Source organism: Stegostoma tigrinum, chromosome 5 (assembly GCF_030684315.1).
Source record: "Stegostoma tigrinum isolate sSteTig4 chromosome 5, sSteTig4.hap1, whole genome shotgun sequence".
Taxonomy (NCBI): Eukaryota; Metazoa; Chordata; class Chondrichthyes; order Orectolobiformes; family Stegostomatidae; genus Stegostoma; species Stegostoma tigrinum.
In genome coordinates, this window is record NC_081358.1 from 85,507,648 (window position 1) to 85,651,826 (window position 144,179).

A 144,179-nucleotide genomic window follows, 5' to 3' on the forward strand; every position below is an offset into this window, starting at 1 on the left:
ACATCCCAAAACCAGCCCAGCTCATCCCTGCTTCCCTAACCTGTTCTTCCTCTCACCTATCCCCTCCTCTTACCTCAAGCTGCACCCCCATCTCTGACCTACTAGCCTCATCTTTCCCCATCGACCTGTCTGTCCTTCCCGGACAGGCCTATCTCCTCACCACCTCCCCACCTACACTCACCTTTACTGGCTCCATCCCTGCCTCTTTGACCTGTCTGTCTCCTCTCCACCTATCTTCTCCTCTATCCATCTTCTATCCACCTCCCCCTCTCTCCCTATTTATTTCAGAACCCCCTTCCCCTCCCCAATTCCTGAAAAAAAGTCGAGGCCTGAAATGTCAATTTTCCTGCTCCTCTGATGCTGCTTGGCCTGCTGTGTTCATCCAGCTCCACTCCTTGTTATCTGAGGCCAAACAAGCTTTTATTTATTCATGAGGCCAGGCCTGAAATTTAATTGCAGGTTGGTTTCTAATCAAAAGGTTCGACCCAGATGTTTTACCACTGGCAAAGAGTGCTATGTTTGAAGAGTTAGCAGAAGTTGGCTATCAATGAAATCCATACCTGGGACTTGATTTCAGCAAGTTTGGAAAAGACTTTATGCTCAAGCAAGTGGTAGATGTTGAGTGGTAACTGGGAACTTGTGGAGGAGATAGTCATTCAGTCAGGGAGTGGTCAGAATTTAAATTGGGTTTTGGAATGTGTTTTCTGTGGAGAAAGAGTTTATCTGTTGATGTAACAACATGATGATTTGAAGGTTCCCAGCACAATCTCCCATGAGCAGCTCTTGGAAACTCAGAGAATAGAAAACTATGTTATAAGTATTACTGCCTTTATTTGAGTGAAGTGAATAGGTGACTCTGATTGACAGCTTCAGAAAATTAATTAAAGAAACCATCAATGATATCTTTGGAACAACCCACTGTGAAATCCATTTAGGTAATCTGGCCAGCATTGTTATTTTCTTTTATTTGTCCCTTGAATCCGTGTGAATGGGGCTGAAAATAAAGCTGTTTGGTTTTAATGCATCGACCATTAGATTATCTTGTTGTTTAACTTTTGGTCTGCTAAAGTTACTACATTGTTAATAAATTGCTAAGTCTTTTGTTGAAGATACAAACCGGTGTCTGGAATTGATTATTTGCAGAGCCTGGGATTTGTTATTCAAAAGTTTGACTACAAACCATTAGAATCAATTTTGAACATCATTGAAGGTTTTAATTTTACGATATTGGCAACATAGTGATTTGGCTTGGCTGTCTCTGAGTCATAAATTTGTTGCTTCAAGATCATTTCAGCATTGAGCATGTTATCTAGACTGACACTTCAACAAATTACTAATGGAGAAGTGCATTGTTGCTCGTGCTGCCTATTGGAAAACAGTTGTACAAAGATCTTGCTGGCCGTTCAGGTGGAAAGAGATAACTGAGGAGACTGTAAAGGAATTGCTGGTGATCTTTCAGGAATCACTGGAATCAGGCAGGAACACAGAGGACTGGAAAATGGCAAATGTAATACCCCTGTTTAAGAAGGGAGGGAGGCAGAAGACAGGAAATCACAGGTTAGTTAGCCTGCCCTCAATCATACTTAAGAGTTTAGAGTCCATTATTAAGGATGAGATTGTGGAATACTTGGAAGTGCATGGTAAAATAGTGCTGAGTCAGCACAGCTTCATCAAGCAGAGTTCATGCCTGACAAATCTGTTCAAATTCTGCAGAAGGATAAGGAGCAAGTTAAACAAAGGAGAGCCAGTAGACATGATCTATTTGGATTTCCAGAAGGCCTTTGACAAGGTGCTGCACAGGGGCTGCTGAATTAAAAAAAAGGGCTCATGACGTTGGGGGCAGGGTACTGGCATGGATAAGGGATTGGCTGATTGACAGAAGGCGAAAAGTAGGGATTTTCAGGATGGTAGCTGGTGACTAGTGGAGTTCTCCAGGGCTCAGTTTTGGGACTACAACTATTCATATTTACATTAACGATCTGGACAAAGGAACTGAGGACATTGTTTGCAAGGTTTGCAAATGACACAAAGATCGGTGGCAGTACAGGTAGTGTTGAGGAAGCAGGGAGGCTGCAGAAGGACTTGGACAGGCTAGGAGTGAAGGTAAAAAAGTGCTAGATGGACTATTTCTAAATGGGGAGAGATTTCAGAACTCTGAAGCACAAAGGGATGTAGACGCCCTAGTTTAACTTTTGTCTTCAGGTTAACGTGCAGGTTCAGTTGACAGTTGGGAAGGCAAATGCAATGTCAGCATTCAAGAGGACTAGTATACACGAACAGTACTACTGAGGCTATATAAGGTTTTGGGCAGACTGCATTTGGAATATTGTGAGCAGTTTTGGGCCCATATGTCAGAAAAGATGTGCTGGCTTTGGAGGTGGTCCAGAGGAGGTTCACAGGAATGATCCTAGGAATGCAGGTCTTGTCACTTGAGGAGCGGTTGAGGACTCTGGGTCTGTTGTCGATGGAGTTTAGAAGGATAAGGGAGGAACTCATCGAGACTTTTGGAATACAGAAAGGCCTAAATGGAGTGGATGTGGAGAAGATGTTTCCACTAGTAGGAGAGACTAGGACTGGAGGGCACAGCCTCAGAGTGATGGGACTGAGATGAAGAGGAATCTCTTCTGTGGAATCTGTAGAACTCATTGCCACAGAAGCTGTGGAGGCAAAGCCATTGGGTGTCTTTAAGACAGAAACAGGAAGACTCTTGATTAGTACGTGGATTAAGGGTTACATGGAGGAGGCAGGAGAATGGATTTGAGGAACAAATCAGCCATGATTAAATGGCAGAGAAGACCAGATGGGCTGAATGGCATAATTCTGCTCCTATATCTTATGATTCTACCAATTATGGCCATATTACAAATACACCGGGAAGCTGCTCTGAATATATTTCTGTGTTTCCAGCACAACTTCCCTGCTCCCAGTGTGTCCTTTGGTTAATATTGGGACCAAATGCACGTAAATTTTATAGACACGCCATATGACTTTGTTTTTTGCCTGTATGATATTTGCTTTTAATTTAAGCTAGTAGTAAAGTTAAGAATACAAATTTCAGAGCTTCAAAATGTACAGTGCACTGGTTTTCTATTTATTTGTCCATCAAAATGAATGTGGAGAATAATTATAAACCAGTTTGTGCATATGTGGGAAAGTGAACTTAATTATCTCTCCCATAGTGCTGAGGTTTTGCTCATCTTTTATGTCAATTACTCTTCTTAGCTACAAAGTCCAGCTTACTGTAGAAAAGATTGTTCTGTCATCTATCAGATGGGTGGAGAATTGCCTGCTTCTGTAACTTTGCTGCTGTAACTTTGTCAATCAATTGCTGTAAAGAGAATGAAAATCCCTGCACCACATGTGAAGTGAGAAATTCCCTGAGGAAGTGTTGTTATTGTCTTCGATCTAATGAGCAACCACGTATCTTCCTTAGTAAATTTGCAACAATCACAGGAATAAAGCAACAGAAGTAGGCCACTCGGCCTGTTGAGCCTGTTCTGCCATTTAATTAGATCATGGCCTACCTCCATAAGCCTGCCTTTGGTCCATTTCCCTTAATACTTCGCTCAACTAAAAAAAAATCTCAGATTTGAACCAAGAACAGCTTGAGAAGTGATCACCATAGGCTATCTGTTTAGTTTTAATACTATACATCATGATAATACATATCATCAATATCCATTGGTTCCTAAAGTATTTATTCAATTCTCTTCTGAATGTCCTTGTGTAATCAGCCCCAATTATAAATGAGCCCACTTCCTCTGTCCGGTTGGTCATTAAGTAACTCAGTTATGTCTTCAAATCAATGTTGAAAAACACTCATTCTCAAAATTCTGTTATTTACTTATTTGTTGGTGGGAGAAGTGTTGGTTGCACTTTGTTAGTATCACGTTTTAGTTCATCACCATAAAAGTTACAGGTAAGTATTTTGCTTCTTGTTCTTTGAGCTGTTGTACCACACATAACTCACACTGAAAGTGGCAAGGAAAGAAAGGTAGTGATAGGTGTTAGGGTCAGTTCTCAGGTGAAGTTCCATATGGAGTAACTCAAGCCATCAAGCTCACCTCCGTTATTCGCCTGTCATCTGGATGATAACACCTAGATTAATTTAAAATGGGTCTCCTCCTTGTGGAAGTCTTGCTCCCAGATTTAGTGAAATAAGGTTTTAAATGGAACAAACTTCACCAGGCTTCCTTGAGTTAACAAAAGTGTGAGTTTATTCGTTACTAAATGGGGAAAGAAATAACAATGCAACAAACACACACAAAGATTAGAAACAAAAGGCGAATTCTAAGAAAAATTAAAGTTAAAAGAGATGTATGGATCTGTCTCTAAGACCTGTGAAGGGTAAATGGTGGGACTTTGTGGCCATCATATTAGGTGATAGCTATAGCACTGATGTTTGTTGGCAACTAGTAGATTTCAAGGTGCTTTGCAGGTTAGCTGAAAGGCCTTTTAATTGTGTTTTTTGCTTGTTTTCTGGCTTTTAGCTCAGAGAAAGAGAGAGACTTCATGTCTTACAACCTAAATCGCAGGGACTACTATGCTTTCTTAGCTATGATACTCACAGCACTCACCTTTGCTCATGAGCACGCACAGATCAGGGTTGAGATTGGCTTCTAACTCTTGTTTTTGTGTGTTCTTGAAATAGGAAAACTCAAAAATGTCTCTCGCACAGACTATTATCTTTTCTCCCATCATGACCACAGTTGGAGATAGCTCAATGGGCTTACAGAGATAATGGGAACTGCAGATGCTGGAGAATCTGAGATAACCAGGTGTGGAGCTGGATGAACACAACAGGCCCAGCAGCATCATAGGAGCAGGAAGGCTGACGTTTTGGGCCTAGACCTTTCATCGGGGTCTAGACCCGAAACGTCTGCCTTTCTGTTCCTGTGGTGCTGCTTGGCTCAGTGGACTTACAGTTCAGTTTACAATACATCTCTCCATTTGAAATCCCTTTCTTTGATGCTTCACTGAAACCCATCGTGTGTGACAATCTAGAATCTCCTTCAGCCCGAGGATAATCCACACAGGCTTTACATTGCTCAGAATTTACATTCTCAGGCATTTTATTGCTGCATGCTTATTTTGCAAAAAAATGTTGTAATTAAAAGTTCAATATGTCTGTGGGTGATCCGGGGCTATGATCCATCATTATGACAATGGGGTATGTTGCCTAATTGATATTTTAGACTGAATAGCTGAGGTATTGTTGTCTTTTTTAATCCATCATCAGAAAATTGATGGATCAATCATTTTATTGTTCATTCAGCTTTAGCTTATTTTTGTTTTATTCAGTACAATATCACTTCAGCAGGGCTTTCTGATTCCAAGCATAACTCATTCAGCAGCATCAAAGACTGCAAAATCAATTGCCATAATCTACACGTGGTAATTTTTCAAGAGTCAAGTTTATTTATGCAATTATTAAACATTTGCACAAATTTCCCAGAGATTATACAAACATCCACATCTTCCAAATGGTGTTGGATAAATAGTTGGAGACCTCAATTCTTCATCTTTGAACTCTGTAGCCTCAAGTATGTAGAGCTTTTCTTCCATTAGTTCATGAGATCATTATCTGTGGTTTGAAGTGAAAAATCAGCACATTTACTGGTTTTGTTCAGTGTCTTTGCACCAAGACACTGGCATTTATTTTTACCATCACATCATCTGAAGAGACCCAGGTCAATGAGAATAAACTGAGCACCTCTGATTTGAATCAAATCAACAAGCTTCTTAACAAGACTTCTGTCAGCAAGTGATAACCTCCTAGCTGAGAGCTAAATAGTTCTGACAAGTTTAATGTGTAATGCATTTTCTAAGATTCTCTTTCCCAATGGCAACATCATGGCATTTGGAGGGTATATATTATTCTTTGAGCTATAAAGAACATAATGATCATCACCTGATTTGCTTGCTAAGAAAAGATTCTAATTTATTTTCATCTAGCATAATTATCATGGCAATTACTAAACATTTTCATAGTTATTCTGCGTTTAGGTGATAAACACTGTAGGAATGCCAACATCTTCTTGCCAATTCTGTAATTTACCAAGATAACAAAGTGTGAAGCTGGATGAACACAGCAGGCCAAGCAGCATCTCAGGACCACAAAAGCTGACGTTTCAGGGCTAGACCCTTCATCAGAGAGGGGGATGGGGAAGGGGTTCTGGAATAAATAGGGAGAGAGGTGGAGGCGGACCAAAGATGGAGAGAAAAGAAGATAGGTGGAGAGGAGAGTATAGGTGGGGAGGTAAGGAGGGGATAGGTCAGTCCAGGGAAGATGGACAGGTCAAGGAGGCGGGATGAAGTTAGTAGGTAGGAAATGGAGGTGCGACTTGAGGTGGGAGGAGAGGATAGGTGAGAGGAAGAACAGATTTGGGAGGCAGAGACAGGCTGGGCTGGTTTTGGGATGCAGTGGGGGAAGGGGAGATTTTGAAGCTTGTGAAATCCACATTGATACCATTGGGCTGCAGGGTTCCCAAGCGAAATATGAGTTGCTGTTCCTGCAGCCTTCGGGTGGCATCATTGTGGCACTGCAGGAGGGCCATGATGGACATGCCATCTGAGGAATGGGAGGGGGAGTTAAAATGGTTCGCGACTGGGAGGTGCAGTTGTTTATTGCGAACCAAGCGGAGGTGTTCTGCAAAGCGGTCCCCAAGCCTCCGCTTGGTTTCCCCAATGTAGAGGAAGCCACACCGGGTACAATGGATACAGTATACCACATTGGCAGATGTACAGGTGAACCTCTGCTTAATATGGAAAGTCATCTTGGGGCCTGGGATGGGGGTGAGGGAAGAGGTGTGGGGGCAAGTGTAGCACTTCCTGCGGTTGCAGGGGAAGGTGCCGGGTGTGGTGGGATTGGAGGGGAGTGTGGAGTGGACAAGGGAGTCCCGGAGAGAGTGGCCTCTCCGGAAGGCAGATAAGGGTGGGGATGGAAAATGTCTTGGGTGGTGGGGTCGGATTGTTTTAAAGTTATAACAGTTACCCGTGATCTCTGATGCATTCTGAATGACAGATTTGCAAAACTGAACAGTGGCTAGCTTTTCAGCTGTTAATTGTGATCATGCCAGTATATGTTGTAGTTAAGACCAGAGTGACATATGTAGCAATTAACCGTGTAAAATAGCAGGAAGCTGCCACTCCTAGATTTCAGTGTTTTTTTCTCTTACAGACCACTGCGGCACAATCAAGTGGTAAAAAAATTTTCAATTCCCACATTGATTGCTAAAGTCAATGTGCAATAAGCTCGGAAAAAAAACTCTGAACTTCAAATTTTGTGATGGATATTGATTACTTGTTTCAAATAAATTACCAAACATTTCCAAAGCAAAGGTAGCAGTCGTAGAACTTCCTGCACTGAGCAATGAACTCAGATTTACACCAATTCTTTTGCAACTACTACATTGTAGACAGGTAGTAAATTATCTTATATTTTCCCATGCTTATATGGAACTGTTCAATGCAGAAAACATGGAACGGGTTCAACATTCAAGATTAGATCGGAATGGGTGTGTTAAGGAAAAGAGAACAAAGGTACAATATGTGGATTAAGGGCAGGTAAATGTGATTAGTACTATTTGCTTGTGTGGCGAGTAAACAGGCATTTTGGGCTGTGACCTGTTTCTTTTCTGTCACTTCTGCTTATTTTTATTGATTCAGCATAAATATAGAAACATTGTAGTAGCAAATAAACCTTTATATACAGAAGTTTGACACCAATCAAAGAGCAACTTGGTGCTTGAGTACCAGCATCACTACTGAAACACCGAATGTGGCTTTGAACAGGGTACATGGAGTTAGGTGAGCAAGCAGAATGCAAGCTAGTTCTAAAAAAGTCATTTCATTTGTATTTCACATTTAACATTGAATTGAAATTTGCTGTTTAAGTTATAAATTTTTTTCAGGCTTAAGCAGCGATGTACAAGCTCCCCATGTGGGTGCCAATGTGATCCAGTGTAAGCAACTGCAGAAGAGATGATAAGACCTGCAGATGCTGGAGTCAGAGACAACACAGTGTGGAGCTGGATGAACGCATCAGGCTAGGCAGCATCAGAGGAGCAGGAAAACTGACGTTTCGGGTCAGAACCCTTCTTCAGAAACAATTGCAGAAAAGGCTTGCAGATCAGCGAGCTTCAGCTTAGAGTTAATGTGCTCGACACCCTTCTGCTGACATTGAGATGCATCAGGGATGAGTAATATTATCTGGATATATTGTACAATGAAATGGTCACATCCATTAGGTTAGGGTCTTCTGATCTGATCAGTGGCCAGGGTGGAGGGAGTGTGGCTGCAGTTGAGGCAGTTAAATGTACCCAAGGGCAAGAGTGCAGTTTGGAATTGTCCAACAGATCCGAGATTCTCTCAACTTTTTTGAATGAGAATGAATGGCGGTGGAGGGATGAGCAAACTGACCATGGCACTACAATACAGGAACCCATTCGAGTGGGTAAAAAAGGAATATAGTGTTACTAGTGGTGAGTTTATTTAGGGCGATTGACAGTACTCTCTTCAGTAAAATCTAGAAAGCTGAGTTCCCTTCCTAATTCAAGGATATCTACTCAGGGCTCAAGAGGAACTTACAGCGGGAAGTGGGAGAATCCAGTTGTTGCCAATGTAAGTATCAAAGACATACGAGAGAAGGAAATATGTTCTCCAAAGCCTGTATGAGGTATCAGTATACAAATTAAGAAGCAGAACCCCAAAAGTAATCTGAGGATACTTACCCAAGCCACCCACATATTGTCAGATGGCAAATGAAAATAGAGAGATGAGTGCATGTCTCAAAGGTAAACTGGTTAGCAAGGTTAAATAGCATGGAATCCAAAAAAGCTGGCCATTTGGATACAATATTAGCTTGAAGGTAGGAGACAGATGGAGGTGGTGAAGGGTGTTTTTCAGATGGGAGGGGGCCTGTGACCAATGGTGTGCTGCAAGGATTGATGCAGTGTCCATTACTTTTTGTCAGTTATATAAATGATCTGCATGTGAATATAGGAGGTATGGTTAGTAAGTTTGCAGATGGTACCAAAAATGATGGTGTAGTGAATGGTGACAAAGGTTATGTCAGAGTACAATGGGACCTTGATTAGTTGGGCTGATGGGCCTAGCAGTGGCAGATGGAGATTAATTTAGATAAATGTAACGTATTAGATTTTGGTAAGGCAAATCAGTGCAGAACTTATATACTTAATGGTATGGTCCTGGGGCCTGGCCCTGAACAAAGAAACTTTGAGGTACCGGTTCATAGTTCCTTGAAGGTGGAGTTGCTGGTAGACAAGGTATGAAGAAGGTGGTTGGTACGCTTGCCTTCATTGGTCAGTACATTGAGTTTGGGGTTAGGATGTCATGTTGCAGCTGTACAGGACATTGGCTAGGCCACTTTTGGAATACTGCATTCAACTCTGATCTCTCTGTTATAGGAAAGATGTTCTTACACTTGAAAGGGTGTAGAAAAGATTTACAGGGATGTTGCTAGGGTTAGAGGGTTTAAGCTATAAGGGGGATCTGAAATGACCAGGGCTATTTTCCCTGGAACATCGGAGGCTGAGGGGTGATCTTATAGAGGTTCATAAAACGATGAAGATCATGGATATGGTGAGTGGCCCAGGTCTTTTTCCCAGGGGAGGGGTGTCCAAAACCAGACGGCAGAGGTTTAAGGTGAGAGGGGAAAAATATAAAGTGGACCTAAGGGGCAACCTTTTCACACAGAGTGTGGTGTGTGTATGAAATGAGCTGCCAGAGGAAGTGTTGGAGGCAGGTAAAACTACAACATTTGAATGGGTACATGAATAAGAAGGGTTTAGAGGGCTATGTGCCAAATGCTGGCAAATAGGACTAGGTTAATTTAGGATATCTTGTTGGCATGAATGAGTTGGATCAAAGAGTCTGTTTCCATGCTGTACAACTCTATGACTCTATGACTAGTTTGTGGAGTGCTGCCAGCAGTACTGGGGAAAATGTGGCTATAGTGTCTATTTAAATTGTTTTGCGACCAGTGGTCTAGTAAGCTGCATAACTAAGGAAGTAGAGATGATTTTAAATCAATTAGTGGGGGTGTGTGATCAAATTTGGGCAGATGTTCAGAATTCAAGTGTTGGAGCAAAGCAAGATGCTGGGAGCGTGTCAGTAAAACTTGGCAATTATCCTAGGGGCACTTAATCTACATGGTGAATATTCAGATCGGCAAATGTAGTCTCCATGAGGGTGTTTTATCATGTTTTCAGATCAACACATTTTAGAGTCAATTAGAAAGCAGAATGTACTGGAACTTGTATTAAAGACATAGGTTCTGCCATCTTAAAATAAAAGCTCAAGGTGTAGGATGAGCATTTTGGAATGGATTGGTAGCTAACAGAAAATGGAGAGTAGACATAAATCATCCTTGGCAGAATGTAACAAATAGCACACCATAGGAATCAGTGCTAGGGCCTTAACTTTTATAATTTATACAAATAGCTTGGGCGAAAGGACCAAAGGCATTGTTGATAAATTTGTTAAGACACTCACATAGGTAAGAAAGTAAATTGTGAGGAGAAACTAAGAATGCTACAAACAGATTATTGATAGGTTAAGTAATTGAGCAAAGATCTGGCAAATAGAGTATAATATGGGAAATCGTGAAATTGTCCATTTTAGCAGCAAGAATAAATAGAAAGCATATTTTCTAAAAGGTGAGAGATTGTAGAGCTTTGAGATGTAAAAACATCTGGATTGCCTAGTGCATGAATTACAAAAGGTTATTATGCAGTTACAGAAAGTAGTTTGGAAAACAAATTGAATGCTATCCTATAGCAAAGGAAATTGCAACACCAGAGTAGTTATTTCATGCTTCTGCTGTACAGGCTGTCAATGAGATCACATCTGGAGCACCGTGTACTGTACTGTTCCCCCTTTAAAGGAAATGTGAAGTTATATTGAAAGCAGTCCATTGACAGGCTGTCTTATGAGGAAAGATTAAACAGGTGAAGCTTGTATCTGCTACAGTTTAGCAAAGTATGAGGAGACTTGATTGCCAAATAAAAGAGCTTGGATGAGTTTTGTCAGAGTAGAAAGGAATGTTTCCTCTTGTTGCAGAATATTGAACTAGGGCTCACAGTTTAATAGTAAACCATTTAAAACTGAGATAAGGAGAAATTGCTTCTTACAGAGGATTATGAGCCTTTGGAATTTTCTTCTCAAAGTGGAAGCAGACTGTTTGTATATTTCTTTTAAGCAGAGGTGGACAGATTCTTGATAATCAAGGGAATGAAAGGTTGTGGAGATTGGCCAAAATATGGCATAACCAGATCAAACATGACCTTATTGAATGACTCGAAGTGTTGAGAAGCCTATTCCAGCTCCTAGCTTGTATATTTTTCCTTCCATTTATAAAATGGAGCATCCCATAAATCATGCTGCCCACTTTCTCAATTTGCCCTGCCACCTGCAAAGTTCTCTGAGCATATAACCCCAGGCTTCTCTGCTCTTCCACCACCTTTAGAACTTTACCCCTTGCTTAAATTGCCTGGCCTGGTTACTCCTACCAAAATGTGGGAATTTTGGGCGAATAAACCCAGCTGATCCCTGATCAAATATAAAAGTTCACGTGGAACCTATTTTCACATTATGATGAAACTCAAATATGAAGGAAGAAAGATAAACTACCCTTACAAAGCTGTTGTCACTCATATTAGGATTTCTACTGCCAACAAAACAGGAGCACTCAAGAAGTAAATCTGTTTTCTGCCAATGTTTGAAGTATAATTTACAGTGAGGTGTTAGCTCATGGAGAGCAAATTATTTGCTTTAAACTAACTGCAAAAAGTAATATTTTTCCAAGATTTCAACCACTGTTCTTTTAGATTTTTTAGTTCTGTGAGCAGTTTTAGTCCCCTTATTTCAGGAAAGATATCATTTCATTGGAGGCAGTTCAGAATAGGTTCACTAGGACCATCCCTGGTATTGTGAGCAGAGACTTAACAGGTTGGGACTCTACTTACAGAAGTTTCGAGGAAAGAGACATGACTTTATTGTAACGTACAGGCTTCTTAAGGCGCTTGACAGGGTAATACTGGGAGCATATTTCACTCCATTAGAGAGTCTAGAACCAGATGAAATATTCTCAAAATAAAGGGGCATCAATTTAAGACTAAGATAACAGAAATTTCGTCTCTCAGAGGATTGAGATTATTTGAAACTCTTTGCCTTCTGAAAACTGTGGGGGCAGAGTCTTTGTGTACATTTAAGGCTGATATAGATAGATAGATTCTTGACCAGTATAGGAATCAAGTGTGACAGAGAAAAAGCAGGGATGTGGAGATGAAGAATGTTAGATCAGTCATAATTCGATTGGATGGCAGGGGAAGCTTGAGAGGGCAAATGCCCCACTCCTATTCCTCTTTATTATTATGGGCTTATCACTATCATTTAGACTGTGCCTGATGTTTTTAATTCTACAAAATGTATTTACATTCAGCATTCACTTCTGGATTGGAGGTAAACATCTGCATTGGCAACAACATCTTCAATATAAATTTAAACTTAAAAGCAGTCCAAATGCATTGGGTGAGACCTGGGCCAACAGAACTGAGATATGCTCAGTTTGGCTTACGACTTAATGTTTCAAGATTTAAAAATAGAAAAATACAGATTAACCCATATTCAGCATCAGCTGGATACGCTTACTGGCTTTTACGACCAGCAAACTATAGATTGAGGTTGTAAATACCCAGTCAGGACTATTATACACAACTTAAAAGGACGGGACTGGACAAATCACAGTATTACCAAAACAGCATTAATTGCCCTTTTCTACAAGTGCGCACCTCCCGCTCCACAATAGGGGGGAGGCACCTATAAATATTTTGTGATCACCATAAATGAAAAGGCAATATCTTTCAGTTCTTTTCATAATTATGAGAAAACACAGGCATGATTCATGAGAATCGCAAGATTTTCTATGAGTTTGTTGAGGGGAAGAGGGTAACCAGGGAAAGAATAGGGCCCCATAGGAACCTGGGGTGAAATGTGTATGTAGAGCTAGAGGATATTTGTAGAGTGTTAAATAAGCACTTCACATTTGTCTTCTCTTGGGAGAAGAAAGATATTTTCAGAATTCAAAAAGATGGATGGTGATGTTTTTGAGCAGATTGGTATAAGGATTAAGGAGGTATTGGAGGTTTTGGAGGATTTATAAGTAGAAAAATCCCAGGCCAGTGTGTATTGTATCCCATCCTGCTGTGGGAGTTGAGGGATGAAATTACAGGGGCCCTGTGGTGCCAGAGGGTGGGGGGACAGCTAATGTAGTTCTACTTTACAAGATGTGCAGTAGAGATAGTGTGTCTCCTTCAGTGGTAGGGAAACTATAGGTGAAAATTCTGAAAGAGAGAATTAATCTCCACTTGGAGAGGCAAGGTTTGATCAGGGTAGTCAGCATGGGTTTGTCAGAGGGAGGAAATGCATTTTGATTGCATGCTATGACCATCACCAGTAAGAAACAATCAACCACCACCCCTTGACATTCAATGGTGTTACCATCAATGAATCTCATTGGCTAGAATCTAAACTGGACTCACTGCACAAACACAATGGCTACAAGAGCAGATGAGAGGCTAGGAATACTGTGGAGAGTAACTCACCTCCTGTTGCTCAAAGCCTGTCCATCATCTCCAAGACACAAGTCAAAAGTGATGGAATACTCCCCAGTTACCTGCATGAGTTCAGCCCCAACAATGGCCAAGAAGATTGACACCATCCAGGACAAAGCAGCTTGCTATGTTCACAAGCATCCACTCCTTTGACAACTGACACTCAGTAGTAGCAAAGTGTACTATCTACAATATTCACTGCAGAAATTCACCAAAGATCCTCAAACAGCACCTTCCAAGCCCATGACCACTTCTACCTAGAAGGACAAGGGCAGCAAGTATCTGGAAACACCACCACCTTCAAATTCTCTCCAAGCCATTCACCACCCTGACTTGGAAAGAGAACACCATTCCTTCACAGTCGCTGAGTCAAAATCCTCGAATTCCCTCCCTAATAGCATTGGGGGTCAAATTACAGCAGGTGGAATGCAGCGGTTTAAGAATGCAGCTCACCACCACCTTCTCAAGGGCAACTAGGGATGGGCAATAAATGCTAGCCCAGCCAGCAATGCCCACATCCCACAAATGAATAGATTTTTAAAAATTTGGACAAGCACTTGAAATGTAATAACATTCAAGGCTATGGGCCTCGTGCTGGTAAATATGACTGGTGTACATTTAATGTAGCCTTAGCCAATAGACACGATGGGCCAAAGAGCCTCTTCTGTATTGTATGCTTCTATGATTCTATGATAATTATTGTAAAATCAAAGTCAATAAAATATTTACTATCCTGTTGTTTTGAGTAGTCATAGGTAGCACGAGAGAAATCAGTAATCAGACTGTTCTACTTCTAGGATAGTACCCCTGCAAAAAAGCCCTTGGGAGTAAATTTGACCAACATTGAAGCCTAGTAGAGATTTTTGACTCAAGATTGACCAACTGGCTGGCTTGACATTTACTGTAACTCCTAGATAGTAACTCGGGTGTGCTTTAACTAACAGTTTGATTATCAACCTCCAAATCCTTTCACCAAATGCCAATTGATCAGAAGTAGTAAGAGTGGGCTAGGATGCTGATCAACCATGTGATGGAAAGAAAGATTGCAGCCTGTACCAGCGCTATTTGCAGCTCCAGACTACATGTAGCTAAAAGTATATATTGCTACAGAAAATCGGACTCTGAATGATCTGTAACACACCACTCTGTGCTATAACTAAGAGTAAGGTATCCCTCTAGTGAGGAGCCAAATAGGCGTTGATCTACTAATAAGCCTAGAGCAATAATCCTGGCTGATCTTTGTGGAGGACATGTACAGAATGTTTACTAAAAGGTAAATATTCGCCAGTAGTTAACCAAATCTGTTTGTAATTGTTCTCCAATCTTAAAATGCCGTTGAACTTTGTAGGTGGGTCAAAACTGTTGGGTATGTGACTCTTAAAATCAATACCTGAATTTGTCTACCAATTGAGTTTTAGGTGTTATTGACTTTATTAGTGATTGAACCTAATGATTCTCAACACTTGCCTAGATGTGGGCAGCTTTCTATATCTCCCAACACTTAAGTTACTGCTGGTAGTACATCACACAACACACAAACTCAGACCCACAGAAGGGTCTGAAGAAGGGCCCCGACCTGAAACGTCAAGCTTTCCTGCTCCTCTGGTGCTGCTTGGCCCGCTGTGTTCATCCAGCTTCACACCGTGTTATCTCAGTCCCAAAGGTCAGATTGGTTAGGGTTTAGTTTTGTATGCAAGTTCATCTGACTCATCCAAAAGACCACGATAATTCCTTCAATAATCAGGTGAAAGTACCTTTCAATGGTTTTAGTCATAAATGAGGCAGACTCAGATAGGAGCTATATATCGCATTGAATGTGTGTAGAAGTGAAATCATCAGGGCCAATAGCGGCTCTGCAACTTCTTCACCAGCACCAACCTTTAGTTAGCTGATGGAAGATGGCTCAAGGAAAGAACTCTATTTCTTTGAGACGTTGTACAGAGGGTTAGTAATTAATCATCAATTCTTTGTCAGTGATTCAGTGAATTAGGTATAACAAGAAATCATAGCTGAAATTAAACGTGCCACAGCAATCCCGCTTTCTAATCTTGGGGAGACGTTGACAGGAGGGAGGTGGTCTATAAAATCTGATGCCATGTTACTGGCACTGTAGCAGCTGCCGACCTGCCCTACTGTGATTTTATCCACAGCAAAGTGACATTGAGCAACACACCCATGGGCCAATTGAGACCCTTAAATGGCCTAATAATGGTCACTTAAGTGGATCCTCCTGCTAGGATTTTACCCTCATTAGGGCAGCTAATGACAAGATTCAGCCTGCCAAGTGAACCATGGGCAAGTTGGGGGCGTGGTGGGGTTGAGTAATGTACATCCTTTCCAACACATCTCTGCATATCTAAAGATCCACTCAGTATAATTCCCAATTTTTCCCCACCTCACCAGCTTCCTTCAAAGAGATTGTGAAAAGATTGGTTGTAATCTACATTGCTTGTCAAAGGTGAACTTTGTTTTCTCAATGTGTCTGCCAGTATTCATTATAATTTATTTTAACTCCAGTAATTATATCCTTCAGTCTCTGCATTCCTTTAGAAACACAGCTTTTATCATTCCACTGGAGTCATGCTTCCTCTAGGAACATCCCACTATTGTTCATCTTCCTTTGGACTGCTTATTCTCTGTCACCCGTGCTGTGTTCACAGAGGTGAAACATTTGGTCAAAGCCACATCTCCTTAAAATCCGAGCAAGATAATCTGACTCCAAAACTCCCACCTGCATTGTTTCTGTGTTACTTTAATTGATGAATTGCAGGGCAAAGCTACAGCATGCACTGCTCAAGATGTGAATTGCAAGTCTTAGTTTATACAGCCTGTAATCTTGTAATGCGTCCCTGAAAGGAGGTGTCTGATCGATTTGATAAACATTCTGTGAAGCACCGTATTATTTAGGAAGGGAGCGAGAGAGAAAATAGGGAACTACAAACCTGTCGGCCTTATATCATTAGCAAGGAAAATGCCAATATCTGTTATAAATGACCTGTTAAATAGACACTTGAATAATAATGATCTGATTGGACATAGTCAGCACAGATTTGCAAATGAGAAATAGTATTTGATGAACTTGTTGAAGCTTTTTGAGGATTTTACCGACATAATTGATATGAACATTGTATACTTGGATTTTCAGAAACATAAGGCCATAAGACCTCAAGATACAGAAGCAGAATTAGGCCATTCAGCCCATTGAGTCTGCTTTGCCATTTACCTGTGGCTGTTGTTTCTCAGCCCCATTCTCCTTCCTTCTCCCCACAACACTTGATTCCCTTACTAACCAAGAACCTAAAAATCTCTGCCTTAAGCATACTCAATGACTTGGCCTTCACAATAAGTTCCACACATTAACCTCCCTCTAGCTGAAGAAATTCCTCGTCACATCAGTTGTAAATGGGCATCCCTTGACTCTGAAGCTACAGCCTCAGGTCTTAGTCTCTCTTATTAGTGAAAACATTTTCTTTACATCTCAGGCTTTCCAGTATTCTATAAGTTTCAGTCAGATCCTGCCTTATTCTTCTAAACCCCAGTAAGTACAGACCCAGAGTACTCCACCGCTCTTCATAGGATAAGCCTTTAATTCCTGGAATGATTCTTGTGAACCTCCCATCGACCTCCCCCAATGCCAGTACATCCTTCATTAGATATGGGGTCCAAATCTATTTACAATGTTCCAAATGCAGTCTGACAAGAACCTTACACAGCCTCAGCAGTACATCTCTGCTCTTGTATTTCAGTCCTATTGAAATTAATGCTAATGTTGCGTTTGCTTTCCAAGGTGCCAACTGAACCTGCATGTTAATCTTAAGAGTATCCTGAACTAGGACTCCTAAGGCCCTTTGTCTTTCAGATTTCTGAAGCCTTTACCCTTTTAGACAATAATCTATGTCACTATTCTTCCAACCAAAATGCATAACCTCACACATTCTCACATTGTATTCCCTCTGCCACTTCTTTGCCCGACTCTCCTCACCTGTCCAAGATTTTCTGCAGTTTTTCTGCTTCCTCAACACTACCTGTTGCTCAACCTATCGTTGTGGCACCTGCAAAATTGGCAACAGTGCACTCAGTTCCTTTATTTAGATCGTTAATCTATGAGAAGAATAGTTGTACTCCCGAGATAGACCCCTGCAGCATTCCACTAGTTGCCATCTGCCATCCTGACAAAGACCATTTTACCCCGACTATCTGCCTTCTGCCAATCAACTAATCTTCTATCCATGCCAGTGACTTGTCCTTAACATTATGGGCTTCTTTCTTATTTAGCAGCTTCCTGTGTGGCACTTTTTTCGAGGCCTTCTGGAAACGATGAGAGGCATAGATAGACGGGATACCCAGAGGCTTTTTCCCAGTGCAGAAATGATTATCACAAGGGGGCGAAGTTTTAAGGTGATTGGAGGAAGGTGTAGGGGAGATGTCAGAGATAGGTTCTTTATACGGAGAGTGGTGGGTTTGTGGAATGTGCTGCCGGAAGTGGCAGTAGAGTCAGATATATTAGGGACATTTAAGCAACTCTTAAATAGGCACATGGATGATAGTAAAATGTAGGGTGTGCAAGGTAGTTTGATCTTAGAGTAGGATAATAGGTCAGCACAACTTCATGAGCTGAAGGTGTATTGGGGTGTAGTCCATCTGGTCCAGGTGATTTATCCACCTTCGGCCCTTTCAGCTTTGCCAACCCCTTTCTTCTTAGTGATGGCTACTACCCTCACCTCTGCCCCTCACTCTCTGGTGTCTTCCACTATGAAAACTTATGCATAGTACCTATTTAGCTCCTCTGCCATTTCTTTGTTTCCATGATTACTTCTCCGCCCTCATTTTCCAGGGGTCCAATGTCCACTCTAGTCTCTCTCCTTCCTTTTCGATATCAAAAACACCCTCTTGTAACCTTTCACATATTAATAACTTGCTTAATCTCATGTTTCATCTTTTCCCCTTCATTGTTTTTTTTGTTATCCTCTGCTTCCTAATTATTTGGCTTTCAACTAATTTTCACTGCATTATATTTTTTCTTTTGTCTTTATGCGCTCCCTGACTTCCCCTGATAGCCATGGTTGCCACAACCTCCCCTTAATATGCTTCTTCTTCCTTGGAATGTATTTCTGCGTGTCTGTTGAATTTACCCCAAGAAACTTCTGCCATTGCTGCTCCACCATCTTCCCTGCAAAGGCTCCCCTTCCAATCATCTCTGACCAGCTGCTCCAATCCATCTTTGTAGTTACCTTTGCTCAATTTTAATATCATTACATCTGATTCAATTTCTCCCTCTCAAACTTTAGGGTGAGTTTTGCCATATTATGGTCACTGGTCCTCAGGTGGTTCCTTCATCTTAAGCTCCCTAACCAAGTCTGCCTCAATAACCATCATAAAATTGAGAATTCAGAAATGGTAAGAACTGCTGATGCTGGAGTCAGAGATAACACAGTGTGGAGTCAGACGAACACAGCAGGCCACACAGCAGGCCAGGCAGCATCAGAGGAGTAGGAAAGTTGACATTCTGGGTCAGGACCTTTCTTCAGAAACTGATTTCTGAAGAAGGGTCCCAATCCAAAACACCAACTTTCCTACCCCTCTGACGCTGCCTGGCCTGCTGGGTTCCTGCAACTCCACACTGTGTTATAAAAGCCAAAAATGCCCATTCCCTATTGGGTTCTATAATAAGCAGCACCTAAAAACCATCTCATAGACATTCAATGTTTTCTTTTTCTTAAGATCCACTACAAACCTTATTTTCCCAGTCCATCTGAGTCTTGAAGTCCCTCCTGATTATCATAGTGGTGCCTTTCTCACATGGCTTTTCTATCTTGGATTTATTTTCTTCCCCACATCCTGACTACTGCTGGAAGCCTGCATACAACTCTCATCAGAGTTTATTTTACTTCTTAGTTCCACAACTCTACCCAAACAAATTCTACACCTTCCAACTCCATATCATTTCTTGCTATTGATTTAATTTCATTTCCTACTGACAAGGCACACTGCACCCCCTGCCCATCTGCCTGTTTTTTCAATAGGACATATATCTGTGGATTATTAGTTACCAGCCATGATCCCATTATAGCCACATCTCTGTGATGCCCACAACATCATACCTGCCAATGTCAATCTGCTCTACAAGCTCTGTTACCTTGTTTTGTATACTGCATGCATACAAGTACAAAGCATGTAACAAGGTCCCCCAAAATAAGCTAGTTCACACAATAAAACCTCCTGGGATTGGAGATAAAGCACTGCCATGGTTCAAGAATTGGCTAACAGTCAGAAAACAGAACAATGGGTAATCTTCATGTTGGCAGAATATGACTACAGGTGTACCGCTAAGATCAGTATTTGGACTGTTCACAATATATGTCAATGATTTGGATGTGGGGAGCAAATGTAAAATTTATCAGATGGTACAAGGCTAAAAGGGCAATATGTGTGGTGGGGAATATGTAAAGTTGATTCAGGAGGTTTTGGACAGGTGCCGTGAATGGGCAAGAACATGGCATATGGAATATAATGTGGAAAATTGTGAGACCATCTACTTTGGTGGGAGGAACAATACACAGAATATTTCTTAAATGATAGAAGTTTCAAAAATGCAGATGTACAAAGAGCCCTAGGTGTCCTTGTCAAGAAATCACTGAAGGCTGCAAAAGAGCAAGCTATTAGGAAGGCTAATGGAATGTTTGCCTTTGTTGCAAGTTGACAATGAGGTCTTGTATAGAAGCTTGGTTAGACAGCATCTGGCATGCTGAGTGCAGTTTTGGTCTAGTTATCTCATGGAGAATATTAATATCATAGAGGACATGCACCAGATTTGGGCAGCAGGACTGTCCTGTGTGGATAATTGGGAGATCAGGTCTGCGTTCTGTAGTGTTTAGAAGGATGCAAGGTGATCTTATAGGAAACCTACAAAATGCTTAAAGGGATAGACCAAGTAGATACAGATGAAGTGTTTTTCCTGGCTAGAAAGAATAAAACCGTTGGACAAAATTTTTTTTAAAAATCAGGCGTGCCATTTAGGGCTGAGAAGATTTGAAGGTTTTGTTTTACTCAGAAGGTTGAAATTCTTTGAAATTCTCTACCTCAAAGGGCAGTGGAATCTCAGACTTTGAGTATGTTCAAAGTAGAGATTGATTGACATTTGATTACTGGTGGCATAAAGGGTTATGGGAATAGGATAAGTTAAAAAAGGCATTGAAGTGTTTGATCAGCAATGATCTTATTAAATGGTGGAACAGGCTTGATGGGCTGAATGGCTTACTTCTGTTCCTATAAAGTAATTTCAAGACAGCAATTCATATATTTCTAGGTATTGAAAATATCATGGGATACTGCAGGAAAATTATGTTGCAGGAGTAAATCAATTGCAACCTAGTTGAATGGCAAAGCAGACACGAGGGGCTGAATGACCTACTCCTGGTCTTTTCCCGAAATCCCTATAATTGTACGCTAACCCCTTAACAGGGCTCAGTTTTGGGGAAGCCTAGGTATTGGCCCCCTTTTCACTGCACTGCTGCCAGTGTTATGCTGGGACTGCATCACAACAGCTGTTTAGTCCAAAAACTTACACTTTATCACATCAACGACTTCTTCACAGTTCCCCTGTCAACAGTACAACACAAAACAGCTTCTAATGAGATTTTTCAATAGTTAGTGAACTTATAGTTCCAGTTGCTGTGGGAAAATACACATCATTCTGTAGCTGTTTTATTCCAGCCAAGTAAATTGATTGCTGTTTCTAGGGTGTCAAGGTGACCAATAAACATCCTCCGCTTAAAAAACTCTACAACATGCATTCAATAAAAACAAGATTAAGATGAAAAGTCTCTAAGGTATTTCATTCATCCCTTGTGTTCTGCTCTTAGCCTCACAAACGAGATTCATGAGCCACATAATAATTGGCTTATCATTATCTTTCATAGAATCATTGAATCATAAAATACAGAAGAGGTCCTTCAGAAAATTGAGTCTGTACCACAAAAACTACACTAAATCTACACTGGTTTTACTTTCCGGGAAACACCTCAACACCTTTGTCACCGAAACCTCAAACATGCCTTTCTCAATCTCACATTCTACCACTTCAACTCTCATTGTTGGTCCACCATATTCAATAATTCAAATTGTTTCAAAAATGTGCCCCACGTGACCATCAACACATTCTTACAATATCTTCCTGTTCCTCAAATAATTAATTGTAAATTATCATCATCTTGTATGCTCCCCACATGCCTTGACCAACTCTGTGATCCTCTGGCTAGATGTTCTTTCCTGAGCATTCTGTTTTTCTGACTCAGCTATCATTTGCACCATAACACAATCACCACTAAGAGATAGTAGGAACTGAAAATGCTGGAGAATCTGAGATAACAAGGTGTAGAGCTGGATGAACACAGCAGGCCAAGCAACATCAGAGAAGCAGGAAGGCTGACGTTTCGGGCCTAGATCCTTCTTCGGAAAAGTATAAATGTAGTGGCCAGAACTTCAATGGAAGATAACTGAAGTGCTGTCTCCCCAATACCATTTTCCTGAAGAAGGGTCTAGGCCCAAAACATCAGCCTTCCTGCTCCTCTGATGCTGCTTGGCCTGCTGTGCTCATCCAGCTCCAATCCTTGTTATCTCACAATCACTGCTAACATTGGTGCATAGTTCTTACCTGCCTCTGTCTTAATCTTTGGAACACAGTCCCAAAATTCTCTACTTCTTCCTTCACCTTTTGGAAATTTGCACAAGATCCTTCTCAGTGATAAAGATTTCAGTCAGCTTTCTTAATCCCTTTCTTCCAGGCTCATTTTTCATTTTGTTTACATCTGTTTGTATACAATGTTGGAGTATTTCTTACTGGAAGTGCTACATAAATGCAGGCAGCCATGTCAAGGCACCTTGTGTTTTAAGATTGATTTCGAGACATAGAGTCATAGGGATCTACAATACAGAAAAGACCTTTCGGTGCATTATGCCCGAACCGGTCAAAAACAATCAGCTCGCTATTTAAAAATTGAAAGCGCTGTGGATGCTGGAAATCAGAAATGAAAACAGAAAATGCTGGAAAACTGAGCAGGTCTGGCAACATCTAAGAGCTCATTAGAAGGGTCACTGGACCTAAAACATTGACTGTCTCCACAGAGGCTGCCAGATATGCTGAGCGTTTCCAGCAATTTCTGCTTTTGCACCTCACTATTTAACCCAATGTTCCAGCACTTCTGTAAATCTGTAATAAAGTGTGATATGTTTGCGAACTGCATAACATTTCAGTATATTTCCAGAGGAACTCTTGCTGAGTCTATATGTGAAGAAACACTTGTACAAAGAGAGTGTGTTGAGGCCATACAATTCAGGAAGTATTATTCCATAGACTAGTTATATTTGTATCCACTTTAGGGTCATAAAATCAAATTGATAAACAAACAAACAAGTTGATCAAGTTTTAATTGTTAAGATTGTAAAACCACAGTAAATAGGAAGAGGAGGAATCCATTCAGCCCTTTGAATGTGCTCTACCATTCAATAGGATCATGGCTGGTCCAACACTCCTGAATGAAGAATCTACATATCTCAGCCTTAAAGATACAAAAGGACTGTCACAGGGAGGTCCATAAACACACAAACCTCTGAGAGAAGAAGTTCCTCCTCATCACAGCCCTTTGATCTTAGACTCTCCCATGAGGGGAACCATCCTCTCAACATTTACCCTGTCAAGCGCCTCAGGAATCCTACATATATCAACAGGATCGCCTCTCATTTTTCTAAGCTCCGATGAGTAGAGTCCCAACCTGTTTAGCCTTTGCACATAAGAGAACCTTTTCATAACAGATCATTCTAGTGACTTCCCTGAACTGCCTGCAATGGAATTATATTTTTCCTTAAATAAGGAGAAAAAAACAGTTCACAATACTCCAGATGTGGTCTCATCAGCACCTTGTATATTTGCAGCAAGACATCCCTACTCTGAGACTCTAACTCCACTGAAATAACGGCCAATTCTCCTTTAGCCATCGTTGGTAAGAAACCGTTCAGGTTGCAGTTAGCGATAGTACAGTTTACTTTCAGACTACAGGTCTCAGACATGCTGCAAAATGCCTGAAATTCTTGAGTTTTGGATTGCTATGAAGAAAGTTTGCTTCCCACGCCAGTAGGTTTGAATGGATATATATACTCAACATTACATTTTTGAATCTTCCAATGTGTTACTCATTATAAATTATTGGATTTGTTATTTATACTGATACAATGCACTGCTGCAAAGGTAGAGTTGTGATAAAACTTGGGCTATCTTTTTAAGGCTACAAAGTCTAATTGCTAACATTAAATGTAGCCTAAAGTCACTTACTGTTTAATGGATATTTGATTATATTACTTTATTGATTGAATTGTACTCATTAGTTTTAGGTTCCACTGCAAACACAGCCTGCTTTTAGGATTCTTTAATAATAATGTATGGAGTATTATATCGACGCATACTGGTTTAGAAATCAGATCGCCCAATGTACAGTTACATAGTTAGTAAAAACAGAAAATTGCCCAACTGGAAAATCCAACTCTAAAGAACTTAAGAATTACCAGCAAGCAAAAGAGTTACCAGTAAATTAATTAACAAGGAAATCTATGGCTAACAAATTAAATGGCTAAGCCACTTTTTAAAAAAGACTAAAGCTTCAGTTTATTTTGTTGATAACATAAGGATCAGCTGCCGCAAGGACAGACAGGATTTACATTTAAAAAAAAACAGAAAAAAAGCATTTAACACAAGCATCTCATATTCCATTTAAATTTTCTCATAACTCTATCAGCATTTCTGATATCCCTCAAATCCTTGTCTATCTTTCCTTTAAAAACATCTGTAATTTTCACTTCAACAATTCTATCACTCTCAAAGAAAAGAAATTTCTTCTCAATTCCCTCATAAATTTATGATAGATGGTCATCCAGAAATCATCCTAATGACGAACAGTAAAAGGAGATTGTGGAAATCTGGAAGCATGCGTGAATGCTGTTTTAATATCTTTAATCACAATTTCTGGGCCCCTTTAAAAAAAATCACACGCAGGAATTTTAACATTCAGCTACAGTCTCGTAAATCGGCTGCCAAAATCTGGCATGAACTAAAAACCGAATCTATCTGGTTGACCTTTTCTCAATTGCAGCCCTGGAGGTTGTGCTGATGTTTGGAAATGGGAGAAATCATGAAAGAGTTATTAAATCCAAGCCCCGAGAAGTGAATTAATATCAGCAGCAAGCTGGCCATTAACATAAAATGCTTTGCAATCATTCCCGCTGGGTTTCCTGCATTGCTTATTCATTAGATCAAGACATTTTGACATGAATTGATGTATATACTCATCTCTGAAAGTATGGAACACAATGGTCTGACCTACACTTGATCTCCACTGTTCCAGGAAAGGTCTAACAAAGTTTTGAAAAATCGCAATCACAATCTTTACACATTTTGACTGTTGTTTTGAAGACTGGTAAGTTCTGAAATTTGGTATGGCCTTGGTGTCAACTTTATCAGATTTGCGAGCACATGCCTGTAATAAATATATAAGAAAACACAAAAATTTGAGCAATATCATTAAGGCATATCTGTGTGTTTGTCTATATATGTCTGAAATATTTTTCAAACAATGACGCCAGCTTCCTTCAGGTGTCAGATGCAGCTCGGAGGAAGCAGTGTTGCCTCTGAGGAGAACATGATTGAGATGAATAAAATGATGAGGGGATAGATAAGGTAGGCAGAAAGGAATGTTGCATCTTGGCAGAGGCATTCATGATGACGGGCATAGACTTAACGTAAAGCACAGGAGGTTGATAGGGGATGTTACGAACTATTTTTTCACCCAGAGGACAGTGAAAATCTGAAACTCAGTGCCTGTAAGGGATTGAAATCCTCATAACAACATAAAAAGTATTTTAATGTGCACTTGTGATGTCAAGGTTAAAAAATGGGATTAGAATAATTAGGTGGTTGTCCTTGACCAGCATTGACTCAATAGTGCAAAAGGCCTTTATCTGTGCTGCAGATCTCTATGATTCTGTGTGTTGGAAATCATGTTTTCATGGCCCACTCAAGAGGTTGAAGGGACGCTGTGCTGCCAAAGGTGCTCTCTTTCAGTTCAAAAAAGTTTTACCCCCTCAAAGGATTCCAAGACCGTAACTTTGAAGAAAAGCACTGGAGTTTTCTTCATTGGTCTGAGCAGCATTTTTTCTTCAATGCAAACAAATACCCTTAGGTTATTTGATCATTATCGAATTGCTATTGGTAGGAGTTTGCTGTGTAAAGTTCTGCTGCTGAAATTCCTACATTACAACAGAAAGAATGCCAACACTGGCTGTGAAGTGCTTTGAAATGTCCTGAGGTTGTGAGAAGATGCCTAACCTCCATCCTCAGCCCCAGCAATACACTTGTTTGTACCGTCAACCTGAGGCACATCTTTATTCCTTATCTCAGCCTGAGGATCATTTTGGGCCCAGTACCTTGTCATTTCTACTTGTTAGATAACAACAAGCTGATCCCAATGCAATCTAGATTGCCCATTCACAGTCATGTCCGACTCAATCCCTGGCGTATCTCCCACTTCACCAGACAGTTACATACCCCGCTCCTGTGTTGAATTCTCTGATCAATTGCTCCACTCCTAAATCTAGTCAAGAATTAGCCATGAATAGAGACAATGTTATATTTCAGACATCCATTAGTATCCATTATCGGGTGGTTTCTGAAGTTAAATCAATTTCTGATTTCATTAAATTAGACATCACTAATATTTAAGTATAAATGTCTGTTGAGCTCTTTTGTCAATGTCCTTTTCAACATACATGTCCTTCTGTAACCCACAAATGACAAATTTTAAAAAAGATAGAACAGGATTATTCATGCAACTGTGTAGTTTTATTCTGACTATGCTCAGAACTATCTAGGTTTAAGAGGAAGAAAGTTAATGCAAGAATAAGGGTTTGGACTAATTAACTTTTTCTTTAAAGGCATCATGGAGAAACTGGGCAGCAAACTGGGCAGGAAAAGTAATAAATAAGATTGATGATGATGAGTAGGTGTGTTCAATGATGAACAATCTAGATATGTATCTCCCTTGTTATACATTGTTATGTTAGCAATAAAGACTGAAGAACAAATGAGCTAGGAACTAATCTTATGTATGTGTTCTGGAAGACTATATTCATAATTGCACTAGGGAGTCAGGCTTCTGTGTAACATGATGTGGACTTAAAAAGCCAACTAGCCAGAAAGCATAAGTTAGAGTTAAACAAAGAAGGTCCTTTCCAAAAATAAAATGTGGTTTCGTAAAACATCTGGGAACTAGAAGATGATCAGAACCAATCACTAAGGCGTAAAAGTTGTACTTATGTAATTAAACAATGTTGCGTATGAAAAAAACTGACAGATTATGTAAAATATTAAAGAGAAGCCTACATGTAAGAAAAATAAGCTTTCATATAAAATTCAAAATTTGTTCTTTAAACCGCAAACAATAATTTTCAAGATAACAAAGTGTGAAGCTGGATGAACACAGCAGGCCAAGCAGCATCTCAGGAGCACAAAAGCTGACATTTCGGGCCTAGGCCCTTCATCAGAGAGGGGGATGGGGAGAGGGTTCTGGAATAAATAGGGAGAGAGGGGGAGGCGGACCAAAGATGGAGAGAAAAGAAGATAGGTGGAGAGGAGAGTATAGGTGGGGAAGTAGGGAGGGGATAGGTCAGTCCAGGGAAGACGGACAGGTCAAGGAAGTGGGATGAGGTTAGTAGGTAGGAAATGGAGGTGCGGCTTGAGTTGGGAGGAAGGGATGGGTGAGAGGAAGAACAGGTTAGGGAGGCAGAGACAGGCTGGGCTGGTTTTGGGATGCAGTGGGGGGAGGGTATGAGCTGGGCTGGTTTTGGGATGCAGTGGGAAAAGGGGAGATTTTGAAGCTGGTGAAGTCCACATTGATACCATTGGACTGCAGGGTTCCCAAGCGGGATATGAGTTGTTGTTCCTGCAACATTTGCGTGGCATCATTGTGGCACTGCAGGAGGCCCATGATGGACATGTCGTCTGAGGAATGGGAGGGGGAGTTAAAATGGTTCACGACTGGGAGGTGCAGTTGTTTATTGTGAACCAAACGGAGGTGTTCTGCAAAGTGGTCCCCAAGCCTCTGCTTGGTTTCCGCAATGTAGAGGAAGGCACACCGGGTACAGTGGATACAGTATACCACATTGGCAGATGTGCAGGTGAACATCTGCTTAATATGGAAAGTCATCTTGGGGCCTGGGATGGGGGTGAGGGAGGAGGTGTGGGGGCAAGTGTAGCACTTCCTGTGGTTGCAGGGGAAGGTGCCGGGTGTGGTGGGGTTGTAGGGGAGTGTGGAGCGAACAAGGGAGTCACGGAGAGAGTGGTCTCTCCGGAAAGCAGACAGGGGTGGGGATGGAAAAATGTCTTGGGTGGTGGGGTCGGATTGTAGATGGCGGAAGTGTCGGAGGATGATGCGTTGTATCCGGAGGTTGGTGGGGTGGTATGTGAGAACGAGGGGGATCCTCTTGGGGCAGTTGTGGCGGGGGCGGGGTGTGAGGGATGTGTTGCGGGAAATGTGGGAGACACGGTCAAGGGCGTTCTCGACCACTGCAGGGGGAAAGTTGCGGTCCTTGAAGAATGTGGACATCTGGGATGTGCGGGAGTGGAATGCCTCATCCTGGGAGCAGATGCAGCGGAGGCGGAGGAATTGGGAATAGGGGATGGAATTTTTGCAAGAGGGTGGGTGGGAGGAGGTGTATTCTAGGTAGCTGTGGGAGTCAGTGGGCTTGAAATGGACATCAGTTTCCAGCTGATTACCGGAGATAGAGACTGAGAGGTCCAGGAAGGTGAGGGATGTGTTGGAGATGGCCCAGGTGAACATGAGGTTGGGGTGGAAGGTGTTGGTGAAGTGGGTCCCCCCACTGCATCCCAAAACCAGCCCAGCCTGTCCCCACCTCCCTAGCCTGTTCTTCCTCTCACCTATCCCTTCCTCCCACCTCAAGCTGCACCTCCATTTCCTACCTACTAACCTCATCCCACTTCCTTGACCTGTCCGTCTTCCCTGGACTGACCTATCCCCTCCTTACTTCTACACCTATACTCTCCTCTCCTCCTATCTTCTTTTCTCTTCATCTTTGGTCCACCTCCCCCTCTCTCCCTATTTATTCCAGAACCCTCACCCCATCCCTCTCTCTGATGAAGGGTCTAGGCCCGAAACATCAGCTTTTGTGCTCCTGAGATGCTGCTTGGCCTGCTGTGTTCATCCAGCTCAACACTTTGTTATCTTGGATTCTCCAGCATCTGCAGTTCCCATTATTTCTGAAACAATAATTTTCAAGTTGACTTTGAGTATTCTATAGCCTTGTAATTGACCATTCAGAGAGCTATCATTCACTTAACTAAAATGCGTTGCATCATACTACAGTACTTATGTGATACAAGGTGCCAAATTTACCAAAAAAATGACTATTCATTTTATGAATTTCAGGGAGGATTTCTTCCTGTGAACTCTGGCAAATTATCTCATGCAATTCCCTGCTGCTCACCTCACAAAGTATGCAGCACTTTTCTATTGTACCACTCTTGAACTATCTTGCAGTCAGCAGTATTGAAACTACATAACACTATCATGCTCGTCTGGGATTTTTGCTCCAGGTGGCATATTTAAAGCCCAGCTGGGCATGAGGTCAAGAACTGCCCTTCACAGCATACATAGTGGGAGGGAAATGAAAAACAAGCTTCTGAGGGCACATAGGTGGAATGAATGTCTTTTCTTTAGAAGCAGAATCTCATACTTGTATATGTATTGTCTCTCTCTATCATCATCTCTCTATATCATCACCTCCCTGATCAACTGTGATTATAACTGCAGCTACAAGAATCACGATCCACATCTTAGAACCCAGTCTAAGGAAGTATTGCTGTTTCCTTCACGCTCCTGTCATTTTTCAACATGGGACCATTACGTATTGCAAAGTGTTCAAGTGTTGAAAATGTTAACATGTATTGATTAAAACAAAAACTGTATTTGTTTCTAGGAATATACCCAGACTTCTTTCCTTTTAGGTCATAACATATTCACAGTCAATGAATGATCATTTCACCCAGCTCAGTTCCATTGGAAGCCAATGTCAATTCAAATCACTGACAAATGACAGCTTGGGATAGCCTTCAATGCAGCGGGATGTAAAGGGCTTGGACAAGGGAGACCGTCAAATATCTGTTTATGGATCTTTGATACAGGAGACCTTATTTTGATGTTGGCAGCAAAAGCTATGCAACACAAATACAGTAGGAGAATGCAAGTGCTATATGATTTACTAATACCTTATTCATGCCTCCCATCTCACCCAAGTAAGGCAACATTGCACACACAAGCACATTGTCAAATACTTAACAGTTGAACGAGAGTGGGAATCTGTTGCACTCTTTGGTACAGCTTATGAGCTCTTGGATTGTCTTTGTGAATAGTGGGCTGCAGGTGAAACTTAATGCCACCTATGATCACTTCAACTTTACAGAGATAACTCTGATCAATTTGTAATGGTCAATGACACAGTCGAGATTGCTTGGGGTCAAGATTTGCATCCCACACAGTTGGTCACTGTGTGCATTTCACATGCAGGGCAATATGATCACAGGTGGCTTGTGCTGTGTAAGTGTTTGATTAATTTGATAGCTCCTCGAGCTGCCTCATATCGTTCACAAGCAGAGCTCAGGTGTTCAGACAGAAAAGGAAAGATGCTGCTGCTTCCAGGTGTGGTAGCAGCCATCTTCCTTTCACAATGTGCATTTATGTCTCAGATAAGGATGGAAAACAACACAGTCACTCTTTGCAGAATGAAGTCACAGGCTCAGTCTGATATCAAGGTCATGCCCTAATCTTTGATGTTCCTTTCTTCCTTGCACTCCCTGTAGACCTGACCTGTTTTGTTTCCTATGCATTTCTACCCAACTCTTTCAGTTAAGTCTTTAACTCTTGAGTTATGTTCTTGCAGCTGCAGCATCCCCTGTCAAAGGTCGGATGATGGTTACTGTTGAAAGCCATTTGCCTTCTGCAGCAACTCATCTCCTAACATACACTGCCTCACCAACCTTTATATATTGAGTTGCCCAACCCTTCCATCACAAATTATAGTCCTTTCTGCGTCCCAGCAATTTGCATCCAATCCCCGAAAAGGACTTCCCCAATTTGTGGTTGCTACTCATAAACACCCCTTTGACGTTCTCTGGGGACACCCAGGACTGACCATGGTCCAAACTCCTTTGACTGACCGTGAAAGACAGCTTTGATATATGTCTGCCCAGTGATGCAGTAGCAAATTGCATATAAATGCAAAGAGAATAGGTATGAAGAGATGCTACTGCATGCAAATAGCTACTTCACCACTTGATCTCAAAATCCAAACTTACTGTTAAAATCTTGGTGGAAAATCCAAGATTTTGTTCTCGATATTGGGAATGCTACTTTCTGATCTTACCATGTTTTTCCAACTGACCCATCTTTGCCCAAGTTGTATAGGAGCTTGGAACACACAGTGCAAAGTAAACTTCACAGTCAATACTGAATATAAATAAGCTTGGCTTTACAAACCAATACATATATAGAAGTAAATCTGAATTCCAATCCTTAGGTTTTCCTGATTCATCAATTCATAGGGTTAGTTTGTCTGAAATTCCGTTGAATGATGAACCACACACTTTTATGACTTTGAGCTCTGATTTATAAGCTAGGATGCTTTCTACTACACACCCAGTCTTTCTGAAGTTCCTCTTGTGTTTATGTGCTCCTTTCTTCCTTGTTCCATTTGAACCCTATGAAGGACATATTCTTATTTTGAACATCAATCCTGTCTAGTCTAATAGCCTGTATCTCGTATTCTCCTCAACAACATTGTCTTTTTCATGTGGGAATACTGATGAAAAATATTCATTTAGCACCTCTGCTATCGCTTCAGACTCTACACACAACTTCCCACTACTGTCCTTGAATGGTCCTAATCTTATCCTAGTCATTCTTTTATTCCTGACATACCTATAGAAGGCTTTAGGGTTTTCCTTGATCCTACCTGCCAAAGGCTTCTCATGTCCTCTCCTGGCTCTTCTTAGCTCTCTCTTTAGGTCCTTCCTGGCTAACTTGTAACTCTCAAGCGCCCCAACTGAGCCTTCGTACCTCATCTTTACATAAGCCTCCTTTTTCCTCTTGACAAGAGATTCAATTTTTTTAGTAAAACACAGTTCCCTCACTCAAACACTTCCTCCCTGCCTGACAGGTACATACTTATCAGGGACATACAGTAGCTGTTTCTTGAATAAGCTCCACATTTCAATTTTGCCCAGCCCCTGCAGTTTCCTTCCCCATCCCGTGCATCCTAAATCTTGCCTAATTGCCTCATAATTGCCTTTCTCCCAGTTATAACTCTTGCCCTGCAGTATATCCCTATCCCTTTCCTTCGCTAAAGTAAACTTAACTGAATTATGGTCACTATCACCAAAGTGCTCACCTACCACCAAATCTAACACCTGGCCTGGTTCCTTACCCAGTACCAAATCGAATGTGGCCTCGCTTCTTGTTGGCCTATCTATATACTGTGTCAGGAAACCCTCCTGCGCACATTGGATAAAAACGGACTTATCTAAAGTAGTCGAATTATAGTGTTTCCAGTCAATATTTGAAAAGTTAAAGTCCCCCATAACAACTATCCTGTTACTTTCGCTCCTATCCAGAATCATTTTTGCAATTCTTTCCTATACATCTCTGGAACTTTTCAGAGGCCTATAGAAAACTCCCAACAGGGTGACCTCTTCTTTCCTGTTTCTAACCTCAGCCCATACTACCTCAGTAGACGAGTCCTCATCAAACGTCCTTTCTGCCACCGTAATACTGTCCTTGATGAACAAAGCCACACCCCCCCCCCCCCCTCTTTTACCACCTTCCCTGATCTTACTGAAACATCTAGACCCCGGAACCTGCAACAACCATTCCTGTCCCTGCTCTATCCATGTGTCCGAGATGTCCACAACATCGAAGTCCCAGGTACCAACCCATGCTACAAGTTCACCCACCTTGTTCCAGATGCTCCTGGCGTTGAAGTAGACACACTTTGAGCCACCTTCCTGCCTGCCGGTACACTCCTGCGACTTTGAAACCTTATTCATGACCTCACTACTCTCAAACTCCTGTTCACTGCAGCTACAAATCAGGTTCCCATACCCCCCTGCTGAATGAGTTTAAACTCTCCCGAAGTGCATTAGCAAATTCTGCTAAAAAACTGCTCTCTCTCCCTATTCCTCGCCTCGCTAGCACATGGCATGGGTAACAAACCAGAGATAACAACTCTGCTTGTTCTACCTCTAAGCTTCCACCCTAGCTCCTTGAATTTCTGCCTTACATCCCCATCTGTCTACCTACCTTTGTCGTTGGTGCCTATGTGGACCATGACTTGGGGCTGATCGCCCTTTTCCCTCAAGGATCCCGAAAACACCATCCGAGACTTCAAGGACCCTGACACCTGGGAGGCAACACACCAACCACGAGTCTCTCTCATTCCCACAGAATCTCCTATCTGTCCCCCTAACTATGGAGTCTCCAATGACTAATGCTCTCCTCCCCTCCCCCCTTCCCTTCTGAGCAACAGGGACAGACTCTGTGCCAGAGACCTGTGCCCCATGGCTTACCCGTGGTAAGTTCCCCCCCCCCCCCTACAACAGTATCTAAAATGGTATACTTGTTATTGAGGGCAACAGCCACAGGGGATCCCTGCACTGTCTGCCTGTCATGTCCCACATTTTGGTTTCTGTGTCCTACTTCTTGTTTTGTTTAAATTACATTATTCATTTAGTTCAGTGATACCTCTACTTGTAACTGCTGTTTGACCTCCAGCCATCCTTTGTCTTATCTTCTACATTACATGACAAAGTGGTAGCTTGTACACCTTTTATTATTCAGCTGTGGAGAAAAAGGAGGAGTCAATCTTTCAGGTGTCAATCCTTTATAAAAATCGCAAAATATAGATGAAAATCTCATATAAAAGACCAGAAAAAAGTAAGAGGGTGGGAAAAAATACAGAAGCATCAGCATGAGAAAGAAAATAGATCAGCTGTAAAGCTAAATGACTAAAATGTTAATAGAGCAAGGCAGTTAGAGACAACATATGAGAAATAATTTACATTTATGAGATTCAGAGAATGTGTGAACAACTGAAGAGGTAGAAAATAATGCAAATAAAGGTGGAAGCATGAAATACTGGCAAAGGAGGTGCCAGCTGCCAAGGAGATCAGAAGAAGGAAAACGCAAATCAGCTACAAGTTGGTGTTCCAACAGTTTTGGTTTTGGGGCAACTTGGAAATTACATAACATAGCTTTTAAAATTCCATGAGGTAGGTCTGGGTTTTGACTAGAATTGATTTACATTAAAACAATGTACAGGTTACCATTAACCAGTGTAATCATGTATTGTAATGAGATGTAATTTCCAATCTTTCTTTTCTCCCCTCTGTCCCTGCATTGTTCCTTTTCTTTCTATTTCCTCCTTATGTCTTTTATTCTGTCCCTCACCAATTTAATTACTTTTGCTGAAAATTAGTACACTGAAAAATACATGCTTTAACGCATTCTCTATCTATGAGTAGTCTGAATTTTAAAAAATCAACGCGAATTAAAATCCTAAACTACTTAGTATTTCCATTGATATATATGTCCTGTTTCCTTATTCAATCAAAGATCAGGTGATTTATTTGCAGTATATTAATAAGTATAACTTCATTATTCAGTGATGCTATAATATCTATTTACCTTTGCAGCTATTTCCATTGCGTGTGAAAGGCACCGTATCACAGTTTGCATTTGTTGGTTACGTAGAGATTTGGATTTATCTTTGGTATGTGACTGTTATCAAAATAACGTATGCAAACCTTTGGGTGAGGAATTTTTATCTGTCAGTACTTTGAACTGCAAGCTGCTTTGTGCTCTTTGCCAATTCTAATTTCACCTTTTTTTGCTCCCTCAGCTTGACACTTTATCTTGCACAGTGGACTCCTGGGAGGCTTGGTTTGAAAGTTTAAGAGCCATGACCTGAAATTACTCATTAATTTCTTAGCCAGAGATATATTACAACTTCATTGGCTGACTGTACAGGTTGTGCATTCACATCTATATTATTTTACTTGCACTTCCTCCAGGTGACTCAGTTACCAATGAACAAGTATCCGATTTAATAAAAAAATACTTTAAATGTCTGAGAAGATGCTAATGCTTGAATGAAACCCTTTTCAAAAAATTGGAGAGAATGTATGTAATATGATTGAAAGGGAGTATTTATTTTACAAAATGGTAGGAGAAATTATCAGAGGAACATTCTACTAAACAGAGATTATCATTATTATTTGCATAGAATCAACCTGATAAAAGAAATATGAAGTTTTAGCTGGAATCCATTGAAGAAATACATGCATTTATTTAGCACCACTCAAAGATACAAGATCTCCAAAGTGCTTCCTCATCAACAAATTAACTCATTTTCAAAGGGCAAGGCTTTATGTATAGCAATGAAAGAATTTCCTTTGGTGCTGAGTTATATATTCAATTCTTAGAGTGAAAAGGGCGCGATCACTTCAACAAATTTAAGCTGTCAGCCTTCTGGTAAAAAAAAATGAAGTTGAAGGCAAGTGTTAAGAAAGAAATAATGTTATGAAAAATTGCTTGGATAAATCTAACAGAAGGGCCACTTCTGACAAGGAAAATAAAAATCTCAGAATAGACACATACAGCATCTTCAAAACTGACATTGCTAGAAGATATCAGAGATAATGGGAACTGCAGATGCTGGAGAATCCAAGATAATAAAATGTGAGGCTGGATGAACACAGCAGGCCAAGCAGCATCTCAGGAGCACAAAAGCTGACGTTTCGGCCTAGACCTTTCATCAGAGAGGGGGTGGGGTGAGGGTTCTGGAATAAATAGGGAGAGAGGGGGAGGCAGACCAAAGATGGAGAGAAAAGAAGATAGGTGGAGAGGAGAGTATAGGTGGGGAGGTAGGGAGGGGATAGGTCAGTCCAGGGAAGACGGACAGGTCAAGGAGGTGGGATGAGGTTAGTAGGTAGATGGGGGTGTGGCTTGGGGTGGGAGGAAGGGATGGGTGAGAGGAAGAACAGGTTAGGGTGGCAGAGACAGGTAGGACTGGTTTTGGGATGCAGTGGGTGGAGGGGAAGAGCTGGGCTGGTTGTGTGGTGCAGTGGGGGGAGGGGACGAACTGGGCTGGTTTAGGGATGCGGTGGGGGAAGGGGAGATTTTGAAACTGGTGCGGAGATGTGTTGGAAACCAAGCAGAGGCTTGGGGACCGCTTTGCAGAACACCTCCGCTCAGTTCGCAACAAACAACTGCACCTCCCAGTCGCAAACCATTTCCACTCCCCCTCCCATTCTCTAGATGACATGTCCATCATGGTCCTCCTGCAGTGCCACAGTGATGCCACCCGAAGGTTGCAGGAACAGCAACTCATATTCTGCCTGGGAATCCTGCAGCCTAATGGTATCAATGTGGACTTCACCAGTTTCAAAATCTCCCCTTCCCCCACCGCATCCCTAAACCAGCCCAGTTCGTCTCCTCCCCCCGCTGCACCACACAACCAGCCCAGCTCTTCCCCCCCACCCACTGCATCCCAAAACCAGTCCAACCTGTCTCTGCCTCCCTAACCTGTTCTTCCTCTCACCCATCCCTTCCTCCCACCCCAAGCCGCACCCCCATCTACCTACTAACCTCATCCCACCTCCTTGGCCTGTCCGTCTTCCCTGGACTGACCTATCCCCTACCTGCCTCCCCACCTATACTCTCTCCACCTATCTTCTTTTCTCTCCATCTTCGGTCCGCCTCCCCCTCTCTCCCTATTTATTCCAGAACCCTCACCCCATTCCCCTCTCTGATGAAGGGTCTAGGCCCGAAACGTCAGCTTTTGTGCTCCTGAGATGCTGCTTGGCCTGCTGTGTTCATCCAGCCTCACATTTTATTATCTTTGCTAGAAGATATGTTACAAGGAGGGCAGCAAATCTTGGAAATCCACTATGTCAATTGGCATATAATGAAGGAGGGGTAGTTCATTAACATTCCAGGAGGAAATTCTTCTTCAGAGTCTCCTTTACACATATGAAGAATTCTTTCTTGGTGACTTCTAAAGACCATCATTCCAGATTTAGACAATACTTAATACACTTGCCATAAAGTGATATGTAAAATTCATTAGTTTTTACTGAAGTGACTCTCCTTAGTCCTCTGGTTTTAAATATTTGATGATTCAACAATATAGTTTTGTAGTGGCATTGTGCTGTTCAATTTGTGGTTTTAAATTACTATCAAATATACCATAACAAAATGATAAAGTGTGGAAATGTAGTACCATGCTGTGTAAGACATCTATGTGCAATATATTCAAGAGTAAATAGAACATCAGCAGGAATAAGATGATCGACTTTTCCAAGGGCAGTGCAGTCAGGAGCAGCAGAGTCAGACTGTGTCCCCAAAACATGGTGAAACTTGCAACTGTCACTAGGAAAGCATGGTGAGAGGTAACTGAGGAGCTGAGCAGCTGGGGCCAGTCTTGGATGTAATATATGAAGTGATTTCATATCCTAATTTCCAGGTCAGGAAAAGAGTACTTTGACTAATTTAGCTACATCCTGTAGTCCATGCCACATGCTCCAGGGGATCCAGCTCAGGGCTATTAAGGTTTAAAGAGAAATCTGACCACCTCATTTTTCATAGAATCGCTACAGTGTGCAAGTGGGCCAGTCAGCCCATCAAACCCACACCTTCCCTCCAAAGGACATCCTACCTTGATCCATCCTCCTATCCGCAACCCTGCATTTCCCATGGATAAGCCTGCACATCCCTGGACACTATGGGTAATCTAGCCTGGCCAATCCACCTAACCTGCACTGTTTCTTTTTGGACTGTGAGAGGAAGTCAGGGGATCCAGAAGAAACCCATACAGACATGGGGAGAATGTGCAAACTCCACATAGGCAGTTGCCTAAGGCTGGAATCAAACCTCAGTCCTTGCTGCTTTGAGGCAGCAGTGCTAATCACTGAGCCACCATGCCACCTATTTTATCCAATCTAAGCCACAAGCTTTCTCATATTAATCAAAAACAAGTTTTATTGTCTAAAAGTAATTGAACAAAACAAGCCATCTTAAGCTATAACTATGTAAGTTATGCATTCAATTGTACAGCTCAATCCGTAAATTCTTTTCCTTAAAAGAAACTTTAATGTTATTTACTTCTGTACGGCCAACTATAAGTATGCCACAGTGATAATGGGAACTGCAGATGCTGGAGAATCCAAGATAACAAAGTGTGAAGCTGGATGAACACAACAGGCCAAGCAGCATCTTAGGAGCACAAAAGCTGGCGTTTCGGGCCTAGACCTCTGATGAAGGGTCTAGGCCTGAAACGTCAGCTTTTGTGCTCCTGGGATGCTGCTTGGCCTGCTGTGTTCATCCAGCTCCACACTTCGTTATGTAAGTATGCCACAGTCCCCTGCACACAACTTTAATTCCTTTCAGCTTCAGTTATTTCCAGAAGTAGATGCTTATTTTTCTACTCTTGACTGTAGATGTCTTTGTCCTTTGATTTGTTTTTTTTCCCAATAATTTCAAGCTAACCCCCTGGTCGTTTATTTTCACAAACCTGTGTGGGAAGTCACATTCCAAATGCCCCACATCATCAGTGCAAGTTTGTAGAGTGGAACTCTTGGTTGAACTTGGAGGAAGATGGATGTGACAAAGTTCTTAGCATACTGCGGGTTATTTTTTTCTGCAGTACTGGGATAAATGTCACATAATAAAGGTATCAATTATCTTTGTCCTACTTCCTTTCCCGGTCTTTGACCACAACTTGAACTTGAACCAACTCACAGCTGAATCTTACAAATTCAAAAGTGCAGGCAGTCCCTGGGTTCCATTCTGCAGGCCATTCACAAGTCGATTTGTATACGAGCCAGACCACAATGCAAGATAGTGTAAACTAGCTGTTCGTAAGTACAGTAAACGTTTGCATGTCAGGTCTTTAAAATTACACCTCTGTCTGGGATCACAATCGTAAGTAAAAACATTAACAAGTTGCATGTTTGTAAATTGGGGACCCCTGTTTAATGTGTATAATTCCTGTAATTCAAGTATAATTCAACTGGTTTACTCTAATACAGCTCTCAGAATCGGGGGAATTAGGCTCCTTTCCCAATTTACAGTAAAAATGGTTCAGGATGGAAACTCAGGATCTCCAATCCAACAAAAATACTGACTCTGGTCAATGATGTGGCAATTTTCTGCTTTTGCAAGTCCTGAATTTTTGAGAGTCTAATTTTTCAACTAGTCACTGTTTTTGCCTTGCTTTTCAGTAGAAAAAGAAATCTTTTGTGTGGGTTTCTGTGCTTTGTTGCACTTTGGTTGGCTCAGACAACAGATAGGAGTCGATCGCCAACAGCAGGTCCCAGACTGGCAGTCGCGATGCTTTGTAAACACTCAAACCCATTTCAAATGTCTTCAGCTGTTATATGAGCAAAAAGTATTACTGCTCATCACGTTGTCGTTCCTTCTTTTTAACAAATCTCCTGACATACCCATTCCCTCCTAATGCCATTGTCTTCTATCCCCCATCGCCACCCATCTCCTAATGTTTGCTGTCCTCCTCCTTCCCCATCCGCTACACACACTGTCGAAATTCCCAGTCCTCGGTCTCCTCCCTCCTCTCTTATCTATTTCAACACATTTCCACATCTCTATTCCTCCCATTCAGCATTTCTCCTCCCATTTCTTCTACCTCATCCTATACTACTTGTTCTCATTCCTACCATGCTTTCCACTGCTCCTTGCTACCCAGACCCTCCTGTCCAGCCTTTTAATCCAATTATTTTCCACCTTACCACTGACCATTGGGAGTTAACTGTACCACACAGACCCATAGCCACCTCCAGTTCCCTCTCAGTAGCCAGTAGCCTAGCAGGCTGTCTGGGATGGGGATTTTCTTTAGCGGTGGGGCGATAGTGGAGGGAGGTAGATTTATGAAGATTTATGACTAAGGTTTACAAGATTCCAATGGCAGACGTTGGTATTGTGTGGAAGGAGAGCAGTTGCCATAGAAATGAATGGTTTCAGGATTGATCTATCTATCCTTGGATGGGCTAGGTTTGCTGGATAATTAGTTTCTTAATAAGCAAAGAATGAAAGCTTATCAGGCATAGGCAGGAATGTAGAATTATCTTATTTAATGGAGCAGCAGGCTCAACAGGATGAGTGGTCTGCTCCTGTGCCTAATTCATATGTTCATATGAACTTTCTGCACTATTGCTCATTATAAGCTAGATTTGCTATCAACTCCCTCCTTCAGACAGGCACTGCTTTGTCTTGTGTGGTAGAGGAAAACCACCGGCTCATCTAACACAGTGTGGAACTAGAGGAAAACAGTAGGCCAGGCAGCATCAGCAGAGCAGGAAAGCTGACATTTTGGGTCAGGACCCTTTTTCAGAAATGCTCATCTAACAAGGTGTATTTTATTACATTTGCAACTAAGTAAAAGCTACATTAACTTGACTAACATTGTTACAGAGACTACAAGGAGAACCTGGATATTAGGTCTTACTCCTTTGAGATCCTGAGCTATTCTCCCATCAAAGAAATATAAAATTATAGTGGCTGGTGCTTAAAGGAATCCTTTTCAGATACATTATCGTTTGCAACAGGAGGTATTTTTAATTTAATGTATAAAAGAGTAGCAATTAACGTAAAATTCTTTGAAAAATTCAAAGCTGGTGGTCGTTATGATAATGCAAATATGAGCATAAGTGGTTTTAAAAGTGGAAAGGCTTTGACTTAAAATGGCAACGCTGACCACCTGGTCACAGATTGAAGCAAGTCCAAGAGACACATGTAGAACACATGAAACCGTTTGCATTGAAATTATCTTCTACCATAACCAAATGTTTTCCCAAATCTGTAAGTACAATATTAATTTAACGCAAACATAGTAAATAATTTATCAGCATTCTTTTATGCAGCTGAGAAATACTGTTCATTATGTTGCATTGTGCTAAATTTTATGAGATATTGCCCAGCAGCATGAGAAAAATCATATTTTAAACCACTTCAAAATTAAAAATGTAGCTCAAGTATCTCAAAGTAATGTAAAGAATAAACAAAACAGTTAAAAACATGTAGAGGCATGACTTTCTATACTTACAGATTTCCAACATTCAGAGTTAAATAGATTTTTTTCTGTGTACATGTGATGAGTGGTTCCCACTCTAAAAGCCATGTAACAGGCTCTTTTCAGGCATTCTTTTCTTTGCAAGTGAGGACACCTCTACATTCATCAACACTGTCAGAATCTCTTCAACAATTAAAAACAACTTGCTGAAAACGCTTATCATATTTCCTTCTCATACAAATTTGGATTTAGCTATATGCTTTTGATCTTTTTTTTTCTAAATTATTTGTGATCACTCGAGCAACTATCTGAGATTTGTTTGCAAATTTCTTGTGTGTTGCAAAAAACCTATATTTAATCTCATTTTCTCCTGCATAATCTTTTTTCTCTTTGTGGTACATTGTCAGTCTTGTCTCTTTGAGAATCTTAGCTTGTTATGCTTTTTACCATTCCTTTTTGTGAGCTAACAGCTAGAAAGCAATCTTCGAGCTCAAATGACCATTCTCATATGCAGTATCACTTTCTACAGCTTCCCGCTCACCGTTATTTGAGTATACAGTTCACTGCATTGAGGGAGCAGCTTCTGACATTTAGGAGATAGTCCTTCTCCAGATCTGAAGACGGGTCACCAGACCCAAAACGTTAACTCTGTTTTTTCTTTCACAGATGTTGCCGGACCTGTTGGGCTGTTCCAGCAATTTTGTTTTTGTTCTTGATTTACAGCATCCACAGTTCTTTTGGTTTTTATCCTTCTCTAGGTATTCTATTGTGGCTACCAGACAAATTCTTGCCTAACATGTTATGTAGCCATGTATTAGTGCATTAGGTCCCTGCCTACAAACCATTTTATGTAGAATCATTCATTAATTTTCACAACTCCTGCTGCAAGTTAGAATAGGGTTTGTGCACTTGAAATTGTGTTAACAGAATAAAAATATACATGATCCACCACAGAAATCTTTCATTTAGCCAATAACACACAAGTTAATTTGAGATACAGGGCAATCGCCTGAAGTCTGATCTAGAATAAAGGAACTAGATATTAATAAGTCATTACATTCATTGTATTCACATTTCCCTCAGAATCTTCATTTGCACTTATCACAGATCATAGAATCCTTACAGTATGGAAACAGGCCCTTCAGCCCAACAAATCCACACCAACCCTTGGAGCATCCCACCCGGACCCATCTCCTATAACCCACCTAAATCTACACATCCTACCTTAGCCTGACAAATAAATGGATGTTTGTTTAATTTTGTTTTACATAGTTTCTTATCTTGCAATTTAATGTGGCTTTTTTATTCATTCATAAGATGTGGGCACCACTGGCAAAAGTCAGCATTTGTTACCTATTCCTGACTGCTCTTAAAAATGTGTTGGTGAGCTGTCTTCTTGAACTGCTGAAGTCCTTGAAGATTAGCTATACGCACAATGCTATTTGGGAAGTGAGTTCCAGGAATTTGACCCAGCAGCAGAAAAGGAATGGTGATAGGGTTTCATATCAGGATGGTGCCAAGTTTGCAGGGAAGACTGTTTATGGTTGTGCTTTCATATATCTGCTACCTTTCTCCTTTCAGAGGTAAACATTGTCTTTCGAAGATGCTATTGAAGGAGCCTTGTTGAGTTGCTGCAATGCATCTTTAAGATGGCATATACTAGACTACATTAGCCTTACTCCAATGCTTATTTTCTGTAATGCAACTTCTACCTTCTTCGGAACTTCAGGCATGCTGTGAGTGAATTTTAAAACAAATCAGCCTCTGCTGCTGCTTTTAATGAATCGAACTTAAGCTTTATAATATTCAGTCTCGGTCACAAAGATGAATGTTATGTACCGTGCAGAAAGTCATTATTTGCGCTTTTCATTGCAAAGATTTATAATTAAAATATTTCAGGCAACTCCTTATACATCCATTGGAATTCACAGCAATAATTAGTGAAACAACTCGTGTAGAATTTTTGGACCAAAAGGTTGCCATGCATTCCTGTAACAACAATAACTCAAAGCCCAGATGAAAAATAAGAATACCAAAACATTGCAATTGTGCATTGGCATTAACGTGCAAAACGTTGCAAGAACCCTCACATAAGGGATGTGGTAAATAAATAGAGAGAGCCAAAAGAAACATATCTTTGCTGTTTGAATTTAAGTTCAACTCTTGGAAAATATCAGGACAACGTAGAAGCAGAGAAAATACGTTTCTCTGCTTTAACACAACAATTGAGATATAGATTTTTATAGGCTTAGACAGATTTTCACATGCATATTATGTGGTATTTCTCCAGTCAATCAATGTACAATGGGGTAGTTTTGTTTGCTTTTTAACATATGTTGAACTACTCATTATTTTATGCCTGCTATTCAACTGACTATGAAAAAAACTTCTTTATTATAGCTTAAAACAAAAGCAAAATGCTGTGGATGCTAGAAATTAGAAACGAACGAAGAAAGATCTTATTGATTAGTGGAAAAAATACAGTGCGGGGGCAAGGATGGTGGATGAGTGGAAAGGTCATTCCTGCTCCTATTTCTTATATTCATATTGTATCTTCTGTTGCATAATATAACATCAGTTCTGTTCACTCCACCATCTTTAATGGGAGAATGTAGGTCAGTTCATTGCAGATAAAACGACATTGAATTTAGAAATTCCATATGATTTAAATCAGTCTTTTCTGCAGTGGCTCTTTTTACATTTTCCCCTGGAAAAGGCAGTGGTGAGCTGCCTTCTTGAACTGCTGCAGTTCTTGAGGTGTAATGACATCCATATTAGGAAGGGAGTTCCAGAGTAATGGAAAAAAAGCTGTGATGTTATACCAAGCCAGGTCAAAGTGTGGCTAGGAGAGGGACTTGGTGCAGTGATGTTCCCATGTATTTCCCCTTGACATTATAGCTGTCAGAGGGTATGAATTTCAAAAGTTCAGACAAAGGTGCCATGGTGGTCCTGCACTGAACAAGGTAAGTTTGGAGTATTCCATTACTCTCCTTCCTCATGTCTTGTAGATGATGAGCAGGCTTTGGGGAGATGGGAGGTGAATTAGTGACCACAGAATTCCTAGACACTGGCCTGGTCTTGTAGCTACAATATTTATATGGCTGGTCCAGCTAAGTTCTTGGAATTTACAATAGCCCTCAGGATGTTGATGGTGGGCTATTCAGTGATGGCAAAAAGGGTGATAGCTTGATTTTGTCTAGTTGGAGGTGGGCATTGCCTGGCATTTTTTGGCATGACGGTCACTTGTCACTGATCAGCCAGAGGAGATGTGTGATGATACTATGGTTTTGTTTTTAATCTTGGTATTTTTTATGAAGAGAGGTTGAGACAGGGGCCTGTTCAAAGCCAATAAACAGCTTGTGAGGTCTTGAGTTTTTTTGTTTAAAGGAATTGGAAAAATAGAGCAGCATGAATAGGTGGAGTCAGGCTCCCACAGAAACAGATGGTTTCCTGATGATGACTGGTATGGACGAAGGGTCATGGAGGATATTTGCCATGGATTGTGCAGGGATGTTGTAATGAAGAAGTAGTTGTATGTTGGTCCAGACAAGCTTTTGGTGAGCTGTAGCTGACAAGAATAATGGGGGTAGAAAAACTCAAAATATTTTCATATGAAGCAGCAGAGGCTGAGGAGACTTGATAGAAGTCTATAAAATTATCACATGCATACATTAGGTTGTAGGTCAGAATCTTTTTTGCAGCTTTGAAGTGTATAATACTAGGGAGCATAAATTTAAGGTGAGAGCGGAAAGTCCAAAGGTAATGTGAGGGGTAATTTTTTTACACAGAGAACGGCGGATATCTGGAATGTGCTGTAAGGGATGATGGTGAAAGCAGATGCAATAGAAGCATCTAAGGGACTTTTAGATAAACACATGAATGTGCAAAGAATGGAGGGATATGAGCCAAGGGAAGGCAGAAGAGATTAATTTCATTTGGCATCATGTTTGACCAATGGACCTGTTCCAGTACTATAATGTTCTATGTGCTAGGTACTTGCTCTGATTTGTATGTCAGGAACTTTCACCATCTGTTATTTCAGGGAAGGAGAGAAGAATTGAAAATGGTGTATAAATAAAGTCAGTTGGCTTTTAATGATATGCAACTATGTAGAATTAATGTAGTGTTCATTCAGTGGTAAGATTCTGATGTCACCATTTAAGTGTTGAGAGGAATTCAGCAAAGTTTTTCTCAAAGTCAAAAATCTGATATTTTCTCATTGTCAGCGTATGTTCCTAAATTTCTCAGTTTTACTAATGGGTGGGAAGAATTCTGTCTTTAGTTATAGTTGTTCATTCTGTCATATGATTAAAATCTCACAATTTTATTTTCACTCTTAGCGTACAATGTTTCAATTAAAGATTGTAATAACTACATTAGTGATATTGATGTATGGTGTTATGAAGATTGAATGAATTTCTTGTTTTGATAGTGGTTGAATGTCAAGTTATTTCCTAATGGGGAGTAGGCATCCATGATTGCAGTTGTGATACAGTGAAGATGGAGGTGGGAGACAGAGACTTGTCCTTAATGGAAAGCTGTGTTGATGAGACAGATGCACTACATTCTGTTTCGAAGTTGTGGTCAAGTATGCTATGCTTTGAATATTCGTAAACTGCAATCGGTGAGGTCCATAATAAGATGTCTCTTCCACATTAGGTTTCAATGCAAGCCATGTCTGGAGGTTTCTTGTGGCAAATGCATGGGCAGAGGACACTGCTTAATCCTTGGGTTCTTTGACCAGACAACTGGAGGATGCAATGTGGCTGTGCAATAGAAGGTGAAGTTCTGTGACGGTCACAGAATTGTACCAAGTCAGAAACCGAGGACATTTCTTCAAAAGGAAGAACACATGCAGCATTCTAAAACACTGTAGCTTTAACCAAGGGACGCAGGAGGGACCTCTTTATTATAGCTAAAATCTTTCAATGAATCTGAGTTGTATGAAGCCGTCTTTCATCGACTGTAAGTAATTGGATGCTGCAGTGCCAGCATCTCCCATGTAATCTCATTTTCAAATGCAGCTTCCTGTTTTGCTTTCTTTCACTTACGTTTCCTGTTCTTTAATAAATGTTAAAGTTACAAACTGACAGAAGACTTCACAGAGTTTGATGCTCCCTCCAAAACAAAGTTTTAAGCTGGTGTGTATGTTCTGGAAGGGATAACCATCCTTGACATAGAGTTAAGACATCAAGTGGCAGAAGAATGGTTAGCTCTGTACCCTTGTTCTTCTCGTTACTATTAAAATGATAGTTGCTCAAACAGTTGATATTAGTGACCATATATTTACAATGTGGGAATATATTTGTAATGAAGTTTCACCCATGCCACCCATTTGCCCTCTCAAGTTTTCCTTTTCCTTTCTCTCCCAATACATCTGGGTACCTCTGGGGTTCCACAGCTTGGGTGAAGCGCACCTGCCCTACAATGGAACCTCTTGGCCTAGATGTCTTCGACAGGTGACCCTGGGGGCCCAGACTTTCTTAGAGTGTCCCATCAAGAAGTAGGTTAATCCTTGTAAACTTCAACTCTCCACAGAGTTGGGAATTTCAGGCAGGGTGGAGTTGAGCCACATCTGACCTGCCCTATGAGGACATTTCTGGGGTGGTCTGTAAGTGGCTTTTCGTCTGACTAGGAGCCTACTGACATGACCCTGCCTCCTTGTGAGGAAGGGGCACCTGGAGAGAGTTCAACAGTCTGTTGTCATTGATGCCAAGCACCAATGTCTAGAGTGCTGGACTTCAGGTCTGTGCACGAATCCAATAAACCCTGAGGGTGCTGCACGTTGGCTCTCCATGGCTGCTACCAACTTGTCCATGGGGGGTAACTTGAGGGATGAATGCTGGAGGCAGCATGATACAGGTAGCTTTGATGGACTCCTGCAACTTTTGGCTCAGCTTCCCGAGTGATCGAAAATCTCTCTGCTGTTACTGTCTCTGCATTTTCCAACATAATGAGTCTTCTCCTAACCTGGGCAGGGCTGGTGTTTGGTCTCTAACAATTCACTGAATGCCAGTGACCTAGGATGTTTTTTCCTTTTCTAGCTGTGGAGTTGTGCCAGTGACGTGCTCACTAAAATGCACCCTTCACTCTAAATCAGACAATGTACTACTCACTGAGGTGTCAGTATCTGGGCTGGTGTGTGGCATAGGGTACTGCCTTGCTTCATCTGTGGGATTTGCAGCTTCTTTCTTAGAGGTGGAGGAGGTGAAGATGATGCACTGAGAGCCTTCTCTCCTTTGGGCTGTACGAACTCCACTGGGCCCTGCAGAAGACAAGAGAGAGAATGATTTGTGAAATAGGAGCAGGAAGCTAGGGCAGTTACGGTGATAATAAGAAGGCACCATAGCACTTGAGGAAGGGTCTTACTTGGCTGCTGGGGCACAGAGGTCTTGGCATCACCACATAAATGGTCATGGCTCTCACTTACTAAGGCAAGGATTGTCTCCTCCGTGGCCGTGAGGAATAGAATGCTGGGTATCCATCTTGCATTCCCCAATTATTGGGGACTGTTTTCTGTGTGGATGAGACAACAGGAGGGATTGAGATGAAAATGATTGATACAGCTGGACCAAGTAAGTGAAAAGTTTTCCAAGTAGCAGGGGAATGTAGGGTAGTCTTTCAACTAAGTGTGGAAGACAGTGATTGAGAGAAGATGCTGTATGCAATAGTGTGAAATGTAGCCCATGGATCTTGGTGGGAGGGAGTGCAGTAGCAGAGCTGGAGTGTGTTCAGGGAGGAGATGGTGATACTCACTCTGGAGGAGCACAGAAGGTCATTAAATTTCTTCGTGTGCTGTTGGGCATTCCTCTGATCTGCACATGTAGCACTGGTATTGTATTAATATTGAACCAAGCTGGTGTTGTGGCATCTTCTTAGTGTTCTTGAGGAAAGATAATAGCCTTCTTTGTCACCATTCCTTCCATTGGGGTGTCCAGGCCCCTGACAGCAAATTGAAATGCCAGTTGGCCTTAGTTGGCCATCCCTGGGCAAAGTCTTCCTACACTGCAAATATGAATGGCTTTTCCTGGCTTGCGGACAATGATCTGGTGCACATAAACTGGGGTTCAAATCTGGTTCCAGCTTTAGAAATCCTGGAAGATTCCAGCAGAAGTGAGTACTATCTCTGCAGGCTAGCACAAGATAGCATGAGAATTCTGCTCTGGACGCAGAAGTGAGCAACGGAGAATTGCCTGAAATAATTCTCTGGATCTCATGGACAGAAATCCTCCACAAAACTCCCCAAAATTGATACTCAGCTAATTCTTGATAAAATTCAAATTGTTGTTTCTGGTAGTGTGTCTTTTTTTAAATGCTTCATTTGGAGTAGTAAATTCAAGCATTTTGGGATTTGAAGACATTTTGTGTTGGTCTATCATGCGATGTTTTAGTGTTTGTATACCTTAGAAAACTGATGAATTCTGATCATTTTCTTGAGCTAGTTTGACTCTCTTTTCCCAACATTCGCTTGTTCTGTTTTTGGTTTTAGAAACTATCATTTTCTGGATAGTTATTTCCGTTGTGAGATCCATTTTCGTTTGCAACATATGTGAAAGTTATGTATAAGAAATTTTAATGACTATTCTGTGTTGAATTACTTCTGGTTGTAAATCACCATAATCACAAAACTGTGACGACGTATAAAGATCATCATAAGCAAAGTTATTCTCCTGGAAGCTGTAACCATCTACTAAATCTTTCTCTCACCATTATATGATTGGTACTTGATGAAAAATAATAGTCAAATGCTCTTATTGTTTAATAAGCATCCATTTATTCTCTTATTTTTTGCCATTTTATAACATGTTCTGTGACTGGACATATAGAATTAAAAAAATGTTTGCTTGTTCTTCTCTGGAATTGTTTTGTATCCCACAAATTGTCTTTCCATACAGTCCTGTTTAATTCCCAGTCCGAATTATCTGTGATCTTCAATCTGCTTGAAAAGTGAAATAACTTCACAGAAGCCAGTGTCCCGTCACCAATTCACCCTTTATTTACACATGCACAGTACTTGACACTGGTCTGGCTTACTCAGAGCTAGCTCTCAGGAGGAACAGAACCTCTGACACTCCTGTGTATATCTGTCAGCTAGGGCTGTCTGGTTGGTCCAGATTAACAGCCCCAATCAGTAAACTCATATTCTATGTGGTCCAGAGATAATGGGAACTCCAGATGCTGCAGAATCCAAGATAACAAAGTGTGGGGCTGGATGAACACAGCAGGCCAAGCAGCATCTTAGGAGCACAAAAGCTTGACATCTGTGTGGTCCACCTGGCTGACCTCATTACAATCATTACAAAGATGTTATATCATTCTCTGTTGTCACTGTATTGTGCTTACATATTACTTACTATTTACTTATGTTAAAGCATTTAAGAATTCTTTTTGATTCTTTGCACATGAGGCTAGTTTTGCTAGTCAGTGTTTTGAATTGTATAATCCTTTCAGTTGCATAAACTGTTCCCTTCAGCAGGTTTTTTTAATATTATAATCACTTTTCTAATGAGGACAAGTTGCTAATAATGCTTTGTTATGACCAAACTTTGTTGTTTTAATGAAGATTTTAACTTCTTATTTTCTCTTCCAAAATGCTTTTTCATTTCTGTTAACCTAAATTTTAAAAAAACCTTCTAAATATTTCAGAATTTTTTCAAGCATTTATTGATCATCAAAGTGGCTCAGAATTGAGCAATTCTGTACTTTCCTTTTTTTAGAAGATGGAGGCAAAGACCATAAATTAGCTGTTCTACCCTTCTTCAGGAGTTTCATGCCATTTTTTACAATATGAATAACTCGTACCTTTTCAGCTGCTTCTCCATGAGATTCATATCTTTTTAGACTGAAAAAGTGCTGTGGCACTCTCCGTGCCTTTAAGATTATGTTTTGTTTCAACAAAAAAATGCTTTTGCTATAAAATAATGACTTTTCCTAGACTTTTTTTGCCTTTACTCTCCTTGACTTGTAGAGCTGGTTTAAATATTTTCTTAATGGGTGACCTTAATCCACAGATCTTTTCCCAGCATTTTGCGAAAATTGTAAATGATTTTAGCGATGCTTGTATACTAAATGTTAGAATTTAAGACTCATTTTCTGTTTTGAAATGTTTCTTCGCCAGACGAATTTTCGCTCTTCCTTGAAGGGAATTTTTGCTTATGTGTTCAACGTCAGCCATTTTATTAAGGGTTTATGATTTGGAATTTTACCCTTGTATTTTGGTGATTCTCTTCATGGTATTTGCAGTATAATGTCATGATGTTAGTAATTTGGCAGACTAGCACCAAGATCTTTACAAGATAACAAAGTGTGAAGCTGGATGAACACAGCAGGCCAAGCAGCAAGATGTTCATCCAGCTTCACACTTTGTTATCTTGGATTCTCCAGCATCTGCAGTTCCCATTATCTCTGACCAACGTTTTTACACCTACTTGAATATAACTGCTTTGCAGCTAAGTATTTAGATGTACAGCTGACAAGAGTGATACTGTGTTTTGACACCAAGTCAGCAGTAGACTCAGTTACAGAGCAGGAAGCTTTCAGCTCTGCTCCCCAGCATGTGCTGACCCAGTTGACGTTAGCTGATGGTGTAGGAGCAGCTGGCCTTAGTGCTCCCATTTTGGAAAGGAGAAAATCAGCTATTTCCAACTGTTTACTGGCTCTGGAACTTGTACGCACGTGGATGTCCAATACAATCAGACCTTCGATGCCTCCAAAGCAAATTAGTTTACTTAATTTCATTGTAATGTCATTAATATTTCAACGAAGATTGTGTTTTGTAATGTCCCATTAACTTATGTTGAAATGGAACATTCTGGAAAAGGAGGTAGTGAAGTCATGTTAAAAGTCTCAGCTTGGAGACATCCCCATATGATTGGTGGGAAGAAAAACTCAAATTAAGATGGGGGGGTGCATTTTAATATACTTTCATAGGTTCTCACAAAAAAAGTGGCAGCTGCTTTACTGAGACACAGATAGACAAAGAAATGTCTACAATGGAGAATCAGAGGGAACTATATTTTTTGCATTTCAAACAAAGCATCATGCTTTTTTGTGATCTTGTTTCCTATTCTGAAGAGAACAAGCATAGCTCGCTTGAAGTTTTAGGGAATGTGGAGTTGTCGAGTTATGCTTAGCCCATGATACATGGATCTGGAAAAGTACACAGGAAGCTTTGACTTAGTTCAGTGGGAGCATGTAAGTTCTCTTCTGGGCTGGAGAGCTGGCATTTATTGTTGGACTGTTCCAGCAGTGCTTCATTTCTAGCAGAAGAGTGGCATACAGGGAAAGGGTTTCATAATAACATATCCCAGTCACAGTCGTTAATGTGATTAGTTGTTGAATAATTAATTAATTAAACCAAAATGATTTTAGTTTGCTTGTTACTGTAAAAGTTTTAAAGAGTGAAATCGTCTCCTTCTATGCATTCCATTGGTCACTGGAAAATTAATCTCTTTTTCAAAAGTTCTTTGTCTCCATGGGGATCATGAAAAAGCAACACATCTGAATAATTGAACCATATCCCAGAAAAGACACATGAGAGGAGAGGGAATGAAACTAAAAACGGAAATTGCTGGAAAAATTGTACTGTAACCCATGAGTGAATGCTGCAAAAAAACAGGCAACACTTGCACCACACTTTTATTATTGAGAAATTTTGCCTGTTATTCCAGATGAACAATGCTACAAGAAAACTGAAGTGGTTAAGAGGTTGACCAATCATGAAGAGTTTGAGATGGCTTCTGAAAATAGAGATTGGTAAAGTGGATTTAAAGAGAAAGTTCCAAAGTTCAGGACTATGATGGTAGCATATTGTATAGGTAAACCAAGAGGCTGGCCCAGAGAGAAGCATAATATGATGCTGTAGTCGCATTTCAAAATATCTTGAGACTTTTTGTTCGCTCATGGGATATGGGCATTGCTGGCTGGGCGAACATTTATTGTCCATCTCTAGCTGCCCTTGAGAAAGTGGTGGTGAGCTGCTTTCTTGAACCAATGCAGTCCATGTGCTGCAGATGGGCCCACAATACAAGTAAGGAGGAAATTCCAGGATTTTGATCCAGCGAAGAAATGGTGATATAATTCCAAGTCAGGATGGCAAGTGGCTTTCAGGGAAACTTAACAGGTTTGGTATTCCCATGTATCTGCTGCCATCATCTTTCTACGTGGACGTGGTTGTGGGTTTGGGAGGTGCTGCCTAAAGAGCCTTGGTGATCATTCCTCACTTTGATTCCTCACAGGCAATAGAGTTTATAAGGTGAGATGCCTGAAAAACTGATCTCAATATTAACATTGATATTCAGGTGAGGGACTGGCGATGATTAAATTGTTGCGAACTGCAGATCTGCTACTTTGATGATAGCAGGTTTTGTAGAGTGTCAATGCACCGCTGTGGGGAGGCAGCACCTTTTACAGAACTAGAGTCACAGGAGTGTTTATAATTCAGCACTCTGATTCAGGGCTATGATGCTTGCACCAGCTCATTAAATGAGCATCATTAACTAGACCCTTCCTCCGCTTTATATTTATATATTCCACATTATATATTTCCAAATAATCATCCAATATCCTCTTGAAAGCCTCAATTCAGACTAACCCCAATACTCTTTGAGGCAGTACATTCCATACCCTAACTACTCACTGAGTGAAACAGGTCTTTCATCACTTTAACCTTGCTTCCTTTGCAGATCATTTTTAATCCATGCCCTTTTCTTACTGAATGGGAACAGTTTCTCTCCATCTACTCGATTCAGCCTGCTTATGATTTTGAAAACCTCCATCTGATCTTATCTCAGTCTCTCTGAGGAGAACAGTCTCAACTACTTCAATCTATCTTCATAATAGAAGTTCCTCATCCCTGGAAGCATTCTTGTAAATCTCCAAGTTTGTCCTTTTTTAATAAGCCAAGCCTCCTCAGAGCAATCCGGACCAGGAAATTTAATGGCTGCCATGTTTCTGAGTGTGAAGAAATTAGAATGTAAGAGGAAGGTGGTACCAGACAGTTCAAGAAGTTAAGATAACAAAGTGTGGAGCTTGATGAACACAGCAGGCCAAGCAGCATCTTAGGAGCACAAAAGCTGACGTTTCGGGCCTAGACCCTTCATCAGAGGGTCAAGAAGTTAACTGCCTTTTGCCACACAAATTTTGGGCCTGGCCCCAGCCTTTGGGCCTTCTTCTGCTCAGTGTAGCCTCTCTGCACCTGCTGTTGTGAATGTCTCCCCTGTCTATTCTCAATCTTTTCCTCTCTCCCTCTTACAGTGGTCTTTTATCCCCTGACTTCTGAGCCTTATTCTAACTCCCTCTAGCTCCTGTTTCCTGAACACTAACTTCTGTCTCCCTAGCCATAGCTTCTACCATTGGTTTTTCTGTCTTGCAGCTGTTCAGACTGTCAATCTGGTTTGTATCGGACAGAAAATGGAGGAAGAAAGTATAAATATATTTATCCAAATCCCTGTGTCTCTGATCATTGCTGGTTTTCACCCACGTTGCCCTCCCCCACTCTCATAACCACTGGGGCCATCTCATGCTAAGCTTTTCACGAATGTAGAAGGGTGATGACAGTGTTTTAGAAAATGCTAAAATCCCTTCTAAAGCCATAAATACAATAATAAATGCCAATTTACTAAAATGCACTTAAGGAGCAGCACACTGAAAGTTAGATAACCATTTTATCTCTTTCCTTTCCAAGGAGCTGACTTATACTGGAGTAAGAGTTCCAGAGAAATGGAAGCTCTCTAATTCTCTGCCAGCTGGCCATTCTGCTTGCATGTACAAACACAATGAATCATCACATCATTCATCCATATTGAGATTCACAAGTTCTGAAGAAGAATCTTTGGACTCAAAACATTAACCGTTTTTCTCTGCACAGGTCTGTTGAATTTTTTCTACATTCTCTATGTTTTATTCGGCCTCCACAACCTTCACTGAGATTCACATGTTCATACGTGTGAATCAGAAGTGACTAGCATTATCATTTCTATTTCCCTAAGCTGCCTTGTTTCCTTGCTTTGCCTTTGAGAATGGAAGGTAATGGCAAACACTGCCAAAAGAAAAGCGCAGTGTGAAGTATCAGCAGATCATGAGTTAAGGATCTGCCCTTTGGCAGAATATACGTGACGTAATATCCCAAGAATACTATGACGAATTACAGTATCACATTTGTAGAATGACAAATACTACAACAAACCATAGGTTATTTCAGAACGTTATCTAATATTTATGCCATTTGTGAGCAGTCTCTCTTCAATTTTACTTTACTTCCTTATTTTACCTCCTTATTACCTCAGAATTCTCTGACTAATAGGGAAGACAGTAGTTCTAACTTTGGATTTCCCAGACTTTTCTTGACCACATGATATAAAAGAATGCGTTAGAAACTCATTTTATCACATATTATGATCATTCTCTTCTTTCTCTTTACTCATGGCTATGAATCCCTCCAATTGTGAGTTGAACTTGGTAATCCGTGTTGTCAATTTTGAAACTTATATCTGGTTGTCTAAATGTCAGTGCAATAATATGTACTTTACAATCAGTTTATAATTTCCATAACTTTTAATTCAGTTGGAAATTATATTTAGCCTTCAATGAATATTTTGTTCCTCCCACTTTGTACCTGTAAGTGTTTAATGATTTTGACCAGGGCTAAATGTCATTCAGATGATCCAGAAAAGAACAAATAAATGCCTTCTATATTCTGTACTTATGATTGTGGACTGAAATGAAAAAAAGGATTGTTTTAAAAAGAAATGATTGTGGAAAAAATTGCTGAACTTCTAAAAACAAGATATTGAAACTCATTGTGTGTGGTGTTTACTCTGTTGCTAAGATTTGGCCAGCAACAAGTAAATGATTAAGTTGTCAAATTGAGGCGAGTCGTGAATGCCAAGGTTATCAGTTAAGAACAACTGTCAAGAACAACCATGTGGGAGGAACAAAATATCCATTGAAAGCTAAATATAATTTCCAACTGAATTAAAAGTAGCTAAACAACTTGTGGATAGGAATGAGACCATGAGAAAGCTTCGGATCTCTGGAAGCACAGTTAGTATGTCAATCTCTTTGCAGTAAAAAAAGGCCTAAAGACTGGAGAAAATCAGTTACTTCATCTCAGAGATAGCAAGAACTGCAGATGCAGGAGTCAGACACAACACAGGATGCAGCTGGAGGAATAAAGCAGGCCAGGCAGCATCAGAAGAACAGGGAAGTCAACGTTTGGGGTTGAGGCCCTTCTTCAAAAATGGGGAGGGGCAAGGGAGCTGGCAAGTAAACAAAGAGAGGAAGGGTGGGGCTGGGGAAGGTAGATGGGATGGTGATAGGTGAGTACAGGTAGGGAGTGGAGAGGATTGCTCGGTGAGATGAGCAGTTCAGAGAGGTGGGAGAGAAGATGGACAGGTTGTGTCAGGTCAGGGATGCAGGGATGAGAGGGAGGGTTGGAGTTGGGATGAGGCCGGGGATGGGGAGATTTTAAAACTGGTGGATTTCATGTTTAGGCCATTGGGCTGTAGGCTCCTGAGGCAGAATATGAGGTGCTGATACTCCAGATTGTGGATGGTGTCATTGTGACACTGGAGGAGGCCCAGGATGGATATGTTACCCAGGGATCAGGAGGAGGAGTTAAAATGGTTGGTGACTGGAATTTGTTGTCATTTGTCTGCATACAGAGCACAGTTGCTTTATGAAACAGTCTCCGAGCCTCTGCTTGGTCTCACCAATGTAGTGGAAGCCACAATGAGAGCACTCCCTGTGACTGTCTCATCTGGTCCACACTCCCCAATAACTCCACCATCCCTGGCACCTTTCCCTGCAACCTCCCCACCCCCACCCACCTCACCTCCATTCAAGACACAAAACAAACCTTTCATATCAAACAGGGGTTCACCTGCACATCTGTCAACGTGGCCTTCTGTACGTTGGTGAGACCAAGCAAAGACTCGGAGACCATTTTGTAAAGCATATGCACTCTGTACGCAACAAACAACTACTCGTCCCAGTCGCCAACCTTTTTAACTTCCCCTTCCCACTCCCTGGGTGACAAATCCATCCTGGGCCTCCTCCAGTGTCACAGTGAAACCTTCCGCAAACTGGAGGAGCAGCGCCTCATATTCTGCCTTAGGAGCCTACAGCCCAATGGCCTAAACATGGAATTCCCCGGCCTCATCCCAACTCCAACCCTCCCTCTCATCCCAGCCTCTTTGATCTGAGACAACCTGTCCATCCTCTGTCCCACCTATCTGCCCCTCCCACCGCACTGGCCAATCCCCACCACTCCTTACCTGCACTCACCAGTCACCATCCCATCAGCCTTCCCCAGCCCCAGTGCTCCTCTCTCTATTTATTTCTAAGTTCCCTTCCCCTTCCCCATTTCTGAAGAAGAGTCCCTACACAAAAAGTCAACATACCTGCTCCTCTGATGTTGCCTGGATTGCTGTGCTCCTCCAGCTCCATACTGTGTTCCCACTTTCTGTCATCTGTTGTTGTAAGCTGTTGCCCTTAACCAGAAACTAAGAGACTTTGCAGTTAATGTTGCAATTGCTTCGTGCCTCCTGTGAAGAAGTGAATAGCCTGGAGAGTAGAGATTGAAGAACAGAAAAGTCTGGAATTCCAGAAGAATCATCTCAACAACCCCTGTGGACTTGTGCTATTGAACTATAGCTCCTAGTTTATTACACTTCAATCTATAAAGCTAACATTTTGTTTGTGTGCCTTTGACTATATGTCTATAGGCATTCAAAAGGGAGTTAGAGTTTTAACTAATGGAAACAAGCATTGATTGCTGATAGTTGTTTGTAAATGATTAGATTTTACATTTTTGTACCAAACAGCAGTCCTAGTTAAGAACCTGGTCAATGCTTTCTATTCAGTTTGTTCTGGGGGCTTTGTGAGCTTTAATTAACTGATTAACTTTAGTGGTGACCCCTGATTGAAAATCAATGAAGTTTCCCAAGTGAGTTGTAACAGTATAGAAATAAAAGAAAAGAATCAGAATCAAAAGGATTGTTAATTGTACGTTTAAAGGAAGATGTCATAGGTATAAACATCAAAGTAATGGTGTAATACTAATTGAGTGTCAAAGAAAATTAGTGGCGAATTCATCACCCCCTTGAAATAGTACAGGGTTAAAAGACAATCAGGTGCGTTTGGAGTAGGAGAAAACATTGATAAAATAGTTGGAGGTGGGTCCCAAGAAAGTGCCTTGCAGCACTATGTGTAATCATTGATGGAAAGAAGAAACAAAATCAGGGGGAGAAAATTAGTAATGGCTGAAAAAAAAACATGAAGAGGTCAAATACATAAAGACTGTGAAGACAAAACCAAAGTTGGCATTCAAGTAATAGGGTGAAAATATACATTCAATGTTCCACAACAGCTGCAATGTTGATGAAGACTTTAGTTGGTTCCCAAGGAAATATAGAAAAATGCTTCTGAACACGTAATATTCCTGTAATGAAGACATGGCAATCTATTATTTTCTTATGTGGATGTAAATATTTCTTCCTGGTATGCAATTTCATCTTGCAAGAACGCATGATAGGAATTTGGGCATGGAGGTCTGCAGACTTTCCCAGATTATTCACATATTACAGACAAGAACTCTAGATGATGCACTGAGATCTTTGACTAATTTCCTGATTTACACTTTTGATGGTTAAAGTTTAACACTGGCACATGCCATCACATGATGTGAGAGAAACAACCTTTAAGACAAAAGAAAGACAAAGTTTGTGCTGGATGCTTCTAATTTGGGGTTGAAAATAATGTGTATTTTTCAAAACCACAATTCTCATACTAACAAACAGTTTTTTAAATTCATTCGTGGGGATCAGGGTGCTGCTGGATAGGCCAGTATTTATTACCAATGTCTGATTACCCAGAGGGCAGCTAAGAGTTAACGGCACTAAACTCTGACTGACCTGAATCTCTGGTTACTTCACAGCAATTTGATTTTGTGGTCTTCATCTAAAAGGGTAAAAGCTTCACTTTAGCTTTGGCATAAAATACTATGTATAATATAGAATTATGCTTCCATTACAACCCAGCTGTCATTTCCATCGGCAAGATTCATTTTTGGGTGAGCTCTAGCTTACTGAGGTCAACAAATAGGAATTAAAGGTCAACAGCAGCTTAAGGAGGAAGGAATCAGTAACTATTTTTTGTGCGAAATAAGTGCTTGGTTTGAAAATAATACCTCTCGGGTCAGCTGAGGCTCAGCAAGACTAAAGTCTCTTACACAACAAGAAGAAACAGACCATACAGCTTTAGAACTTTAGAACAACTTCACCATTGCACTATGTTAAAGCTATTGATTAACAATATTAACTCCCAGTGTGCCAGTTTGGATTCTCACACCCTCCCTAGCTTTCTCTCCAGGAAAGTCCCATATAGCAAATAATTATCATATGTTCACCACAACACAATGGTTATTGGGGATGCACATGCAGTAATGCTTTTCACTGTGACAAAATACACTTTTTTTTGCATTCTGTCCCCCGCGTTCTAATTCACTGTAGGCAGCCATGAAATATCCAACACAAGCAGCCGCAATAACCATCAGACCCTCCCCCCAACTCTCCTTGAGGAGAGAGGTCAGTGAGAGTCATAGAGAAGAATGGAGTACTCCTTGTCAGACCCCACAGCTGGTGTACAGTGTATGGTTCTGGTGGCGCACTCTGGGAAGAGTGTGAACACAGAAGAGTGAGACAGCTCAGAAACAATTTACAAGAATGGCTCCAGGGATGAGGAACTTCAGTTATGAGGACTGAAGAAGTTGTGACTGGCCTCCTTGGACAGATGAAGACTAAGAGGAGTTCTAATTGGGTTTTCAAAATCAAGAGTAGGTTGGATTGAGTAGATAGGGCAGAAGAGGTTGTGAATCTAGTTTTGTTCCTAGGTTTTGAACACATAATCTGGACTGGCAGGTTGGTCCTGTATACCACAGAGAATCAAAGGGTCTACAGCATAGAAAAGGCCCTTTAGCAAACTGATGCCAAAAATATTGATGGCAAGCGAAAACACTATTGAACCAAGCATAATGAGTGAAAGATTGGTCCTTAAGTGTAAATAAAGCTATCAGTCAGGCTATATTCCTAAATTCAGAAACTTTCTAATGGGTTGAATAGATAGAATTATAATTACTTGTTTTTACTGATTACCTATATATCAAATTCACAGAATTTTGCTGTTTAACATACTCAGCATTATTTCATTTCTCAACATGAACATTCTTAAAAATTCTTCCTGTACAGATCACAATAATACAGAAACAAATTAAAGCTGTTAGTTTTTTTGAGACTTACTGCTAGACCAAGAGTCAATACTCATACAATTATATAACTAATTCAATTGCAAGTGGTTAGATATCAACTGCAAACTAATAAAGATCTTGAGTGATATAAGGCCATAAGATGTAACTCAAATGACATCTTTGAGTTAGTTTTTTTTAACCTTATTTTCCAGATGAACAATGATGGAAAAATTAAAATCCATATAAATGTGAAAAACTACAACATTAGTGCAATTGAAGAATTTTGTAGATGTGTGGTTGACTGGTGATTAACAGGCATTCATGAAGGATCAAAACCATCACCAAAACAGTGCACATCTGATTGATGTTGCTTGGACACCAGTTGGTTGCAAAAGTAGCAAATTTGCTGAAAATTTGCTATGTGTTTCATCAATTTTGTAGAACGTTGGAATATATAAAGCAAGGAAACAACAACTTGTATTGCCAATGCACAAAATACAACAATATTAATCTATTGCCATTTGAAAGCAATCTGTATTTCACTCATTCTACAGATTTCAAACTGACTGAAAAATATAGAAAACCTGTGGACCCGTAATAAGTCAGCAATTAGTGCAGAACTAGAATTACAACAGGTAGCAATTTGACAGAGACCAGAATCTCTTGTATTTGATGTTTCAACTATGTCAAACTTTACACCGCAGGTTCTTCAATAACTTTCCATTACTGCCATTTAGCTGTTCAGAAGCATAACCTAACAAGACCCAGGTTTGCTGAGCATGACAAACTTCAAAGTTGGAAATTCTCAATCCTCTAGGTATGTGCCTAAGCTCTCTGAGACAACAATGTATGTGCAATTTTCCATGACTTTGTCAGCATTGTGGCATTTATGTTATGGCTTTCTTAGACAGTGTTTGTGTTGTCAGATTGTCTTAAGATTGCAACAGACAGAGATGAATTAGCCTTTGTATCGGTGAACAAGTACATGCTATTAATATACACACTACAAAAAGATTCAGGTAGGAGAGAGCGTTCCTTGAACATTGCTGGTTCAGTCCTAGCTCCAAATACGTTTGGACGTCAGCTGGCATTATTGTAGATGTATCCTATAATTAGCACAATGAGTTTAACTATTATTTTCACATTCCCCCAAGTCTTTCATTCTATCCTTTTCAATCATTATCTTAATATTTAACCAATAACATTTTGCACACTTGCAATACCTCCTGTTCAAGTACCTTAGAGTCATACAGCACGGAAACAGACTCTTTGGTCCAACTGGTTCATGCTGACTAAGTTTGCCAAACTAAACTTGTCCCACTTATATGCATTTGTTCCATATCTCTCTAAGCCTTTCCTATTCATGTAACTGTGTAAATATCTTTTAAATGTTTTAACCATACTTGGACCTATCTCTTCATCTGGCAGTTCACTCCACATATGAACCATGCTGTGCGTGAAACAGTTGCCCCTCAGATCTCTTTTAAGTCTTTCTTTTCTCACCTTAAAAATATACGCCCTAGTTTTGAATTCCCATACCTTAGGGAAAGGGCCTTTGCTATGCCCTTTAACCCATGCCCCTCATGATTTTATAAAGCTCTACAAAGCTATCCCTCAACCTCCTGTGCTCCAATGAAAAATGCCCCAGCCTATCCAGCCTCTTCTCAAAACTCAAATTTCTAGCCCTGGAAACAGCTTTGTAAATCTTTTCTGAACCCTCTCCAATTTAACAATATCCCTCATTAGGCAGGACAACCAGAACTTTACATAGTATCTGAAAGTGGCCTCTCCAATGTCCTGTGCAACCTCAACATGATGTCCCAACTCCAATACTCTATGGTTTGAACAATGAAGGCAAACATGCAAAATACTTTCTTAACTACCCTGCCTAATTGTGATATAAATTTCAAGGTGCTACATACCTGATCCCTAGGTCTCTCTGTTTGACAACACTACCCAGGGACCGACCATTAACTCTATAAGTCCTGACCTTGTTTGTTTTACCTCACATTTATCCAAATTAAACTCCATCTGACGCTCTTCAGCCCATTGGCCCAATTAATCAAGATCTCTTTGTAATCCCAGATAACCTTCTTCACTGTTTTTGACTGTTTTTAGTACATGTTCAGGAAGGATCAGGCATCCGTGGTAGGAAGGCAGAATCTTGAGAAGATTGGATATGTAAATGGTCATGACTGCTTGCGCCTATGGAGTACCCACTATAACAACATGAAAGTAAGGCCATTGAAGAGGGGTCAACGAAGGGAGCAAACTGTCATCACATGAGGAATAAAAGACAAAAAAGTGAAAAAAGGCAGCTGTAGTTTGAGTCCTTTTCAGACTCAGTTCTACAGCCTGGTAAGGAACATCATCACCCACATTTAGACATGGGTCATTTATACCTCCTGTTCTCTGTCTCATATGAATGACTATGGAGGAATAACTGAACATCTCAGGGAAAAAGAAGACTCCTTGTTGGGCCAATGTACAATACTATTAATGTGGGCATATCAGTTGCCATAAGTAGTAGGGTAATTTGTCTGCACTGAGGAGTTTAACATCTTTCTATAGTGGAGGAGTATGGCACTGGGTGCCAAACTAAGGTTTCTTTTTGCCTGGGCATTGACCAGGAGTGGGAGAAACACATCCTTTGGAGTGGACAGGAACAAGACTGGATCCTTAGGGAAGATCAACCGGTCAGTATGTGGCATCATGGCTGTTGCACACCACTGAAGCTGAGGATGCTCTCCAAAGATGTGGAAACCTCTGAATTGTGGAGCATAGGGCATTGTAGAAGATCCTTCTTTATTCAGCAGCAGATGATTGTGATATGCCCATCTTTAAGACACTCTATCCATTGGACCACAGAGGAATTTTCTGGATCTTCCATTCCATTTTCCAAATTGCAAAGATTTCAAGGCCACACTCTGACCCTATAGAGCTTCAACCGTGACATCGGCCAGGCTGAAAAAGACCCATTTATTCCTATTCTCTGCTTCCAGTTAGCCAGCTGATCTTCTATCCATTCCAATGTGTACACTGACACCATAAGCTTTTATTTTTCCAAATAACCTTTGATTTGGCCACTTATCAAATGTTTTCTGGATATCTAAGTACAATATGTTCACATGTTCCCATTTATGTGTAGCCCAAGTTATTAATAAATTAATTAATACTCTTAATAAATTATTTAAATATGATTTGCCTTTGACAAAGGCATATTGGATCTGCCTGACTACCTTAAACTTATACAAGTGCCCTAATATGGCATCTTTAATAATACCCTCTAATTTTATCCCTATGACAGAAATTAAGCTAACTGGCCTGTAGTCTCCTGTTTTCTACGTTCACCTTCTTGAATAGAAAAGTTACATCAACTATTTTCCAAACTAGGAACCTTCCCCAAATCTAATGAGTTTTGGAAAACTAAAGCCAACACATCAGCTACTTCAAAAACCTTTGGGTGAAATACAGCTTGTTCATTTAATTCATATGGACTTGTCAACCTAAAGTTCCAACAAATTCCAAACACTCATTTAGCTGTGAAAAAAATCATCTGAGTATGAGAAGTCATCTTGTAGTTCTACAATTTATGTCTGTATAATAAAAATCTTCATTAACGTCTATCTCCTGGAATGGAATAGGTTATTGCAATTTATCTTTGTTGTTTTTCTCATTTTTTGGACAGTTCTACAGACACTAAAACTCTGATGCAAATGACAAATATGAAAGAACAATGCCACCCGATGCCACTTTGGATCATTATAAGGCTGAACCAGTTATCAGCTTGAAGCTTTATCCTTTGGGTGGTGAATGTAGCAAGTAGGTGTGAAATTTTAACAAAGCTGGTCATAAGTAAGCCAGCAACAAAGTGTAATGTGAACTTGTTTTCAAACTTTTGATGTGATGGGAAATTAGAAGTTAGAAGAATTATCCTCTATGAATGTTAATAAAACTGTTTAAGTAACTGGCCTATCTGAGTAACAAGTACAATTTTTGCAAAAAATAGAGCTGAAGCTCTTCTCAGATTCATCGACTACATTGAATTTAACTTTGGTTGCAACTCCATGAAACCTAACAATTTTCCTTTGTAATTTGCACCTTTGTAAATGGTGACTCAAAAATTATTGATATTCTGTTTATAAATAATAGCTGTGAATGAGTTTTATATATAATTCCATGTAATCTTAAAAAACAATAGGAATGGAATAAACTTGAACCAATGAAGAGGGCACTCAGTAAAGTGTATATCACCGCTATACTGTGCTTACTCAACATTGATACAATTATACAATTCTTCCAAGAGACTTTTCCCTGCTTTATTGAAGTTTTATAAATACAACGCTTAAAAAACAAATCTTTTTTAGTAGGAACTTCCATCTCATTGCAGAAGCTTCAGATCGATCCAACAATGTGTTTTGAAAACATTGCTCACATTTTGACAGTTATGGCATATTATAGCATTTCAGGCTGTCTAAAAGATCATGAAACAATCAACAACATTCTAAATAGGATAACACATAGCACTCCAAAACAAAAGTCAATTTGCGCTTTATCCAAATGTGAATGCACGGATTCTTTAAAACATTCCAATATCTGGATCGAAATCTGCATCCTTGTTAAACATGAATTAGTTCTTCCTTGGGCCATATCTGTCTATCATGCTTTATTAAAATCTGGCCATTGGGTTTTGAGATGTATTGTTAGCATAGACAGACCAGCAGAGGCAGAACTATCACTTTGTCACTCTTTCAGTGGCAGAACAATACTATGGGTTCATTTTCTGATTTTATGATGCGCAGGAAGATCTCTGAGCCAAGCATTGTTGGAACAACAAGATGAACCAGTAATAGAGTGGCTATATATTTTTGTAACACACCTTTGTTAGCATTTATACAAGCCTTTCATAAAGGTTCAAGGCCATGTTCACTTTTCAAGAACTATTAAAAAGTTATAATTTTGAAATTTAACTGCCATAACAAAACTTTATTTGGTATGTGAAAGAATTAATATAACTGCTAAATTTTTAAGATATTGTAGGAACAGAAAATGTAGGTGCTGCCCATGTAACTTTCCACACTCAATGTTTTTCCTGCAGCAGTTTTTTAAGAAAACATTGAGGAAGTGCTAAGTAATAAAATAAGGGTCAGAAGATTTAACATTGTTATGTGAGATTAAATACTATGTCATATTGTAATGTTTCCTGGAGGCAATGTAAATTGCAGTGGAAGAGGTCATTGACAGTGCTGTCAAGCAATGTTTGGTCAGTAATAACTTACTCACTGAAGCACAGCAGGGACACTCAGCTCCTAACCTCATTACAAAGAAGATGAGCTCAAGAGGTGAAGTGAGAGTGACTGGCTTTGCCAATTTGGCAGCATTTGACTGAGTATAGCATTAAGGATCCCGAGCAAAATTGGAGTTAATGGGAATCAGGGGAAAGCTCTCCACAGTTTGGAGTCAGAAATAGCACGAAGGAACATGAATGTGGTTATTGGAGGTCAATGATCTCAGCTCCAAAGCATCGATGTAGAAGTTCCTCAGGGCAGTGTCCTAGATCTAATTATTTTCAGCTGCTTCATCAATAATCTTCCCTCCATCACAAGGTCAAAAATTGGGATGTTTGCTGATGATTATACAATGTTAAGCACCATTCATGATGCCTCAGAAATGGCAGCAGTTTACATCCAAATGCAGCAAGATCTGGCCAATGTATAGTTTTGGGCTGACAAGAGGCAAAGAACATTCAGATATTGACCAGAAATTGAACTGGCCATAACATGCAAATACTGTGGCTACAAGACTGGTCAGAATCGAGGAATTCAGCAGTAGGTAATTTGTTTTGCCTGTCCACCCACTACAAGAGGCATATTGGACGTGTGACAGAAGACCCTCTACTTGTCTAGATGAGTGACACTCCAAAAGCATCCATAAAACTCAACAGCATCTAGGACAAAGCAGCTGACTTGACATCCTATCCATGACTTTCAAAATTTACTTATTCACTGCTGATGCTACCACCGAGAAGTTTCGCGATAACTTCTTCCCAAAGTTTCTTCAACTGCAGCTTCCAAGCATGCTCTCTACACCTACAACATCAAAGGCAGAAGACAGTTAGGAACACCACCAATTGCAAGTTCCCCTTCAAGCCACTCATCAACCTAATTTGGAACTATTTTGTGGTCCTGTCACAGCTGCAGGCTCAAGATTCTGCAATTTCCTTCCTCATAACACCATTAGAGAGAGACAATTGGTTATTCATAGCCAGATGTTAACCACTATGCAAGCATAAGGTAGAGTGAGGAGGCTGGCCTCCATGCTGTTGGCTTTAGCTGACAGCACACCCTATTTGTCTAGCCAACTGGTCCAAATTTTGTGGTCAACTGTACACAAATAGCACCATCTATTCATCACACTAACATTTCCCCTCTGACTTTTTATGACTTTTGTTCTGGAACTTGCCAGTCACTAGGAATCTATTTCCATTCCTTTACTGGGGCCCAATGCGAACAGGGGCCATTGTACATCTTTTTTACCAATCTAATAGGAGAAGTCTTAACAAAGAGGTTGAAAAGAGGAAGTGCCAGAATATTTAACTCAACTTAAATCAAACACATAAGCAAAACAGAGAGAGGAGAAGACAAATGGGATCAATAGAAGGAGAGAGATAAAAAGGACAGAGACAGTTATTTATTTATGGGATTCAGACAACCCTAGCAAGACCAGTATTTATTGCTCATCACAAATTGCCCTTGATAAGATGTAGGCGATCCAACACTTTGAACTGTTGTGGCTGAGGTGGTGAAAGTACTCCCAGAGTGCAGTTAGCAAGGAAATTTTAGGACTTTAATCTCACAGCCAATAAAGTATTGTTGTTTAAAATTGATAACTCCTTAGTGTGTGTATGTGGTTCCATAGACCCCCAACGTCTATATCACAGAAAAATGTCCTTTGACCCATTGAGCCTGTGCTGGTCAAAAAACAACTGCTTACCTATTCCGATCCCATGATTTATCATTGGCCTACAGGCCCATTGCTTTGTAAGCTTTCAAGCAAGCATAGACTATGTTCAAGCATGTGCAAGGGAGAATGTAATTTCAGTTACCAAAAGCACTGAAAAATGCAGTTTTCAGCACATTTTTAATTCTCAACCTCACATAGGTTCCTGTTTTCTCAACCTCAGCCTTGGGTCTGCTGGTTTCCCTGGTAACTCAAACATATTAGCTGGAATCTCAGTTCCTTCTATCTCTTTGCTCTGTATAGCAACAAATATTATATAGAATATGAATATATAGCTTTTCATTGTTACAACATTAAAAAAAATTAAGCCTAAACTACAGCACTTACTAAAAGACTGTCATGTATTTTCATTTTAATCCTAAAACCAGGAAAGCCCTAGTCTATTCTTCAAAAGATTGATAATAAATATCCAAGTCAGGATAGTATGTGACTTAAAAGGGAATTGTAGGTAGTAAAGTTCCCATTTATTTGGAGCTGTTGTCCATCTAAGTTCTGGAGGCCGCAAGTTTCAGAAGTACTATTGAATATTTTGTACATGAGATACACTGCTGCTACTACATACTACTGTTGAAGTGAATGGATGTTTAAGATGGTGGATTTATTGCCAATCAAGTGAGCTGGTTTGTGTTAGATAGTATCTACATCTTGCGTGTTGTTGGAGCTGCAATCATGCAGGCAAGTACCTCACCACTGAACTATGCTATTTAGATGGTGGACAGAGTTTGGGAAATCAGAAATAACCAGGTGTGAAGCTGGATGAACACGGCAGGCCAAGCAGCATCTTAGGAGCAGGAAAGCTGACGTTTCGGGCCTAGACCCTTCATCAGAAATGGGGGAGGGCAAGAGGGTTCTGAAATAAATAGGGAGAGAGGGGGAGGAGGATAGGGAGGAGGGTAAATACTTCAGGTTAGGCATCCTTAGAAGAGGCTTTGCAGTGGGGTTAAAATTGTATCAGAGATAATCAGAAACCAGAAGCTGAGTTATTTTCTGCAGAATTCCCAGACACTGACTTGTTGCTGTAACCACAGTATTTATATGGCTCACCAAGTTCAATTTCTGGACAATGGTCATAAGGGGATTCAACAATGGTAGTGTTGTTGAATGCCAAGGGAAGATGGTTAGGCACTGTCTTGTCTGAAATGGTCATTGCCTAATACTGAGATGATTGGCCTCCAGCAAATATCTTCTCTTTCACTGGACATGACTCCAGCCAGTTGAGAAATTCCTGTTTGATTCCCATTGATTTTCATTTTATTAGACCTACTTAATAGCACACTTAATTAATGCTCCTTGATGTCAGATAGAGTCACTCCCACCTCCCCTCTGGAATTAAGTTACTTTGATGATCTTAGGACTGTTATGAAATCTGGAACCAAGTGGTCCCCGTGGAGTCCAAATTGAGCATCTGTAGTCAGGTTATTGGTGAATAAATACCACTTGATAACATTGTCAATTATACTGGTCATCTTTTTGCTAATGATTGATAATAGATTGATGAGGAGGTAATTTTCTGGAATGGATTTGTTCTGCTTTCACGGATGGGCGTAAGTACCAGTCTATAGCTATACTGGAAAATGAAAAGCACTGAGATTGTACACCTATACGAGTTATTTGTTCATGCCATGGAGTTTGATCAACAATAATTGAGATTTAACTCACCCTTAAGAATTCATTATGAGGGCATAAATGATTATAGAAAAACTGTAACTTCCACGCGCATATTTAGTGAGTATCTTTCAATCAAGTACACAGATCTTATACAGTTTGCAAAGGGATATGGTCAGAAAATGGGTGGTGAAGAATATCACCTATTCAACGACTGGGCATTAATTTGCATTTGAATTTATACCTCACAGACACATTACTTTGGCTCCCCAGCCAACAAAGCTTCAACTTAAAAAAAAATTGTTCCCCCACTTTAAAATACTTCTATATTTCTTTCCAGTTTCTTCATCCAAAATTTCCTCCACTCTTCTCTGCACTCAGCCGATCCTGCCATTTTGCCCAGTCTCAACTGCAATTGGTCTACCATTGGTGACCATACTTCCAGCTGCCTTGGCCCTAAGTTTTGTAATTTCCTCCTTAACCTTCTCTTCTATCTTCTTGCCCTTCAAGATGTGTTTTTGTTCATCTACTCTGGTATTCACTGTGTGGCTTACTCGCAAAAATATCTTTTGATAATATTTCTGTTCAAGACTTTAGGACATTTAATTACTTTAATGATATAATATAAATGCAAGTTAATGTTATGGATTCCTGCCATACTGTCTTCAAATCAATATGTCATTCCTGCAGGATATATTGCAAAATCATTAATGTATATCAGTATTTGGAAAGTGCCCTCAGGTTAAACCACCGCCAGTTGTCTCTCTCTCTCTCTCTCTCTCTCTCTCTCTTCAATGAGAGACCAGCCCTGTGGTCTTATTGAACTATTACGAATTTACCTTTTGCCTTTATTTGAAAAGTAGTTCAACCAATGTTTCAACTGCTGGACCTGGTGAGAATTACTAGCATTTTCTGGTTATATTTCAAACTTTAACATTTGTAGCATTTTGCTATGTAGATGTCAGAGCTCTTCCTCTCCCGATCTCCACTATTTTCTTTTATTCACCCGCTGGATGTAAGCATCTCTGGCTAGACCAGCATTTATTGCCCATCCCTAATTGTCTGTGGGGATTAAGAGTCTACTACATTTCCGTGGGTCTGTGGTCACATGTAGGCCAGGCCATATAGGGAGGACAGATTTCTTTCCCCAAAGGACATTAGTGAACCAGATGGGTTTTCCTCTGATAATTGACAATGGTCACAATTAGAGCTTCAATTCCAGATTCTTTGGTGAATTCAAATTCCACCATCTACCACGGTGGGATTTGAACGCAGATCCCCAGAACATTAGCTGAATTTCTGTATTATTAGTCTAGTGATAATACCATTATGTCATTGCCTCCCCTTTAAATGCCATCAAAGTGGCATTCTTAAAAAATTGTTTTGGAAGCAGCTAGGTAAATGAAGAAAAATTTCCATAGCAACCCTTCACAGGCTAGAACATTTCTTCCTAACTTGCTGTCGGAGTTTGATTACCATTGAGATACAGTTAACTCTTCTTGCTGGTACCATTCAGCCTGTCTGCCATGAGAGGAAACTTTGCTGCAGAAAAGACCACCCTTCCGTGCAGGAAATCCAGCAGCTAGATTTCCAACTTCTGTCCTAGAGGCTGGTGTTTATTGTGGTAATATCCGTTTCCCCTGCCACATTCTACCCATGCGCCAACTCTCAGTGTTTAAAATCTAAAACGTGTTTGTTGCGAGCAGGCAACTGCAGCTCTAACAGCTCTGTATAAGTGCTAGACTTTGTCCATTGGAAACATTTCCTTTTTTTTCCTTTATTTACTCATGTGCTGAGGACATTACTGACTAGGCAGCAACTTTTGCCTGTCCCTAATTGTCCACTGAGCTGTTAAGAGTCAACCTCATTACTGTGGGTCTGGAGTCACATGTTGGCCAAACCGAGTAAGGATGGCAGCTTCCTTCCCTAAACAAAATTAGCAAACCAGATGGGTTTTTCCCACAATCAACAATGGATTCATGGTCATCATTAGATTCTTAATTCCAGATATGTAGATCTCTCCACTATCTGCCATGACAAGATTTGATTCTGGGTCCCCACAATGTTATTTGAGTCTCTGGATTAACAGTCCAGTGATAATACCATTAGGCCATCGCCTCCACATTGATCCTGCCAGAATTTCCAGGATCAGGTGGATGTTCTCTTATCAGTGTTACGTTGGCAGATGACAACTTCACCATGACTACAAATTTTGGCCATGCAGAAGGAGCAGAAAAAACAACATTGGTGGGTTGATCACTGATGTGTCTGCAACACTGAATAAAAAATGGCTGTAGCTTCAAGGATGCAATACTTCTATGAATTTGTCTGTTTTCACTATGAGCTTAAAGGAACTTCCAAGAAACATATAGTGTTGCTTTTGAATGAAAATCACACAGCTCATGAGATGAAGATGTTGTTGGTTAAACATAGAAACATGGAAAATAGGTGCATGAGTAGGTCATTCTGACCTTCAAGCCTATACCACCATTTAATACAATTATAGTTGATCATGTAATCTCAAAATCTCATTCCCATCCTCTTCCTGAAACCCCGATCCCTTTGGCTACAGGGGCCATGTCCAGCTCCCATTTGAATATACCCAACAAAACTGGTCCCAGCAGCTTCCTGTAGGACAGAATTTCACAGGTTCACAGCTCTCTGAGCGAAGAAATCCTTCCTCATTTCAGTCCTTATTACTCCTTATTCTTAGACTATGGCACCTAGTTCTGGCCTTCTCCAAATTCAGCAACATTCCTCCTGCATCTCGCCTGTCCCGTCTGGTCAGGACTTTATATATTTCTATGAGATCCCCCCTCATTCTTCTAAATTCCAGCAAATACAAGCCTTGTCAATCCAGTTTTTGTTCAGATGTCAGTCCTCCCATTGTGGGAATCAGTCTGGTGAACCTTCACTGGACTCCTGGCTAGGCCAGTATTTACATCCCATTCCTATTTTCCCTGGAGATGATGAATAGCCCATGCTTAGTTAATCTGGTCTCTTGGGACTTAGTCTCTTAGAATCACTTGTAACCCCAATACTTTCTGTGGCAGCTCCGGAATTGAAATGTGACTTGTACCTTAGAGAGGGCCAGAAGTCCATCTCCAGCAAATTAATGGCCTAGGAATGTACAGTATCAGCAGCCACACATTTTCCACCGTTCTTAGATAATGGGTCAGGAACGACATCATCTGCAAAATCCTGGTCCTAGTGTCTCTCTCATTTTCTCATTGTTAAATGTAGTCTCTAAAAATCTAATAAAATTCCTGAGATCTGACTCAGTGCATTTTACTACGTTATAAGTGCTAAATAAATACAAGTTATTTCTGTTTTGAGTAGTGAATATAAAACTTGACTCACTATGCAGACAATTATTTCAATATTTACAGAGCCATCATTGTAATGTTGCCATTGACTACCCCTTGATTCAAGGATCATGTTTTCTCAGGTCGGTAGGTTTCTGCTGTGGGGCTTCTTGAGACCAAATCAGGTCAATTCTCAACTTGCAGGTTCTTGGGAACATGGAACAGGATGTCCTGAGAGATAGTGGGACCCAGAGAGCAGGATTTGCTTCATTTTCTTTCCTTCTCTGCTGCTGTTGTGCCTTATCACCAAGACTTTTGGACTCAAAGCATGATACATTTGATGGACAAATTTTCATTATGGACAGTGCTCGCTACATTGTAAAATAGAATCCAAAAGCATCATTTTTATATTTGTTCACATTAGTTGTCATGCGTTTGTGTAATGTATAATATTTCTGTTTCTAAAGTAAGAACCACACATCTATCCCTGATTCAGAAAGTATTTTGACTTTTATACTGTCTGCTTAAAAGGTCAGTCTTCAACAAGACAAAACAGCTGGATTTTGTGTTGATGTTTATTGATGCCTATTTTTGAACTACAGGGAGCTATAGCTGGGGGGGATGAAATCTGTGTGAAGGTTATTTATGGGAACATCTACCTATATAGCATCACAGCAAGCTGCAATCCGGCAAAATCTCAGTGATCTGTGTATTAATGGATGCTGCAGCACAGAAAGATCACTTGTTTCTCAGAAATGAATTTCTCTCATGTAATCAATTTTAACATTGCATTCCTCTGAAACAACACTAATTACCAATTTTGCTGGTAGCTAGTATTATTGCTTCATCCCATTAAATGGGATTTTGTTTGTAACTTCCATTGTTCACAATAGCAAATAAATATCTCACTTACAGGAACAACACACTTATATCAATGTGTTTGACGGTTATTGTTGATGGGCCATTTGAAAGGACATGTCCAGGGATTGAGTATCATCTCCTTCATCATGCCAAATGGTGGATTTCAAGACAATTTACTTTTTTAGTAGAAATAAATGTGTAAGTGTTTGATGGTAGACTTTGGGGCTCAGATTCTACACTCCAAATGACGAACGAAAACATTAGAGTTGTGGAAATAGATTGTTCCTTCAAAAGCTGGTTCAAAACAGGGAAATTGCAAAAAAAAAGACTTTGAGTCTGTAATTTTAAAATGCTAAAACATTTTGAGCTAATTAACTGCATTTTTGTTGAATTATGATAGAGCTGAATGATCAAAAGAGTGAACAATCTTTGTTGTAGCCAACCAAGAGTGTTAAAAGAGAGGAACTACTTCACTCCTCCTTATATAGTTGGAACAGTAAGTGCTTGTGAAGTTTTTTTTCATGAAGACATTGTTTCTTTAAGTACAGTATATATGGATTAAGCTTAAAGCTGTAAAATCATGATATAGATGCAATCATGTATTTTCCTTATAGCCTTACTATTAAAAATCTAAAGAGCTCGGGGTTACTCAGATGATTAACAGAGTCTTATAATTCTCAGAAATAAACTAGAAATAAACTATGACCGCAAGAGTTGATTTCCAGTCAGAGGTGTGAGTGCAGAGAGAGATTAAACCACAATGTGCCATCAGAGCTGGTCAGATAGTTAGGATGCAAAATTCATTCAACCTGATTTTTGAGCGCTAAGGGCTACAATTCCCATCTCCTATTCTCAATGCTGCTGTGAGCTCTGCACGCAGCAGGAGCTTACAGCTGCATTTTTACGAACCACCCAATATTTTCTTAAAGTTATGCTCTATGTTAAGAGTAAGTGGTACAAAAGATTGTTGGACTAGAAATTCTTACCAGCCGAAAACTCAGGCATCCAGACTAACGGATGCAGTACTGAAGCTATTCGCGGTGTAGCTGGGAAGCAGAAGAGATGCAAGGATCCTGCGCAGGACAGGCGATCCGCAGGACCACCCTCAGAAGTGAGTGAGACCAGCCAACTGGTAAGGTCAGCTTTTGGATCTGAATTCAGGATCTGACAGCAGTTCCATAAAGTATCCAATGGCCTCATGGAGGTAGTCAAAGTCAGTGAAGGCACCTTTAGGAAATACCAAGATAATAAAATGTGAGGCTGGATGAACACAGCAGGCCAAGCATCATCTCAGGAGCACAAAAGCTGACGTTTCGGGCCTAGACCCTTCATCAGAGAGGGTCTAGGCCCGAAACGTCAGCTTTTGTGCTCCTGAGATGCTGCTTGGCCTGCTGTGTTCATCCAGCCTAACATTTTATTATCTTGGAATTCTCCAGCATCTGCAGTTCCCATTATGTCTGATACTTTAGGAAATACCTCTCACTCGCCATGACACCAGCTTCTCACCCTCAATTTACTGTTCCCCATCACTCATTCTTTACCAGTTCTCGCCCCTCAGCACTTATACCTAACACCCCAATACTACACCTTACACCCTCATGCACCCACCAATGATGTCATCTTCATATCCATTTCTAACTGCTATAATGTATCTCCAGTTCTTCAGGTGTAGCAGACACAAACACAAGGCTACCAAACCCCTGCCATTCCACTTTCACTCTTGTTGGAAAAAATGGCACATTTTAGAATGAAGCATAACAGAGCTGACGTGGGCACTTGTATCTCCTGGTGTCTGTAATAGATGGTTCTTTGCTGCATGACTGCAGTTTTCAATAATAGTATTTGCAATCTTTGCTGTCATCAAGAACATTGAGGATGAGAGCTCCTTCATATCCATCTCAACTCTTGTCACAGCCTCATCCTGCTCTCTGGTATGATGAGCAAGCTGCAGATGGTGTTATCATGCACCCTTTGTTTCCGACCTTCAGCACTTTCCTCAATCATCTTCCCTTTCAGCATTCCTGTTTTCCATCAACCCAGAACTGCCACATAAACAGTCACTACAGCTCAAGGAGGCAGGAGGACAGCAGCAGCACTGTTAAATGAAGGGGCCAATTCTCTGCCACTTGCTGAGATTCTAGTGTTGCACTTATCTTAGAGACTAGGGTAGAGATGGAGTCAACACATGTTGATTTACCAGTTATAAATGACTGCAAGCCGGACTGGATTTAATGATGGTTTGTGCATCAGCTCACTGGAAGGCAGTGACAGATAAGTACTAGGGCAGAGAACTCCAATGAAAACCAGTATGGAAGGTACACAAAAGACTGATCAATATACATGAACATCAAGACTCTGAGTACATTGACTGATCTTTCAATGACTACCAGGGAGCAGGAAGGAGTCTGACTCTAATCAGGAGGAGGCATGGAACAAAGATTGCTCTCTCTGCAGTCTTTTCCTCTTCTTCCTGCAATACTGCAAATCCAGAAGCACTATCTCTGCTGCTACTTTATCCATAGCTAACTTTCCATGGACAGGTCACCTACTCATCTACCATCCCCAGTCTAGCAAAGTCACCAAAACACTTCCACAAGTGATCGAGAGTGCATTCCGACACTTGCCAACAGAAACATTTCCATAAGTGTTACTCATCTGCCAACAGGATGCCTTGTCCTTCAAATACTGTGCTGGCTATCTTGTTGCTCCACACTTCTCTGTTATTGCTGTCTGCCATTGGCATTGGCTGGAAGTTCATTGTGTAAATTCAGAGTTCCAGCAAGATAGTGCTAATTCAATTCAAGCATGGACAGGAGAGGTACAGATGGCAGCTACTTGTGAGACCAGCAGCTCTAGGGTGCCCAGGGAAAGCAAGGTTGGCCAATGCAGTAGTGTTAGATAAAGAAATGTCTTTCCCTTAATACCTGGAAGACATGAATAGAGCAGTGTCCAGAGCAGCTTTATACATGTATAAGTAAAGCTTAAGACTGATCTTCTATAAAATGGACATGATGTGCCCCATGATTCAAACTGTTCACTCTGACTGTATTGCTGCTTCAGCAGTGCTGACCCATGTAGAGGTTGGCCTAAATCTGCTTCTGTTTCTGCTTCATCAAAATGCTGATGTTATTGAATGGGTACTGTATCGTTATTGCTACGCACACACATTGGAAAAGAACCGATCATTTGAATGTGTTACCAGCATTGAATTACAGAAATATTACTAAATACTATTGGGAGTTGATGATGTAATGCTTATGTCACTGACCTCGTAATCCAGACCCCTAGGCTGAAGTTCTAAAGAATCCTCCAATGGGTGTAGCAGGTGATGAAATTTGAATTGACAAAAATCTGGAATTAAAGTTAACCTAATGATGACAAAGCAACCGCTGTTGGTTGTTATAAAACCTTATTTAGTTCATTAATGTCTGTTAGAGAAGGAAATCTGCTATCCTTGCCCAGTGTGAGCTGCATGTGACTCCACACCAGGAGCAATGTGATTGACTCTTAAGTACCCTCTAAGCAATTAGTGACAAGCACTAAATGGTAGCCGAGCCAACAACTTGTACATATCATGAAGTAATTAACAAAACAAAAACACCATAACATGTGGCACAATAACACTGCACTGCTATAAAACAGCAGTTATTTCTCCTGGGATTACATTTGTATATAGTAACATCTTGAGATTCAGATGGTGTGGTGATAGCTCCACGTTCAAATGTAGTGGCATTATTCGAATTCCATACCTATCACTCATCTGTTGCACTACTGTCTTGGAAAGCCTGATGTAGTTAGTCCATACTTGAAACATAGAAAGGTAGAAAATGGGAATAGGAGTCAGCTATTCACCCTTTCAAAGCTGCTCCACCATTCAATATGGTCATAGCTGATCATCAAACTCAGACCCCCCTTTCTCCCTTTGATCCCTTTAGCCCTAAGAGCTACACCTAATTCCTTCTTGAAAACATTCAATGTTTTTGCCTCAATAGCTTTCTGCAACTGAAAATTCCACCACTCTCTCGGTGAAAAAATTCCCCTCATCTCAATTCTGAATGGCTTACCCTGTATCTTTAAACTGTGAATCCTGGTTCTGAGCTCCCCGATCATCGGGAGCATCATTTTTGTGATTATCTTGTCTAGTACTGTTAAACTGCTTCCAAGATTTCCACTTTTCTTTAAAACTCCAGTGAATATAGTCCTAACCAATGCAGCCTCTCTTCATGTGTAGATTCTGCCATGCCAGGAATCAGTTTGGTAAACTCCTTTCATAGGCAAAACATCCTTCCTCAGATGTAGAGACTAAACCTGCACATGAGACTTCAGGAATGTGTTATGTATGTAGTTGGGGTGCCGCCCTTTTAAGAGAGATGGTTAGGTGACCCAGAGGGGCGGAGCTTGAGCCCAATCTGGAACGGGCTGTGGAGGTCTGACCATGTTAAACATGTTCCTGTATAGATTACCCGGTATTTAATTCCTTTTTCCAAAGCAAGCACCAATATAACAGTATGGTCTCACCTAGGCCCTGTATGATTGCAGCGAGACATCCCTGCTTTTGTACTTGAATCCTCTTGCAATGAAGGCTAACACACCACTTGCCTTCTCACTGCTTGCTGCGCATGCTTTCAGTGACTAGTGTACAAGGACACCTAGGTCTCATTGAACTTCTTCTTTTGCCAATCTATCACCTTTCAGGTTGTCTCTGATGCCACTGCACCACACTAAAGTACCTAGTTTATCATTTGGAATAGCTATTACTGTGCATTGATACACCTAATTGAGAAAGTTAAAGTGCAGCTTTTACATTTGTGAAACATCACAATGTTAAGGATCCATTAATTCTGCAATCCCTGGATCACTCTTCAGTAACACTGAACACCATTTCCCTTCCCTGTCGGATCTTTCTGTACAATGTTGTGGATTTAATATCTGTCCTTTCACTTTCTTCCTTGTCTGCACCCAGGGTCCCTAACACTCCTTACAAGTGAAACAGCGATTCATTTCTTCTTTTGTTAATTCATTTTACCGTATTTGCTGTTCATGGCATGATTGCCTCGACCCTGGGGAGACCAAATGTAGACTGACTGACTGCCTAGTCAAACATATCAGGTCAGTCTGCAAGCATGATTTTGGACAAAATTAAAGACAGAAAGTGCTAGAGAAACCCAGCAGATCTGGCAGCAGCTCTGGAGAAAGAAACAGAGTTAATATTTTGAGTGCAATATGAGTGTAATCTTTAGTTGTGAAGAAAGGAGAAGGGTGGTGTTTTTGGTGAAAGAGAGCATTGCAGTCCTGGAGAAAGAGAATACTTTAGAGCATTCAAGGACAGATTCAATTTGACTAGAGCTGAGGAATAAGATTTTACATTGCTTGGTGTAATATATAGATCACTAACAATTAGAAAAGATATAGAGTAACACATCTGCAAGGAAGTTACAGAGATGTATAAAGATCATAGAGTATAATGGGGTCTCTAATTACCATATATCAATTGGGTTAGCAGTAGTGTAAGGGGCAGTGAGGGATAAACATTCCTAGATTGTGTTCAGGGGAATTTCCTACAGCAAGTATGTGTCCAGTCCACTTGGAAAAGAGGTACTACAAACTGATTCTTGGGAATGGGTTGGGCCAGCAAGTGCAGCAAGTGACAGTGGGAGAACATTTCAGGGACAGTCACCTTTTCATTTTAAGGTTCAGGATAATGGTGGAAAGTGACATTGGTTAGTCCAAATCAAGAATAATCACCTGGCAGGAAGAGGACCTCACTGGGGCAAGAACAGGAGGTGAGGGACCACGGCTGCTCTTGAGACAACTCTATAGCCTTCTGAACTTAATAGTGTGTTCAACAACTTTCAATCATAATAATCTTTGCCCCATTCTCTGCTATTTTTGTTTCTGTTTTCTTTTGCTGGCTTGTTTCTGCCCTGCATGTTGCTTACAAATTGTTACTGTATGTCTATTCACACATCTTCTGGACACAGTGTTTGTGCTTTTGCTGTAACCATAGCCATTCTCTTTGATGCTCATGACTTGAAATCCCTTGTTATTTAATCGCTTCTCTTTAATCCTATCACACATCATGCCTTTTCTCCTTCCTGCCCCCTAACTGGTTTAAAATTCTTCAGAAAAGATTAAAGATAGAAATTAATGAGACGTCATAGACCTGAAAAATCCTTTTCTCTCCACATGAACTGCCAGACCCGCAAGTATTTCAAACGTTTTTTTATTTCAAATATTCAGCATCTGCAGTATATTTTGCTTTTGTATCTGTTCGGCTCAATGTTTATTAAGCATACACTTTCCATTAAGGTAGACGTAGGTCTGATTTATGTGCTACAAACATCAGTTATTTTTTAAGAAGTGAGATCAATAGACAGATCCTCCAGTCTCACTAGCACCATTGCACTCACCATCAGTGGCTAAAGACCGAACTTTCTGTATAAATAGTCAACACATGCAGAGGGTGTTGATTAATGGTCTCTAGTGTAAACATAGCAAAAAATGAAATCCCAGCGACAAATCAAACCGAAGAACAGCATTAAGCTTCCTTGCAAGATCAGCAACTTCATCCTGTTAGTAGCTAAACCTTACAAATTCAAAAGCCCTGTGTGTAATCCTCAATCCCCATGAAGTTAGCTAATCTCAACCAGGATGGAGCATTGTCTCCCTGGAGTCAGGATTAGGGTTATTTATCTTTCCATGGCACTATGAGGAAGGATGAAATTATGGCGAATCTCTGGAGTTACTCTTTCTGGCAAGTGAGAATAAAACTTAATTCTCATTGAGCAATTGTCCTGAATAACCTCCCTTAAACAAAAGTGAATGACAACCAATGAGATTTTACAAATAACTTCAAATACAGTCTGGGAACTAGGTCTATAAAGTTTTACCTCTGAAGTCACCTTCAGTATCTGGTGATGCTGCCTATTCCTGCTCTGATGCTGTAAGATCTCAGTGAGAACATTGTCTCACACATTGTTCCTTGTGCGGTCTTCAGGAAGTCAAATTTCTTTCTGAGCACTAGCTGGATATAGCCTTTTCCCAAAATGTTTCTCCTCCATCTCCTTCTTCTTGATTATCCTCTGAGTCTTAAAGTATTGAAAGTGGAACGTCCACTCATGCACATGCATCTAGTTTACGCACAAACCCTGAAACCAACTAAAACTCCTTCAGCACCTGCTACCTTACTCCCTGTAGATTGAAGTATCTGTAAACAAACACTTGAAGCACCAAACTCTTTTAGAATTGTTTTTAAATCTAACAGGCAAGGCAGTAGTAAAGTGGTATTGTGATTGCACTAGTAATCCAGAGACTCAGGCTAATGATCAGGGGACATGGGCTTGAATAATGACAAATTGTGAAACTTAAATCAAAGGAAATCTGGAATTAAATGCTAATCTAATGACACCGATGTAATCACTGTTGATTGTTGCAAAAACTCAACTGGTTCACTAATGCTGTCTATAGAAGATAATCTGTCAGTGATGGAAATGTGGTGAATTGAGCAGAGTCTGAGGCTAATGGTTAGAAGAATTTGGTCACTAAAGATACACAGATCTTTGCCACTGATGCAAAACTACTGAACATTTTGCAACACGTTGTCAAAATCTTTAGGGGTTGACTCCTGACATTGAGCTTCACAGATATCTGTGTCTGCTCCAATTTGACTGTCTGTCTGTATGGCTTACTGGGCCACTGCTGACATTCTATTTCCTCCATCAAGTCCTCTGGTTATCTAAATCCATCCAGGCCATTCATAGCCATGTAGTGTGGCACCTCAGTAAGGGTTTCTGTCTGTATGTCTACGCACACAGCTGAACTCAGCATGATAAACCTCCCCCCGCAGGCTGGATTTAAGGTCAGTTATTGCCTTGATAATTGTGGAAGAGAGGGGAAAATTGATAACAAAGTTTTTTAGAAGAAATATTAGGAAAATGTAAAACTGGAAAGGCATAATATGCATCAACTTCATATATACAGTGTCAGGTTTGTAAGATACAGGTTTTAGGTAGTTTTAGTCAGAGGTAGTATTTTAAAACATTAGTAACATTGCACTGTATTGCACAGTTCATAACTCTCTTGGTAGATATTTCCAGACATTCACTACTCTCTGAGACAAGAAATTCCTTCATATCTGCATTTTGAATGAATTTCCCCTTATTTTGTAACTATATCCTCTGTTTTCAGGTTCCCTCACTCACTAGAGTCGTAGAGTTTACACAGCATGGAAAGATGCCATCCAACACAGCTCATTTCCATCTCATTTTCCAGCACTTGACCTGCAGTCTTGTATACTCTGGTATTTCAAGTGCTCATTTAAATAGTTTTCAAAGGTCTCAAAGGTTCTTGTTTCTATCACCCTCTTAGGCGGAGAGTTCCAGATACATACCACTCTGCGCCTGAACACTGTTTTTCTCAAATCCTCTCCAAACCTATTATCTCTTACTTTAAAACTGTGTCTCTTGGTTATTGATGCTTCTACTAAGAGTATTTTCCTATCTACTCTATGTATGCTCCGCATAAATCTGTACACCTCAATCAGCCTTTGCTGCTCTAAGGAAAGCATTCTAGTTTATCAAGTCCCTCTTCATAGCTCAATTGCTCCAACCCAAGCAACATCCTGGTGAATCTCTTCAGCACCATTTTTAGTGCAATCAGATTCCTACAGTGTGACAATCAGAACTGCACACTGTAGTGAGAGCATCTTCTTAACATTTTCCCTGTCAAGCCTCCTCGGAAACTTATATCTTTCAATGAGGAAGTGGCAGAAGGAGGTTCAATTACACCATATAAAAGTTATCTGCGTGAATATATGAATAGGAAGGGTTTAGAGGGATATGGGCAAAATGCTGGCAAATGGTACTAGGTCAGATTGGGATGAAACAAAAAGATGGGTGGCAGTAGCTGCCTGGAGAATTTTCCATGTCAATGTGTCAATCAATTAGAGTCAATTTGCCAACTGTTCAACTTGGCATTCCTCATAGACATAGCATGTTTCTTTCTTTAATAATGGGTTGTGCAATTTTTGTATTATACTAACTGGTGATATAATGGAAGGAGATCAACACAGACTAGTTGATTTGAATTTTCTCTTTCAGTGCTGCATATTCTATGTAATGATTTTTTGCAAAAGGTGGTGTGGGAGCAGACACTAGTTTATACATACTTATGTTAAATTAAAATGTGTGTTAATAAATTAAGTTTACTTAGCAGATAAAGAAGTATTACTGGTTTTGCATGGCTATTTCCATGGTGTTGTGCATTAAACAAATCCAAATTTCTTCTGTGATATTGTAATTAATACATAAAATAATTTTTTGCCTTCAAATTATGGTAATCCATTTCCTTTCCTTTCAAACAATGGCAATTGCCATTCTGTGACTATCTTTCAATGCATATGTGCAATACAAGCATATGCTCACTTGTGAGCAGTGAGCATATACTTATATTGCACATATGCAATGAAAGATGGTCACAGAATGGCAATTGCCATTGTTTGAAAGGAAAGGAAATGGATTAATATAAAATAACTACATGCATTGTGAATGACCTCAGTGCAAGAATAGAGAGTATTTGAGTCAAGTAAGAGTTTTAGCTCCATTTATGTCCAATGACGTGAGAATGACCTGTATCCCACAAGTTCACAATCAAATAAACTGCGAACACTCAATGTCACAGTGAAAACATTAAGAATGGTCACTTGAGAGGATTCCTTGTACCCTTCAAGAAAAGGAAGAGGAAGTACATAAAAATTAGAACACAAATTCAGTAGAAAAGACTGACTGAAGTCTGAAATAAATTCACAGCAGCCTTAAGTGTGTGACTTACACCAGTGTATCACAGAATTGTCAAAAGAGAGGTAAGGTTTGTGCTGCTGGATGTGAAGGGTCTGAGCGTGTTGGATTTTCTATCCATTATGAATGATTGGTTGAACTGGCTGCCATCTCTATGTTTAATAATTTAATATATGGTCTCAACAGCTTTGCTCTACCCAGGGTGTACAAAATTGTGAGACTCATCATAACATTTGTTGATGTGCAAAAACTGCAGCCAGGAGAAATTGAATAGATTGTGTAAATACACCATAGAGAAGTTGCTATGATACACGAGCACACAACATTTTAATTACTTCTCAATCAGTCCGGCACTGATTTTTTATTAGTTCAGTCAAAGGGATTGGAACCAAAACATTAATCTGATTTTAGTCTTTTCAGATGCATACACACCTGCTGTGCATAGACAGCATATCTGTTTTTCATTTAGAGCAGTTATCATTTGTTCAGTTATCAGTTATTTTATCATTTTTATCACTGATGTTTCAGTTCCTCTTCTAAACTTGTGCCAGAGTTAACAAACAAGCTGGTGAGAAGCCAACACAATGCAAAACCTGATTTCTTCAGAAACTCTCACTCACCAATCCCAACAAAGGACTGGTTACAAAATGAACAGTTGGTGGAACGTTTGGGTGACTCAATGTGCAATATGTAGATATGTTCACACGGCTGATCAAGCAAATCTGATATGAGATTAACACATTATGTTTCCCCGAGTCTAAAATGCATGCATGTATTTTAGAAGATAACACACATGTGGCATAATGTCATCATAAATGGCATTAACATCTTGCACCTCTCAAGCTTCTTGTCCTATCATCTTCCTGTGATGTTTTAGAAAAATTAAATGTCAAGTTAAAAATGTGTTTTTTTTTATTCACCTTTGGGATATGGGCATCACTGGCTGTTTACCATTAATTGCCTATCCCTACTTGTGCTTGAGATGATGGGGGGAGGGGGAAGGTGAGCTGCTTTCTTTGCTCGTGGTGCATCTTATGCATTACTGGGGTTTCATTATCATAGACTAAGCATATGACAAATTTGATTACAGTATTCAGACAATCTGCTCCTTTACACCATAATTAGCAGGAGAAAAGCAACTTGTTCCAAAAACAACATCATGTAGACATCCACACTTCCTTATTGAATGACTCAGGCTGTGATTCTGCCTGTTTTATGGGTGCATTTAAACATCTTTTGAACTGCAAAATGGTGTCTATTTTAGTGGCATGTTTTTGGGTCAAGTCACAGTTTAGCATTGTCATATTCATTTGCAAATCTCTTTAAATCTGTGTCCCTCATTCTTGTTCCTTTTAGTCAGTGACAGTTTCTTCCTATGTACTGTATCCAGCCCATTCATGATTTTGAAAGCCTTTATCATATCTCTTCTCTCCAAAGTTAACAATCCTAACTTCTTCAGTCTAACCTCATAATCCACGTTTCTTATCCCTAGAACCATTTTTCTAAATCTCTTCTACACTGTGTCCAGTTCATTCACACCATTCCAATAATGTTACACCCAGAACAGCATACAATATTCCAGGTCTGACAAGTTCAACATCACGTCTTTGCTCCTGTAGTCTATGCCACTATTAATAAGGTTGAGAATGCTGTATGCTTTACTTACCACTGCCTCTACCAGTATTGATACCTTCAATGATCTGTGCATAAAACAACAAGGCCCCTCTGCTCCTGCACCTCCTCTAGAACTCTATATTAAAACCTCCTATTTTATGTCATCTTTCTATGTTCTTCCTACCAAAATGCGCCACTTCATGCTTCTCTGCATTGAAAATCATCTGCCATCTATCTGCTCACTCCACCAACTTGTCTAGATCGTTTGAGAGTTGTACACTGTTTACATAGTTTATACTTTTTCCAAGTTTCATATTATCAGTGAACTTTGAAATTGTTCCCCTTATGCTAAGATCTAGATCATTTATTTATCATGAATTGCAAGGGTCTCAATAATAAATCCTGGGGAAATCCACCATAAACCTTTCTCCAGCTCAAGAAGTATCCAATGACCATTACATTCTGTATCTTACCACTCAGACAATTCTGTATCCATGTTGTACTGTTCGTTTCTCATCCATGACCTATAACTTTCCTCACAAATCTGTTGCGTGGCACAGTTTCAAATCCCATCTGGAAATCTATACACACTACATCAGTAACATTACTCTAATCAAGCCTTTCTGTTACCGCTTTAAAAAAAACTTCAACAAGTTCATTAAATATGAACAAAAACAGAAGTTGCTGGAAAAGCTCAGCAGATCTGGCAGCATCTGTGAAAAAAAAAATCAGTCCAGGTCCAGTGGCCCTTCCTCAGAACTCAATTTTTTTAAAGGACTAGTTTGGCCAAGCGGAGAAGGGTTGGGGGAGATTCAAGCTTTTGCTCCAGGAAGAAGCAGAGAGCCCTAAGACCCTCCTGGTGGGGAATGGACGAGTAAAGGGATTGTACAAGTGAAGAGGAGGCAGCTGGAATCTGCAAACTGGAAGTTTTGAAATCTGCATAAAGTATCAGAGGAATCACAGATGTACGTGGGTTGGGATTGGACCAGGAGAGAGAAGCCTGAGTCAAGATAGGAAGAGATGAAATATCTGTGATCCTGGGGAGGATTCAAAATATGAGGGATGAAACTTCAAAGATAATAGGAACAGTAGATGAAACTTCAAGTTAGAATCTACGTGGAGTCTGATTTGAAGGCAGTCACTGAGGAATACGATATGGCTTTGGAAATAAGTTTTAGCAACTACTTGGTCAAACACCAGGACTGACAGTGAAATTAATGTGGGTGGACAAGAGAAAGATTGGAATGGAAATCCTATTGGAGAGAGGAACAAAGCTTCTTCAAGTTGGGCATGCCTAGAAGAGATGTGGCAGTGAGTTAAATACTGAGTAAAAACTGAAAGAACTGCAGATGCTGTCAATCAGGAAAAAAATATAGTAGTTGCTGGAAAAGCTCAGTAGGCCTGGCAACATCTGTGAAGAAAACAATCAGAGTTAACTTTTCGGGTCTGGTGGCCCTTCCTTAGAGCTGATTCCTCAGAACTAGTTAAACATAATTTCCCCGAGAGAAAACCACACTGATACTTTCTAATCAACCAACTTTTTCCCATGTGACAACTGATTCTACCCCAAATAATTGTCTCTGTGAACCCCTCCCCCCATCACAGAACTTAAATTGACTAGTCTGTAATTGCCGAGCTTATTCTTACAACAACTCTTGAATGAGGCTGTAATGTTTGCAATTTTCAAGTCTTCTGACACCTCCCCTGAGTCTTGGGAAGATTGAAAGATTATGGTAGCTGCCCTTGCAATTTCCACTCTCACTTCCTCCAAATTCTTGGATGCATCTCGTCTGGTGCCGGTACCTCGTCAAATTTAATTGCCTACACTCTAATCAATCCTCCTCCCTTATCAATTTTGAACACTATGGTTGTTTCGTCTATCACCACGCCCTGTAAAGACAAATGAGAAGAATTCATTTAACACATTAGCCATGCACATTGCCACTTGATGTGAATTCCCTCTTTGGTCCCTAATCAGCCCTTTTGCCATTTTTTTTGTACTAATTAGAGTCAACAGAAGACCTTGAGGCACTCCTTTATGTTAACTGCCAGTCTTTTCTCATAATTCTTCTTCAATTCTCTATTTGCATTTTCAGCTAACTCTGAACCTTTGATATTCATCTTGGTTGTCATTTTATTGAGATACCTACTGTAATACACTTTTTCTCTTTTATCTTAAATTCTATTTCTTTTGCCATCCAAGGATCGTTGGATTTGTTTGTTCTACATTTCCAATTTGAGGGAAGATACCTCGATTGTATCTGAACCATCTCCCCTTTGAAGGTAGCCCTCAATTAGTCTTTGTCTTGCCAACCAGTTGTTCCAGTCAGCCGTGTCTGAGTCTATTAATGTCTCCTAAATTCTGATTACATGACCACATTCTCCTTCCCACCTAATTCATTCATACCAAAATGGATCAAACCTCTGGCTTTTCAACACCACAACCCCTCCCCACCCATAATAATGCCCCTCAGTAGTTATAAGCCATAGAGTCATAGAGCTGTACAATATGGAAACAGACCCTTCGATCCAACTCGTCTATGCCAACCAAAAATCCTAAATAATTTTGGTCCCATTTCCCAGCATTTGGTCCATATCCCTCTAAACCGTTCCTATTCATATATCCGACCAGATGCTTTTTAAATGTCGTAATTATACCAGCCTCTACCACTTCCTCTGGCAGCTCATTCCACACACACACCATCCTCTGAGTGAAAAAGCTACCCCATAGGTCCCTTTTAAACCTTTCCCCCCTCATTTTAAAACTAAGCCCTCCAGTTCCGGGCTCCCCTATCTTGGGGAAAAGACCTTAAATATTCATCCTATTCATGGCCCTCATGATTTTATAAACCTCTGTAAGGTCACACCTTAGCCTCTGATGGTCCAGAAAAAATAGCCCCAATCTATTCCACCTCTTCCAATAGCTCAAACCCTCCAAACCTGGCACTATCCCTGTAAATTTTTTCTGTATCCTTTCAAGTTTTACAATATCCTTCCTCAAGGAGGCAATATTTCATTCTGGAGTCATGTTGATGGTTACAGAGAAACCTGTCCTTTTCCATAACTAATGGCTTCTCCATCATTATCATCCATCCTTTCAGTTTCCTTCCCTCCTGAGTTGTCACGGTGCCATAAACATGGCTCAGACTGCAATCCCCTAAGGAAACAATGCCCTGAGTATCTTCCAAAATGGAAAACAGATTGTGTTTGGCACCTTAGGGGACTCCTGCAGTAGCTGCCTCTTTCTCTTCCTCTATCTGGTGGTTACTCATTCCCTTTCATCCCCCAGGCCCTTAAGCTATGATGTGACCACCTCTCTGAATGTGCTATACATCAGCTTCACAGGTGTTCCTCAGGGTATCCAGTTGTTGCCTAAGCTTTGAAAAATGAGGTTCAAGTTTCTGCAGCTGGAAGCAGTTCTTGCACATATAATTGTCCAAGACACCAATGGGGTCCCAGACTTCTTACATATTACAGGCCACTCAACCAACCTATGCTGTCATGTCTTAACCTTAACCCTAGTCTTAATTAATTACTTAAAGTAGGTTAACGAGGCCATAAAAACAATAAAACCAACAAAAAGCTTATTTAATTATTACTTTCTTATTTACTTAGGTTCGAGCTTTCTTCGCTTAGCTTAACATTACTCTCCCTTCCTTATCCTACATTGGCTTGATTTGATTACTTTATCATATCAATTATATTTGTTGCTGACTGCTTCCTTCTGGCTGCTGCTTTGATTCTACAAGTGTTTGGCACTTCCTATACTTGTTTTAAATTCTGAGAGTATAGAGGAAGTGTTGTAGCAAGCGCTGAAAGAGTATTTGCCAAGTTCAAGGCTCCTGTACAAACCAATTACTCTGAGAGAAGGCTGTACCAGTTAGCATGACCCTTGGAATACAGCATGATATTGAGAATGAAAGGAGAACAAAAAGTGGGCAAACTGCTAGAAGAGACAGGAGGATGAGAGAAAGAGAAGACTGGCAGGAGGGAAGATTCAACCAGGCTGTTGGGGAAATAAGTCACCTACCTGAGCCTTGGTGAGAAATGATGTGTTTAGTATTTTCTGCAAGGATGTCCTCACTAAATCAACAACTTTTGAAGCCTCAGTGGAAAGCAAGGTTCACATTATCAGCGCCTGGCATGCAGATCATTGTGATGAACTTTGTTTCTTTCAAACTGGAACCGGAGATAATTGTAACATCTTGTAGTCTGCCATCCACTATCTTTATCAGAATGCAGCAAAATAAGTGTCCGGGCTTATGGTGTTCTGCAGCATACTTGTCGTTATTGAGCTAGCTCTTGTCAGCAGCTACATGGTGAGCAGTTAAGAGCAAAGGTATGAGAGGGAGAAGGAGGGTCATATGAAGAAGCAATTGCAGAATGAGGAAGCAGACAAAGGGTGGCGACCATGTAAACAGTCCATTTATGACTGGCTGCCTGTGCAGAGTTTATCCAAATGTAATATCAGCAACCACAATATTAATCCCCATTCACCAACAATCCTTTTCCTTGCCTGTCCGCTCTTATTGACTCTAATGCAAAAAAAAGTAACCACAAAATAAACATTACAAGCCAAATTTGTGCACATTACTTAGTGCCTGCTCTCTGTCTGCCTTTGCTCCCTCAGTGCAGCAGCACAGCAGGTTGCTGATTTTCAACAAAGGAGGCAGCAGATGGTCTTGAAAGGTGGCCCTGAGGAACACTGGGCTTTGAAAAATGTGGCTCTGGACTGTTCCATCTTGGCTGGTCAATAACATATCTCAACCTCTGTAACTGTTATCAGTAGCTATCAAATTTTCTCCCTTTCACATTCACCACAGTCTTAATGCATATTCTAGCTGACTGATGTTAAGTTCAACTGGTATGTGCCTAATCAGAGTTTTTCTTATAACCAAGAGCTGTTGACCTTGTCTGGTGTTAATATTTATTAACTGTAACTCATTAACTTAATGTCTTATCTAATCTATTAAAACAACTGAAATTTTTTACAAAGCTATCTGTATTACTTCGAATCCCTGCAGTGTGGAAGCAGGCCATTAGGCCCATTCAATCCACACTGATGGTCAAAGACCTTCCCAGCCAGACTCCACATCCCCTGATATTCCTGCATTTCCCATGGTTAATCAACCAAACCTGCGCATCCCTGGATATTATGGACAATTTACCACAGCCAATCCATCTAACCTGTGGGAGGAAACCTGAGCACCTGGAGGAAACTGACGCAGACACAGGTATAATGTGCAAACTCTGCACTGATAGTCACCCGAGGATGGAATCAAATCCAGGATTCTTGTGCTGTAAGGCAGCCATGCTACTGCTGAGCCACCATGCCACCCTAAAGTCTAATACCTGTGTAGTCATCGGAATGACACAGTCATCTAAGTAGCATTTGATTTGTGACTTTCTCTCTAATTTTTGTTACAAGCAGATTAAAGGAAGAAATGCTTGATAGATATATGTCTATATATTTAGTGACTACTTTGAAATTACAAGTTTGGTTGCCACAACCTGTGACTGGACTAAGTAGCAGCCTTCAAGAAGCTAGGCAACAGTTAGCATCAGCCAAACAATTAATGCTTCATATACATAGAAACCTAGAGAATAGGAACAGGAGCAGGCCATTCAGCCCTTCAAGTCTGCTCTGCCATTTAATTTCATTAGATTACTTGGAAAACAATGGCAGGGTTGGACAGAGCCAGCATGGATTTATGAAAGGGAGGTCATGTTTGACAAATCCATTGAAATTGTTTGAGGATGTAATCAGCAGAATTGATCGGGAAACCAATGGACATGTTTTACTTGGACATTCAGAAGACGTTCAGTGAGGTCCCCCATGAGAGAATGGTACGTAAAATTAAAACACATTAGATTGGGTAGCGTACTGACATGGTTAGAGATCTGGTTGTCAGACAGGAAACAAAGAGTAGAATTAAACGGATCTTTTTCTAAGAGGCAGCCAGTGATTAGTGGGGTACCACAGAGAACAGTTCTTGGGCCCAGCCATTCTAGTGTATTTTAAAGATTTAGATGAGGGGACTAAATGTATATCTCCAAGTTTGCAGATGACACAAGGCTGGATGGAACTGGTCAAATACAGGGGCAAATAAAGTATAATGTGGATAAATGTGAGGTTATCCACTTTGGTAGCAAAAACAGCAAGTCAGATTATTATCTGAATGGTGATAGTTTGGGAAAGGGGGAGATGCAATGAGACCTGGGTGCTCTTCTTTAACAGTCACTGAAGATAACCGTGTAAGTGCAACAAGTGGTGAAGAAGGTGAATGGTATGATGGCCTCATAGCAAGAGGTTTTGTGTACAGGAGCAGGTACATTCTGCTGCAATTATGCAGGGCCTTGGTGATTTCAAACCTAGAGTATTGTGTGCAGTTTTGGGCTCCTTATCTGAGAAAGGTTGCTTTGGCTATGGAGGGATTGCAACAAAAGTTTACCAAATTGATTTTTCAGATGGCAGGACTGATCCTTGAAGAGATGCTGGATCAGTCAGGACTACCTTCATTGGAGTTTAGAAGAATGATGGAGGATCTCATACAAATCTATAAAATTGTAATAGGACTGGACAGGGTGAACATAGGAAGTATGTTCCCAAAGACCAGGCAGTTCAGAACCAGGAAGCACTGTTTAAGGATGTGGGGCAGGCTATTGAGGATTGAATTGAGAGAAAATTCTTCGCCTAGAGAGTGGTGAGCCTGTGTAATTCTCTGCCACCGAATGTAGTTGAGGCCAAAGTGTTGAATATTTTCAAGAAAGATCTAGATTCGGTTCTTAGGGCTAAAGGGATCAAATACTATATGGTGATACCAGGAACAAGGTATTGAGTTAAATGACCAGTTGTAGAGCTAGATGAACACAGCAGGCCAAGCAGCATCATAGGAGCAGGAAAGCTAACGTTTCAGGCCGAGACCCTTCTTCCGAAACCAAAACGTCATCTCTTCTGCTCCTATGATGCTGCTTGGCCTGCTGTGTTCATCCAGCTTTACACCTGATTATCTCAGATTCTCCAGCATCTGTAGTTCCTACTATCACTGAGCTAGATGATCAGCCATGATCATATTAAAAGTGAAGCAGGCTGAAACAGCTAAATGGTCCAACCTGTTCCTATGTTGCTATTTTCATACTTTGAATTTTGGAAAAGCTGTCTCAGAAGTTTTTCAAAAAAAAGAGACATTTTTTTAAAAAGAAAAGTTACATAAAGCTCCTCGACAATTGGCTTGCCAAAAAATCATCCCCACAAATCAATTTCAGACTGCTAATTCCAACTTTGGACTTTTAGACACCATCTTAAAAACACAAACATTAATGAGCAGGTATATATTTTAATTTCTTATTAGATGCAGACTTTAGTGGCTTAGCCAACATTTATTATCAATCCTTAAATGCCTAGAGGGCAGTTGAGAATCAACCACTTTGCTCTGGGTCTGGAGTCACATGTAGATCAGACCAGGGCTTAAGTGGCAGATGAACCAGATGGGTTTTAAAACAATCAAACAGTGCTTGCAATAGTCACTATTAGGCCAGGTTTTCAATTCCAGACTTTTTAAAAATTCAATCTGGATGTGGAAGCTGGTGGGATGGGAATGAGGACCAAGGGGACGCAAAATTATTGTGAGAAGGAATAAAAGGTGTGAGGGCAGAAGTGTGGGGACGTGGGTCAGGTACAGCTAAAGACCCTGTGACCAGGGGAGTTGGAATCCTGGCATTGGGGAAAAAGATGGTCATTTCTGAGACACTGCTGCAGAAGGTAGTATCATCAGGATCCATGAAACGGAGAAGGAGAATCTGAGAAAGTAGAATGGAGCCCTTACAGGAAGCAGGCTGTGTGGATGTAAAGTCAAGGTAACTGTTGGGAATTTGTAACGAATTGCTTTTGATGGGGAGCAGTCTTGAATATCCTTTACTGCTTCAAACTCTTACATCCATACCCCTTGGTTCGTTTGTACTTGGGTGGTTGCTAATTGAAAAATCTTCTTATCTTTTTTTGAATCAACCTCTCCTTGTATGTCTGTAAATGTACCTGTGTTGCAATATATTCTCCCCATGTGTGAAACATACCCTACTTCTAGCTTAATCCTATAGCAGTGTTGTTGCAATCCTTATGATGTCAGATTACATAAACAGGGAGTGGGAAAATATGCTACCATTGCTTAAAAAGGGAGAAATGTTAAATCACAATCCGCTCATTGATAGATGGTGAAAACGGAGAGAGATTAGTTTTATAACTCACAATCTGTCCTCAACAATATGTACCTTTATTATACACACAGTAGTGGGACTTTTGACTTTGTGAGAGTATAAAATGAATGAAAATGAATAAGCATCCTGTTATATTTCTCTCCGGTCCAGACATTTCTGTGGTTAATTCAAACTGGAGCCGCTGGCTGAATTACTTATTTTTACTGTGGTGTAAGATTCAAAAAAATGTTTGTTAACTTATTCATTTGCTGGTCGAGGACATCACTGGCTAAGCAGCCCTTGTTGCCCAGAGGGCAGTTCGGGGTCAACCACATTGCTGTGGGTCTGGAGTCACATGTAGGCCAGACCAGGTAAGGATGGCAGTTTCCTTCCCTAAAGGACATTCGTGAACCAGATGGGTTTTTCCAACAATTGATTCACAGTCATTATTAGACTCTTAATTCTGGATATTTATTAAATTCAAATGCCACCATGTGCCATGGCAGGATTCAAGCCCAGGTCCCTGGAACATTACCTGGTTCTCTGGATTAACAGTCCAGCAAGAATACCACTAGGCCACCACCTTCCCTAATCAACAGTGTTTACAATAGTCACTATTAGGCTAGGTTTTTAATTCCACGAATGCTGTCACTAGTTGATGGGAAAAGCTCCTGCTTAGACCCTTTGCTTAAACAGAATTTTAAAAGAATGATGATGACTTTAGTTACTCATTCTTTTTAAATTGTGATGAGCAAAAACAGTCTTGCAACCCCCTCAACAATAAATTTCATTTTGCATGCAGAAGAAATGTGGAAATAGTTTTCTTGTCTCTCTTCTTGTTTGGGTACAACTTGTTCTATTTTTCCCAAATTCAGTGGGCAATGTTTAGTCTTTGATGTTCTACATGTGAATCGATCACAGACAAATCTTGGGATAATGGCTTATGGGCAGCATGTTAACATACATTGCACAGAACGTTCAACGTGGAAGATTTTGGGATTGCAGTGGCTCAGTGATTAGCACTGTTGCCTCACAGTGCCGAGGACCTGGTTCGATTCAATCTTCAGGTGACTATTTGTGTGGGGTTTGCACGTTCCCCCCGTGTCTGCTTGGGTTTCCTCCCACAGTCCAAACTTGTGCAGATTAGGTGAATTGGCCATGCTAAATTGCCCATAGTGTTCAGGGATTTGTAGTTTAGGAGGATGAGTCTGAGTGGGATGCTCTGAGGGTCAATGTGGACTTGTTGGGCCGAAGGGCCTATTTCCGCACTGTGGGGATTCTATGATGAGGATACTAAGGTGTTTATGGGGGTTGCATTTCCCATGCTTTTACTGAAGAAAACCACTAAGTTTTTGAATGCAACGAGTCTGCAACTTTATTGATTTAAAACGTCAAATCCGTCTTTGTACCAAGTGCAACTCTGACAGATTTAAAAAGGATATCTGATATTTATTGTGACTCCTGCCAGGTTCACAAATCTCCGATGTTCTGGGACAAGAATCACCCTCTAACATCTAACCTAGCATTCATCTGTGTGCGCAGATTGTAGCAGGGATTGTGAGGTTCTCCAAAACTTTAAATTAATAAAGAGGAGGTATGAGATGTTTTAGCCAGCATTAAGGTGCATAAATCACCAGGGTCTGATAAGATGTATCCCACGCTGCCATGGGAGGTAAGGGAGGAGACTGCTAGGACCCTGATGGTTATATTTAATACTTGTCTGGTCACTCATGAAGTGCCAAATGACTGGAGGATAGCTGATGTGGTTCTTTTATTCGAGGAAGGCAGCAGGAAAAGGCCAGGTAATTACAGACCAGTTAGTCTGACATCAGTGGTAGGGGAAAATTAATGGAAAAAATTCCAAAGGACAGGATTAATTAACACTTGGAAAGGCCGGGATTGATCAGGGATAGTCAGCACGGATTTGTTAAAGGAAGATCCTGTCTGAATAATTTAACTGAATTTTTTGAACGGGTGACTGAATATATTGATGAGAGCAGTACAGTTGATTTTGTTGATATAGACTTCAGTATGATCTTTGATAAGGTCCCACATGGAAGACTGGTCCAAAAGGGAAAGTGACAGCTGGACTGTTAATCTAGAGACCCACACCACAACAGATAATGGAATTTGAATTCAATAAAAATCTGGAATTAAGAGTCTAATGATTACCGTGAATCCATTGTCAATTTTTGGAAAACCCATCTGGTTCATTAGTGTTCTTTATTGAGAGAATCTGCCATCCTTACAAAGTCTGGACAATATGTGACTCCAGAACCACAGCAACGTTGCTGACTGTTAACTGCCCTCTGTGCAATTAGTGATGGCATTAAATGTTGGCCTAGACAGCGACATCTTCATCCTGTGAATGAATTTTAAAAAGGTAAGAGCCCATGGGATTCAAGGCAATCTGGCAAACTGATCCAAAATTAATTTCGAAATAGTAGGCAAAGAGTGATGGTGGAGGGTCGTTATTGTGATTGGAAGCCTGTGAATAGCAGTGTACCATAAAGTTCAGTGCTGGGACACTTCCTGTTTGTTATTTACATTAACAATATGGATGTGAATATTAAGGGTAGATTTAGTAAGTTTGCAAATGACACGAAAATTGGTGATGTTGTTTTTAGTGAGGGTGGTGGTGTCAGACTAGAGTTTGATAAATTGATCAATTGGTAAATTGGCATAGCAATGGCAGGTGAAATGCAATCCCCATAAGTATGAGCCGATGCATTTTGGGAGGCCTAATATGCGAAGGGCAAACATAATAAATGGTAAGCTCTTAGGGAGTACTAAGGAGTAAAGGACCTTGGTTACAAGTCCACAGATCCCTGATGATGTCAGCACAGGTAGACAGGGTGGTGAAGAAGGCGTATGGGATGCCTACCTTCATTAGCTGGCCCATTGACTATAGGAGCAAGGAATTCTTGTAACAAATTTATAAACCATTGGTTAGGCCACAGGTGGAATACTACATGCAGTTCTGGTAGCCACATTATTGGAAGGATGTGAGTGCACTTGAGACAATGTAGAGGAGATTCGCTAGGGCATTGACTGGGATGAAATTTCTCAGTTATGAGGAAAGATTGATTGGCTAGGCTTGATTTCCTTGGAATGGAAGAGGCTGAGGGGTGATGTGATTGAGGTTTACAAAATGATGACAGGCATAGACAGAGTAGATCATGACAATCCTTCCTCATGGCAGACATGTCTAAGACCAGAGGGCACAAGTACACGGTGAGAAGCAAATGATTTCGAGGATATAGGGGAGCGAATTTTTTTCACCCAGAAGATGGTGGATATATGGAATGTGCTGCCTGACAGAACGGTAGAGGCAGATTCCCTTGAAACATTTAAGAAGCATGTGGATGAGCATTTAAAATGCCAGGGCATAGTAGACTATGTACCAATAGGATTAGTGCAGTCTAATATAATGTAAACATGGTGGGCCAAAGGGCCTGTTTCTAAGCTGTATAACTCTTTATGACTATGACTCCCCAATTAGGGAAAATATCCTCCTCCCTGCATCCAGCCTGTGCAGCCCAATTAGAATTTTACATGCTTCAATTAGATCCCCGATCACGATAACAAGGTGATGAGAGAGGATGTGAAATGAAGCAAAGAATCAATTCACAAAACTTGAGCTGAGCAGACAGTTAGTAAAGCCTATTTGACAACAAGATGGCACTTTATTTCCTAATTTATTCAAGCAATTGAATTTAAGTCTTCTTTGAAAGATGGCATTGCTGGAGTGAGACTTGAAATTGGAACTGTCTGCCTCAGAGGGAAGGGTATTACTAACTGAGGCCCAGCTGTCACAGGATTTCTGCAGCTTTTCATCCAGCCTTGAAAATGCACGTCACTGAAACCCACTGGTGACAGGACCATCCATCAAGGTGGGAGCACTAGTTAAAGGAAAACTAAGATTGCTTGTGGAAACCTTCAGTCGTGCATACCTTGGGACACGATGCAAACATTCCCGCATTCATGCTTCTATTTTCAATTACTGGGTCATCAGCAGAATTGTAAGTCATGTTTTTTGCTCAATCTACAAATCTGTTACACCCTGATTCTTTTGCCTATTTTCATCCTCTGGTTTCATCCACAGAAAATGACGAAGGGTCCAGGCCTGAAACATCAGCTTTCCTGCTCCTCTGATCCTGCTTGGTCTGCTGCATCCATCCAGCTCTACACCATGTTATCTCAGATTCTACATCTGCAGTGCCTACTATCACTTGCTATTAACCTCTTTGCTCTAAGGAGAATAACCTACCATTTCTCAATGTCCTTAACTCCTTAAATTAAGTTCCTCATCCCTGTCAGCATTAAAATTTGGCAATAAAGACTTCATATTCTAAATGGTTGCCTGCGTGCACATATAGATGTAAAGCACTTTATAAAGGATTTTAGGACATATAACCATTCTAGTGGGTAAAGGCACCTTTTGGTTTGTCACTACTGCCAATAAAAACCTGAAGTTACCAGGTTCAATTACAGGCGTCTGCTGTTTACTGGTCTGAAGTAGAAATAATGGCTTGTGGAATGGCTGCTGTCCTCGATATTATTAGAGGGGCAGAGAAGAAAGAAATGGTTGTTACAACAGCTTGAAATTGTGCATCAGTTCTGGATAAGATATGGACTGGCTGTTATGGCGACTTGGGAATGGGCTGAATGATTGCAGCATTCATGGTACAAAATGTCAGCAAGACTTAATATCCTCAAGTGAGGAACTGAGAAAAATAGAGGAACAAAACTAGCTGAGTTGATCTGACTTTTCAAAATGCTTAATAAAACACACAAAAGTTGAAGATTTTCAAAAGTATGCAGAATTCTCTAAATTTACCCATCTTTCAGATTCAAATTGACAGAAAGATTAGATCACGTAATAAAAATTATGAATAAATAGAGTTTAGCTACAAGTAAACTATTATGAACCTTTGGAATTTAACTCTACTAGTAAGAATTCTAAAACTGTATAAGCTCCTCCTTCATACACATATAGTTAGGGGAAGAATGGGTGTTGTTGATGATGGGAAAGACTGGGAAAGCAATTCAATGGCCCCTGTTCACAAGATCTGCTGAGATTACTTTTGGCATTTCCTTTACCCCGATGCTTTCACTGATTTATAGGAGTCACAGGGTGATTGGTTCACATTTATGAAAGATCTCTGACTTATTCACTATAAATTTCAGCTTGCAGAATGAAAATTGAATGGGCTTTTCTTCAGGCTTAAAGTAGGTTTACCTACAGAGGACAGGGACAGCTTCTGAGCCTGTGGAGATCTGATGGCTTCTCTTTATTTTGTTCACAGGCCTAGTCCGTCCAGATATCTGGGAACAGATCACATAGTTGTTTGCAGGTATGAAGCCTTTGTCATTGATAATTTGCCACTCATTCAATGGCCAATTAGCTACATGTTGCTGGCTGAATTTCCATTTGTGCATACCCTTGGTGCAACTCATCTGTACCTTCTCCTGTTTCTTCTTGAACAAGCAGCAGTATAAATAATATGTAAAACCAGCATCAAAGTACTTGCTTCAAAAAAAACATGCAGTAATCCTTGGTATTAAAACAATTATTTTCCCATTTCAATCCTCAACTAAAAATACAGAAAAATAAAACTACATGGTCTTTACAATTTGCAGTAGGGCAGGTAGGCAGACAGTTCCGTTAGATGACAAGGTACCTTACCAAAATACCCCTCTGTGTCTTTTCCTCATGTTATGTTATGTGGCCTCCTCAAGAAGGAACAGAATGAGGAGACTGTGTTTGTAATTACTTGAGTGCAGAATTGTAGTATACCATGTGTTACAGCTTCTTCACCAGGCACTCACCTGTTTTATTCGTCTATTTCCATTCTCACTGGTACATGATGCTGAAGGAAGTCAAGACTACATTATCAGCTGTATGAATTGAATGTTCTTAAGTCCAGGCTTCTGCATATGGGCAGGGCAAATATTGAACCTTCTGGGAAAAATGCTGAAGCCAGTACAGATCAAAGGAAACACAAACATTCTGGTGCATAAATCTCTAAAGGTTCACAACAACTGTTGTGGGTCAATAGATTGGCCTCAGAATACTATCTTTAGTTTCCTCATATGGAGTAGAAGATGGAAGATTTCAAAAGGTTACTGAGGATGCACTCTAAGTAGGCTCCAAGAGCTGGGCCTCAATAATTTTGTGGTGCATAGGGATGATTTCTCTTTTTTAAAAGTTCTTTCAGAGGATGTGGAAATTGCTGGTGGGCCTGATGCTTATTGAAAAGATGGTTTTGAGCTGCCTTCAGGAACTGGTGCAGGACACGCTGCATTTTATTTATCTTAGCTACTTTCAGTAGGTAATTACCTTTGAGTTATGGTTTTTAACAGGCTTATTTTGGAATTAGGTTCTACGTATAGTTTTGTAGCTATTTTGACTGTATATATTTTGTTGATTGAATGCGTGATTTTTATCCTACACGTGTAATTTGTTATCTCAGTTTGTCACCATGTCACCCAGAATTTGCGAGCGGATATTTGGAAGCAAACTGACTGGTACACTGCTTTATTATCTGTCATTATTTTGCACCTGTTGTGATAAACTTAATAAATGCTACGAAATTTGTGAAATCATACTCATATCTGAAGTGCTTCAGTAGCTAAGAGGACTCAAAAGCTATTATGTTGGTTCTCTCAACTCAGTCTCTAATTGTGATGAACTTAGAAATAAAGTTAATTTGCGAGCTCCATATCTTTTATAAGGCCAGTCCAGTTCAGTTTAGTCAGTGGATGTTAAAACTCAGGGATTCAGTTATGGTAATGCCATTCAATGTCAAGTAGAGATAGTTAAATTCTCTTTTGATAGTCATTGCCTGACAATACATGGTACAAATGTTACTTGTCACTTATGAACCAAGCCTGGATATTGTCCAGGTCTTGCTACATTTGGATGTATCAATATTGGAAAAGTCACAAATGGAACTGAACATTAAACAATCAATAGTGAACATTCCACTTCTGACCTTAAGTTGGAAGGATGGTCTTGATGAAGCAGCATTGACATTAATAACCTGATGAGGATAATAAATTGTGTCTATGTAGACCAGGGCTGGACAAACTACAGCTTGTGGGGCATATCTGGGTCTTTTTTGTATCTGTACCAATATCTATTATTTCAATGTAACCTGTAATTATCTGCTAACATGCATTAATCTGTACCTTGTTAACCACAACGAGAAAATGTTTTCCTTTACCACACAAGACTGAGTAGTGCTGTTGCTTCTAACACTTAAACAGGATGATGGCAGCAACTTTCATCATGAGCAACAGCTCATACAGTATTATGAGCTGGTATACTCATACAACATCCACTTCCTGCAGAGTTGTCCTTTGGTTCCTGCTCCAACCCTTGTCCACAAGTCATAGTTTCCATACCTCTGCTTGGTACTTCTGGCCCAGAGGCATACCATTCTGAACCTATGTGGTGTGCTTGAAGCTGAGATGTGCTTCGAATTGCAAAACTGGTGCATCATCAGTTCTACTTAATCCCTATAACATTGTCTTGACTCTGTGTGTATCTCAACGCTATTTCTGTAACTTGCACAAGTCCTAAACTTCTCTTTCCATCTCTCTTCACTTCCTCTCATCCTTTAAAATGCTGTTCAAAACCGAAGCATTTGACCAAGCCTTCAGTTCTGATATTTGCTTCTGTAATTTGATGGAAAATTTTGACTGCTAACATTCTTGTCAAATTCTTTGGGATGTGTTACCACATTGCAGGCACTGTTTAAATGTAAGTTTTTGTCATTGTCATTGCTGTTTTCTGCAACCTACTCTTATTTCCCAATGACAACTTTTCATTCTTTGTAAGTCTTCTCATTAGTCTCTCTCAACATCATAGAATAAATATTACATGTTAACAGGGATTAATTTCTTTAAGTCCTTTGGTTTGGAAAATATCTCACCTACATCAAATTGTAGGGAGAGAATTTGTCCATGGTTCTCCCAATCAATATCAGGTTTTGTTACAATTCAAGGAGGTTCAGGTTGCATTTAATCATAGCATGAAATTAAAATGTAATGTTAAAACCTAAGTGTAGTTTTTTTTTGAAGGAAACATTCTGTGTTATTCTTAACTTCGGCAGAAATTTTTGCCATTTGCTCAGGTACCATATTGACCAACCTGACTAATTTTCCTTTGCATTGACAGTAATACATGAAAACATCTGAAGCAGGAATCACATCTTGAGTATAATATCCTCTTTGGAACTTATTTGTAAAAGCAAAACTCTGGGCCGAACATTCTCCTCTATGAGGTAACAAAAATGATGGCGATCAATAGTCAAAAATTAGATACTCAATGTCCAGAAAGACTTGCACAATTATGTCCTTACGCTTTATTTGGTGAGTTCAGAATTCCACAAGGCAAGAAGCTTTTCTCGATGCATTTGCATCTCGTTTTTAACCACGCTAACATCACGGTTCCAATTTCCTGTCCACAATTAAGAAACTTGAAAGCCTAAGGACTTGACTGATAAATCAGAGCTGGTAGCTAATAACATATCTTGTTAGTGTCCATTGTAACTCACAGAATGGCTGTTACCAGCTGTCTAGTTTCATTTCTAATTGAACTGCTTCTTCTGCAAGAGTGCCTTCCAGGTCAATTAGCTACTCGTCCTGGAGCCTTCCAAGTAAATAATGCCACGGAATCTGCCTTCATTTTGTACTTCATTTGAAAGGCAGTAGTTGTCAAGCACTGCAGATAACAATGAGGCCTCAAACAATCATGTACAGTACATTGTACTCACTGCTTTCAAACTTGTGACATGAACTCATCAAGTCTCATTGTAACAAGGAGCCTAAAATCTGAATCTGATGTTCCCAATTGGCCAGAAAAGTCTACAGCAAGTATTGTAAAACATTATATAACAGTTGCCAACAGGACAGGTGTCAAAGATAATTAAGAAGGTATGCAGGATACTTGTTTTTATTAACTACAACTTCGAATACAAGAGCAGGGAGAGTAAACTGGAGCTGTATAAGATGCTAATTAAGCATGGCTGGAGTACTGTGCGCTGTTCTGATTCCCACTCTTTAGCAAGGAAGTGATTACATTAGAGAGGGTGCAGAAGAGATTCACCAGGATGTTGCCAGAGCTGGAGCGATTCAGTTATGAAGAGAGATTAAGAAAAACTGGGACCAGGAGGAAACATCAAGTCTAATAACTTTGCATCAGAGATAATGGGAACTGCAGATGCTGGAGAATCCAAGATAACAAAGTGTGGAGCTGGATGAACACAGCAGGCCAAGCAGCATCTCAGGAGCACAAAAGCTGACGTTTCGGGCCTAGACCCTTCATTAGAGAGGGGGATGGGGAGAGGGTTCTGAAATAAATATGGAGAGAGGGGGAGGCGGACCGAAGATGGAGAGGAAAGAAGATAGGTGGAGAGGAGAGTATAGGTGGGGAGGTAGGGAGGGGATAGGTCAGTCCAGGGAAGACGGACAGGTCACGGACGTGGGGTGAGGTTAGTAGGTAGGAAATGGAGGTGCAGCTTGAGATGGGAGGAAGGGATGGGTGAGAGGAAGAACAGGTTAGGGAGGCAGAGACAGGCTGGGCTGGTTTTGGGATGCAGTGGGGGGAGGGGCGAACTGGGCTGGTTGTGGGATGCGGTGGGGGAAGGGGAGATTTTGAAGCTGGTGAAGTCCACATTGATAGCATTGGGCTGCAGGGTTCCCAAGCGGAATATGAGTTGCTGTTCCTGCAACCTTCGGGTGACATCATTGTGGCACTGCAGGAGGCCCATGATGGACATGTCATCTGAAGAATGGGAGGGGGAGTTAAAATAGTTCGCGACTGGGAGGTGCAGTTGTTTGTTGCGAACCGAGCGGAGGTGTTCTGCAAAGTGATCCCCAAGCCTCCCCTTGGCTTCCCAAATGTAGAGGAAGCCACACCGGGTACAATGGATACAGTATACTACACTGGCGGATGTGCAGGTGAACCTCTGCTTAATATGGAAAGTCATCTTGGGTCATGGGATTGGGTTGAGGGAGGAGGTGTGGGGGCAAGTGTAGCATTTCCTGTGGTTGCAGGGGATGGTGCTGGGTGTGGTGGGGTTGGAGGGCAGTGTGGAGCGAACAAGGGAGTCACGGAGAGAGTGGTCTCTCCGGAAGGTAGACAAGGGTGGGAATGGAAAAATGTCTTGGGTGGTGGGGTCGGATCTACTGACCTACTAACCTCATCCCACCTCCTTTACCTGTCCATCTACCCTGGACTGACCTATCCCCTCCCTACCTCCCCACCTATACTCTCCTCTCCACCTATCTTCTTTTCTCTCCATCTTCGGTCCGCCTCCCCCTCTCTCCCTATTTATTCCAGAACCCTCCCCCCATCCCCCTCTCTGATGAAGGGTCTAGGCCCGAAATGTCAGCTTTTGTGCTCCTGAGATGCTGCCTGGCCTGCTGCGTTCATCCAGCTCCACACTTTGTTATCTAATAACTTTGCAGCCTGAATCAGTCCTTTGTTTTTAACTAATCCTCACACACGGTCTTGTCGTGACATGGGTTGTTTTTAGCACATAACCCAAACTCACTCACTCTCGGCCTATCATCAGATCACATGGGATCACAAGCTGTAGAGCTGGATGAACACAGGAGGCCAAGCAGCGTAAGAGGAGCAGGAAAACTGACGTGTCAGGTCTGGACCCTTCTTCAGAAATGGGGGAGGGGAAGAGGGCTCTGAAATAAATAGAGAGGGAGAGGTCAATGATAGAAGGTGGATAGAGGAGCAGATATGTGGAGAGAAGATGGTCAGGCCAAGGAGGCTGGATGAAGCCATACAGGTGAGTGTAGGTAGGGAGTTGGGATGGGAGTTGGTCATTGAGGAGGGAGGGGTAGATAGGTGGGAGAAAAGACAGACAGGTCAAGGAGGCGGGGACGAGATGGGCTGGGATGAGGTCATGGGTGGGAGATTTTGAGGCTTGTAAAGTCCACATTTGGGTGGCATCGTTGTGGCACTGGAGGAGGCCCAGGTTGGACATGTCGTCCAAGGAGTGGGAGGGGGAGTTGAAGTGGTTTGCGACTGGGAGGTGCTGTCATTTGTCACGAACCAAGCGTAGGTGCTCCATAAAGCGGTGTCCAAGCCTCCACTTGGTTTCCCCGATGTAGAGGAGGCCACATCAGGATACAATATTTTATCCGCTGCTCCTCTGACGCTGCCTGGCCTGCTGTGTTCAACCAGCTCTACACTTTAGAATAGAATCATAGAATCCTTATAAGTGTGGAAACAGGCCCTTCGGCACAAGTCCACACCGAACCTTGGAGCTTCCCACCCAGACCCATCCCCCTATAACCCACCTAAACCACACATCCTGAACACTATGGGCAATTTAGCATGGCCAATCCACCTAGCCTACTCATCTTTGGGCTGTGGGCGGAAACTGGAGCACCCGGAGGAAACCCACACACACACGGGGAGAACATGCAAACTCCACACAGACAGTTTCCCGAGGGTGAAATAAAACTCGCGTCCCTGGAGCTGTGAGGCAACAGTGCGAACCACTGAGCCACCGTGCTGCCCCTCCATTTATCCAAATAACTTTTAAATGTTCTAACTGTACCCATATCCACCACTTCCTCTAGAAGTGCATTCCACTCACAAACTACTGTTTGTGTAAAAAAATTATCGCTAATGTCTTTTTTAAATCTTTTATCTCTAATAAAAAAATGCCCCCTAATCTTGAAACCCCGACCCTGCCATTCACCTTGCCTTAAGCCCTCACGATTTCATAAAACTCTATAAGGACACCCCTCAGCTTCCTATGCTCCAGTGAAAAGGACCCAGCCAATCCAGCCTCTCCTTATAACTCAAACCCTCCATTCCTGGCAACAACTTGTTATCTCTGACTACAGCATCAGCAGTTCCTACTACCTCATCAGATCATATGGGTTGCTTTCAGCACAGCCTACCTATTCCCACCTACTCTCAGCTCTTATTATCACTTATTCAGTTTCTTTTCAGTCCTGCTCTCAATAAACCCTTTGACTGCCTGTCCCTTTCATATTTCTCTCTCTCTCTGGACCTCATTTCCACCGAACTGTTCACCCAACCTTCTCTTCAGAATTAATACCATATTTTCCTAGCTGCTATTAGTTTTGATGAAGAGTCGCTGGACTCAAAACTCTGATTCTGCTTTCTCCCCACAAATGCTACCAGGCATGCTGGCTTTCTCTAGCACTTTCTGCTTCTGTTTGAGATTGTCAGCATCTGCAGCCCTTTCTTTTATTCTCGCTAGACCAGGCTGGTTTTTTTAGAGCAGAGAAGGCTGAGGAGGAAATCTGATTAAAGTGTACCAAATTATGAGGGGCATCAATAAGGTAGATTGAAAGAGACCTCTCACTTTGGTGGCGTTCAATGACCAGAGCATATAGATTTAAAATAGGGGGCCGAAAGTTTAGAGGAGATTTAAGGAAAAGAAATTAACCCAGGAGATGGTGAGTATCTGGAACTCATTGCTTGAAAGGATGACAGAAAAGGTAACTATTACAACATTCAAGAAGCACTTAGATAAATGATTGAAGTGTTATATCATGCAGGGCTATGGGCCAGCGGTGGAAAATATGACTAAAGTAGGTTGGTGCTTGATGACTGTTGTTGCAAAGAAGAAGCTCATTCTATGTTGTAGACTCTTAACCAGGCCTTCTTGAGGTACCAAAGATTGAATTTATGAATTACTAAATGTAAGAAGAATTAGAAATGCAGCATGCATGCAAACAGATTAGAAATAAGATAAAAATAAGACTTCTGAATCTAAATTATTTGCAAAGAGTTGGATAGTCGAACATATGGCCATTGTTGCAGTTACCAGTAGCACTAACTCCAACAGCGGAGTGATTATTTCATGTCCTTTGTTTTGCAGATCAGTTGTTATTCTGTTGTTCTCATTCCTTTCAACTGTGATTGAACCACTACATTTGTAGTGAGAGCAAATCCATTTGTTGTCCTAATGTCTGGCTGCTAACTGGCTGTCTTTCAGCATCCAGAATAAAAGACTCTCTTACAAGGGTGCCTAGGGGGTGTTTGTCTGACTATGACCTTCACAGGTTGCTAATGCAGGAACTCAGACTAGTACACATAAAAACATCCAGTCTGACTAGAACACTGCAGTGGAGTTGAAAGCAGCATTTAACCCATACCCTTGTGTATTACTGAACAGGAAAGTATAACATATGCCTGCAGTTTGGGACATCTCATTCATAAAGGCACAGAGTCATACAGCACAGAAACAGACCTTTCAGTCCAACATGTCAATGCTGACTAATTTTCCCAAACTAAAATTGTCCTATTTGCCTGTGTTTGGCCCGTATCCCTCTAAAATTGTCCTGTCCAAATGTCTTTTAAATGTTGTAACTGTACCTGCCCCTATCACTTTCTCTGGCAGTTCATTTCACATACGAACCACTCCTTGTATTAAAATGTTGCCCTCAGGTCCCTTTCAGTTTTTTTTTCTTTATTCATTAATGGGACGAGTGTGTTGCTGACCAGGCAGCATTTATTGCCCAGAGGGCAATTCAAAGTCAACCATATCGCTGTGGGTCTGGAGTAAGTAGGCCAGACCGGGTAAGGATGGCAGTTTCCTTCCCTAAAGGACGTTTGTGAATCATATGGGTTTTTCCTGACAATCGACAATGGATTCACAGTCATCATTGGATTCTTAATTCCCAATATTTTTAAATTGAGTTTAATGGAATTCAAATTCCACTATCTGCCATGATGGGATTTGAACACATATCCCCAGAATGTTATCTGGGTCTCTGGGTTAAAAATCCAGCAATAATACCACTAGGCCATCACCTCCCCTCTCACCTTTCTCCTCCCACCTGAAAAATACGACCCCAAGTTTTAATTTCCTCCATCTTAGGGAACAGACACTTGCTATTCACCTTATCTATGCCCGTCATTATTTTATAAACCCAGGTCACCCTACAACTTCTTATGTTCCAGTCAAAAAAGGCCCAGTCAATCCAGCTTCTCCTTACAACTTGAATCTAGAGTCTAGTGAGAATGAAGGCGTTTGGCTGGTTGTTCTGCAGGTGCTACATTAACCCCCTCATTGTTTTTGTAGTCTCGACAATCACTGTTGAGTCTGTTTTGAGATAACACAGTGTGAAGCTGGAGGAACACAGCAGGCCAGGCAGCATCAGAGGAGCAGGAAAGTTGGCGTTTTGGGTCAGGACCCTTCTTCAGAAATGAGCTCTTTCCACATTTGAAGGACTGTTGTTACGCATTTCCCTTTGCATACCTAGATGTACTTCCACGGGTCTTTCTCTCTCTCTTCACATAGCCGCTTAATTTATATTCGCAGCCATTTTTGGATGTATCAGCCTTCTTTAAAAAAAGAACGGATTGTCGAATTCCAAGTTAAAAATGTTCACAATCTTTGGGATTCTGACTGATAATCATGCCACTATCACTGACATTGTCTAATATTAACACAATAAGGCATGTTAACTAATCAGCTGCAAGAATGCGTGAGTTACTTAACCTTGAGACTATAATGACAAAAACAGTGTGACTATTTGAAGACACGTAGAGGTCAATGAACAGGGCCTGACATAACCAACAATGTAGGCAATTTTTACTGAGTAGAGCACAGCACATATTTTCTGTCATAGAGATAGTATTTCCTGATCTCACTGTTCAGTTTCCAACAGTAAGTATGACATGCAATTGATTGATCATTTGTTTCCTTCAACTAACTGTAAATGTACAAACCCAATTGTACTTCTTGACTCAGCTGTTGTGACAGATGCTTCCCCAAATGGGTTGAAGTGCAGGAGGACCAGTGAAGGTGCTATCCTCACTTTTAAAGATGCTGCCAAATGCTGTTTGCTGCGCAATGGTCCATTAGCTTTGTGCATCTTGTGCCATAATATCATTGTGTATTTAGGAGCGTACTTGTGATAGAAGTTAGTGATACTGAACCAAATCTAACTCAATTTATTGATTCCCATACCCATTGCAGGGAAGGAGGACTTTACAGTGCTCAAAGAGCAACATTAAAGCTGCCCAAATCCTAAAGAAAACACAGCATTCAACATTGTAGGGTGAAATAAATTGCCTTGCTCTTCCCCAATATGTGTCATTCTCTGCCACATCTTTCAACTATCAATTTGGTGCTTTCTATCTCTAGTGTGTTTTTCTGTCTTCTTTCTCTTTCTCCCTCTCTCTCCCTATCTGAATCATAGTTTGTGGATATTTTTCCTTATTCTGATAACTTATTCCTCCGAAGTGGCAATGAAACAGTGTGCTCTAAATGATCAGGGGACCAGCAGAGCTTAGACAATCTGAACTGGCTGCAAACACAAATCAGAAATGATTTTTGCCATTAGGAATGTTTAGGACAAATCCCACATTCTTGCATACTCCAGCTCAAAGAGATATGATTGGAAACCCTATGAAACATATTTGGCATTTCCTTTTTGCAATCCTTGCTCATTTAAGTCATATTTTGTATGATTTTGGCTTTCAGAGTATGGCACAGTTTTTCATCCCTGGCTTTATCCGTGTGAAACTCCGTTGAATACTTTCCATGGTTTTAAGGTACTGCAACTCCACGACTCCACATGGTCCTCAACATGACCAAACCATTTATCTGTATAAATTTATTATAACTAAACATTAAGTTTTTCAATGGTTTTATGAATCTTCATTCCCACTTTCAAGAAATAATGTTTTAGATAGATTTTTTCTATTCCCTAATCAGAATTTAATTTATGTATCATTACTTGTTTCTCTTCCCAAAATGCATTCTCATCCCTCACTTTATATTATGTCCCCGCTATCATCTGCCTGCACAGTCATATGTCATGAGGAATTAAGTGTCTTTCAAATACTCTTTTTATACAACGGTTTCTAATTGCTGCGTTGGTCTCTTCCACCAAATCGTTTTTATCTTGTTACGTTATTCATTCCACCACAGCAGCTGATGACATTTAAATTCAAATAATAAATCTGGGATTAAAATCCAACTTCAGGAGTGGTGACCTTGAAATCATTGTTAATTGTTGCATATGATTCACTAATGTCCTTTAGGGAAGGAAATCTGACACCTCTGCCTTGTCTGGCCTACATATGCCTTCAGATCCTTGCTATTGTGTTGTTGCCCTCTGAAATGGCCAAGTGCCAAATAATTCAAGGACAACTAATGATGGACAACAAATATGCTGGTCTTGCCAGTAATACCCAACCCCATGACAGAATAAAGAGAAAAATAAATCAACCATTCTTCCAACTGGTTCCACCTCTTTACTGTTCTTTAAAACTATTATCAGTCACCTCCTTGTCAATATGATTTTGATTATTTAAGTCTATCTTTCAGTACATTACTTTTCTTATCTGATCATTTTGCTACTGATTATGTTTTGGTTTGTTTTGTTTTTACATGCTTTACTGTCTTATCCTTTTAATTCTCCCTCATTCCTCTGTTCACTTTTGCTCCAAGGGCATTCATGCAATTTAGTTTAGATAGAGCCTTTTCTATCTGAGCACTGACTCTCTGACGTCCTAGAAATGTGCATGCCTCTTTTCTCTAGACATTCATTAATCCACAAGTTTATTTGCCTGTAACTGATTCAGTATTTTTATTCCTTGATCGTGGGATGTGTTCGTCGCTGGCTACCAGCCAGCATTTGTTGTCCATCTGTAATTGCCCTGGAGAAGGTGGAAGTGAGCTTCTTGAACTGTTGCAGTCAACCAGCCATTTCAGAGTGAAGTTAACAACCAGTCATGTTGCTGTGGGACTGGAATCATATGTAAGCCAGGCCATGGGAAGAAGGCAGTTTTCCTTCCCAAAAACACAATCATGAACCAGGCAGGGTTTTACAACAGCTGTCATTTGCTACGTGGTCTTCATTACAGTAATTTTTAATTTCAAATATTTTATTGGATTCAAATTTTGCTAGCAGCATTTGTGGAATTAATATCTATGTCTTCAGAATATTTTACTGGTGTTCTGGATTACTAATCCTGCAAAATGAGCACTATGGCACAAATTCCTAAAACTCACTAATGTAGTCTTCCACTTTAATAAGGACTTAACTCCTCAAGGATCCTTGGAAAGATTTCATTTCTACCCTTCCCAATTTACTGGTTTTGCATGAACTGCAAGATATTATCTTGTGTTCCCTTTCCAGAACATTTTACATACTTGCCGTCCTAACAAGTCAGCACTACAAAGTTCAACTGTATTTCTCTAATTATGAAATTCTTCAATTTCCCAAATAATGGAATTCTCACAGCTATTCTTTTCCAATGTGTAGTCTTTTCCCTAGACCATTATGGATTTGCCTAGTCTGTTCCCACCATTTGTCCACATTCCCTTCAGAGCTGTTAAGAACGGGGAAGATTTTGAATAAATAGATCCTCGGGATATCGTTGTAATATCTCTTCCATTTCTTATCTGCCATTAGGTGCACGACTGTTTGTAAAAACAGAGATAAAAACAGAAATAGACATATCACACTAACAAGTCGCTGCTAGATGTAACAGGTTAGGAAGCAGGAGGCCAGTTTAATGTTTTCTCTAGGGCAAGAAGGCGACTCATTATGTTGTAACATTCATGGAAAAAGAACATTGTGCTGCCTGAACTCTGATCACAACCATTTTTTTTATACTAATCTGCAGTGGAATAATGATTTGTAAACTGCTACACATAATTAAGTGATTATCAGATTAAAAGGATTTTAAAAAACCCAATTCAGATCATAGTGAGGTACATTAGTTACAGCCAAGCATTATCCTATAGTATAGTTAGATACTGGGTAATATGAGAACTTGCTGATAGATAAAATGCAGGGAATTATTGTGGAATTGACGAACTGTGGTGTGTTCAGGACAATATTTAACTCCTAATTATACCATACAATTGCACTTGTGAGTGCAAGCTGAGCTGGTTTTGGGATGGCTGGCCGTGTGAAAATGATTCAATCAATGGATCTCTACATTTTAGTGAATCTCTCACATATATGCCAGAGGACCACTGCCACAAATGCCAGCTGCTTTTCATGAGGGGCCCAAAAGATGCTTTAAGTCATGCCTGTTTCTGCACTTTTCTCATCTGACATCTAGTCTGCAATGTTACCAATTGCACAGAAATTATACAACTTTAGCTCTCAGCTTTCCTTGCTTTAAGCCAATCTCCTCGTGCTTCATCCAAGCGCTTCTTCACAACTTAGAGTTACCTGCTACACATCCTTCAAGCTTACCTCAATATTTCAGGATCTCAAAATCTGTGTCAACAGTTTAATCTTTGCAACATTGGCTTGTTGTGATAAGCTTGAGCTTATGGAGCCATCAATTTTGTGGACACTTCAAGGGAAGTGAAAAAGAAGAAACATTACAAGTTTACATAATACAGCGGCTTCTAAACACAATAGGATAAAATCTTTGGATTTGTCCCCTCTTGCTAAGCCACTGCCTGCATCGTTGTAAGAACTCAAAAAGAATAAAAACACAGAACAAGACAAATAGCAAATCTTGTTCCTGAACAACTGATGATGCAAAAGATGAAACTTTTGAAAGCCGGTCTACATTTGAAGAGTTGAAGCATCTCCTGAAGCCTGTTGTTCTGGCCCTTGTGAAATTTGGAAGATCTTTTACATTGCTTGCTAACAATCTCTGGAGACTTCAGGATTATTTAGCTTCGAAGAATGAGGCAGATTGCTCTGCAGTTTTTGACAGTAATCTGCAGCTGCACCAACATCCAATGTGAAACTCACAGATTGGTATTTTTCTGGGTGATACCTGAAAAATTCAACCAATAGCACAAGCCATCAAGATACTCCCCATAATTGGAGTCACGTGAATTCTTTCATCTATATTCACAGCCTGGCTTTTTCTGAATTATTTGACAAATGACACAGAGGAACACCAAATGTTCACGCGTAGAATGATACAGTGTAGAAAACGGCCATTGTGCCATGTGCCAGCTGCTGGAAAAACTATCCAAATAATTCCCATTTTTTACGAGAGCAAAATATAGCAAAGCTGAAATCTGAAATAAAAACATAAAAATGCAGGAAAGACTCAGCCGATGAGGCTTCGTTCTGAAGAGTATAATGAAAAGTGGGATGCATATTTTTGCAACAGTTATACCAACCCCCCTTCCCCAACCCCACCCCCAAATTCCGTAACCTTTGGAAGGCAGGTCATTCTCAAACTGAGTTTAAACTGTCTCATTGAAAAAAGGCTGAGTGTCTGTCACTAAGGCCCCAATATCCCAACGGTGTCTTACCTACTAATTGTGACATGGAGAACAAGTAGGGATGGACTTACTGCATGTCATACTTCTTGTACATCTTGATAAAATTATGTGCAACTGGGGAGAGGTGGGGGAGAGATCCATAAAATCAAGCCAGATGTTTCAGGTCAATGTGATTGCAACAATACTATTGGATTTATTGTTGAATGTTGGGACTGCCCATCCACTAGATATCCTCTAGTCTAGGTGTTCTAATTATCCTGAATATTGGCAGTATTTTGCTAACTATTGTTCTTGTTCAACACTCCATAACATATGCTAAAAGTAACAAAAGTAGGGACTCAGGTAATTCCTATTGCAGTTATCACCGGTGGCACGCCCCTCACTTGAAATTTAACATAAAGGCTAATTTCTTGATGATGTTCTTCCCTGATGTCCTAGTTTCAGCAGAGCTAATGGTGCAAACACTGAATCATTCTTCTTCCTTTTCAATTCAACCAGCTGAAATTCTCAGCTTTCTATTCTAGCAGGGACTGTAATTAATCTTCTCTTAATTCACAGCCATGTTGCCCTCCACTTGAAGAGAATTTTCTTCCACAACTTCATTAATTCAGGAAATCAATCCATTGCCTTTCATTACAACAAAGTGTGGAGCTGGATGAACACAGCAGGCCAAGCAACATCTCAGGAGCACAAAAGCTGACATTTCGGGCCTAGACTTCCTCTTCATAACCTTCCAATTCTCCATCCCCTTTATTGACAACCGTTTCTCCAGGTAATTTCATTTTCATTGTCATCAATGTGCCTCCCATTCATTTCTTTTCATTGTTGTATGCTCCTTCTACTCTAATGACATTATTACCAAACTTCCACATTGTTACCTCTTGAGATCCCCATGAAAAAATTCTTGCACAACAATTCCCCTCCCTCCCAAATCTGCAATCTCTCTCCCAATTTCTCAAGAATCTGTTCCCACTGGTTGATGTCATCCAATATCATGATGCCAGGTTTCCAAAATATGCTGATGACTCCCAATTCTATCCAATGTTAATTTCTCATTGACACTTCACTACCTCTGATTTTTCATGCTTTGTATTTGACCTTCAGTATTTGATGAGCAGAAATGTCCTGAAACAAAATATTGGGAAGATTGAAGGCAATGTCTTTGGCCCCTGCCAGACTCTCCATTACCTAGTCATTGTCTAGCTCCTGCCCTGGTCATTATTTGAAGCTCCACCCAACTGATTGTGAGATCAGAAACCGCAACTCTCTTCATCTAGTCTTGTTCATCCATTAACTCTGTACTCTCTGGCCATACGTTGGTTTTGGGTATGCCAAACTCTAATAAGAAATTTCTCATTCTAGTGCCAGAATGTTTCTGTGGTCTCTCCTGTATCTATCTCTAAATAGTATCAGAGATAATGGGAACTGCAGATGCTGGAGATTCCAAGATAATAAAATGTGAGGCTGGATGAACACAGCAGGCCAAACAGCATCTCAGGAGCACAAAAGCTGACGTTTCGGGCCTAGACCCTTCATCAGAGAGGGGGATGGGGGGAGGGAACTGGAATAAATAGGGAGAGAGGGGGAGGCGGACCGAAGATGGAGAGTAAAGAAGATAGGTGGAGAGGGTGTAGGTGGGGAGGTAGGGAGGGGATAGGTCAGTCCAGGGAAGACGGACAGGTCAAGGAGGTGGGATGAGGTTAGTAGGTAGCTGGGGGTGCGGCTTGGGGTGGGAGGAAGGGATGGGTGAGAGGAAGAACCGGTTAGGGAGGCAGAGACAGGTTGGACTGGTTTTGGGATGCAGTGGGTGGGGGGGAAGAGCTGGGCTGGTTGTGTGGTGCAGTGGGGGGAGGGGATGAACTGGGCTGGTTTAGGGATGCAGTGGGGGAAGGGTTGGGGAAACCAAGCGGAGGCTTGGGGACCGCTTTGCAGAACACCTCCGCTCAGTTCGCAACAAACAACTGCACCTCCCAGTCGCAAACCATTTCCACTCCCCCTCCCATTCTCTTGATGACATGTCCATCATGGGCCTCCTGCACTGCCACAATGATGCCACCCGAAGGTTGCAGGAACAGCAACTCATATTCCGCCTGGGAACCCTGCAGCCATATGGTATCAATGTGGACTTCACCAGTTTCAAAATCTCCCCTTCCCCCACTGCATCCCTAAACCAGCCCAGTTCATCCCCTCCCCCCACTGCACCACACAACCAGCCCAGCTCTTCCCCCCCACCCACTGCATCCCAAAACCAGTCCAACCTGTCTCTGCCTCCCTAACCGGTTCTTCCTCTCACCCATCCCTTCCTCCCACCCCAAGCCGCACCCCCAGCTACCTACTAACCTCATCCCACCTCCTTGACCTGTCCGTCTTCCCTGGACTGACCTATCCCCTCCCTACCTCCCCACCTACACCCTCTCCACCTATCTTCTTTACTCTCCATCTTCGGTCCGCCTCCCCCTCTCTCCCTATTTATTCCAGTTCCCTCCCCCCATCCCCCTCTCTGATGAAGGGTCTAGGCCCGAAACGTCAGCTTTTGTGCTCCTGAGATGCTGTTTGGCCTGCTGTGTTCATCCAGCCTCACATTTTATTATCTATCTCTAAATACTTCTGGTCCTAGAACCTTTAAGATCTTTGTGCTCCTTCCGACCTCTTGTGCAGACTCATATTTCATCACTCCACTGTTGATAGCTGTGCTTTTAGATGCCAATAGGTCCTAAGCTGTGAAAGACTTTCCAAAAACCTCTCTCCTTTCTCCCTCTTTTTCTACCAGCTTGATCAAGCTTTTCTCAATTTGTAGATCAGTTGGATGTGAAGTTTCCAAAGGACTGGCAGTGGATTTGTCTGATGATGTGCAGGAATCTGTTAATTGCAGTGTGTCTGTATATAGTTTATTTTTTAAACCAGTCACTGGGTTATATTATTTCAATCAGATGAATGAGTATCATGATGACCCACATGAGGGGATTTCAAATCCAGTTTTTTAAAGAGAAATTACAAACATGAAATTTCTCAAGTCTTCTCTAGCTGGATTCTGAAGTTGGGGAAGACACGAGAAAGTGATCAGCTGAAGTGCAGCTGCTTGAAGACAAAGGTTCACTTTACTGACACCTCCCCAGACATGCTGGAGATTGTAAAGTCCTTAGCAGGATATTGTTTCCACAAACGGGAGGAAGATGCCTGTGAGTGAAACCAAGGAAGTATAACTAAGGTAGTGAATGATATTCGCCATAGGAACATAGTGTTATTCTTCTAGATTCAATACTGAAAGTAGTTAAATCACATAATCAGTGCAGGGATAGTGAATACGTTGGCACATTTATGTTTTGTATTTTATACATGAGGCTGAGCCCTCACAGTCTGTTTTCAAGCCCTCTCCACCAAATCATTCCTCACACCAATTTACTTTTCCAGATAAACCATCCTTTTCAGTCTCTGCACTTCATTATGTTCCCGTCAGTCACCGGAACACATGTCCTCTTCCTTATAGAATGTCATGCTTGTCCCTTATAGAGATAATGGGAACTGCAGATGCTGGAGAATTCCAAGATAATAAAATGTGAGGCTAGATGAACACAGCAGGCCAAGCAGCATCTCAGGAGCACAAAAGCTCCTGAGATGCTGCTTGGCCTGCTGTGTTCATCCAGCCTCACATTTTATTATCTTGTCCCTTATAGTCACCCTCAGTTAAGAGCCACCATCCATCTAGCTAACAGCATTTGCAATCTGGGATCTAAAAGTACAGAACATTAGGGTTAATCAGAGAGATGGAATTGACTCTACAGCTGATTCAGAACTAACAGCTACAGAAGTGGGGCTGCTGGATATTAGTTGAGTCAGCTGTGTTTTGGCATCCGAGATGGAAGTATACTGGATCTTTCATTTACCAGGCAACAGAATGAAATACCAATTACAGGGGCATATATCAGTCATTCATAGACTCAATTTCAAAAAGAATGAAGTAGAATCAGAATGATCAATAAACACAAAATGATCACTTTAAGCATTCTTACCTTTACACACCTAATTTATGATTTTGAATTTCCATGGGGCCTTGACTAAGGCAGAAAGCTTCTTCTTATCTACCCTCTCAGAACTTTGTACACCTCAAAGCAGGTCTCCCAAACTGCACATATTTAGGGGCAAGGAACAGTTTGTGATGATTTTTGTCAGCAAGCACTCACTCACAGCCCAAATCAAACCATTGACTGCCAATGTGGGATATGGTTGTTGTATCTTCAAGTCAGAAGAAAAGGACAGAATAATATTATCTCATCTCTGAGGCATGTTATTGCATATGAAAATGAGTATGATCTGAGTATTTTAATGAATGAATTGAAACAACCTGGCTCTTGAATGTGTCACTTAACATTGAAGAAAACTGGTTCAGCCGATATTACCAGGGAGGAGGAGCAAACATTCCGCAATGCATTTCTGTGCATCACCCTTAACTAGTCACTGTGCTGTTTTGAATGGGAGTGCCAGCTTAAAATAGTTTCACAGATCTTCTACTCACCAAGTTTCATCATGTTAATTTTCAAAAGCTTAACCTGTTTTTTGTTTCCTGGAATAAATCCAGTGAGAGTGGGACAAGGGAAAACCCCCAGTGATTGAAATGGTTAGCAGGTGACAAAGTGACACAGCCTAATCATATGATAGATAGGCCACAAGTCAAAAGAGGGCAAACATCATGCTTTGTTGCAAAGTCACAAATTCATGAACATTTACTATTCTGAGTTGAAATTATTTTTCCTGTTCAAGATGAGCTGACTTTAGATTTGATGGAATTAAATTTAAGATTCTGTTATGCCAATTGTAATAGTCAAGAAATACCACTGGATCTTGTGCCAATCAGGTATTTAAGTGGCCACCCAGATGGGCTTCCCACTGGGAACAATTCATGGTGCAGTGAGGTCCTAACTCACCTGAACTGTTAGCCAATCAGAGGTCGTGGCTCTTGGTGGCACAGCAACCAGGTGGTCTAGGAGCACTAGGCACGGGAGATATATTTTCAGGGACAACAAAGGCTGGGGTTGCAGAAAGAGAGGGGTCAAGGGAGGTCAGAGGTAAAGGTGGGCGCTTGAGTTTCAGTGTCTAGCTTATTGATTCTATCTGTGCACTTAATCGTTCCCAGGATGGGACAGCTCATTGACTCCAGGCAGACTGACAGGGCCTTCTCAACTCTAATACTGATCAGGAGGCTCCCAATGTTCTTGCCTGCCAGAAATCATGTTAATCCATGCAGTGACATGGAGAATCCTGAAGTGGTCATCCATTGACAACCTAAGAGTGTCAGTTGATGACTTAATTCCTGTCATTGAGGGAAGGCAGTAGGAATATCTTTAGGACACACGCTCCCTGAATGTCATCTGCTTGTCCAAATTCTTTGCTGCTTTTTAGAAGGGGAGGTATCTGATAACTGTTCCTCAAGCTTATATTGAACTTATTTTTTAATTCCTTCATGGAATGAGAGTACCAATGCCGGGGCCAGCAATTATAGTCCATCACTAGTCGCCCTTGAGAACGTAATGGTGAGCTGCCCCTTGAACCGCTGCAGTCCATTTGGTGCAGATAGACCCACAATGATGTTATGGAGGGACTTTGACCCAACAACACTGAAGGAATGGTGTAATCAGATTCAAGATGGCGACAGAGTAGCAGTGCTGAGCATGGGTTCTTAACGCACAGATCATCTGGTCCTGCATGCTTTCGTTCTTTCTTCTCTTTCTTTTTACTTCTGTTCTTTTTCTCTGCCTTAACCTCCCCTGCAATTAAAGAAATCAGAGTCAGCAAGGCGGGGAAGATTGTGTGAGCAGAGATCATGGGGAAAAATCACACTGAGGAGAGATTACGGGAAAGAGAACATCATTGGGTTTAGTCTCTGCAGAGGGAGAGATTGGGATTATGAAGGGATGAGGGTTTGCAGACAAAGAGAAGAAGCACTCCTGCTCCTCATGGCTTATTTCAGTGATTGGCTGCTCGATCTGGCATGTCTTTCCACTATTTGGCAGCTGGGTTTCTGGAGCTTTTGTAAACTCAGCCTGCAACCATTAGATTTAGCTCCTGCCAAAATGTGAGGAGCAGACCCCCATTAACATACTAAAAAGACTGAGGGTGGTTTTCCGATGTACTCTCATCCTCTGCACGAAACTGCATGTTAAACTCAAAATAGACACATCTGCATCAGGTATTTCCACTTTAAGCTGTCCCATTCTCTATGTAACAATTATGCCAGCATTCTTGGGTTAAGGATCATCTTTCCTGGGCTGTTGTCTGGGTTGGTATACTGGGACTTATAGAAGGATGTGTTGCTCAGTTTGATACCATGGAGGTAGAATACAAAATGCGCAATCCTAATCTAACTACATACTTGCCCATGCGATAAGGTGACCTGCAATTTTCATCTACAATTCCAGACCATTAATTATTTGTATTGGCTGCATTAACATTCAAATGCCCTTCCTGAACATCCCAAAACACAGCTTCTGTTAACTAATCCTGACATAATCTAATGTAATCCGAGGTGACTGCCAGCTGTGTAGCCTATTAATGTTTCTACAGAAAACAAAACAATATGCCCCCAGCACTCTTATTGTTTCTTTCCAGATATTACATTGGCATGAGGCATAAACAGCAACCTGAGTTGACTGTAAACAATGTCATCAAAACTCCAAGGTTACATTTTGTATCATTGAAAGTTATTCGAAAATTCTAACTGCAGTGTTCTCCTTGTTACTTATCATTCCAAAAATTAATGTTCACAGAAATTTCATGAGCTAATTTCTACGGTAGAGCAAGAATATTTTGCATTTATTTAACCCTAAGGAATGATGGTCAAATGGTTTTAGTATTAATTGTACAATAAAATGTCATCCTTATAGAGTCGTGGAGTACTAAAGCCCTTCCACCCAAACTGGTCTATGCTGACCAAATTGTCCCTCCATGTTAACCCCATTTTCCTGTCCTTGGCCCATGTTCTTCTAAACCTTTCCTATCCATGTATTGGTCCAAATGCCTTATAAATATTGTTAATGTACCTGCCTCAACCACTTCCACTGGCAGCTCACTCCATATCTGTACTATCCTCTGCGTAAAAATGTTGCCCCTCAGGTTTCTATGTAATATTTCCCCTCTTACCTTAAACTGTTGCCCATTACTCCTTGATTCGCCAAACCTGGGAAAAAGACAGTGCTTTCATCCTATCCATACCTCTCATGATCTTATACATTTCTTGAAGATGCCCCCTCAATCTCCTACACTTTAAAGAAAAATGTCATGGTCTATCCAACCTCTCCCTATAATTCAGTCCCTTGAGTCCTAGCAATATTCTTGTATATTTCTTCTGCATGCTTCCAGTTTAATAACATCCTTCCTAGAGCAAGGTGACAAAAACTGAACATAATATACCAACGTCATGTACAAGTACAACATAACTTCTCAAATTCTAACCTCAGTGCCCTGATTGAAGGCCAGTGCGCCAATAGCCTTCTTCACTGTCCTATCTGCCTGTGACTCGATTTTCAGAGAATCGTGAGCCTGAACTCCAGAATCTCTCTGTTCCACTATGCTCCTTAAGGCCCTACCATTCACCATGAAGCTTCTACCTGGATTTGACTTTCCAAAATGCAACACTTCACACTTATCTATATTAAACTCTATTTGCCATTTCTTAGCCCACTTCCCCAGCTGATCAAGTTGCTGCTACAATTTCTGATAGCCGTCCTCACGGTCCACAACATCGCCTATTTTAGTGTCATCCGCAAACTTACTAATCATGATTTGTACATTCTCATCCAAATCATTGATATAGATAACAAACAGCAATGGACCCAGCACTGACCCCTGAGGCACACAAGTCACAGGCCCCCAGTCCAGCAAGCATCCTTCCACCACTACTCTCTACTTCCTACTATCAAGCAAATTGTGTAACCAATTTGCTAGCTGTCTGTGTATTCCATGCAATCTAACCTTCCTGAGTGCACTACCATGTGGAATCTTATCAAAGGCCTTACTGAAATCTATATAGACTATGTCAACCGCCCTGCCTTCATCAACCTTCTTGGTCACTTCATTAAAGAACTGTAACAAATTTGTGAGGCATGATCTTCCACACATGAAGCCATGCTGACTACTACTAATCAAGCACTGTCTTTCCCAACGCGCGTATAGATGCCTGGCCCTTCCTGGCTAGTGGGGTAACTAGATTAATTAAAATTTGGTGATTCCACCGCATGGGACAGCAATTTAAGCTGTCACACTGTCATTAAGTGTCAGTTAGTTTGGTAAGGCTTTGAGTGAAGTAAATCTATTGTCTTTCCATAGCCTGGCCATAAGTGATACCACTTCCACAAGGATGAGCAATAAATATGCCACAATTATCCACATCCTGAGGATATGTATACTTTTGAATTATAAGCTGTAGGTGCTGGAGAAATTCAACAGGTTTGGTAGCATCTGTGGAGACAGAGATGGAGTTAATGTTTTGGGTCCTTTATGACTTTTCCTTTTCTTCTTGGTCTGAAGAGACCTGCTGAGTTTCTAGAGCACTTTGTTTTTATTTCAGTTTTACAATATCCTCTGCACTTTAATTTAATATATATATTTTTAAATATTATATAACACGTCCTGCCTTGCTATTCATCCCTTCATACTCTGATCCATAATTGATAAATATCAATTAGCAGGCCATTGACTCCTAGTTTTACAGTGCTACATTATTAAACTGTCAGGCCTGGCTTAGTTAGTGCCAGTATTTCTTTTAAATCAGAAGGTTCGGGATTCAAGTCCTATTTCAGTTTGTAAGGAAGAAGACCAAGTTTAATTGCCAGATCTCTGTACTGTTGGAAGTGCTATACTACCAGATGAGACGCTAAACCATGGCCCTATATCCTGTTTATGTGGATTTCAAAAAAAAATCCCATGGTATTATTTTAACGAGGGTGGTCCCAGTCTCCTGGCCAAAATTAATATCTCGATCCATGTCACAATAAGGACTTTTCTGGTGATTAGGACATTGTTGTTTGTGGGACTTGCTGTGCATACATTGGTTGCTGCATTTCTTGGAATAAGCCTGTAATAACACTTCAGTGGGTTTTAAAGCACTTTGAGATGCCTGGTGATGGTGACGTACGGACAAAAACTTTCTTTCTTTTTATGGATACTACATATATTGTAGCATGGAGTTTCTAAATGTGAATATAAAAATGTTTCTCTATGTAACACAACTTTTAACTTATTTGTTTGGAATTGTACAAATGATTGTTAAACGGATAGCTGGAAGGAAGATTTTGTGTCTCGCAGCACTCCCACAATTTTACCATTTTTCTTCAAGGCTTTCAGGTTCATTGAAATCAACAGCAGCACGTTTATACTGTAACCACATGGTCCAAAGACACAAATCAAACATGGGCTCCAATATAATTTTCAGATGAATTTGTCTTCAAGCTGGCAACAAATAGAAACAAAGACCAGGAATAAGCCATTCAGCCCTCCAAGACCAAATAAGTAATAATTGATTGTATCTTAACTGTATTTATCCACAGTTGTTCCGGATCCTTTGACATTCTTTTTATCTATGCTTCCTGATTTTACTTGACAATATTGTCCTTTCAAACTGACGTCTCCAACTTACTGCTCCTTTCCAAAGTCCTCAAACATGTTGATATCTGCCACATTTATTCCCATCGTTCCCAGAACTCCATGTTTAAACTGCTCCAATCAGGTTTCCACCTGTGCTACATTACCATTCTCCTCTTCCTGAGTCAAGTGAGCTTTTCTGGGTTTGAACTTCCAAGAGCCAGAGAGGGGCAGGCGCACTGGAGGTAGAGGATCCAACTACCTCTGGAGTGACCTGAGAGGAGGCTTCTGAAGGGCTAGAGGTTTTTTCTCTGGATGGATGCCTGCTGGCTCCATCCTGCCTGCTTGACTGGGCATCTCTACAGCAGCCCCTGGGAATACTGGACCTGGCTGTCCATGGTAGCCACCAATCTGTCCATTGAGGCAGCTAAACGTGCTTGAGGCAGATGGGACCCCAAAGTGTAGCTGTACCCCTGTAGCCTCCGGGCTACGAGGATCATCACCTCTTGCATACCTGTCTGCTGCTCCTGTTCCTCCCAATGCCCTTGAAGGAACTCCCTGATTGCTGATCCCACAGGGTACTGATCTGCTTGGGACTGCGCTGGTTCCTGGACTCTGGCAGTCTTCTGAATAACAGCATCCTGGCCAGCTTCTTTCTCAGCCAGCTGTAAATCTCAAAAGATTGTGCCTCAAACCTTTCCAACGAGGTGTCAGTTTCTGAGCCAGTCAAGTTTGCAGGAAGCGGGCTTCCTGATATTGCCCTCTGAGGAGTCAGAACTCTCTTCCTCAGAACCTGAGGAGTTTGCGTCTGGCAGAGCTGGCTGTTTCTCCCCTGGGCCTGTGGACATCACTCTGGTACATATAAGGGAGAGAAGGTGTCACGGCTGATGTTTAGAGGTAGCGTGCAATGAATGATGATTGGAGTAGGTTTGATGAGAGATTTGAAGTGGAATGAAGGGTGGTACTCGAATGTCTCAGCATTCCTGCAGGAGTGATCCTAGTCTCGTCCTGCAAGGGACAGGATTCTCTTTTCATAAAGGGATGAGGGATCTGATGTTAGGCTCCTCCACCTGTCCTTTCTGCCCTGTTGTGGGCATTCTGTTCCTGGAATGAAAGAGAGAGGAACGAGGTGATTGAGATTAAAGTAGGCAGCATGGCTGCTAATGCTGGTGCAAGAGGAGAAACTTGGTAAGATGCTCTGGGAAAGTGAGTAGACAGCGGAGAGAATACGCAGGTTTGGTGATCTGGAAGGTCAGGGCAAAATGACAGCAAGTGAGGGAAGATGTTACATGTAGTAGTGACGGTGGCAGAAACATGAGCTTTAGTGGAGGTGGGTTAAGTACAGAGATACAGTGAGTGCTATGTAGCAGTGTGGTATTTTCCTGGTGGAGTGAAGAAAGTCATTGACCTACTTACTTCTTGTGGCATTGATAGCCATTTTCCAGACTGTGAGGGTTGGCCTAATCCAGTTGGTGACCTTGGACCAGGCTGCCCGAGTCTGGTGGTATAGCTTCCCCTGCCAGCCCTCTTGGAGAGGGCACTCCTCTTCAGGACCACCGCATCAACCAGAATCTCTATGTCCCTGCTGGATAAACATGAGCCATTTCTCCTTCTCCAACATCTCCTGACTTAATTGTCTGCAATTGAACAGGATAGCTTTGGAATGCCAGCATTTGTCTGGTTGCAAAGTGGTCATTAAATATGGTGCATGGGACCAGGAATACTGACCTTTTGGCAAATATCTGTTGAATGGCAAATTCTTCTTGGAGCAGCATGTGATAAAATGGGGCTAGAATCGGCTAAGGGGGCACTGAAATGAGGGATATGAAGTTAAAGAGTTAAATTTGGTGAGATATGGCATAAGGTATGAAAACCCTCAAAAAAACCTGGCGAAGTGACACCTACCCAAAAAGAACTTAAGATTCAGCCCATTGTTTCTAAAACTGCTGAAGCCCTTGAGTAGATTACAGCATTGTAGTTCAAAACCAGATTAGTTTGATTAGCTTGTTAGCGTTGCTGATTATTCCTCAAGACAAAACAAACCTTTCAAAATCCACAGTGTCTTAATTGATGGAGTGCTGATGAAAAGCTTATTCAGTCCATAATTAAGAAACATTAAACGATTTGGAATTGCTGTCAGTTAGACTTAGTTTAATAGGATTTTGGATTCAATGAAAGATACACCATTACATTATAAAAATAGGTTCACTGTCCTTTAGGACAAATTAATTTGTTGATGTGCCAAGTCTGAAACAAAATCTTTCAGAATATCCCCTCAAATGAGATTACTTTGTTATGTTTTTGTTCTTTGCTATAATATGAAAAAACCCTTCCAATAATTTACCAAAGAATATAAGGCAGAAACAGTTTGGAAATTTTTTTGTCTTTTGTATGGACTTTGACTCAAGTACAGACACTAAAGCTTTCTTGCAGAATCCAACACTTCTGACGTGGAAATGTGAAAAGTGGGTGCTGGGGCAGGAAGTAGAAGAGGAATGGGAAAGTAGAGAAGGGCCTGTTCTGTCCAAACATGTCAGTGATGTTTACGCCAGGGATCTGCTTTATTCATTTGCTGATTGCTCAATTTATTTCTTGAATTTGCAAGGATAATGAGAATGTTTTTGATATATTTAATCAAAATGTATTTCTGAGACATCATGCAAGTGAAAGTATCCTTATTGGTATGTTTATAAATTGAAACATATATCAACCCTGATTTTCACTTCAAGTTAGTTGTAAGTTTATGGGTAGCAGATGAGCTTAAAATTGACCTTCTGTTTCAGAAAACAAGTCCAGGGTAACTTAACTCCCAAGCCACATGAGATTCTCTCAGGAGTCATCTTTCCCATTGGATTTGCTGACATTGGAAAACTCCACTTCTGTAAGAAAACTTCCACTGAGCCACCGTGGCTAGTGCTGCTGCCCCACAGCACCAGGGGACAAGGTTCAATTCACCCTCAGATGACTGTCTGTATGGAGTTTGCACATTCTCCCTGTGTCTGTGTGGGTTTCCTCCAGGTGCTCCAGTTTCCTCCCACAATCCAAAGATTTGCAGGCTAGGTGGATTGGCTATGCTAAATTGCCAATAGTGTCTAGGGATGGGGCTAGATGGGATACTCTGAGGGTTGGTGTGGATGTGTTCGGGCAAAGGGCTTGTTTTCATACTGTTGGGATTCTATGATCCACCAGGGGCAAATTTAAAAATATGGTTTGATCACTTTAATACACTAAGAAGTCCATTTCAATTTGTCTTGGAATTAAAGTCTGTCCTTTATTATATTTTTAGTTTGGTTTCTAGTTTCTTTTCATTACAGCTTGTTTGTCAGCAGTAGCAGATGATGTGGACCGGTCTAACCCTGGACCTCCACATCATAGCTACCATAGACACCACAAACTGCTGCCTCAAAGTGAAGAGGATCTCTGAGAAGATTGTGCATATCGACACAAACACAGAGATGCAAGAAAGCAGAGAAGATCCTGAAAGGACTACAGATCACAAACCCACTCAAGTTGACCTACAATACAAACTTTGCTGAGACACTCGGCCATCACACCTCTCACACACTTCTCAGTCCAATACTAACAGTAGCAGAATTATTTGAAGCAGGGAAAGGTTAAATGATTTCAAAGCTCTTTAGTGTAAAGTCAGTGGTGGAGAGCTGCTAACACTGAACAACTTTTATTGGCTTTTTAGGTGAAGTACTGAGAACCTCATAGATGGTGTTTCTCTGTCAACTTGCCTGGCTGGCCTAGCTGCAATGCATTTCTTCCATGCTGTTTTATTTTCTATTTTGTCGTTTGTTATTGCCTTTGTCCAATTCTGATCTAACAATACATTTTTTTTTGCTGAGCTTCCAGCACCTCCATTCCTCATTTGCATTTTCAGGTTGTGCAGATTCAGCAAACTGCAGTGATATGGGGCAGAACTTCTCTCCCTGGTGTGGTCAAAGCAATGATGACAAAGTTGGGAAAATGTGAAAGGAATGAAAAAAAATCAGAATCTCAACATAAGGAAATATTTTTGCAGTTTTCCCCTTGAACTTTAAATGGCAACTTCAGAATTTTGCCACAGAGCAGAGCCTTACTTTATTTCCTTGCTCACTTTCCCTGAGAAACTAGATTGTGCAAAATCCCAATTTGTAGGTCAGACTGGGTACCTGGTAGCTACAGCTCACCGATTGATTGTCTTGGCTATCATTCAACTTTTGCTTCTTCAGCATAAACTCCCTGCCTACTGTACGGGCACTACCCTCCTTTGTCCATACAAATTGGCACTGGCAAACCACCAGCTTCTGGTGTCTGAACTTGGATCAATTCTCACACCAACTGGCCCTTCAGGAATGTAATAGGATATTCTTGACTTGCCTTGACAAGTGCAGCTCTAACAACACTCAAGAACCTGAAGGCAATTCAGGACAAAGCAGCCCACTTAATAGGCATCACATACACAGGCATCCATTTCCTTCACCACTGACACTCAGTAGCAATGACTTGTACAATCATTAAGATGTAGTGCAGAAATTCACCAGGGTTCCTTAGGACAGAAATTTCCAAACTTGCAGCCAATACCATCCAGAAGGATAAGGCCAACAAACAAATGCAGTTTCCCCTACAAGCCTCACGCCATCCTGACATTGAAATATATTGCTGTTCCTTCAGTGATGCCAGGTCAAAATCTTGGCATACCCTCTATAGAATTATAGATACCTGGATTGCTTTAGAAGAGGTCAATGAAAGGACTTTGGAAATATTTCTTTTCAGAAGATATTACTTGGTATTCATATGTCTTGTGAAAACCATTTACTGTCAAATTCTAGTTTCTGTTTTGGACATTGTTTTGAAGGAATTGAGTAAAAGCCTGTGGAAAAGAAGACGTTTCCCAGCTCAGCTTGCCTGTTTCTGGTAAAGAATTCCTGCTCCAGCCACTCTGTAGCCTCTGAAGGAGTTTGTCAACTTTTCCCAAATGATTATGTCTGCAAAGGTTTCCAGAGACAACTGCAGATGCTGAACAACAGCCTCTGTGTGCCTAACCATCAGACCGGCACCTAAGCATCTCAAACTTTATCTATTTTTACCTTGAAGAAGTCAGGCCAGAGTGTTCTCCTGTTTTAAAGCGAATTTTTGCGGAGAAAGATCAGTTATTTTTGTCCCTTTATGTTGTCTGTGAGTGTTTGGGATTATTTTGAGGGGTAGCTGTGTGATACACTTTGGAAGTTACAGATTGTATCCTCAATAGAGGCCGATGACAATAAAAAGTTAAGGATGATGGTGGGTTTGCTGGTCACCAGTGAAGCTGGACACCATGAACCTGTAGGTAGCAAGTGAAAAATCAGCCTCCTCTTGGAGTGCTCCTCTGAAATATCCAAGAAAGTTCCTATAAGCTCATTGACCCTTTGCTAAGGTTGTCCATGAGTAGCACCCAATCACTTGTTGTATTCTAACAAACCTAGTTGCTACATGTTCTGTTTCCTCAAGTTTTTGCTGCAGCTGTCCCCTTTCAGTCCAACTGTTCAGTTCATTCAAAACAGTGAAGCAGAAATAGCACCATTGATAAGCAGTGGTGCTAAATGAGTAAGAAAATATAAAAGAAATTCAGGACTGCACTTCTTCCATGTAGCACAAGTCAGAATAAACAAGGTGAGTGGCCTTTACTTTCTGCTTTCTTATTCTGTCAATTATTTGCTGAAACCAATGTTCCAATACTTACTTAGCAAGTTTAATATTGGGAGAGACCTTTGGCTGACCTAATGAAAATCACATTATGATCCAAATGATATTATTTTTATTTATTAATGAGCTAAATAAGGAAAATTTAACACATTGATTAGCCTATAGCATAGTATACAGGGAAAGAACATACAACATGCATTGTAAATATTTTTGGGGGAGATTTCAAAATGCAAAACATTTGAAGAAAAGTATATAAGTTCCATGAATGCTGCCATGCAAAGTATTCAATCCACATATTGTTCATTTCATGCAATGTGTTTACTTTCAGGCCTTCATATTGTTTTATAGACTTATGTCCTGAAATAGATACTAGATTAACAAAACAGACCAGTTTGAATCTTAGGTCAGCTCCCGTGAGATGAAAATCTCAGGAAGTACTTCCTCTGGCTAGGGAATGACGAATGAAGATAGTGGATTCTAATTGACTTAACCTCTCAACCTCAAACTTTGCAAAATACATGGCTTTTAATTTTTGGTCAGATTAGAAGTCTTACAATTCCTACTCTCAGAGTTAATAAATCTAGAAAGTACACTTGAACGATATTTAAACATATTTATAATGGAAGCTTATGAATGTAAAAATCACTTTGAAAAGAAATGGTTGCCATTATTTTATCAGACTAACATTCTAATTATTTAAATGAATTGTCCAAAACAACAAAGGTTTTATCCCAGTATCTGTCACATCAATTTCCACATTAAAATTTGAACTCTTGAAACATTTACAACATTTACCCCTGCTGACCAAGCTCATGGAGGGATGGCACAGGGTTGCAATGCTTAATGAGCAAAGAGTCTCATCCAACACTGCAGATAGTCAACTTAATCCATTCGGCGAGCCTTTACGGTTTCCCAATGACATTCTACAGGGAGTAGGGTTGGAATGGAGGAGGGATGTGGATCTCAAATCCTCAGTCAAGTCTCTGCTGTAAACTCCTCCACCCAGCCCTCACTGGTCACCCAAATCCCCATTCTATTCTGTTTGGGGGCCCATGGTCAAACTCTCCTATAGCCTTGAATGTAATATGGACAGTGGCAGTGCCAATACTAGGAAGGTGACAGACTTTCATTGCCAGCAGGTTTCAACAATACGATTTCTGCCCTTAATAGAGTGGGATGCAGGTGTGGCCCTGGTAAAACACCTGATTACGTGGTAATGACACAGAGATCCCACTGCTTCTCCCACAGATGGGCAAGGACACAACTGAAAGTTCCAGCACTTTTTAGTACAGCCATTCCTAACCCTGATGTCTCTTCCTCACTTTGTTTGAGGCTTGGCTTTTCTTTTCAGATTACTGCTACAATTTAAAACAAAGACCATAGTTGACATTGGCTCGTCTCGTTAGTGACACCATAGGAGGATGAAGCAGGTAATAGAAGTCTGATAAATCAGTTACGGAAATAATGACTAAACATGTGTTGATGAGACAGATTTAAAGTTGTCATGCTATCCCTCAGCAGTTAAGTCTAATGGGGTAACAACACCAATGCAAAGGAATGAAGCACCATATATGGGATAATACAATGTGGAGCTGGAGGAATAAAGCGGGCTAGGCAGCATCAGAAGAGCAAGAAAGTTGACGTTTCGGGTTAGAACCCTTCTACAGAAATGGGGAGGGGGAAGGAGCTCAGAAATAAATAGAAAGAGGAGGGCTAGGGTTGGGGGAAGTAGGTGGGATGGTGATAGGTGAATGCAAGTAGGGAGTGGTGAGGATTGGTCAGTGAGGTGGGAGGAGCAGATAGGTGGGAGAGAAGATGGACAGTTTGTGTCAGGTCAAGGAGGCGGGGATGAGAGGGAAGGTTGGTCATGGGATGAGGCTGGGGATGGGAAGATTTTAAAACTGGTGAATTCCATGTTTAGGCCATTGGGCTGTAAGCTCCCGAGGCAGAATATGAGGTGCTGCTCCTTCAGTTTGCAGATGATGTCATTGTGACACTGGAGGAGGCCCAGCATGGATATGTTACCCAGGGAGTGGGAGGGGGAATTAGAATGGTTTGCGACTGGAAGGTGTTGTCATTTGTCATGTGCAGAGCACAGATGCTCTACAAAATGGTCTCTGAGCCTCTGCTTGGTCTCACCGATGCAGTAGAGGCCACATCAGGAACAGTGGATACAGGAGGCCAAGTTGACGGATGTGCTGGTGAACCTCTGTCTGATGAGGAAGGTTTGTTTTGTGCCTTGAATGGAGATGAGGGGGGAGGTGTGGGGGCAGGTGCAGCTCTTCCTGTGGTTGCAGTGAAAGGCGCTGGGGATGGTGGGGCTAGTGGGCAGTGTGGAGGGAAGGAGGGAGTCACAGAGAAAGCGGTCCCTATTAAAGGCAGATAGAGATGAGGAAGGAAATATATTTTTGTTTCTGGGGTCAGATTGTAGGTGGCACAAGTGGCAGAGATTGATATGTTGAATACAGAGGGTAGTGGGGTGATGCATGAGGACAAAGGGAATCCGTCTGTATTTTTGTTGCAGGAGAGGATGCAAGGGCAGAGGTGTGGGAAACACAAAAGATGCAGTTGAGGGCATTTTCAATCACTAGAGTGGGGAAATTACAGTCCTTGAAATAAAAGGACATTTGGGATGCGCGGGAATGGAACAACTCATCTTGAGAGTAGATGTGGCAGAGGCAGAGGAATTGGGAGTATGGGATTGCATTCTTGCAGGAGGGTGAGTGAGAGGAGGTATAATCTAGATAGCTATGGGAGTCGATGGGATTGAAATAGATGTCGGTTTTGAGGCAGTCACCAGTGGTGGAGATGGAGAGGTCCAGGAAGGACAGGGAGGTATCGGAAATGGTCACTGTGAACTTGAGGTTGGGGGTGAAAGGTGTTAGTAAAGTTGATTAACTGTTCAAGCTCCTTGTGGGAGCACAAAGCGGTGTTGATACAGTCATTGATGTAACGGAGGAAATGGTGGGAGATAGTGTCAGCATAGCTGCGGAAGAGAGATTGTTCCACTATCCTACAAAGAAGCAGGCATAGCTTGCCCCATGTGGGTTCCCATAGTCACCCCCTTAGTCTATAGGAAGTGGGAGAGGTTGAAGGAGAAGCTGTTAAGGGTGAGGACAAGTTCAGTTAAGTGGATGAGAGTGTCACTGGAGGGGGACTAGTTGGGCCTGCGGGAGATGAAGAAGCGGAGGACTTTTAGGCCATCCGTGTGGGGGATACAAGTGTACAGGGATTGGATGTCCATCGTAAAGATGAGGTCTTGGAGGACGTGGGTGTCACGGGTGGTGTCTCAGATGTGGGTGTGAGTTCCTGGACCAGAGAGCACTATATATGATGTTTTCCAGGACATAAAACTCATCACTTTTCCATTGTTTTTACAAGAGAGGAGGGCCCAATGCCTGGGACAGGACAAGGACTGATGGAGGAGTATCCAAATGGCAAAGTGCCCAATGGGTGCAGATGGAGACAGAAATACTATAGTTGGCCCGTCATCAAGCATGCAGTTCCCTTTGGCTATGGGAGTGGGCATTTGAGGCTGGAGGAATACAAAGTATCTATCATTCAATGTTGTGAATGGGGTGTAGTCTGGTGGCTTCGTGGCTGAAACAGTGGATGAGTGATGGTGTCTTGCCTAAAGAATGGGATTGCATCACATGCAGCGATCTCTTTGCAAATGTCATCTACAGTGTTGAGCAGTGCTGACCTCTTCTCCAAAAGATCAACCTTCAGCCCCAAGGCTCCTCAAAGGAATACTGAGAGTGCAACATCCCATCCATGCCTTGAACGTTTAGCCAGTTCTAATACTTGGTCCTTGGTGAGGATGTACACATTGGCTGAAAGAGAAGGACATTCTCCTTTAAACACCACACAAGAGCTGGACCAGTTTCCAGAGGTAGTGAAATGCCAAGCCTCTTACCTTTGGAGGACTGTGGGACTGCAAGTCAATGCTGAGCTCCAGCCTTAGGAACAGGAAAGGAATTGCCTATTACGTGGAAGATGCTGGATGTGTAATGGGAGTTGAATGAAGATCTAACACAACTTCAGGAACATATGTATACCCTTCCCAGACAGTGGAAGTGTCTACCCAGGCCATGAGTCCTTAAATCTCCTTCCTGCAGCTTGATTAGAGTTTAAATACTAGCTTGGAATGGTTGTTGGAAATGGTTTGTCCTGAGCCGTATATCCAACTTAACCTGAAAATTGAGTAGGATATGTATTTTGTTACTTTTTTATTTAGCAATCTGTGTAACATTATATATAGCATGATATATCATTTACTATTTCATATATATAAAACAAGGAAGTGCATCAATTAGATGGAATATGTGACTCAAAGTTATGGTTTCATAAATTTGCTTCATACATTTATTGCAATTAAATTTGAATCAGTTCCTGATTCTTGGAAAAAGAATGGCATGGGAAGTCAATATTCAAAGAGGATGTAAATGGATACAGTGCCTCGTAAATATAATGTAAATACCGCACTCCTAGACATTTTGGTGCATTGCAAACTTAAATAGGTTGATCTTTTTGGCTTTGAGTTTGTGAGTTTCGTCATTTTGTCATATTAATAAATAGGCTAACAGCATACTCCCATCTGCTCAGCATAAGGTTTCCAGTCATGTCATGAAACAAATCTGGCCTGGTTGAAACTGTCACATCAACTACTGCTAACTAAAGTTTTCTGAGCAGGAATTCAATTTTCTCAAATAAGCTGTTTTGTTCTTACAGGTAGCATTAATTCGAAAATACTCTTAACTTCGCTGTAGTCAGCATTGTTATTTATGTATTTCATCCAAGTCATATGATTAAAGTCATGCCTGAAGTAATGTTCTGTAACATCATGTTACTATTCTGCACATCACAGTATTATATCTTCTATACATGCTGAAAATCATCACCTAATTATCTTTGCCATGAAGAAATGCTGAATCTTTTCATACTATCACCATTACTGATCCTTAATTATTTCCATAGTGGACATGAAAAGAACTGTTCCACTAAAATGGCTGAACTGATAAAAGTCAAGCTAATTCCCAGATACAAATAAACAACTTGAGCCGAGCATACAATCTGTTCTCTAACCTCCAATATTTAGGGATAGGAGTGAGGGAGCTGGGAGCACGGTTTTAGTGAGTAAAGAATGAAGGTTCTAAACTTCCTAGGTACTTGGACGTCCCACTAATTTAATATCAGATCTTCATTACCATGTTTTAAATTTTATTTACCACCACCATGATGTCCAGATTAGCAGGCTGACCAGCAACAGGAAAGTATAGCTGGGAACCACTGGGGACAATCTTCAGTGTCACCATGCACTGGAGTAGTGAACTGGAAATCAAGCCCCAATTATCCCGGGTGTCATCACAAATGTGAAAAAATTTAGTTAAACTGTCGAAAGTCCCCAATTTACCTCCTGACAAAGTCAGGGTAAAAGAAAACACTCATCAGGTTTCAGTACTTAGCAAGAAAGTAACAGTTCATTATGAACAAAAAATCGTTAACAGACAGCAGTTAGGAAAAATGAATTGCTAACATAACTCTACAATTTAACTCTATCCTTTCTTCAATTGCCCATTTGCAAACAGGCTGACACAAAGAGACAAACATGACATGGATATTAAGACGTGACAAAATATCTTCCTTTTCTTGGTCCACAGTCTAAAACTAAAGGAAATATAATGATGTGGTCTTTATGACTGTGAGCAGATAAAATTAGAAATTAGAAGAAGTGGTAGAGGGTTAAACTCTAAGGTCATCAGTAAGGAGGAAGAAGTAGAGGGAAAAATTTGGGTTGGGGGATGGGGTTAAGTATTGGGCTGGGCTGGGTATTGTTGACAGATTGTGATGCTGGGAGCTGAAGAGGTGTTTAAGGTAGATTGTGGGACATGAAGTTCACACAGAACACAGAACACAGAACATTACAGCACAGTACAGGCCCTTCGGCCCTCGATGTTGTGCCAACCTGTCATACCAATCTGAAGCCCATCTAACCTACACTATTCCATTTACATCCATATGCTTGTCCAATGACGACTTAAATGTACTTAAAGTTGGCAAATCTACTACCGTTACAGGCAAAGCGTTCCACTCCCTTACTACTCTCTGAGTAAAGAAACTACCTCTGACTTCTGTCCTATATCGTTCACCCCTCAATTTAAAGCTATGCCCCCTCGAGCTTGCCGTCACCATCCTAGGAAAAAGGCTCTCCCTATCCACCCTATCTAACCCTCTGATTATTTCATATGTCTCAATTAATCTTTCAACAAATCTGACAAAGAAGTTCAACAACAGGTAATTTGGGAGCTGGCAATTAAAAACACTGGCAGCTGAAGGTTGAAGGCTGGAGAAGCCATGTTGTGGCCATGAGACAAGGCCTTAGTTTCCTTGATTGTTTGGTGAGGAATACTCCTCCCATTACTCATTCACACAACCTTCAGTTAAAAACAATATTCTTTAGTCGGCTACTCCCAGCTCCACATAACTACCAGGTTTTCCAGGACCTGGGAAAACCAATCAGCAACTGTTCCTAACTACAGTGTGGGAACCTGATTTAAATCCTACCTCTCCAGAATGGGACACTGTCATCATAAAATTAGCTGTAAGTGTGCGTAAGATGGGTTGGTGTTATAGTTCATGATTTTAAGTGTTTATTTTAGTTTCCCCCAAACTCCTTGCCCATTTGCCCATCAGTGACAGACCTCATCAACAGCAGAGGCGCAAATTTAAAAACCACAGCAGTTTATCATTGTATCAGCTCTTCTTGATTTCTATTAAAACATGATCTTTTGCATAGATCACATGCAACAACCTCAAGAGAACAATGTGAGTTACTGCATATCTCTTTAAGAAAGGCACATTTTGGGTTTGCCTTGTTGTCATTTATTATCGAAGTGATGAAAATAGAAACATATACCATGGGAGCTGAAAGCAGGGATTTATGGAAGGTGACCCTACTTCAGTGGATCATGAAACCTGAGTATCATTTTATGAACAGTGACCATTTACATGGTGGCTGCCAGGGCTACTATCCTATTTAGAGAAGTTGCGTGGCTTCTGCAGCTCATCAGAGAGTCAGCAAACCTCGGCAGTGGAACCACTAGCCGTGGCCACTGGTGAAATAGCTGATGAAGCAGAGTGAGGCCCTAAATTGATCATTTCATTGGCTTGAGTTCAGAAGAAAAAATTCTCCTTTCCCACTGCCAGCAAAATGGCTCGTTGCTGTGGGAGAAGCCATGGACTGGCACAACTGAATGATGAGATTCACTGCTAGAAATGTTTAAGAGCCAGCCTTCAATGGGTGTCAGATTTCTTTCTTCACATAATAACCAGAATTTATGCAGAACATACTACTGGGACACTTAAGCAATGATTCATTATATTGCTCACAATAGAGGGCAAGCCCTCCAAATTGCAGCACTCCAAATACATGAAGTATCATCGAGCGGTTGCAGTTGCTACGTTTCAATCTATTGCGACAATGTCGTGTAACAACATCATTCTAAAGTCAGTTGAGATTTCAGCATCTCATTTTTCAAGAAAAAAAATTACTCCTGGCAAACTGGCGTAACATTTCAGTTACACATGCAAATGGAGGCCCTCTCCTGGCTGCCACCATGCTTGCCTTGATCACTCTTGAGGACCCAAGCTGGATTTCTCATACTTTTTTCACCCACATGTAGGCTCTTTCAGATTTTCACAGGCACGTTTGGTGTCAAGTGTGTGCTGATCAGTGCTGTCCTTAAGCTGCCAAATCCCTGGTTGCTGGGTCATATGATAGCCCTGCTTAGAGATGACAACCAGTACATTTAGGGTTCATTTCGTGCCTAGAATGTAGTATAAAGTGTTCACAAACCAATTAGTCAGCAATTCTATTCGGTTTTTTATGCATATTGCACTAATTTTGTTCAGTTCTTTATCAAAATGAAGTTTAAAAACAGGATGTAGCTGTAAACACATATAGTTATCATACTGCTTTGATGAAAGGTCATGGACCTGTAACATTAGCATAACATTAACTCTGTTTCCCTGTGCTGATGCTGTCTGACCTGTCAAGTGTTTCTAGCTTTTATTGTTCTTTTTCAGATTTCGAGTATTTTGCACTTGAACATATATGAATTATTTCAGTGTTTGCTAGATACGGCTTTTTTTAAATTCACTCGTGGGCATCTCTGCCTGGCAGCATTTATTGCCTGTCCCTAGTTGCCCTTGAGAAGGTGGTGATGAGCTGCCTTCCTGAACCGTTGCAGACCATGTGCTGTAGGTAGACCCACAATTTCATTAGGGAGGGAATTCCAGGATTTTGACCAACTAAACCAAAAGTTATTGCAGACCTCTCCAGAACTTCCCCTCAAACAGAGAGACAAGCCTGACAGGAAGGTAGGTTTTAGAGAAGTCTGTCATCACATTTGATTTGGTTGATGATTTTTAAGTGTTACAATAGAAGGAGCATTTACATCAAAATAATTTGACTTCCTGCATCTGAAATGGTTTCTCAAAAGCTAAAGTATCACGGTCTGTATAGTCTGTGGTCTATCAGTACAAAATTTGAACATATATCTCAAAATGTTTAAGAGCCAGCAATAGAAAACCTAAAAGTTTCCTTCTCCATTATGAATTACTTTCTCTGAAGTACGTTTAGTTTTTGTTTGGAGAAGTACCTGATTGTTGTCTCTATTTTGGAATCATCTTACTGAGGGAGGGCAGTCCACTACCCTGTTGTCACTCACATAAATGGCTACTTTAAAAGCATAGTTAAAGTTTGGTGCTGCAAACACAGGCTCATTTCTCAAAATCACTTCCAGCTTTTCAAAAGCAAGTCGATATTTCTCGCCTCGTCAAATGAGAAAGTGGTTAGGCTGTGCAATTTTGAGTGGCAAGTCGTAAGAAAAAGGAACTTATATTTAAGTTTTCCATTGATGTCTCCAAAGTACTTCATCATCAATAGAATGTTGAAAAGATAAATTACTCTTAACCTGTTTTTGAAACATGGCTTAAAAGATAAAGCAATGACCAAGGTAAACAGGATATTCCCTACTAACAAGAATGTCATGACTACCATTGCTTTTTCAGATCTGTCTGCAACGCAGCCACTGTGTTGATGTTTGGGATGAACTCCCCAATGAATATTCCCAGGAATCTCAAGATTTCCTGTTTTGTTGAGAGATTGGGGAATTGTGTCACTGCTTGTCTCTTTGCATTTTTGGGCATAGTCATCGTTGATTCACTATATGTCCTAGATAGTCCATTTGGGCATTAGCAAACTTGCTCTTTGTGACACTGACCACTCAGTCAGCTGACTGTATTTTATCCCCTTGCTCTCCACGTTGCTGTTCACAAGGAGAACTTTGGGTGCACTATGCAATTAATAAAGCCCATCACTACGTGGTCCATCATCTGGTTGGGATATTTCAGAGTCTGAATGGCATGACTTTGAACTGGTATTACCCACTCAGAGTTATGGAGACAGAAATTATTTTCATATGGGTTCTGCAGGGAACCTGCTAGTACAACTTACAGAAATTTATCTTGATAATGTAGGCTGCTATCTAGGCAATCTCCCAGCAGGAGTAGGATAGAGATTGGCTCTGGTCATTGCAATAAATTTTAGCTAGTCAGAGCAGAGCATTGTGAATCTGTCCAACTTGGGAATAAGTACAACTGGGGAGTTTCATCTGTTGCTGCTGGGATCTATTAGTTGATGCTCCAGAATGTAATTAATCTCCTTCTGAACCTAGACCAGCTTTTCTGGGTGTAGCTGATAGGGTTGTCGTGTTATGGGACGGGTCTCTCTTGCATCCATATCATGTGGAACTAGAGTGGTGCAGTTTATCTCTGTATAAGCTCTTAAATGCAATCTGTGAGCTATTTTCCAATAAGGTTAGCAAATAAGGAGTCTCAGCTTGCAATTTATTGAGGAGTGACCTCATAAAATCATGAGGGGCATGGATAAGATGAATAGCAAGGCCTTTTTCCCAGGTTAGGGGTGAACAAAACTAAAAGGCATAGGTTTAAGGTGAGAGGAGAAACATTTCACAGGGATCCAACGGGCAACTTTTTCATGCAGAGGCTGGTGCGTGTAGGGAATGAGCTGCCAGTGGAAGTGATGGAGGATGGTACATTTACGACATCTAAAATGCATCTGGATGGATACATGAATAGGAAGGTTCAGAGGAATGTGGACTAAATGTTGGCAAATGGAACTACATCAGTTTAGGATGGATGGTCGGCATGAACGGGTTTGCCTGAAGGATCTGTTTCTGTGCTGTACAACTCTATTTGTGGGTGGGGGGGATGTTGCGTGCAATGAGTTTAATGTGAGTTTTACCAATATTTCTCTCCTGCTTTTATCCATCTCTCCTCCCTCTTCATAGCCTTCATCGTCTAGGTTTTCCAGCAGTGCAGATGGGGCTTCAATTTAATTTAAAGTCAGGCTAGACTTGAAATGTTAACTCAGTTACTCTCTCCACAGATGCTGCCAGACCTGCTCAATTTCTCCAGCACTCTCTGTGTTTCTTTCAGATTTCCAGCATTTGATGTATTGTGCTTTTATTTCCTAATTCATGAAATTAGTGGTAGAAATCAGTGCATTGAATATAAGAGAAAAGAGAATGAGAAAGTGGTTAGGCTGTGCAATTTTGAGTGGCAAGTCGTAAGAAAAAGGAACTTATATTTAAGTTCTCCTTTGATGTCCCCAAAGTACTTCATCATCAATAGAATGTTGAAAAGATAAATTACTCTTAACCTGTTTTTGAAACATGGCTTAAAAGATAAAGCAATGACCAAGGTAAACAGGATATTCCCTACTAAGAATGTCATGGCCCTTTTATAAATACCTAAATATTTAAATAAGGCATTGGCTGCAGCGTTCAGTGATAATAGGAACTGCAGATGCTGGAGAATCCAAGATAATAAAATGTGAGGCTGGATAAACACAGCAGGCCCAGCAGCATCTCAGGAGCACAAAAGCTGACGTTTCGGGCCTAGACCCTTCATCAGAGAGCTGTAGCACTCACACAGCATTGTATTGAAGGATTTGCCCTGATTATATGCTGAAGTTGTGTTTAAATTCCTGACAGAAATCCAAACTCCACTAGACCTAGAAGCTACAACATTGTTTTGAGTAGCTCAAGCAATTAGGAGCCTGAGTTCACGGCTTCTACATATCCCTGACTTCAAAGGCAGGACGTTCCTCCTCTAAAGTCTGCCAGCCAAACAAAAGCCTGGCAGTTCCCACCTCCAGTAGCACCACTGGGAGAGATGGCCCCTGCTGGTGTTGTAGCCAGTTCCAGACCAAGTCAGCGTTGTAGAAGTAAATGAGTGACTCAGGATTCTTGGTCCTGGTCAAGCAGGTTCTGGTAAGTTGGGGATGTGCTGATCCAGATGACACGTTGGGAAGGTAATCAAGTGAACGCAGTCTTTTCTGCTACAGAGGCCTTTGGTGGGATGGTGAACAAAAGTGACTACCTCTCCATGCCTCAACATTCATTGTGTCAAACTGTTCCTTTAATAAATAGAGGTCTGTACCTGGATTCTGCCATTAGATGTTCATGCCAAATAAGAAATGGGCTTTCTTCTGTATTAGCGCTAAATTGCAGAGATAAAATGTGGAACTCATTCTGCACACAGGCAAGCTTTCTCATTTCCAAAAAAAAACTTTTTAGAATTTGTAAAGCTGTTTATTTTTAATCAGCGGGTTCTACATTCTAACTGTAAGATGCCTTTGACTGCTGTTTTACTTCTTAATCAGAAAGTAGACTGATAGTTGATTTTATTAAAAGACTGGTGGGGCATTTTCCTTGATAGAACTGGAATGTTAAGCAGAATGAAATTACACCTGCCACCTGGTTGCTAATCTGCAGTTTCTGCTGACATAAATTGATGCTTGCATTTTCTTTAATACTAGGCCTGTTGTCTGGCTGATCTTCGATTAAATCTTCACGTATCTGCCACAAAAAAGACTTGGATTATTTATAAGCAGCCACTGCTACTTATAGTACTGCCTCCATAATTTGACAACTTGATGCAGCTTTTGCCTCCAGCAGAGCATTTGTACCTAACGGGCTATCTTTATGTTCGCTCCTCTAAAATAAGAACTGGGTACAAGTAATGTAGTACTGCAAAATTTAATAAGACATTTATCAGAGCTCCTAATATATACATATCGTATACTCACAGGCAATACAGTGTCTGGTCTAATACTATGCTATTTGGTTACAAAGTGTAGCATGCTTCACTTAGCATACCATGGTTCAAGCAGCCTCTGTTAATTTAGAAACTAAGATCTTCATGCCGTCACTTCATATGCCGTAATACGGTAAGATGCCATGAGTATGTCTCTAAAAGGTATACTGCACTACCTGTGTGACATAACACAACTTTTGATGCCACGTACAGTCAAATGGTGCCTTAATGTCAAACATATCACCCTCAACTTCACTCTTGAGTTCAGAAATTTTGTCCACGTTTTGACAGAAACAAGAGCTGAATTAGCCTATCAGAGCCCAAACTGAGTGTCAGTGAATTGGTTATTGTTGAGCTCAATGCTACCTGATGGCACTGTTGATTAAATGTTCCATCACTTTGCTGATGATTGAGAATAGATTGACAGGGCTGTAATTGTCCAAGTTGGATATTTCCTCCTTTGGACAGAGCACACCAGGGAAATGTTCCACTTTGTCAGATAGGTATCGGTATTTAGCTGTATTAGAATAGCTTGTCCAAGTTAGTTCTGGAGCACAAGTTTCATTACTTTGCCCGAATGCTATTAGGCCCTGTAGACTTTGCACTATCCAGTGCCTCTAACCATTCAAATTTCATTATTGATGGCCATCAATTTAAAATCATTACTGAGGCGAACTTTTAGTATTTAGTTGTTCAATTGTTCAGTGTTCAACTGTTCTCAGAATGCATGAAGGCAATCATTTTAAAAACACTGTAAATAAAACTCTGCACACATAAAACCTGGTGTTTCAGCAGGACAGCTTTGAGACATGACGCATAACAAGAGGATAAAAATATTTCTTTACACAAATGATTGGTGGACCATGGGATGATTTGCCATAGGAACTTTTCAGACTGAAAGCCATATAATGAAAAAAAATTGGGAAATATTTAAGGCAGAGAAAGAAACAAGTCTTTGGAAAGAAAGTGGGGCAATGTTTTTAGGTTACTTTCGCAAAGAACCAATAAGAAGTAATTCAATAATTAATCACCATTTTGTCCTATGACATTGCTTATACATCTTTCTTTAGTCGAGGAACAGCAAAATAAGAATGTGGCGAGCTTTAAAATGAAACTCTCTTTTGTCTCAAAAACTCTAGCTGAGAACTGGATCAAACTGTGTACCAGAACAGACGCTAAACTATGTAACTTGGTCATTGACAATATATTTGTCTGTCTCAGCATTAGCATTTCCTGTACACAGTTGGCTTTGAACACAGCTTCTCATTAACATGCTGTGCTGAGATTGCGCCTTTGTTCTGATTATGATGGCAAATTCTACAGCTGGAAGCATCCTGAATGTAGGAATAAATGTGAGAAGCTTTCATTGGTTACTCATTTCAATTGACAGAGCCCTTTCTCCGCTGCCATTGTCCAAGCCATTGTGCAAAGCAGGAGTCTTGAAGTGCTCATGGTAGTGCACTTTCAAAATACATTATTATGGCTGTGGAAAGGGACTGAATTTCAATATTGTCCTGTTATCTTGCACTTTGAAAACTAAAACAACTTGCATTTACCTAATATTCCTAAAGTCCTGACATAGTTCACAAATTGACATCAAGCCAATGAGGCCAGGATTAGCAGCTATGACCTGAAAGTAGCTCAAAGAGGTGCCTTTAAATCAATTAATGCACTTAAGTAATTAATTGGTGAATTAAATAGGTTCAAATTTCCAGTCCAGTCAGGTACATAGAGATGGAGAAAATTTCCAGCTATTGCTCACCTAAGTCCGCTTCCTACTTCTTCATAATTGTGGAAGGTTTTAGCAAAATGGCCGGAGTGCTAGCCCTAACACACATTTGGCTGGCATGTTCCTACACTATATAGATCAGGAATTCCCTGGCTGACTAACGCATCTAGGAGATGAGAATCTCTTCAGTTCAAGAAACTGACTCCGAGCTGGCTGGTCACAGCCTGTGCATAGTGCACAAGTAAATAAGGGGTGACTTGGTGATGGGATACTGGCCTCAGTGCAGTTATTTCATTGGTGACAAGAGTGGGATGGTGATTGAGAAGCTGCGAGCATCATTTGTGATACATGGACTCCCAGAACTGTTGGTCACAGACAATGGGATGTCATTTAACAGCAGGGAATTCAAATATTTTCTAAAGTCAAATGGAATTCGGTGTATAAGGACAGCTCCATACCATCCATCATCTAAGGATCTAGCGAAAAGAGCAGTCCAAACATTGAAGGCAGGCTTAAAGAAGCAGCCTAAGCGTTAATTGATACCAGACTGTCCTAGTTCCTGTTCAATTACAGGACCACCTCACAAACAACAACAGGGATAGTTCCAGCAAGAGTAGCTGATGAGGAGAAGATTCCTCACTAGGTTAAAAATGATATTCCCTGGCAGCAGGAATACCAATGCTAGCCACATGCCGCCTCAAAGCAACAGACACTATTTAATTCCGAGGATGAAGTTTGGTACCAGAACCAATGGAAATGGCCTTGTGCTGCTACAAGGGGGGTTGACACCAGGTCAGGTCTCTTCACTTACAATGTTTGAGTAGGTGATGCAGTCCTGAACAGACATGTGGATCACCTGAAATCTGTTACCTCGCAGACAGGGCAGGAGCAAAACCTACCTGGCACCTTAGAACAGCCAGAAGGCCTATCAGAAACTGTAGGTTCTCTGTCTCTGTCAAGCTTCAAACAAACCTCAGAGTCTGAAATGCGTGCAGCCTCAGTACTGTCACCACCAGAAGAAGGGGAGGAAACTCTGGAGACATTCTGGATGCAAGAGGCATCCAAGTCAGAGTCCAAATCAAAGGAACTGGACTTGGGGTGAAAACATCGTAGGAAAAACTGCAGGCCAATGACCAGTCCTATATCCCTAGACTTGGGCAGGGAAAGGGATGTAGTGATTGGAAACATGTTGACTTTGTTGACTATGAGGTTATTGATTGGGGTCGTTAACTTGGGACAATCAGGAAAGCCCTGGCTGTCTAATGAAACCAGGAGATGAGAATTTCTTCAGCTCAGGCGAGTTGGCTGGACACAGCCTGTGTACTGTACACATGTAAATAAAGGGTGACCTGGTGATGGGATACAGGCTTCTGTGCAGTTATTTCACTACTTGTATGACCACTTTGAGGATGATGGTGAGGACAACAAAAAATGCTCTGACTCCAGTCAATGAACTGCACTCAAAGATGCGCCATTGTGGCGAATGAATGAATTCCATGACACAATTGATCCATTGGGCTGAATGGTCTATTTTTGCTGCTATTTGTTACGATCTTAAGATTCATAATGTGTTGAGATTTCATGGAAACAGACAATTTGTGCAATGGCATATGACTATCTAATCTAGTACTTGATGTACATGAATAACACCATTATTGATATCCTCATCTGAGGGCCAGAGCATGCACGGATTGGAGTGCAGCTAACACAACATTCTGAGCTGAACAAAAAGTAGTTAACAACCATCAAAGTCATATTTTAGCAAACAGGTTGGATAGAAATCAGAAAATGACCGAATTGTGATAACAATATTCTCTTTAACTGGTTCTTTATTAATGTTTTGGTGTTGAAATAGGACTGTGAAGCATTCAGTTTATGATTACACAACAGTACCAATTTCAAGAACCAGTGTCCCGCACTCCTAAAACATCTAAAACATATCTGAGTTTTGGCCCAGGCCATTTGCAGGCCATTGACTTTTACAATTATAATTAAGAAGCTGAACATTTGACTGAGTTGTACATCAGGAAACTATATGGTGTGATTTGTACCAAAAGCCACATTCCCCAACAGTCCTTTAGAAACCAATAATTGGTCAATTTTCTTTGTTAAAATATTTTAGAAGTGAGGCATAGGGTAAGTTGAGGCATTCAGTAAATTTTAAAATGCAATTATAGAAAATAAGTAGGTCAATGATCAGAAACCACTGAACCAACCCCACTTACTCAACACAACTGGTGGTCTTCTTGTACCTCTAAAATGCCAATGAACTTGGTGGGAATGAAGTGGTGTAAATGGTACACCAGCGATACTTGAGGAAGCAACAACCTGACAAATTCAAGATAATAAAATGTGAGGCTGGATGAACACAGCAGGCCAAGCAGCATCTCAGGAGCACAAAAGCTGTGTTCATCCGGCCTCACATTTTATTATCTTGGATTCTCCAGCATCTGCAGTTCCCATTAACCTGACAAGTTCAAATCAGTTTAGAGTCAGTAGTGGATTAGCAGGATGTGTAAATGAACATGAGTTAATTTATGATGTCAACCTAACATTTGTTATGATCTGTCCCAAGTAAGGTTTCCAAATTTGCTACAGTCCCAGATGAGCTACCCAAAGCTGGTAAGCTTCTGTGTGAAGACCTGACTCCCCCGCTTTACTCACCTACCCTTCAGTTGGTTACAACAAGGCTAATTAAAACAGAACCAGATTGGATACCCCAAACTGTTAAGCTTCAGGGTGCGATAACATGGTGCGAAGCTGGATGAACACAGCAGGCCTAGCAGCTGCATTCATCCAGCTTCACACCGTGTTATCTCAGATTCTCCAGCATCAGCAGTTCCTACTATCTCTGTAAGAAGCTTCAGGGTGAGACGGCATGAACTTGTTCACCTTGGTCATTTACACAACCCTCAGTTGGTCACAACAAGGTTGATTTACAAAGGACACATTCCCTTGTGGATATTTTTCTCCTGGATATAAATGAAGTTATGTTTTAAAGGACCCAAAATAACCAAATTTTAAGTTCAAAAAAGAATAGGTGTATTAGTTCCATAAATAATGCCACAACATGTAAACACATTAATTGAAAATGGAAAGTGAGTGTAAAAATATACAAAATTTAATAGACCAATCTTTGGATTATTCATGAAGGGTACATTATGAAAGGTTAGCAGTTGATCAATCAATTTTGAGATGTTTGGCTTTGTAGGTTAGCTGAATATTTTTATCCTGTTTCCTGTTGACTAGATTCCAACATTAGTTTTTCTTTTGTCCCGTTTCCTTTTTACAGGCTTGCTGGCTGGTTTCCAGCATTCAGAGTGGAAGAATCCTTTATATGGACACAAGTTCAATGACTATGACTATGCTTGAACACAAGCTAATATGCACAAGAGATTACAGGTCAATTGGTACCGCATTTCTCCATTTAAAACTTCCTTGATACCTTTTAGTGCAGCATTCCATGGTCCTCACCAGACAGACACTGACTATACATCCACACTGCTCGTTTGGCTGTAACTCCTTTAAAGAAAATCTATGCTTCAGTCAAGGTTCAATATGTCCATAGGTGATCTTGAATTATGATCAATGGTCAAGACATATTCGTATTAGCACCAGCCAAAATCAGTGAATTTTGCAAAAATGGAACAATTCCTTTGCTTTAGGCACTCTTCACATTCATCCAATGAGCTAACTATCTGATTGAAAATCAGCAGTGAATTTCTTCATCATTGTTTTTCATTTAAGTCACAGCAATCTGTAGTTGGTGGAGAGATAGTTACATAAGAATCTCTTGTGTGAGCTCAGTAGAATGTTATTGATATAAATTCCTTACAAAACAGTTAGGGTTAATTGCCATGCATGAAAATTGGAGTGTAACTTTTAAAGAGACTTCAACAATGGCTGGAAGGCAAAGTGTTTGGTTCATTCACTTGAGTCAGAAACTTGCTTCATGTTTCATCAGTGTTTTCCTGCACTCTCCAGAAATTGTATTCAGTGCAAGTGCATTCAAATTGAAAAGTAAAGCAAGGCAGTGTACCAGCATGCCAAAGCAATAGAGGAAAAGAGGTTACCACATGGAATAGCATGCGACTTTACCGACTTAGTCTTCAAATCCTCTTTAGTGGAATTGAAATCAGGACAGAGTTCTGCATGTGCATGCCAGCAATTCAGCTTGGAACATCATCACTATATTTCCATTGCACTGGAAGAAGGTACTCCTGACAGCACTATCTCACATCCACACCATTCCGCCCACTCCTCCCAACCCCATTACTTTCACTGTGCTCACCTCCCATTTATCTTGACCATCAACTTTGACCAT

The 144,179-nt window shown here is 40.8% G+C and overlaps 2 long non-coding RNA genes across 2 annotated transcripts; one reads left to right on the top strand and one right to left on the bottom strand.

The window, feature by feature from the left end:
* Positions 1 to 5,414: 5,414 nt before the first annotated feature.
* LOC125452060 (uncharacterized) lies at positions 5,415 to 87,596 on the bottom strand. Its single transcript, XR_009445806.1, has 3 exons — positions 87,303 to 87,596; positions 46,946 to 47,094; positions 5,415 to 5,584 (listed from the first exon to the last, which is right to left on the bottom strand). It is a non-coding gene; the product is annotated as an uncharacterized LOC125452060 (long non-coding RNA).
* On the top strand, positions 33,716 to 62,975 carry LOC125452059 (uncharacterized). The gene is made up of 5 exons (XR_007247448.1): positions 33,716 to 34,014; positions 34,438 to 34,514; positions 53,515 to 53,697; positions 59,778 to 59,890; positions 62,762 to 62,975. It is a non-coding gene; the product is annotated as an uncharacterized LOC125452059 (long non-coding RNA).
* Positions 87,597 to 144,179: the final 56,583 nt, after the last annotated feature.